Genomic DNA, 121,896 nt, shown 5'->3' with positions numbered 1-121,896 from the left:
AAGATTATTGCAACGACTTGTTGCCAAATCCTTAAATATTGAATAATTGTATAAAATGAATGTACGAGTGGTAAAAAGTTTGTGTACGAATTGAACGAAAAGATAAATGCTCTTTTCGAAGCAACGTTCGGCAACAGAGATCAGTCTGTAAGTCATTTTACTTTACGATGCGATTATCGTGCGGGATGAATGATGGACTGATAAATACAACGACGGATAAAATATCGTTCTGTCTCGTGCCACGTCCTGATCACAATCGTGTACGCACGTCACGCCCGATTCGTGAGTATTGAAGATCTCGTGCCCGTGTAACCACGTCTAAAGTAACACTTGGTGCGCGAACGGAGAAAGTCTGTCCTTGACTTAATATCAGCGAAAAGGTCCGCGAGTCTTGTTTTAATGTTACGTCTTTTCACCGTAGGCCGCAGCTATAATATTGTCGGACGAAATGAAATTGAATAAATTATCAACGTTTCTCATGAATTATGTATAACAGCAGCTCAGCGGTTGACGGATAGTCCGATTGATTGGACATGCGTGTACAAAAGATATAATTTTATTTCGGGTTTCGTACGACGTAATTATGCGTGGCTAAACGCATGAGAAAAAAAACTTGGTTTATTTCCTGTATTTTGTCATTAGTAATTTTTTCTCTCAAATTCAGGTGATTCGTGCATACATGCATGATGCGGAAAATCGCTGTTTCCACAAGTGGAAGGAAATTCGAACAACGAAACTAGGTTTTTTTTTATTCAGAGAAAATTTTTCCAACGATAAATTGGGAATAGACTCCGAAGGTTAATTTTTATTCCCTTAGATCGACTTTATTGGCTGAGGATTTTTAATTGATTTTTAAAAAAATGTCAACTGATCGTTCGACAAACAACGATGAATAAAAGTACGGACGAATGATAGAAATTTAGAAATCCTAGGTTTGCAAAAGAAATTGAGAGCAAATCAACGTTTCTACAAACCGAGTTTTCGGTATTTCTTTTTAATGTGTTGAAAAAAAATTAATCTAAAACGGGGATTTTCACGTTACTTTAAAATTATCAAGATTACGATCACTCCAAGTCTAGTTAGATGACAATGCGACACTCCTATTTTTTCTCTTCGTAATAATTCTCAAGCGGATGGATACCGTATCGAAATACGATCAGCGTATTTCGCCACAAGTATACAGCCGCAGGGAGCGACGTTTGCCTAATCATAAATCATAATTCCGCATTGCAAAACTCGACTTAATATATCGTTTCCCTTTACTATTCTCGTAACAATTATAACAATTATAATTCCAAATAACAAAGCTGCCATTTCTACTATTTTTATTCATTTCATGTTTATCCTCGTGCTTAAAATTTTTTTTTTTTTCGATCCAATCCGAGCATAAAAAATTCACACAAATTTTATAATCATTTTTAATCATTCCTCGCATCATTATTCGCACACTTTACGATACGGTACCCTTTCACTTACAGAGTACACACACATCGTCGATTCGTGTATACAATACTCAACAGTTTCGCCACTGCAACTTGTACACTTCACAGCGAGCAAATATTGATAATACATGCAACGGTTATTAATAAATATACGGGATCGTTTGTGATAATATAATACCGAATAAATAATCCGGCATCGATATTGACTGCGGCTGAATCAATTTCTCAGCCTAAACGATTATGAGAATACACGAGTGTCCGTCTGTACTATACAGGTGCTTGAATAAATTGTCGGTTATTTTCTAGGCTCGTATGCTAAACTTATTTCACGACGAACAAGATCATAGAAAATGTTACGATTTTTATTCATGGATTATTATATTATTATACGAGACAAAATATACGTTCTCAAATATTTTGCAGCATATGCGTCGTATACAGATTAATGATAGTTATTCGGTATTTGATAATTAATTAGTAATCGTAGTTGGAGAGAAGAAAGTAATGATGTATTACCGACGTTTTTGAAAGTGGTTATTAATTTCCCTGATTTCCCGCTCAAGGTGGACAATTTTGTTACCAGTTCATTTGAATCTGCACATTCAGTCGTTTTTTTTTTAATTTTTTTTTTTATTATTAATAAATAGCGTGGTATATTCCTGCAGCACAAACATCGAGAGATAACCTTACTCATCTATTTGCTTTAATTGTTCCAAGTAAATAAATTGCTCGGAAATGAATGCAGACTTCGATTAACCGTCGAATCTATGTTCGATGTACGTTCTGCACTTTTGTTCGATTCAAATAAATTGTACAGGCGGTTGTATTAAATATATCAAGATGAATGTTTGAAAATAAGTTCTCTTTTAGTTATCTTCGATTTTTATACGTTCGATGAGACTGTACCGTCAGATTAATACCTACTTTGAAAGTTTCCAATATCAGCGATGAAGTTGGTGCAAAACTGGGTCGGGGGCCTCTTAAATTATTCCTGTAACAAGAGTGCGAATAATAGAGGCGTAGGAAGTGATTTTCGAACACGAGAGAGAAACGGCGGAGAGGAAAGACTTGAATTGCAAATTATTTGTTGCACAAGGAAAGTGGATTTGGATGACGATGAACCGATGAGTGAGTAAAATCGAGGAGTAATGGTATTGACAATGGTGCAACAATACGATTTGAGGCAATTCTCACGGCCGTATTGTAAGCTTAAATTCAGGTCATTTCGCGTCTTGTGTGGAACGATACAATCGAAAATTTGTATCACATGACATGCGTGCTAAGTACGCATTGATACGCGTAGTATTTAATACCTATATACGTTATTCAATATTCAGATAATTGTCTGCAGAATGGATTATATTATGCACTATATGTTGTACGTATACTATGTCATACACCCAAGACACCAAAGGCAGCGATAAGATAGTTTGCGGCCAGATGGAAAAAAAAAAGTAGTAAACGAATAAAAAAAAAAACGAGGTATTAGAACACTGAGAAGTAAATCGGCAAAATAAAATACATCGTGAGTTTCTCAGGTTCCAAAGTTAGCCTTGCGAAATATCGGTAGGTATAGGTGATTATCCGAGAACCGATCCCTGTATATATAACCTATGATCGAAAATCTGCAGTCTGAATATTATCCTAGACTGTAAAAAATATTGAATTTAAATGGGGTTCGGTAAAGATGTCGGAAATTTTCAATGATTTTAGGTATTCGGTATCTGAGGCGAATCAAACATTCATTATTTGAAATGTAATAGAAAAATGAGTTGAAATATTCCACGTCAGAATAAATGAAATCTCGCAATTAGCATTGTGAGCGGAATTATTTCGTGATTGATGAAAATTATTATCTCTTTTACAATTATGCGTAATTTGCAGTGATACGTAATTATTATGCATATCAAGAGTAAATAATTAGAAAATTGATTATACATATTATTGGTTTCGCATGAGGGGTAATCAAAGAAAAGAAAATGTTGAAACAGAAGAAATTAATTGAACAGAAATTAAAAAATTAATCCGAATACAAACGTGTATGTAAATGAAATTGAAATATGACAAATTGATCATTGTTTAAAGTATACGTAAAGGTTGGAAATACTTATTAGTAAATTATTTATTTAACAGTGTAATCGACGAAGAACCGAGAAAATGGAAAACTAAGTTCATATAAGTCATTTCAAATGGGAGGCGTATTTTTCAAGCACTAAGAAAATAAATAAAGATATTGAAAAAAGGAAAAAATTTGAATGAATAATGAAGAGATAGTTGTACAAATTTTTTAAACTAATTACTATGTGAGAATTTCGCTATGTAGAATGTATAAGATGATGTTGATAACAAGATGTTATTGAAGAATAAAAATAAATCTGAGCTGCTATTAAAATTGTAAATTTGGAAAATAAAGCCGCACGCGGTGTAATTCGAGTGTGTATAAAATACTGGTCCGAATAAAATTATACTTCGTAGAGTGAAACAAATCAAATCCATTAGATTTTTGACTATTTTCAAGCGAATTCAAATTGAGCATGCGGAATAAAACTGAACGAATCTATTGGATTGTTAGCAATTTTGTAACGAAGGTTCGGTGTCCAATCTTTCATTTATAATTCCATTATTGTCTATTTTTAAATTACGACAGAGATATTTGTCAATTTTCTGAATACTCAACGTGCGACTATCTTCGTAACGATATATTAACAACGAGCACGATTTTTGGCCAACTAACCTTGTTAATTAGTCGGGACGAATTTCCGCTGAACAGATTCGACGAGGGTTGTTTGCTGCCCGAAGTATACAAGACTAAGAAATGATAGCTTTGTTTTTGTCAATTTGTAAGAGACCGAGTTTGAGGTGTTCAGGGGTATCGAGTCCAGGTGTAAACGTGGTAGTGTAACCGCAGTTGCAGTGAGTACGTACAGAAACAAGCAGAGCCAACAGGGGCATTGGTGGGGTGGTGTAAAAGAGACGAATCGCGGTTTGGGAGCTCGGCAACTGCTATAAAAGCGAAAAAGTTCGCCACTAAGTCAGATAAGGCAATATAATCTCTCACGGGAAAGAGCCAACTTTACCAGGATGACGTTCAAAGTGAGTGAAACTTCTCCTAATACCTTGTATAAGACGACTAACACAACTCGCTCGCTTCGAATCCCACCGGCAGGGATTTATGTGATTCGATTGATCGAACAAAGGTTCCATTAATTTACCACTGTTTAAATTATCGAGAATTTTGAAAGTTTTACGGGATTTCAAGTGATTCTTATGAAGCTCTCGCATCCCGAGGATTTCATTTAACGATCAATGGGTCCCGTTATCGGAATCAAAAGTTACAAGAAAAAAAGTTAAGGAGAATCTGATGAAAAGGCCAAAGTTTAATTAAACCGTTTCCCAAATGGTTGATATATTAGATCGTGTTCTGAAAATACAATTAGATTCACTTCTATTACATGGTGGAAATGTTGTTTCATTAATTTTCACTATGTCATGTGGGTGAAAACTACGGGTGGAGATTATTGAAACAGATCATCATCTTTTCCTCAATTCCGATTCAAATAGCGTGGTCCATTAATCTCGAAAATATTTCACGCGACTTCCGAAAAATTCCAATCAATCGATTTCTTACACTCGATGACTTGTGACGTTTTATACCACTGCCAAAGAACTCAGAATCCTCCAGCCCAAATTGCGCAGTATTTCTCAATCGTCCTCACATATTCCAAATCACACAAAACCAATTCAACGACTAGTATGCAGTAGAATTCAACAGTGGTCATCCCCTGCGGAATACCCACCATCGGAACTTACACGAAGAGCTTACTCACCGCTTTCACCTTGTCGCCATCTAACCACCAAACCATCGATTCCAGCTCGTGGTATTCGCCGCTTTGGCAGTGGCCACTCATGCCGGTTTCATAAACAGTGGTCACCCCGTGGGACCGACGATTGGGACCTCATACGTTTCAAATCCAGGACTCCTGAGGGCCGGTTCCTCATACTCGTCTCCCTACGGCTACGGGACGTCCGGTTATCCATTGTCAACTGGTCGTTCCTACTCTTCCGGAGTTCCAACGGGACACGTGGTCGTCAGACCCGCAAGTTACGGCTCTCCCTACGGCTATGGAGGAAGGAACACACCAGGGGCCGTTTCCTACCCTTCGGTTTCCGGTTTCGCCCCGAGGAGCCTGTCGTACCCAACGCCGACATTCGCATCCCCGGTACTGAGGAATGGATACTCCGGGTTCTCCGGATTCAACGGCGGCTATGGCGCCGGGTATCAGGCACCCCTGAACTACCAGCATCAGCCCCTGGCCTACCAGACCTCGCCAATTGGCCACCACCCAGCACACGGGTCTTTCAGCGAACTGGGTACCGGATATGGATACTGAGGATGACGAACCCTCGGGAGATAGACGGAACACCCACCCAGCAATTTCATGGTCTATAGCATGGCTTAGAATACTATTAAAACAGTTCCTAGATTATACGTTTTGCCGTGTGCACGCTCGCTTGCAATGTGTCGACGTATCCGTAAACATGTACCCAAAAGTTTTATACCTCAAGTAAACGAACCGTTTGGATCAATCTTGCGCTGTTGTCTTTTACAATGATACTCTTGTGTAGCAGTACGCTGTAGGAAAAGTATCGCGGTGAGTTCTATGGACTACAGTTTGGTGCCAGTCGAACACCGTCTGACGTCAGCTACCGAATATGCCACATAGTCCAAATCGGTTGATTTTGGTCAATTTCTATTAGCATCGCCGATTTTGACAATTTTCACTGATTGTCATAGTACCGACCACTGCTCAACGGGACAAACACAGACCACGTGGTCAGCATGATAAATTTTTATGTGGAATGGATAACGGCTACGCGAAACAACGCCTATCTGTTAATATAAAATGTTACTCAAGTCAATCTTGTGCACAACCCACTCAGGGAATTTACATTGTCACGGACATCCCGTCATGGATATGTAAATACGTCTATTAAACATTCAATTCAACCGAAATGAAGTACAATAGAGAGCTCTAGTAATGATCCAAAAGTCCGGTTGTTGTACATCTAGCAGAACTCTACTAGATGTCCACACACATCTTCATCGGAGATATCACGGATTTGGTAGGGAAGAATTTAATCCCTTTGATCGACGTTACTTTTATACCATCTAGTGCTGTTTACGTATCATGTGCAAATTTTGTTTTGTCGCGGACAATAAGTACCAGATCTAGGTAATATAGACTAGGCACTCAAGAACGATCAAGCACGTAGATACCGGATGTGATTCGGAGAAATGATGGGGATTTGTATAATTTGGAGCTATATTTCGTGGCGAGAGAGACCGGCGACCATTCGCCACCTGGTGGTTGTCTGTAGTACCACTATTTATGTGCATGGATAGATATCCATCACCGTCTTTAATCTGACCGTAGATATTGTGGATTTCTTTAGACATCTATTAGAGATGCACCGTGGATATGGATATTTCATGGAGCTGTCGATGCTGTATAGACTTGCGATATATGGAGTGTTCCGTGTGGGAAGATATCATCTATTCGGTGAGATCTTATATTTTCATTCCAGCGTTCCTTCGAGCAGTAGCAATTTTTTCGAAAGTTATGAGTAATAATGAAAATTTAGCGTCGCAGTTAAAAGTTTGAAGAGTTCATTGAAACGTAACTGTCACGGTAACAGTTTACATCCGTTTTGCATACTTTAATTATTAATGAGAACGGTCAGACCGTTTTCAGGGGAATTGTCAAACGAAGGCCTCGAAGGAAAAGTATAATGCTAACCTGAATAGATTATACAAGTTCAAATTATGTCGATAACGAATTCTGCAGCTGGGATAACAGAGAGTAATGAGTTTTCCAACCAAGTTAGGAAGCTTTGGGAATCGAGGTAAGCTCACGCGGTTGAAAAATTTTCTGAAACTTTCTCATTGGGGATTCCAGTGCGGTCTCTCAAACTTGATAAATGTTCGTCAACAATACGCCTGTGTAAAAAGCAACTGGATACAGATGTGATTTCCAATGTTTGAGTTTATTTTATTACTTTCTCAATTTGTTCGAGTATGGTAAAATCCATTTCGGCAACGATACCTTGAGATTGAATGTTACTGTAGAGTTCAAAGTCTAATGGATGAACACGGCTCTCTGACATGTGGTATGAAATCATTTCCTTGGTCACGTCTCGTGAGGTATGATCGGAATATAAAACGGACCGTATAATTAGTAAACGACTAAATTTCCAGCAGAAAATGTTTGGAGACGTATCAGCAGCTTACTGAATAAATTTGATAGCTGAACGCGTTTTTCAATATTTGTACATGCAATAACCATGTGGGGTTATGACTGCTTAAATCTTAACGTGTATTAAGAACATTAATTCTTTTTTTTTATGGCAAAAAGATACACAATATCTGATGAACCGTATTGCGAGGGCATCTAATCTTTTCATTCAAAGATTATCCACGTCTTTTTTTATCCGCACAATCACCGTCCTGTCTTAACTTTAAGAATCCACGAAGAATCTTATTTTCCAAATACCGTATCGACAAATGCAAATCGGTTTAAAAAAATGACGAAACGTTGTACAATTTTTTTTACTTTATTTTCTCAAAAAACGACTTGGATAATGGCATTACCGATAATAGGACCAACTGTCTTCTTCTTCTTCATTTCATCGACTTCGCGTCATAGCTTTGACATCAGGGTCAATGTTACTGAAGGTTGGATTACAAAATATGCAGTATATAAGTCTCGAATCTGCAATTTGTAACATTTAAGTTTGCACGCAATTTCATAGTACAAAGATTGCGATGAGACGGATTTCGAAAAATAACCGTTTCAAGGAAGAAGCTCCCACGAATACGATATTCAACCAACGATTTACATCCTGACGTAACAAAGTACAAATTTGACCAATATCATACAGGTTAGTGCGGATGATAATAAAGGAATAAATAGTGTCAAGTGAGACGTTAATTGACAAAACTATGCAACGTATAAAAAGCATTATAACGATGATATAAAGCACAAGCACTTTGGCTTGTTCGTGTACTATATACAAAAAATCCGATACTATTCACGTAATAAACGCACGCTATTTAAAAGTCAAAATTGTATCCATTTCCGCTCACTTTCACGTGAGCGACCGAAGGGGCTGATGAATAAGCGACGCCGAGTAAGTTCTGAGTCTGCTGTTGTTGTTGCTGTTGTTGTTGTTGTTCTCGCTGTTGCAGCTGTATTTGTTCGGGTATCTGGAAAAAGAGTTGATGTTAAAGTACGCAACATTCGAGCTTTGGCGTAAAAACTTTTCCAAGTGTCAATTCAGCTGCGATTTGTTTAATAGTGCGAATTTAGTGTCAAAGGACCGAAGGAAGGATTTTTTTTTCTTTAAGTGACAATTTATAAGAAAATCTCTGATATTTCTGGGAAAAAAGTTCGAAACTAAGTTGGAGAGAAAGTTTCTATAAATTACTTTGAAAGCCTTTCCGTATTACTCAGACATTCTTCTTTCTATTTACGCAAGTTTTCAAACTCGTTTGAAATGTATCAAAAAATTTCTGAACTGTAGCTTTACTTCATCCATAAATGGTCGTGTTGCGTCATCAATCACCCACAAGTATCGATTCGGAACTTTGTTTCGTACACACGTTACCCTATTTTTTTTGTTCAATGGATCGTGCTTCGTATAACCAATTTCAAATTGATATTATTATCGTTATAAATACGAGTTTGGTACAACTCCAGTAAAAATATGTACAATAATATTAAAAAATTGCGTTGCATTCAAATTAAAAACGTCTTAAGAATGAATTTCGTACAAGAACAAAGCAACGGCATAATTAGTTCAAAAAGTTGTTGAATTAAGACAAAAATCCACAGAGAAATTCAAAAACACGTGGTACCAAAGATCCCACGCGTTGTTTTTCCGAATAACTTTTTTACCTTCTACCGTGTTAAAGTTTCGCCAAAATTAAATTGCAGAGTATTTGATCAGCGATTGACTGCGAACTAGTCTAATTCGTTCCAAAAAAATATGTTTCAGCCACATTAAATCGTGATAAGTCTTCCTCGCCGAAATGGCTTGCCATACCTGTTGTAATTGCTCGGAAGATTGAGCGGCCTGAGCCTGCGCTTGCGCCTGTCTAAACGCATGGATCTGTGCAAGTTGAGCTTGATAAGCCGTGGCGTCCGGCTGTGCTTGCGGTGCAGCTTGAGAATTCTGCAGCTGATGTTGTTGTTGGGCCTGCAAGTATTGTTGCTGAATCTGCTGCTGGTACTGTTGCTGGTATTGTTGCTGAAGGTAAGCGCGCAGGGCAGCCGCCTCGGATTGATCAGGAGCCGGTGCTCCTTGATAAGCTACTTGCGTTCCGAGAGTAGGAGGATGACCTCCAGGTGCGGCCTGTACTCCGGACGAAGCGTACGCAGTTGTTATCGGGCCAGTTGGAAAGTAGCCTGGGAAAAGTTAATTGGCGGTGAAAAGTCAGGTCGAGTAAAGCGGACCAGGCGAAGACCTCGGAACTTCGTACCGAACGTGGTTTGAAACTTTTTCAGGTTTTCGAGTTACTTTTGAACGGAGCAGTACGTTCAACAACCGAAACATATTCGGAACAGTGTCTTTTCGCCATTTTATCGACAGAGCATGCAAAACGTGTTTAGTCAAGCTTTGATGATTCAATCGTTGAACTAAGCACGATGCAAGCTTCACTGTTCGGACGAATCAGATCAGATACAGAGATGATTGCATATAGTTTCTAACACTAACAGGCACTTTCATTGCCAATCTCATTTGTACTTGAAGCCTGATCGTAAGCAAACGTATAAATACTTGTCAAGTCAATAAATCATATTGTGGCACTATGAAATTTGAGAAAGTAATTGTATTACCCGTTGGATAAAGTAACCAAGATTGACAAATGACAAGACTGGATAATCTTATTCTCCTCTGATGTATACCTAGCTTGGATAGGAAAAAGATAAATTTTTCGTTACCTAGTCCAGGGTTCCGGTAGGCCAAGGCTTGGGCCACATTGGGCAGCACTTTTTGGGCAAGCTGAGGATTGCCGATGCTGGAACTGAAGGCTTGATGTGAACTGGGCCCGTTGAAGGAGTACGAGGTCTGCGTGAGTCCGGGCCTTACGAAGCTAAAGGAGGCGTGTTGTCCCGAACCTCCAAGGACATTCGAGGCTCTGATGCCTTGTGGTACCGGAGGTTCCGCAGCGGTCGCCAAAACGCAGAACAGCCCAAGGGCGATTGCGTTTCTCTGCAGGAGGATGGAAATCAGTGGTCATTTTTACGAATTAGGTTCGAAGTACGTGGAAAGTTGTGAAAATTGGAAAGTGCAGGAGTGCCGAGTGCCAAGAGTTGGCTTGTCGGTTCTTTTTCCCTTTGTTAGTACAGTTCGCATCGTTTGGCATTCTGCCGCTCATTTGCAAGCTTGTAGAGCTTTCGATTATTTTCAGGATTTACCGGATTTTTCACGTAAATTTTCAGGGATTATCGCCAGCCACAACTACCGTTGGCAACCTGTTCCACTGAATATTCATGCATTTCGACTAGCGGCGTGGAACGATCACGCACTACCGAGCCTTAATCATTCACCACGCTGAATCGTTTGTATATCGCCACTGGAAATCTACACGGTTTATAGCTTTCATGAACATCGCGCTAATCGCTTTCTCATGCGAGTTAATCGTCGAATTCAAGTTTCGAAATTTTTGCAAAGTCCAAGGGTTGCAAAGAATGCTAGGTCATTGTACCGTTCGCAAAAAGCAGACTCTGACGATAAGATTAATATGCCTGTAAGACATTCAATACGGAGTTATGCAGTCGGTATTCAAGAACATTTTGAATTGAAGGATGGACACTCGAAAAGTTCGCCATCTTCAACGGATCTTTTCATAACGGATTTCTCCGAGAACAATTAATTAATCATATTCCAAAGTACATGAGTACAATTAGGTTGAACTCATATCTTCTTATTCAAACAATGCGCTTATGTTAATTGTGTATAATTAATGTTGAATTAAACCCGACATGTTGAGTTGGGTAAGTTCAAGATCAAACGAGATGGGTCAAGACTGACTTGATGATCGTTACCATAATTGAAAATGAAATATACAATCTCCTTTGGATTCTTTGAGTGGGAATATTGAGAGGTTCATATCACATTTCCATTTCACTAATCAGTCAGATACCTCTGGGTAATAAAAACACTATTTAAGTGCTGCTACGGTTATCCAGTTCAACCGGATGAGATTCTGCTTTCACCAGAAGATGACTTCGCATGAGTATGTACACTCACGATTTATTGTCAACTTAAATCTGTGAAGATAATGATTTGGTTCCTTTTTTTCAACACGGCCGATCAACTGCTAGTATGTCTCTGAAATAGGACGCTAGGTCTTTTCTTATAACCTGGGTACTTCAATAGTTTATTCTTTTCTTTTTCTTTAAATAAAATACGCCAAGATCTTTCTTCGAATTCTGAAACTGAGGTCAAAGAATTCGAATCATTGTAATATTGTTCGTTCTGGTCAACGTGACGACGTCACAGAATACTCTTATAGAATTACAAAGGCTTTGAACATATCGTGAAATGTCTGTGAAACACGGTTATACTTTGAGCGAACAAATCGCGTTGTGGGAAAAAATTTCTCAACTCACTCCAGTCTTTCAAAAAACGTTTCCATTTCAAGAGCTTCATTAACACTTTGAAAAGGCAAATACATCGCACCGCACATACGTGAATTATTTTATATGTATCAACCCTTCCAGTTGCACATTTTTGAACTCAATATTCTGACCTGAATTTTGTTACTCGGGGGGTTTTTGGGGTCGCTGAGCACGAATCTGAAGTCAAAATTTGATAATTTCTAAATCCAAGATGGCGGGTTCAATATTGCGGATGTAAAATCGAAAAAAACTATAAAAATTCGATGGTTCTGGCAGGAACTTGTTACTCGGTGGTCCTTGGGATTGTACGAAGTAACAAGGACTATTCGAAGTTGTAAATAAACTGTGATAAGGCCAAGAAATGGAAATTTTTGAGGTGGAACGCTGAGCATTCCACTGTGACCGAAGGAGTTAATTCGATAAAAACGTGTTTAGCTCACCGTTAAATCCATGATTAAATTTGACCAGTGTCGATCTGAGCGATGCGTGTCTTCGAAGGTGCAACTGCGGTATGATCGGAATCGTTTGCTCGCAGGTAACCCTCCTGAGAGTTAAACCAGGACAACGATGCCGTGGGGAGTTATATACGTCGGAAGTGAGTCCGTCGAGACGTGATTGGCATAGTGCAGGTTACAAACGGTGATCAGAGAGGTTCACTTTCCCCGAGTAATACGACGCTGGAATCGCAATTGTCTTAGAAACTACACCGTGATTGTGCTCCTCGACTTACGTCCCTGGCGTCACGAGTCGACGAATTAACGAAGCGTTCGAAGTGGTTGCGGTAAATTATGACGGATTCCTCATTTTTCATCTCGCGGAAATACAGCGCCACTTCAACGATGTCGCTCATTTTCAATTCCCGTTCGGTATGAAACCGAATTTGCATACTTGATGCCACTCTGCACCAGTCGATCGGAAGGTAATGACTAATGACTCCAAAAAAACTGTCGCGGGGTAATTGAAATTCTGTATCGAACCTCGGGAGCTGCTGCCATTAATAACTCCTTCGATTCGACACGTTGTGTTATCTCTGTCCAGGTCAGGCAGGCGGAACTTGACTTTCATTGTCAATCGATCACGTACTGTCGAAGTACAGTTAAAAAAAAAATAAAATAAAATAAATAAATAAATGTGGGCGTAATGACCAAAATTCTGTTCTTTGCTACGAAATTTCTTGGTTAATATACATCCGACCGGACATTATTTTCACACAAACGAACAGTTTATGATTAGTTCATTTTACAGTGCGCAGAAACCAAAATTTTTAGTAATGTCTAAGAAAAGGTTTGGGACCACAGTCCCGTAGATTCTGTTGCAGTTGCGAAATCAGATCAACGGAATGAAATCATTTTGTACAGATTGAATAATGATTGTTGAAAAAATTATCGTTTGATTGTAATTTATGCTACATGAATTATTTGCCACATCAAGAAATGACAAAGAAACATGCCATAGCGAATTGACAGGCTGCTTCAATGGTATTAGACCACGAATAATGTAACATTATTTTATAGTGGTAATCAATTAGTAGCTCTCGTTATTTCGTAAATTTTACTAATCTTTATCCTCTGAATAGATTTAGTGTATTGTATGAAGAAATTTAATTGAATCTACCAGAGGGTATTCAATATTTTGATCATACTATGAAAAAAAAGTATTATTTCATTAAATTAACCAAGTTAAAATCGAGATTGTGTATTTATAAGTATATTTCATTCAATTAAATCTTTTTCGTGATTTTGAAACAAATATTTCACGAATATTGATATTTACAAAAAAATATTGTGTTCCCAAGAGAAAATTTTCCACACAATGCGGCTATAAATTGATTTTTTAAAAAAAGCAAAGTGTTTCCTCTGATCGTGTATTAGGATTTGGGCCGCTGAGTCCTTTCATCGAATACGTTGAAAATTCGCGTGAATTTCTACATCGCGATGGCGGTAACCTCATTTTACTTTATTTTCTATGGTTTCTCGATCAATACACGACATTATGATCGGTTAAACCGAAGGGAAATATAGTATCGATCACGCCTTCCAGAACACTCCGGTGTTGCAGGCTTGGGTTGTTTATTTATTTACTTTTCCCTCTGTTTTTTCATTCTCAACTTCCGTAATGGTCATGACGTTTATGAAACATACGCTTGAACGATGAATTATTCTGTACCGGTGTCGCCACTTCCACCCAACTTCTCCGATTTTTTTTTATTTACTCATCAAATGTACTGATTCATGCCGCGCACACCAATGCGATGGCTCTTGCCTCTTATTTCAGATTTGCGATTCAAATTTCAACGCTTCGTGCTGTACCGTAGCCACTGATTGCGGAGATTCCGCGGTGAACTTAAATTTCATTAAATGCACCCTGCTGAAACGTTGATTAACTGTCAAGTCTTCTGACTCGTTATCCCACTAAAGAATTCTCTGAAAATCTAGCTCAACGATGTTCCAGCATCAACCCTGCTGCAATGAAGAAAAGCTCGAACATTGCTCGTTTACATTAAATTATAAACGTCGTGTAGTTTCACAAAACAAGTATCATTTCACCTGTTTGGATCTTACGTGTTCGTAAAGTTTCGAAGTGTTGGTTCAATCAATATCAGAAATTAGCGTTCTTCAAGGATTTGCGATAATCAGGGACTCAGCCAATGTAACTGCTTTTTTGTTAGAACGTCCAGTTTTCCACCAAATGACATTGCCTTTTTAAACACTGGACCTGTTCCTCAGGTACTGTTGGCGACGCATACCAATACATAGACAGAAAACAACAGCTGTAACTAGTGCTTTATGATCCATAATTTCGTAATCGACCATTGCCACAGACCATTATTGCCCCATGTGATTATTAAGTTATAATCCGACGTTTAACGCGATCTCAACCTGAGAATGTGTAAGAAATTAAGAAGTGTACTCAATGGCACTACAGTTTGGACGAGCATTACTTGAAACCATATGTAATAACATAGAGGTATGGTAAGGCGAGGGGGTGTACGATCGCTATAGATCAGCTAGAGAGTAGCAAAAGGACGGAATGTATTATAATACTACGATGTGTGTGCGAATGAATCCAAGTACGCTAATCTCACGCACGCTACGCCGAGTGGTCAACGAGACGATACAGTCTCAAAAGTTCTCAAAATCCCCGCGAGAGCAAGTGAGAGGAGAATATGGAGCAGAATCCAAAACCAGATCAGTAGTAGTCGAAACATGGAAGAGACAACACGTGAGTCTTGTTTACAGTAGCTCGTTATGTGTGCGAGAGTGATACGGTGAACTGTGTGAACGTGGGGCTATCAACTCGAAGAATCGAGGCTCATAATGATCGATTTTATTATTAAATGACGTTGGAACGTGTTTCTAATGTTACCTGTGGTCGAGTAATTAGATGCGAAAGCAGAACTGGGTAGAGCCGGTTAGAGATTTTTGCGTTGGCCTTCCCGGGGCCTCATGATTCAGGTTTTGACCCGGGGTGGTTGACACGTTGGGAAACCAAGGTGGTTATTACAGTCCGCGGATCAAGAACACTTGAAAATAAATAACAAATCACACAAAATTGGCGTAGCTAAGCTACCTCGGGGTGGTTTCCGTGTCGGGAAACCGGCGCTGCTTGCAGTCCCCGGTTAAAATAGTGCAGGTACTGACCGATGATTTCGGGCGAGATGGTGCCTGTACACGTCGTCTTGGGGCCTACTCAGGTTCTGCTCGCGACGAGACCCGTGTTGAACGGATAACCGCTAAAAAGTTACCCAGGTTGACACAAGCGTTGAATAACGACTGATTGAATGAACGTAAAGCCTGTCCAATAAACCCTGAAGTACGGTTTCACATCTGGTGGCTATATTATGAATCGTTAAATCGACCCCGAGCCCACTATTATTGTTTCGAGTCCATCGAGAAGGGTGACTGTGAGACCTATAGCTAGTATAAAAAGAAATTTGGGTACTTCTAGTACCCGGCTGTGAGGTCCGTCACTAACAGGTAACTTTTTACCCTTTACCTGTATAGGATAAACAAGGGAATCTTAGCCCTTAAAGATAAAAGCGTGTTACAGATAGATGAATTCCTTTGCTGCTACGCCCACCACCATTATTGTAATCTCAGTCTTTCTCTAGACGTTAACTTGAGAGAACCCATTTTCTCTGATATACGATTTTCCCCGAATTTTCTGTCTTTCGCTGCATTTGCGAGGCCCCTTTATATTCTTGTAACGCAAAGTTACAGTACCGAGGAATAGAATGGGATTCGTAAACCTAATACTGGAATGGGATGGGATTAGCTATCTTCGTCTGCGACAGACAAGGATTACGTGCTGTGCGGTAGTCAATTGGTCCAACCATCAACATCCCGTGCAAGCGAGGATTCTCTTCATCGGTATTTTAAACGTTTGAAAAATCTGAGCTAATTCCCTCCGTCGTTCGAATAATTATTCAAGCGGAATACAAATCTCCCATTCAGCGGAGTTTGTGTTTGAAATTGTTTTATCGCCTCCACCTACTGATCCCATCCCTCTCGTTATTTCTTCGTTACACTGGTTAGACAGTCGCTGAATTACGTCTGTTCGTTTCTTTTACCCTCAAATATCACGTTGACTTTTTCCATTCACAGCGAATGCTGTGTACGATCCTTATGTAGCAACTATAGATATTGAAAAAGCTAGGAGTCAGCTTCTTTTTTGCCTTCAGTTCACCAGGGTGTCGATGGCTTTGTATTTTTTCCGTATAAAGTGCCGCGGCAAGTGTTTTTATCAACTCTGTGCAACTGACGGAAAGTATAAGAACTTTGAAATGGATGTAGAAACGTTACCCTTAGAAGTCGATACTGTAATTTCTTCACAACCTGTCAACGTTGGGCGGAGGAGATTTATCAAAATACTGTTTTATTAGATAGCTATTTACCGACGTAAAGCTTAAACATCGTACAAGCAATAAATACGCGCATTATTTGTTGAATGAACGTCATTTCGTAGAATTGATTCAACCCTTCAATAGTAACCGCCTCTCATTGTCGTAAGAAAACTGATATGTCGAATGTTTTCATCGACTCGAAAAATCCTGTCAAGGTTGGTTAGAGTTAAGAGTCGAGAAAATTTTCCTCTCACGGGATTTAACTTTTGCAGGTGAGGTAAGAATTAAAAAAAAAAAAAAAAAAAAAAAAAAAAACTTAAAAACTCAATTATCTCTTCGATTATCTTGAAAGTGAATTGACGTTCGGCCACTTGGCGATGTTCTCGAAACGAACCGTTAAACAAACGGGTCTGGTTTTATTTACGGCTGAAGAGAGTCAGACGAGTGCCTGACTATTGTGTTTTCATCCGGCGCGAAGGGGTGAGAAAAATTTCCATCGATAAATACCGGGATGAATGGTCGTTACGTCCACGTGTATTCATGCGGTGCGAAATGCTGCTCGGTTTGTAGTCTCGATGACAATTCCCGTCTCCAGGATTATGAACCATTTATCATTGGTCTAAAACACTGCCAGCACTCAGGGGTCCTGGAATGGATGGCTGTCGGTGAATAACCAGCCGCGTATAATGTATGCGCATGAATATCGGCCTTAAACACCGTAACGTGGGAAAATATTTACATATTATTTTTTTTTTTTTCGTTGCACCTATTTTTCGGCAGCAGCTTTATTACATTGTCGCGCAAAAAGTGAGGAATTTGTGGGTATTCTGAAAACGATAGAGTGTAAATATATTATACGTGTAGAGAACTTTTATCGTGTGAAAAAAAGTAACTCTTCAAAAATGAATTCGAGAACACGGATATCAAAACATCGATAGAAATTGAGTATTTTATATAATTTTGGAACTTCTATTTTTTATTCCTTTTATTTATCCACCATCAATTGAATTAGTCTTTTCATTTTGCAATATAACCTACGCGTCTCAGGACTAACAAACCCAGCCTGTTGGTCTAAACACACATATAAATAAATAAGAAAAAACACACGTAGGTATAAATGAAAAGATAAAACGATGGGCGAAAATGTGATTAAAAATGATACATAACAAAGGTGATAGTTTATCTTATAAAATTGAGAGATCTGACCGTTTGCTTAGATTGTGAGGAGAAAATTGTCGGTGAAATAAAATTTATACGAGCTAGGCTTTCAACGAGGTGTATATATACAATACGGTGAAGATGTTTAAAAACGGATAAAACGTTGCGAGTGAGGTTTTTTCTTTTTCTCCGTACTATGCTCGGCTTAAAATTTTTACCTGATCAGGATTTGCGCTTCAACTCACTGACTTTAAACACGTCTTATCATTTCTCTCGTCTCTCCTTCCCTCTCTGTCTCTCATCATATTTCAAAATATAAATCGTCACAAACTACATCTAATTTGACTTGATTTTTATAAATTTTATCACGCACGGTCGTAATTAAAAGTCGATGAGTACCCTAAACGACATCTGGAACACAAGTCACTTTTCATTAACATCGTGTATCAGGCTTTAGTGTTCGACAAATACTTTTAGTCTGGCAAATACATTCGGGTGCTCGGTCAGTCAAGTTGATATTCTAATTGCTCTCCTCGTCGCAAACGGCCTTACGTATTTGACCGAATTAATCGATTGACTAACTGCCACTCGCCTCTCGAGCTCCAATCAATTATCCACGACCTCTTACTTCTCTAACGTATATACCGCATTCCGGGGAAAAATCACTGGTGCATTCGTACCACGGATTTCACTGACGTTGGAACACTTTTCAATTTGTTTGCCTCTAACGTCAGGGGGTTGAGTGATTTTGTTCCAAAGACGTTGCAGACAGTGTTTAATACGGCTACTCGAGACATCGGTTTATCCCTTGAATTACACCAGCTGAGTTTTCCTGCAGATAATATTTTTGCGTCGTTGAGTCCATATTCACCCCTTCATCCACCTGCTTTTCCTACTTTTCGCAAGCATCTATTGATCCCCTTGTGAAGTTACATCGCATTGGGATTACGCTTGGCAAAAATCCCACGGTTTTCTTTACCAATGTGGAGAACTTTACTCTGGAAGCACTTAAACGTCAGCAAAAAAGCAAAAAAAAAAAAAAAAAAAACGTTAATATATTCAATATGAAACCTACCGTGGAGGGAATAGAATGCACAAGATATCTCATCACCTCGTAATAGGAAGATTGATCTCTAACCCTAAACTCTGGGACTTGGGATCCCAACAATCTCTGATGATTCGTCAAACCTCCCAGCAAAGTTATTCGAGTAGTGCCTACTCATAGTGGTGGCCATTTTCGGAAGTGGCGATGCTTCGATATTGATTTCTCATATTTCTACGTAACGCACATTTCTCTACTTGTATAGCGACCAATCATTGGCAATACAGAATTATTGGTAGTGTTTGTTTTTCTCTTCACCTTTAGCCATCTGCAATATTTCCGAAGAGATTAAATATCTTCCAGTGAAATTTACAGGAATCGCATGGTGTTCTGGATCTTACCGCAGGTATAAAGAACCTCGCAACAACCTCACGGAAATTGGGTTTCAGTGAAATCGTCTGGATTTTTATACGTTGTAGATCTAGGTATTCGGAAAAAAAGTCTCCATGGGCACGATCCTGAGCCCTGAATAGTTTGGGCGTTAGAAAAATATTAATTCTATATCCAGAATTCCTTTGTGCAAGAAAAATTTACAGAAAAAATTATTATTTCTAACAAATAAAAGTTAGGTACGTAACCGGACATGGCCACTTTAAGTCTATGGACTCATCTCCTCCGCCAACCTCAATGACCTTACATGATGTAGATGACGTTACCTGGCAGGAATTGGTGCAAATAGGTGTTTTCAAATCGGTCGAAACTCCAGATTGTTCTCATATTAGAAAGTTTCTGGAGTGAATACTCGTTCATTAAAACCATGCGAATGGCGCCTCTGGGACAATTAAATCCTTCGGGAAATTTGGTCGTCTAGAGTTTAACATGCGGAAAACGATGAAATTCCATGTAATACTTATTATGAAGTTAATTTGGTAATTTAGTGCATTTGCCGGTTTCCCATTCATCTCCTTTTTCCTCTGATCACATTTATGATCACAAGTATTTCCTTCGGCTGTATATTTTTCATCAACCTACTTGTTTCGTCTACTTTACTCTCGAGACTCCGAATTTCCGGAGATATTCACCTCATCTTCACCTACAACTCGCGAATTGTTTCAGGGAAGCCGAGCGGCGTTTAATCGGACCAATTTTAAGAGTCTTATTGAAAAGCCTGCAAGATCTTACTGAAAGCCTTTGGCTCACGATCATTAGAATCTTTCGAATTTTAATGAAGGCTATTCTACCACCGCTTAACGATGTCGGCTGCTTCGTATAAATTTCTGCATTCTGTCTACCCCTGTAATTAATCTGAGACGTCGATCTGGGATAATTATCGATAAATTTATCGATCGTCTGATCAGTTATTACAGGATGTCCCCGATTTTATGATTACAGAACCGGAATAAGTCGGAACGTTACATAAAGAAGAAAAAAAAAAAAAAAAATACACTTTGCGAAGGTCATACAAAACTTTTCGGATTTTACGTATAAATAACGTTGACATATTAAAAGAGGAAACAACTTGCGTCAGAGATTTGTTTTCACCACATCGATTTTTTCGAAAGTCATTTATCTTTGTGGAATTGTGTTGTAATGCATAATTGTTGCACGTTTAAAATAACGAAATTTATCGCGAATTTCCGCGAAGTTTTCTAATATCACCGTCAAATGTCACTTGGAAATTGCGAAATGTTTTCCAGGAAGCATCTTTTTGCACTATCTCATTTCCCCGAGAGCTAATTAGGTGTTTAAATGAATATCATACGACGCGTATTGTTTGTCCGAATAAGCGAGACTTCATAAGCAGCTTGCATTAACGTTGCCGCGTCAGAACTTGGAAATTTCAACGGCCTGTTTAACGACGGAAAGTTTAGGCCCGTCATAAACGACGTCTTGGCGAGAATACAACCCCTTCTTTGGCAGGTTCGCGTCTCGAAGGAAACAAACGGCGGTGAAAAAAAAAAAAAAAAATGGTGTCATTTATCTTCCAACATATAGAGTTCAGCTATTTGTATGATTCTAATAAAGTGTTAAATGAGGATTTTACATGTGAATAAATCAACCAATTCAGCCATTTTTAATACGTCTTCAAAATATTTGTAAAAAACTGCCAGGAATTAATTCACCATATTGTTTGTTTAACCGGCAATTTTCCACGGTGTAATTTTAACCTGACCCTTCTCTTTGCTCTGACGGATTAGCGATAATCTCGGATCTCTTTGCATGCCCGCGTATAAAATCCGATGCGCGGTAAACGAGTTTAATATCACTACAATATGACGAGGGTTGAATAAAATGGGAAAAGTTTCATCATCACTCACGAACGAAACTAAATCAATTACCGTTCAAGGTTTTATGTTCGTATTTTCAACTCGATAAGTCTTAAATTCGGACAAATTTTTTACTCAAATTCAACGAGACAACATCTTTCAATTTGGCTGCAATATCAATATTTCGTAAACAGTATTCGGAATGTATGATAAAACAGAGCTTTTATGATACGAGTTGCGGGTTTTCAAGTCTTGAATTCAAAGAAAATTTCGATTCCATTGGCTTTTTACGGGGCTCAAGGATTTAAATCGAAAATGGTTAACGGTAGATTTGGAAATAATCATTCGACGATTGATGATCATGTTGGAAATCATTTTTTTTCACCTAATTTTTTCGTTATATTCATGCGTCCAGCGGTAGACCGGATCAAACGTAAACACATTATCTTCCGTGACGCAGCACGAAAATTTGCTTGCCGGAAACTACGCTAGGCATTTTTTTCCCGCTTCGTTGCCTCTGCCGATCCTTTGTTTGGGTGTAAAATAAAAGTGTCCATATTTATTGCAAAGAAACGGGTCGGAACTTTGTCTTCTCCGCCGTTCAAGAGATACTCCTATAAGTTGGCTCTGAAATAAAAAATTCATCCATCACTGTTCGGTAAAACAGGAAAAATTGTAAGAGTTTGTGGTTTTCATTGTGCAACACGGTGAAAAAAATGATTATTTCATTTGTAATGGACGAAATAATACAATGAGGATAAAATCAAGATACATCTGATCCAGAAACTCGGTTAATTATACACTGTGTGACGTTTTTTCTACATTGTAAGCGAAAAATCCTCGAGCTACAAAAGTAGCTTTGAAATTGATTTAATAATAGCATATAAGTCGAAGATTTCTGGAGAATTGGAAAAGCTGAACGTCTGAACACGATAAACAGAATCCAAAATATCGTCAATACCAAAAAATTCTCACGAAAGCATTCAAGGATAACGCCAAAACAATCTTCGCTGTGGTTGGAATATCGTCCCTTAAAATTGTTTCCAAAAAAGTGTGAAAATTATAGTCACAGATACGCGTATTTAATTTCAGTTTGCTATTTTTCAATTAGTTTTATTCTCAGCTTACATTGAAACTTCAGAAGTTTACAATCACATGATAAGCATGAAAAATTGCCGGGTTCCGCTTAATTTGAACTTCCGATTCTACCGGAAATGAATCTATTAGCAATATTTTAACGACGAATGTGTACTTTTTTCTCTTTATTAATTTTTCTAAGTAAACCGTTATGGTTTTCCCAGTTGATATATTCAGGTTTAAAAAAGTAGAACCTTTTTGTTTATCGAAAGGTATAAAAAAAATTTCTTTTCAAAAATTTTTCATTTGGCTGCCAAGTCCGATCGGTTTCAGATTTTTCACTCGCTCGTTTTCGAGAACTCTTGCCTTTTAATCGCGATGAAAAGTATCGCGAAAAACGTGTAGACGTTATCGAATTTTTTCACCTAAAATATGATAACAATGAAGAATAATATTTTTGTCTATTTTTGCGTTACACCTTATTATTGTTACGTTGTTTGAATAACTTAAATTTAAAAAAACGTTCCGAAAATAATAATCGTGGCCAGAATAAAAAAGGGATTCTCACCTCGATTTCTTCGTTGTCAATACCACGAGCCTGACACTCAATTTCGCCCAATATTTTTTCACCCTCTCTACCGAAAACAGCCGGCAGCGGGCAAATCTAATTTCACCGCTTTACACAAGTCCTTGATATTTAATTTTCTCTACCGAGCGTCGAATGGGCTGGTGAAATGATCAGTTGATTTCCTATTCACCCTTGTGAAATTGTCGGTATCGATCTTTGAGTGATCCGGTTCGCGGACTGCGGTCATCATCGCGATTTCAAAATTTCCACAACACCCAGGCACCGTGTTTAGAAATTTTGCTTCGTTCAACCTTGATTGTAAATATAAAAATGTATTATCTTGTTACTAACAATCCAGCAAGCCATTTTTTACCGGTACTTTTTTTTACGGTTTTTAAAAAATAAAAATTGCGAAACTGATTAATCTAATTGGAATATAGTCATGCCGTTGTGAATCTAATATGCGAAACGGTTGATTAAAGAGGTTTTAGATTTTGGGTGGAGGTCGGAATCCTGAAGGACCAAAAAGTCGAGTGATCGAAAAGCCGAAATTTTCGATGTAGGAATTTTAAAACAATGAACGAAGTTGGGATTTTCGATAAGTCACCCAGTTCAGTAATATGAATAACTGTTTTCTCGAAAGTTCATTTCACCGAACGCTCTCTTCTCCGAAAAAGTATTTTCAGAACAGTCGGTGTTCCGAATGACCGAAGCACAGAATGCGGAGATACAGAAAAATGAAAGTTTCGAAATTAAAAATTGAGAACGGTTAATACTTCGACAAGCCGCGAAACCGAAAAAGTTAGTTTTCCACGATTAGTTTTGGTCATTAGCAACGAAAAAAGAAATAAAAAATGTCGGTATAAATTTATTTACACATTATTGTGCTTCAATTTTTATTTTTCCGCAAGTCATCTTTTCGTATTTATGGACTTTCTACGTTTTGAACTGTCGGTTGTTCGACTTTCGAGATTTCGTGCCGTCGACGTTTTGGTCTTTCGCATTTTTGTACCCAACCCTAGATTTTCAGGGTATATCGGATTACCATCCAAGATGAAACCCTCTTATTTTGGACCCGACCCGACTTCCGGTTACACCGGAAGTGACTCATAGGAACGGGAGCTTCTCATCTTGCTTGAAAACCGAGAATGCCCTGAAAATGTCGGAACTCTAATCACCGCCATTTCCGGGATAGGTAATCGAGTTTTTGTGACGGACAGTGCGACAGAACGACGAACCCTAACTTCCTGAACAGCCTGATTTTTGGTCTCCAGAGTGCGCGAACGGTGAACGTGTGTTAAAATTAACGCTAGCAACTTTTCGCTTGAATTCAACACTTTTCCGTATTTTAAAGTCCTTAAAGATTACAAAAAGACAGTTCCATAGTAAGTCTACATTGATTTTTGTTTCGTCAAGTAGAGAAGATCAATTGTCAACTGAGCAAATTATGTGTTGAAACGGATGTTGAAGTAAGTTATATAAATTTATTTTAGAATTTTATTTGAATTATTTAAATTGGACAATATAAGACAGAAATGGCACTGTGAATATAGCGGTAATATTTGAGTAAAATTTATTTGTAAGAGCAGCATAAATGGTACACGTGTATGTGTTTAAAAATTTTTATATTTACACGTTTCTCCAACAGTTGTCGTCCTCAATCTTCCATGTAAAAATAACCTGTCGTAAATAAACCAAGAGAAGAGTACCCAAAACTAAAATAATCCAAAACAAAAATCGCACATGAGAAAAATAACCCAAACGTAAAAACAACCCAAAGGAAATAACCAAAGCCAAAAATAACTTGAACAAAAATTAACTCAGGAGACAAATAACCCAAAGAAAATAAGCAAAAAGCAAATAACCGAAGACCAAAACAACTCAAACAAAAATAACCCATGTGAAAAATAACCCAAGACAAGAATAATCCATGACAAAAACAACCCATGAGAAGAAATTGACAAAATATATAACAAAATGAAACGAAATTAACTTTCACATGTGTTATTTTTCATACGGGATATTTTTTTTCGCGGTATTATTTTTGGGTCACTTGGCCCTCGTACCTTTTCCGGCCCTTTGTCTCCTCTCTACTAATACGGCACATCTCGCCAATCTGTAACGCAGACGCAATAACTAGCGCTTGCAATATTCGAAGCGACGTTGCAGTAGCTAACGCTGTTGTAGGACTAGCCGTGTTAATAGCGGCTGCGTTAATTGACTAATGAAATTCCACGGTTATATTAACGTCGCATATACAGGGCGTTACGGCGAAATGCCCAACTATGAATTGATTACCCGGCACCGTTCGTTGATCAAATGGGAACGTTAATACAAGTCGCGAATTCACGTCACATAGTTGCAACCACAGAAGTAAAAGTTTACGTATTACAGGTAAAGAGGTTAGCAAGTAAACTTGTTACACCCCACGCGAATTCCACACACGGACGGCAAGTTCATCCCCCCCCCCCCCCCCTCCACAAAGTTTCCTAAACTCTGAGCGCCATAAAAGGTCTAAAAGGGTGTATTCGAATCGACTCGGGGACTGACAACAGCGGGGACAGAAGTTGTTACAGCAACTATGGGACCCTAGGCAAGTACGGTTCCAGCTTTGTAGCTGCTTTGGCATTGAATTGGCTCAGTAAAGTTTATTCCGTTGGCCTAGGTCTCGGTGTTACGGAGTAGAACCCTCGGCCATAAAACAAGCCCCGTTTACCTAATTTCGAAACCTTCTCTTCGTCGAATATGCCGTACAATCTCGGGCGTTTGCGAAGGTGGGTTAGGTACTGCAGGTGAAAAAGTAAGCATAAAAACGGTGAACCTCCTTTTTTTTGTTTTTTTTTTTTATAAACACTGAGAAAATATAATTTTAGAATAATTTTTACATTATCTAAAGCAGAGAGAACTCAGACCGAGGTGGTGTTCAATCTGTAGATCGTTTAACAAGCGATTTTGCAATTACTTCGATGATTTCAAGCGATTTCAAAGGGACTGCTTTCCAAAGCGGTTTGTGAATTCAACGAGTGAATATACGTGCGACTTCACGCAATTTCAAGGGATCTCTACGATTTCATGGGATTTCAAGTGAATTCATAGCGATTGCAACTGATTTCAAGTTATTTCATGTGGTTTTATGCAATTTTAAGCGTGATTATACGTGATTTCAACTCATTTCAAGTGTTTTTAAAGCGACTGTCTTTCAAAGTACTTTGCGATTTCAACAAGTGAATAGCTCCGCTGTTCAGACATTTTTTAAAATTTTCCGTTATCATTTTCTAATACCTAAGGTCTTATAGGACAGGTATCGATTTTGGTCGAATATAACTTTTGCTCATTTCACTAAATATTTACGTCTTCAGAACTCTGGTATTCGAAAAACAGATGTCTATAAAAATGTTGGTCTATCACGACAAAATCCCACAATGATCTCGGAAACGATTGGATATAAGAATCTGATATTTATACGCCTTTGCATTCAAAGAATGGGTATGAAAAATTGCCTCGTCGTGTTTATTGGAATATACGCTTGGATGAAAAATAAAAATTTTGACTAACTTTTGCTGTTATCGGTTTGTGTTTTTCACTGTCAAAAAGAGAGAGAGAGTCGATAAAACTTCGCCAGGCTAATTTTTCACTCGTAATTACGTTCGAACGAATTTTATTTGAATTCCGTATTGATCTCAGAGGTAATTAATTAGCAAATAAAATTAAGGAGAAAGAAGAAGATTCAGGCTTCAAACGATGAAAGACGATATTATTACCTATTCGTTTATTCGTTTCATTTTTACATGAAGTTTTTACATCGAGCACATGAAACACGGCTTATCCTATAACTGTCAAGAGTATATTGGCCGATTTCAGATTTATAAGGAAGATACGGGACCGAGTTTCCAAAATTGTCTGTTCTTTTTACGGAGTAGTATGACGGAGATATCTAATACTAATACAAGTAGTGTAGATACTTTTACAAGCAACATAACATCAATAATAACTTCGATACAATTTTCTCTTTGAATATTTCAAATCCCTACTAGATATGAAAATAATGAAAAATTTCATGAAACCTCTACAATGAAATACGCGATCTTGAAATAAAATGAAAAAGCAACAGCGTTACAGATTGCAAAATTCAAGAGCATATAATCGTCTCAATTTCTCACCGTAAAATTAAGTTATTCTGCATTTAAGTTGACCAAGAAACAGGTTGGGCTATATAATTACTAAGTATACATGAAAAATATTTATTACACCCTTATACTTCTCCCGAAATGAATGTTTATCCAGTAAACATAGAAAAGTATATTTACACTACTTGGCGAGGTATTTACTTCCTGTTTTAGCAAAATACAAAAATATATCGTAACAAAAATAGACTGGCCCGCTTTTTAAAGTTTCACCACAGACTAATTGCAGATGATTAAGACCATGCTTATGATTTTGACGCAGTTTTGTAATATCGGCTTGTATTCACATCATTTTTAGAAATAAAATGAAAAAATTACTCTTGCTGCATTCGTATATTTATCTAAATTTACTCCAACTCATGGACATCTCAATACAGTATAATGAATAAACTTCTGCGTAAAAAATTTCTCGTTTTATTCTAGATTTTGACAAATTCTACGAGAATTTTTCACGTATGCCTCAATTACTATGTTCATTATGTAAGACAGAATCGTATACTTAGCGCTCATATATTTGTTTTTCTAAGTGAACTTCTATATTCATTCTAATACAAATTTTAAATATTTGTTTTATTCTAAAGAACAGTTTATTAAAAAATATCACTTGTCACTCTTTCTCCTCATCAACCCTTTCATACCCGTGTATCGCTATTATCTTATCCTAATACAAATTGCTTTTCTCCCGTTTTTGATATCTTGTTCATCGACAAAAGAAACCGAAAGACAACGGAATAAGAAACATCTGACAGTTTTTCGTAGCAAAAATTACTGTACAAATTGAAATAACTGAACCAAAAGGAAGTGAATCAATTGTTATTAAAATATGAGTTTTTGAAATTTACCACTTTTTCTTATAATCTCATTACTAACAAGATACTTTCCGAGGATGAAGCGTTTCGTGAATAAAAGGGTCGAAGCATTGACATTCACCAAATTATACTCGTATAATGTAAGCATTATCAACGACACATTTTTTTTCTTTCTTCAATATCTGCTGACTCTAATATCGTCCTATTATATTCGTACATGTAATACGATAATGCACAAATATCTGACAAATAGTAGACAATAAGCAATAAATTCTTACAGACATTCGGTTAAATATTTCTTGAATGCGTGTACTATTATTTACGTATGCATACGTTTAACGTTTATATACGCGCATATAATTCTTTGGTATTAAATAATATCATTTCTCGCACAAACATACCGGGACAATCTCTTGAAACTTGAAAATCAACCGCGCATGCGCCAAATAATTAAATCTCGTTGGTCGGCGAAATCTTCCCGCAGCGATATTCTTGTCTGCGATGCAGGCGGGCCAACCTACGCAAAATGTGTCCGTTTGAATTTTCAAAGAGCATAAGCATCAAATTCCGACCGTTCTACGAAGAATCAACTTTCCAACCCAATAACAAATGCATCCCAAACCTTTCCGAGTCACCGCCTCAATTATTTGAGATTCTAACCTCGAAAATTCCTATCGACTACATCGCTGGCAGAAACAGTTTGATAGCTGAAACTCGGGATGGCCAGCCTGCGCGAACAGCCGATAAAACTCGCGCATGCGCGGTTGATTTTCAAGTTTCAAGAGATTGTCCCGGTATAGATACACACAGTTAACGATATCAAATTAAATCCTAGCTCGTTTGCTACGTGTGGATAACTTTAATAGATGTCACAATATTGTCTTTCAACGATCTTTTGGTCATTTTACAGACTCATTTTATACCGTTACGTAATATTATATAATACATATAATAATTCAATACTTATTGTTTTTGTAAACACCATATATTATGAACTATTGAAAAAATCCGCATAACAGTATAGCAATATTAACAGTGATATAGTGATTACATCGATGATATATTGTGCAGTTGAGTAAACTCGACGTCACTTCACTTCCTTTGAATATTTATTATACAGAATTTATTACGTCTAACAGCTAACACGTGCAAAATATGATATCACACTCTTAAAACTTTATGTATTCGTTTTTTCCCATGCCTTAACGTCGCGAACGGATTTTCTAAGCGCAGCTCATCTTGAGGATGTGGGATCTCTTAATTCTAGTTGTCGAAGGAACTATGTTTAAACGTCCTTCGATTATATCTTCAGCAATTCCGTTTGCATTCTAGTACAATGGCTTCAAGACTTGGGATTTTCGAGTTTGAAAATCGCCAAGTCAATACGGCCTGAACGATAATACTGACACGGAATAAAAAACAACAGCAAAAAAATAAATGTGAATGAAATATCACGATACTTTATCCAGAAGCCACTGATTGTAATAATTAATACTATTATAGGGAAATGACAGATACTTATACATATTTTTGACTCACCATTTGCAATAGTCAAGATACAATTGTTTTTTTAACCTCATTATCAATTAGCTTATGATTATGTACGGTTGAATAGCTTTTAAATTTCAAATACCTTGGGTTATGCGCAATAAGCGATATTAACATTTTTGACTTATTATATGATAACAATACACTAACATATATCGTTTCATCTGATTATTGGCACTGATTTATACAGAATTTGTTATTCATTGACAGGTGGAAGTAAAAAAATTTCATGCACGAAGTCTATCGTTCACTGAGTTTCGTCATATGAACTTTCATTCGAAGAACAGAATGGTGAAAATACTCTGAAATTGACAAATGTACTTTTTAATGCGGGTCGCGGCTTGTCGCAATTTTCAAAAGTATCAGGCATATTATACCAGTTCCATTAATCGAGGACTACAGGCTTTTCGTTCCATCTTTCCTCCCATGTGATCGCGATAATACGCTCGTCATGGCTTTGACAAATGTGAAAGCATTACTTTTATGACACCGTTAAGGGTGCTCTCATATAGGTGGAGTTTTTTTTCTACCACCTTTCTTTTTATCGCACTTTCTTTATCACATCCTTATATATACGAGAGGCGAACAACGACCTTCCACCTTCAGTGGATATCCGTTCCAGGTATCATCAATTTCATGGACATGATCGAACGAACTCCGATGAAATACCTACCTATAAATATCTACGTCATAAATGTAATGGATATCCAAATCTCACATACCTTGCAGACGTGTCTGGTGGACTCGTTCTAAGAGAAATCGAGTGGACATTTCTACGACAGAAGTAAAATGAATCGGGCAGTTTCCCATGCATAACGGATCGTTTTCGAATATTGTACACTTACAGCGTGTTTTCAAGTACACGCCTCAGGATGTTGGGTTGCCTACCACCTAGGGGAACAAATATCGGTAAAACAGTTCTACTCTTATTATTACTCAAGTCTAGTCAAGTCATATATTCACTTTAACGTGACTTTGGAACGCGATCGCTCAACACTTCGGCATGGAATATAAACAACCAAACAACTGCTCGGCCAGATCCACACAGCTTGGCAACACGGCCAGTTCCAGCTCATTTGCGAGGACTGTAAACGCGTTACCTACCGATAACTCGGTAGGTCTATATTACCGATATATGTTCGCCTCAGCGGTGGGCAACCCAACATTCCGCGTCGTTTGCTTAAAAACATTTTGTATACTCGAGTGTTTTACTGAAGTATATTCAGTGTCGAATCGAATATGCAGCAGTTGTGATTTTCTCCATGATACCTGAAATCGATGAGTTTGTGCGTGGTCAATGAAAAAGATAAGTTGATCCTCCAAATATGTAACTGAATGTGAAGTAGGTAGATTTTTAGTCGGACAGCTATGTCAGTATTTCGAAGATAAAAAATTGTCACTCAATTTGAGTGTTTTTCCGATAAAATATTGCCCTCCTTAATTATCAACGCCAGAAATAGAATCGTACTTCTTTATAACACGAAGACTTCAGAATTAGCTACTAATCGTAATATTCAGTTCACTGATTTCACAGTACGAAATTTCACAGTTTATCAGAGAAAGAAAATTTATGTGGAAATTTCATTGGTTTAAGCCCGTTATTTTTCCATAGTAAACAATCACTGATATTAAAAAGATTTTGGCATTGAAATGGTGTATTCACGCAATGCGGCAAATTGTCGAAAGGTTGTTGATAAAACTGAACTACAGTTGTATCGACAGTTGTCCAGTTTCTGATAGTTAGACTTAAGTTTGTTTCGATGATTTCTGCCAGTTTAGATATCTTATGTTTTAGTTTGTGGTCGTTTTCAGTTTCTTCTATTTACAACTTCTTTTTGCAACTCATGCCAGTATCACAAATGTAAACTTTGTCAATCGCTGATTAAATACCTGAACAAATATAATCTGATCGAATGAATCACAAAACGGGGAAATTAAATCCGGTGCCCATATTGTCAACTGCAAACATTCATATTAGTCACATTCACGCTATTTGCCAATCAGACACTGATATCATTCGTATCATATACCTCTATAGAATTAATACATTCGATGTTATTACAACCGTAAATCGATTCCGTTTTCCTGGGAAACGATTTTCCAGTGACTGGAGAGCCTCGAAAATTGCGAAGCTCTTGCATTTGATTGGCGATCAGATAATAAATAAAATCCCAGCATGCAAATGCTTCGCTCCAATCGTTACGGCCCCGTGGATAGAATAGAAGAAAAATGCAAACAGCGGAGCTTTATTCACTGCATCAAACTTGCTCTGTGTGCGCTGCTGGATACTAAATCGGGGCTGTGTAAGTTCGCGCTTCCTCGCGAGCTTCCGCCGCCTCCGTTACTTCCGCTAACGCTTTCCGTTCCGGCATGGTGAGTGTAGGCAACGTTCATCAGTCCGGCTGGGTGGCGCGGTATTTGCCTGGAACCCATTCGGACACCGTCTTCGCAGGATCTGGGCAAACGACGATTCGAAAACCGGAAGTACCCTCGGAGCCGTTCTTTTGCCGGTCTGAAAGAGAGTAGAGTTTTCATCACAGCAGGGAAAACTGATTGAAATCGACAGAAATTTGAACTAACTGTTCAATATTCCGAACCAAAGCATAATTGAGTTGTTACAGGAACATTTTGGAGAAGTCCAAATGCCGAGAAATTAAAATATACAAATACATAGTTGAAAATCGCCAGAATTAACGTAGACACCGAGATAACAAAATATCGTCATTTACCGATGACAGGTATCGTGACAGTAAAACGGTTTGAGTATTTTTGGAATCACAAGAAAATTTGGTCGAGTAACTATAATTTAGTGACACCACAGTCGGCTGGGAAATAAATTTTTTTGTTACAGTAACATTAAATCACTTTCTACGTTGTACTAAATTTCTTTCACTCGAACGAGCCGTTAACGATAATTTATTATTCCTTCGACATCAAACGATGGCGGTAATAGTTGCAAAAAAGTTAAAATGCCTTCGACCATAGCCAAAAAGAAAAATAACAGATACTAAATTTTATCGTTAAATTGCTAGAAAACCCGATTTTTTGCATTTTCTATTTTTCCTTTATTCGATTGAACCAAAAAGACGACTGAAAATTTTTTCTCCGTGGAGGCTTACACGACATTCTCAATGATCGTTCAGTTGTCTTAGATCGTTTATATCAAATTTTTGTGCGACGTAAGCATGGCCCATTTTTTAATGCCCTCATCCAGTTTATCCTTAAAGCTGAACATTTATCGGGGTGTGTATTCACCCTCCTTTTACAGGAGAACCGTGTTGTTGCTGAGTATCGGATACTGCTGGATTACCACCGTTCCGCTTTATCTCACTTCCGTCTTCGCCAGTTTCGTTCTCCCCACAATTCATCCCTAGTCTCGAGATTCAGGTCGCGATTCCCTTCATTTACATCGCGTGTATACGCCTTTACTTTTCGTTCTTATTTTTTTTTTTTTCACAAACGGCTATGTTTAGGTCAAAATAACTCCTGATTTTGGCGAATTTTATACAAGAAAGTGGAATATATATCTTTAGAAAAAAAAAAAAAAAAAAAACAAATGGTAAAATATCAACAGAGTGGGATTAGGAGAAGATTGAAAAAAAAACATCGCAATTACCTATTCGTTTTGATTTTTTAGTCGAACAAGTTTCACGATTTCTGAATTGGGGTTTAGGTGATCCTTGATTTCATTATTGAAATTCATTTGAAGTATCTTTAACTGTAAATTGAGGAAATTTACATAAACTTATTCGTCGTTTCTAAATTAGTAACGTGTCGATAACCAATTTACTTGACACGTAGAAAAATTTTTTCAATATTTTTTCACCGAGTTTGATGTTGTTCGAAATAGGGGATTCCTGGAATCAAAATTTCCGCACGAGTTGCACAGGCCTTTTGATACTTTGAACGTTACTCTCAAAAGATGCGTTTGATAGACCGAGTGCTATATACATGATACATGATATGAATAACTTATCTTTAGAGTTACGCTACAAAAAGATCGATATCTCATTTTGAAACAGGAACTCAACTACTGATCACGAAATTATTCAGAATATATTTTCAAAAAGTTACAGTTGCGTGGAAAACCGGAAATATTGCTTATCGAATAATCCCACCATGCATCAATCATATTTTTTGCTGTTCCGTCTGCGAAAAAGTAGAATGATATAAATTTTTTGTTCATTTTAAAAAGAATGCTTTACTGGCAAAATTTTACCACACATAGCCTTTTACACGTATTACATTCAAAGTACGAAATACTTGTAAAAAATACGTGTGAATTTTTCAATATCTAACTTACTTCGGTATAGTGTACATTTTTTTTAAAATCTGCATATTATCAGAAACGAATCTACCCACCACTGTAATAAATAAAAAATATCGTTCCATGAACAATTCTTTATACCAAATGAATTGATGTTCTGAAAAAATTCTGTAAATCCAAGCGGAAATTTTGCTTATTGGATTGACGGAGAATACTTGATTAAAAAATCAATCTTGATCTGCAGTCGGGATAATTTTTATTCGATAGACAAATATTCCAATTTTATTGTACAACGAACTAATATCTTCTGATATAACTTTTTTAATATACATTGTGTCTGAAAAAAATAATTGGTCACTGATTATTATACCGTCAAATTGTTACAAAAAATGATCTATAATTGAAAAATTCGAACAAGTCGGTTCAAGGAATGGTGATCGATGATGAATGATTTATTAGTTATTTTCGAATACCGAAATCTGTTGTCATGATTAAAGTTGTTATTAAAAAAAAAAAATCACCCAAATTTTAATGCTTGAGCAGACTAAACGAAAGCGTGGTCAGTGAAACGTGAATGGAAAAGTGTAATCGAGTCTTCTTCACCTTCGTCGAGAGCAAGTTTATATAATTGTCGTTGGCCACCGGATGTTTGATTCAGTTCATCGGTGAGAAGAATGGGAAAAGTGGGATGTGGCAAAGGAATAGAAGGAAAGAAAGAAAGAAAGAAAGAAAGAAAGAAAGAAAGAAAAACCAGGAAGAAGTAATTTGTCAGTGAATTAAGGTCGCGGAAAAGCTCCCATTTTCATTCTTGGTTTTTTTTTTTTCGCTGCCTCCTTCCGGAATACTTAAGCTGATAGAGACGCTTCCGCGTGTGGAAGCGGATCCATCTTACTCAGAAAGCGAAGAGGAGGGAAAATTTTTATTTGGTGAATCGTTTGGAAGTATATGGGCTAACTTTATCGAGATCGCTTTTACCGCGTGTAGATCTGGTACTTCCGGCTAAAGCTCCTTCGTTTCTTCCACCTTCGGCAACCGCTTATTGCCTATTATACCTGAGCGTTCGCTCGCGAGAATATCGATGTAGTTATAAGGCATAGGACGTTGCCGAAAATCACAAGAGCGAGAGATTACACCTACATTCGGCATTAGGAAACGCGATAATTGGAGCTGGATAATAAGACGTTCTTGATGTCACTTTGATGATCAACGAGAAGACTGATTGTAAGAAGGAAATACGGACACACACGGATGGACAGGGTGAAAGATAAAATTATTATTGCCTCCTATCGTGTGTTTCGTCTCAATCACTCTTCGTAGAATGGATCATTTTACGGGAAATCTACTCTCGCGGGACACAAAGAGTGACAAAAAAGTGTAATCCAGCGAATTGATGGGATGAAAAGAATTTGTTTTTTTGCTAGTTATTTTTCTAAATGAAAGTAAATTGCTTATAGGGCTTTCGGTGATCGAGTCAAGAGTCAAGTTGCAAATTTGAAAAGTTCCGAGGCACTTTATTCCGAACATTTTATTTCGTGGCGAAACTTGAGATAAGGAAATCAAATTTTTACTAAACTTTTTCGGAATCTCGATGTTTCAGATTTTTTAATTTCCTCATTTTCACACTTTCGGAATTTTCAGCGATGGGTTTCGGACCATTAAAGACTTCGATATTTCGTCAAAGTTTGATATCTTTACTTCGAGTTTCACGGTGGAAAAATTTGGAATTTGACGCTTTCGTAACTCCTGAAATTCAAAATTTCAACCACGTACTCTGATATAGCGTTAGATTATCAATCAGCTCGAACAAAAAAAAATTATTGAACCCAGGAATACTACGTGATTTTTCCGACTTAATAGCTAGTTATGTGAAAAAGAAAAATAAAAAAAAGAAAAAGAACAAAAGAAAAAATATGCTTCCACTTTTTCGAATATCGACAAATCTTTGTTGTTGTTTTTATCTATCTATCTATTATCTAGAATTTGCAAAAATTCGATCACAGGAATTCTGAACGAGTATAACTTCGAACATTGGTAAAAATGTAAGAAAATAAATGCGATGAAAATATCATTTATCACTGTTAAATCTATCGTTAAAATGCCCCATAACCGTTACTCGATACGTGAAAGAATTCTTCTAGCAGCAAAAATTCATCGCGATTTTTCTCAACGATTTTTTCCGTTCGATTCGTGTTCGGCATGGGAAGCACGAAATATTTTCACCAATAAGAGAAATGCCTGTAGCGAATTGCAATTCGGCAGGTTTGAGTCCGCAGACCTTCCTCCACGGATCGTTGTTTTATCCTCCTTATCCCCCCCCCCCCCTCCCCCCCCAAATAGCTTATTCCTATATTTATTGGGTAATTCGGTTGATCCATTCGGCAGGCAAACACTTGCCGCACTCATTCCTGTCACTTTGAGCTGTTTTAGCGGGACTCTGATATCAAGGTGAGCTGTTTTCGTCGTCTTCGAGGTCGACAATCTCGTTACATGACATGTGTGGAGAATTGGGATATGCGATTATACGGGTTTCGTGGTACACGCTGGCAATTTTCATCCCCGTTCCTCGGTCCAACTCCCTCGGTGATTGAATGGCCTTACCGACTTATTGTGCTCAACCGAATCTTTTCATGGAGCGAACGAAAACAGTTGGGAAATTCTGCAGGACATCGGGTTTTCCAGTTTCTGTGGAATTTCGGATATTCTGCTGTACAACCTCGGAAATAAATTTTTCATCGTGGCAAGTATTTTATTCCGCAACGATGAAACATCGGGACGGAAAATTATTTATTCAATATTTGAAAGTGTCAGTCGTGTTAGATGAGGAAAGAAAACGAGACGACTCAAGCTACAGATATTTATAAAATTTTTCGGGAATTGTCAAAAGAAGATCCCGTTACATTTATACACAGAGTTGAACTTTTTGTATAAATTGTATAATGGTTAAGTAGAAGTAAAAAATTCAAGACGATCGAAAATAAAGAAAGAAAGAAGAAAGACACGTTGTACGAGAAAAAAAGGAACCGAACCACGGTCTGTTGAATGTTACATTTTTCATTTCACTTCAACACTCATTATCAAGAACAATAATGTATCTCAAAATCATGAAATGCTTTTGTAATTTTTTTTCTACAATTCTCCAGGTTTTATTTGTCATCTAAGTATTAAACTAAAAGCTGGTTTGTGTGAAATGAGACGTTTCGTATCAGATTAAAAAGAAAAAAAAAAAAAATATTGTTCCGGGGTATTTCTATCATTGAATATGCGTCAATAATTGAAAAGAAACGTCAAAATTAAAAAATTGAGTGGTTATCTCTGCCTACAAGCGATTCGCATTCGTTGCCTGTAATATAATTATACGACCTACTTCCTAGAATCATTTCTGCCGAAACGATTACGTAACAGTTTAATAACGCTATAAGTCTCGTTTCATACGTCGTTGGGCAAAATCACCGTCAACTTTTTTTACAGCCCCATTTTATTCGCTGTTTATCGTGTCAAGAAAGTCCGGGGTAAGGATTTGAGCATGAGGGTGAAAAACTGTCAAGATGCGGAAAATCAAATACCTACGGAAAATAGGACGAATTGAAAAAAAAAAAAAAAAAAAAAAAAAAATAGAAACATTTTTAAGGTTCCGAAAACAAAATCAGCAAAGTATTTGAAATCTGCGTTAAAATTTTTCATGCATTTCTCGACGTTCTTGATGTTAATGATCCATGAACAAACTAATAAGAAGAAGAAAGAAAGAAAGAAAAAAAAAAACAACGGTCATTTCTCAATCGAGGAACGTTGTTGGTCTGATTGCAGACTGTTATTATACAATTTACTGTGCGAGTAGTATGAAATTAAATAGTGGTCTCCTTTCGCTTCCTCTGACAATGAATGTCGTAGAAGTGATTCTGAATGATATCGTGATCAACTGGACGTTTTCATAATAATGTACGTTGCTTAATTTCATTCCAATTTAGACCCGACGCGTCCCTGATATAACATTTTGAAATAAAATTGAATTACGGAGACGGTGTGATTTTTTTTTTTTTTTCACCAAGAACCGCAATTTGACCTTCCTTCTTCAAACGTTCGTTCGTTTTTGGAGCTCTATCGTTCTCGGATTCGTTATTAGATTACAGTCACTTTCTCACTGTGATCTTGAGTGAATTATTCCCACGTTTAGTCTCTATGAAGTATCGTTTTATTTGTCTTAAACGAATTCAAAGGCTGCGACTTGAATCAATGAACCTTCGAAATAATTTAACGTTTCAAATATGGCCGCCTGAAATCAAATTGTAAGCTGAAATTTGACTCTCGCACAGTCTTTGTCAAGAGTCTAGACCAAACTAACTACGGAGCATGATTCGCTAATGCTCTTTAATCAATAACGTGTTTCTAAAAATTTTGAGGATAATTTACGATCGTATTAAAACTCGAAAACAATAAATGGCGACAAAGGTTCTATCAGCGAATAATAAGTGTAAACAAATAACACCGAATTACGACGAAAAATCAAAAGGAGCGTGGATCCTCGCTTCGTAACGAACAAGTTGTCGTTATTGCTCTACGGCTGCCGAAGACCCTCACAACATAATTATAAAAATTGAGCGAATCTTGAGTAAACTCAGCCCTTGGGTCGACTCTCATCCCCATAAGATGTACAGCTTGCGAGTTCAGGGACTACAGCTTGGAGGCAGTTAAACGATTAGTTAAAACCTTCAGCTGTTATTGATGATCTATTGGTCAAGGACTCGGCTACCTTGCTTGCGAGAATCTGACGTGGAAGAGATTGATCATGATAATATGCTAACCGACAGTTGATAGATGCGGTCTACAATTTTAATGTCAAACGCAGTTGATCTCTGAGAACTGAGACCACAGAGAAAAACTGAAAAAGACAAAAAAGAAAAACTGGAATGGATTCTGTGACCTAGATTCAAGCTTATGGAAATTAAATTAGTATTCACCAGCATGCTGTTGGAACCTGAACAATTAACCATTGCGAAGCCACGTTCTTTGATGTCCTTCATATCAGGACGCGGTTTCCTCGCGATTCGTCGAATGCAAAGAACCAAGTGGTTGTGGATAGAGGAGAGAGACTGTCAACTGTCTTCTAACTTAATATTCACCGAGTTCGAATGTGAAACTTAAAGTCGACAATTACCACCATGAAATTCGCACGTCGAAAAACGTTTGACGCGGCAAGTTTATTTTATATATAATATTGATAAATCAGCAGGGAGCATTAATTGGAGTCACATTGTACTTGTGTAAGTTTATCGTTTGGAAAATTTTACCACGCTTTTGGCATGGATTTCTGTAGAAAAATAATTACGCATCGTTGGGTATTAAATTTTTTCTTTCCAACGTACATGTTGGCGGCAATGTTTGAACAGGAAAAATATTTACTGGAGCAATCACGATCAGTACACAGGATTAGGTCACGTCATTGGTTCCTTCTTCCTTAGAAGTGTTCGCGAACCGCGTCTGTCCACAGAACTGAGTAAATCAACGACCCATGGACATGTTTGCTATCAGATTTTGTAAGATTTGTATAATCGTACGTGACGCATGTGTGATCCAATCTGATGTGACGTAAAACCGAACAGCAGTAAAGATTTCTTCGAGGATCAATTATCACGCGAATATCTGTTTCAGTCTCAAATCAACCTTTTTTACTGAAAGGGAAAACCAGAATAACGCCTGAAGTATGAGAATATCGATACCGTGACTTGGCAGACAAGATGATTTGGATTTGTGATATCGTATGTGCTTCATTGGCACGGATCGAGACCCAATCCGATGTACCTTACGATTAGCCATACAAATGGAGAATTTCATGCAAACCCAACCAACATCTGATCCTCACCATTGTTGATTTAGTTCAAAAAAATTTCTGCAACTGTCCCAACTGTGAAACAGTACCCTGAATTTTTTTAGATTTTATTGTCCAGCTGGTTAGTTATTTATAAATATTGAGAGCGATTTTGAATAGAATCTTTCTTCAAAATTTTGAAAAATTGCATTCTCTTTTCCAAAAATTTCAAGACCGGGCCTATGATGAGCCGGTTTTTTTTTCGTTTTTCGTTTTTAGCACTTTTAATTTTTTCGATCAACTGAAACATTGTTTAAACGGTCTGAAAATTCCCAAAAAATGCTCCAAACTTTCATTATTTACTCAGAACATTTCTTGATCAGTTTCATTATGAAATTGATGGACAAAGTTGAATGTGCGAAGTAAGTAGACAATAATTGCTCCATAATGGAACCGGTCTAGGATTGTTCTAAGTGAAAATAGAAGTTTTGAGAATATTTTGGGAATTTTTGAACCGTTTTATGTTTTAGTAGACCAAAAAAATCAAAGCTACTAAAAAAGAAATGGAATAAAAACCGGCTTTTTATGAGCCCGGACTTGAAACGTTTCGACAAGACAGTACAGTTCTGAGAATTTTTCAGAATTTAAAAAAAATAATTTCAAAATCATTTCATGTATTTGTAAATAATTTAAAAGTTGAATAATAAATGTATGAAAATTCAGGATATTGTTTCGGAGTTCGGACAATTGCAGAAAATTAAAAAAAGAAAAATCAGAATCGGTGAGAATCAAACGTTGGTCAAATTCTCATGGAATTTCCCATAGATATGTGAGATACCTGATATCTACACGAGAATAGTAAGTGACCTGTGAATGATAATGTTCTCAACTCTGCAATCTGAGATTTCAGCTGTAACATGTTTTTCATGAATTCTGGAACTTTAAATAATCACTGAAAGTTTAGAAATACATATTTGAAAAGATTTGCAAAGGCTTGACGTGATTTTGGAGAACTTGAAGGATTTCGTACGATTTAAGAATTGTTGATTATTTCGGAAGATGTTTGAATAATTCCTGTTTCGAGAAATTAAATTGCGTGTTGACCGTCGAGGAAATTACTGGAAATTTGATATACTCGTGCCGTTTCAGACTTTAATCTATGAAATAAATAATATTTGACCCAGGTAGCAAAAACAACAGATATGGATGTGTACCGACATCAATAACACGAGGCGCAAAGCACCCAAAAGCAAATATACATCAAGCTGTGAATAAATGTATCATCTCTTGCTGTATAGGCATTGCCGATAAGAGTGGATCGATGTTTAGGTATAAGATTGCGCGAAAGATCGATTGGCATTGAAGGTATTAAACTTTGTAAGTAGCCGCGGTGGTCTGGAAATCCTTCTATATTCGAATCGGTAAATCTGAATCCTTTTTCACGAGCATCGCATGGTAATCAGGGGATTTTGGAATAGCTTGAGAGGTGAAATATGATGTCAGGAATACAAAATTCATCGTAACAGTTTCGACATCGTGAGCTGCATTAAAATGGAAATATACGGTTAGCTCTTCATAAATGTTGATATTCAAGGGCCATCGTATCATCGAGTTTAAATTGGATCTTTGGTGTACAAAATTCAGACGGAAGTCAAAATAAAACATGCAGCTTCCCGTTATCACACCGCAGGTTCCAGGTTCAGAGAGAGAAAAATAAATAAATATCCAATGCGAATTTCGAACTACAAATTCAGATTCGTGTTTAACGATTTCAAAGCCCTCCGTTACTATATTACATAAAAAGATGACGATTTTTAAAAAATTTGGAATTAATATTGTTTTAGTGAAGTTTCTATTCCATAATAATTTGACATTATGTAGATCTTTGCATCATCTTACTCCAAGGTTAATGAATATCTGAAAATCATTTATCACGTTGACTTTCAAAATTCCCCAACTTTAAGTAACAGGCAGAACGCTCGGCTCTCTTCGTCTTTTCGTTTCCGAAAGCTAGTAATTATATGAGAAGCCATAATGGATCTCTGTTTGGATATTCTTTATAGTCCCAAAAAATCGTTGGATATCTGATAAATAAAATTTTCACAGATAATCGGACTTCATAAAATACACCGCGGGCCCTCTATGGTGAAAAGTTATTTCCTTGTTAAAACTGATCCTCAACAACGTAGATCGCAGCTCGTATCGTAATATGATGGTGTTATTATACGAACCTGCTCAACTGCCAGGAGGCGTAGAATCCGGGGGTCGTGACTATCGGAACGAAGGCAACCCAGACGAACATTGTGAAAGTAATATCGAAGTGGCCGCTGTTTTCGTAAGTCTCTACGAGTGCGAGCTTGGCAAGCCTGAAACAAGATAAGTGTATCGTTACCAAGCATGTGCCCACGACTATTATTCTCGAAGAGTTTAGATATCGTATAATTTCGCCTAAAACAGTTCCCAAGAAGAGACTATTGTTAGAGAAAATTAATAGCAGTTCAGGTTGGAATCAAAACGTGTAAGCATATGAGTTTGTGACATGTGTAGTTTGTTCGAATCCCTTGGGGACAGAATGTGACGAGAATATTCTGAAATGGGTTGTTAGAATTCCACGTTGAGTAATGCCGCGTGCGATTCCGATTCGTCCAGTAAATAATTCTCACTGCGAACAAAACACGGTCATGAAAATTGGACATGGAACCATTTTTGCAGGCTGGAAGTGACGAGGAAAAAAGGAGAAGAATAATCGGTTGAACCGGAATCGTCCGGAGATCCCTTGTTTGAATGATAAAGTAGGATTCATTGTTGCAGCAGAGGAACTCATCTCGCTCAACAGTTGAGGCAATAAAATATGAGAGATACGACTAACAAGCCTCAAAACCATTGGAATAACATCCAAAGTTGTCAGGTTAATCAAATTCGGAACTAGGTAAGGTTCGGGTGACCGCTTTTTCGTCAACTTTGGAAATTCCCCGCAGGCAGTGTTTTCTCTGTTCACAAAGTCCCGGAACTATCGAGAACTCCTGAATATGTCACCGTCCGTTTTTCACTTCGCGTATCAAAGATCAGGGATAGCTCAGGGATCAGGAATCCTGTTGACTTATCGTTAGAAAATCAATGGGGGAAAATGAGGTTGGATAATATTATACTTGCGGGAAGGTGAGAGTATCGTATATTCGCCCGAACCGTGCAGCTGAGATATTTTCAAATATACTTTACAGAGTGCTGAATTTTCGACATTGTCGAAATTGACTATCGATAGTTTTTGGACAGAATGCTTCAACTAAGCTCTTCGAAATTCTACCTCATGATCATATTTCTGACTATTTAGCTTTATTTCGAACCAGATTGTCGAGCTGATGAGAATGAACAAAAAGTGCAATTTAAAAGTATTCGTTGTAGGTCGCAGAATTGAAAACAAAAAAAAAATTCAGTAGCGTATACCGATGCTTGTGAGGATTCAAAATACCACGAGAAATAATCAGGTAATCGACTACGTGTGTAACACCGACAGTTATTTTTTTTAACGACAGTCACGTTTTTTGTGGTGAGCAATTCATCAAGCGCTCTGCTTTCCGATTATACGTGATGAATTTAGTGATGAAAAGCAACGAACGACAGTTTTTTTTAAATCTCCTTGTTTCCTGTTCAAGAGTTATTGAAAGAACGGGTCTTGCAAACACGGCGAGCTTTTTCGTAGGCGTTTTTCAAGGCGTAAGTAACGTGGAAAAGTCGCCCTTGAGACAGTGTAGTTGGACGTTGAACAATGGGGTCGGGACCATAGCTCAAGCCGGTCCTTTCAACGCAGAGTGAAAAAAGGTATGGAACAAATGTACGAAAGGTCAGAGCAGTTCGTTCCGGTCGCGAATCCGGCTGATGCGCAAATGAAAAATCTCTCCAAGTCACATCGCAACACATTCGCCAGGTTTTTGGAAGGCAAAGAAAAGTAATAAATCTACCCAGAATGCGCGTCCGACTCTTATTAAACCTTACTTAAAAAATGCGACAAGGGTAAAGAAATTCCCTAACAATATTTCTCGACGTATACTTGACGTTTTATTGCACAAAAATGATATCGTCATCGCTATTGTTGTTGGTAATTTATCATGACCGTCATATTGAGATAAAATGTGTTGGGCAATCAGAAAATTGCTTTTTGGGATACTTTATGCGTAAGTGAATTCCGGAGATGCTGATGGGTTTCGTACAAATGCAAAACCCTAAACCCTGTACCACTGGGAATCTAACAAAAGACTTGACATTAACTCGGAAAGGGACTTTAACATCGTTGACTTTTAGAACTGTTTAACAACTCTAGAGTGAATATGTATGTTACGCGAATCTGCAACTTTGCCAGTATATTATTATCACAGTTCCTTCACGCCATTCTCGACTTGCGTGGACCTCAGTAATAATTTTTGCAAAAAATCATACTCCAGGTAGCCGATGAACTAGCTGTTTCAAAATTACCTCAAGAACATAATAATATCATGAAATCCCCAGTACCATTTGTTAATTTTTTTCATCTCGAGCTGCGTCGTGTTGGAAAAAAAAGAAGTATCGAGTTTATTAACGATTTTTCGGTGTCTGAAACAAGGCCACGAAATCTTCTTATTATTGTTTCACATTTTAGCCAAGTCTTGGAGTGTTGGAACCAAAAATTACGATCAGTTTTTTTTTTAATTCTACAAAGTATCTCGTTCAATTTGTTCAAGGTCGTCTTGAAACGGACCGTCGGCGACGTACGAATTGGATGCTTAGCGACATCACTCGGATCCTTAGGACGATATATCGAGTGGTTCAGCGGAAAAATCGTTCGCGCGAAACACAATAAACTGCGCCACACCATCTTGGCGAACTCCTCTTCTAGCCACGCTCCATATACTGTAAACTCGAACTATCGAAGCTTGAAAAAAGCTGCTCCAAGCGGTTCTGCAATTTCCTCACCCATGATGGTTGGTGAAGAAAGGAGCAAAAACAAGGTAATAAAATACCGCGATGGGAAATATCCGGGCACAATACTCTCAAGCCAATAAATTGACGAAAGAAAATAATCAGAAAGCAAAAGTTTAACGGTTGTGTAATGGGAACGAAGTTGATGGTATTCAAATTTATCAGAAAAACGTCGTTCCGATATACCGGGAAGCTTGAAAATCAAATGCGCATGCGCGAGTTTTATCGGCTGTTCGCGCAGGCTGGCCATCCCGAGTTTCAGCTGTCAAACTGTTTCTGCCAGCGATGTAGTCGATAGGAATTTTCGAGGTTAAAATCTCAAATAATTGAGGCGGTGACTCGGAAAGGTTTGGGATGCATTTGTTATCGGGTTGGAAAGTTGATTCTTCGAAGAACGGTCGGAATTTAATGCTTATGCTCTTTGAAAATTCAAACGGACACATTTTGCGTAGGTTGGCCCACCTGCATCGCAGACAAGAATATCGCTGCGGGAAGAATTTCGCCGACCAATGAGATTTAATTATTTGGTGAATGCGCGGTTGATTTGCAAGTTTTTTTTAGAGATTGTCTCGGTATGGAAAATCGGTAACTATAGTGGAGTTAGGCAATTATCAGAAGATTCTCCTCGATTTTTTAAACCGGAGATATAATTATATACATGAGTATAATTATGGATTGCATGAACTGAGGGGGAAAATAAGTATGACAGTAACTAGGGAGTTGCTAAAATCCTTGCAGACTGAGTTCATACCAAAGTAAACTTCAAGTGTAAACTTTATAATAGCCAATTCTTTTCCAGAAGCAAACCGACCTGAATAAACAAGATGATACTCTGTGTGTTCTTCGTGTACTTATGCAAATATTAATCACACGAGAATTCAAATTGACGTAATCATTGGTTGAACGATCGGGTAACGTATACGATTATTTTACCATCATCGGTATTGACAGGTATCAAGATACGAAACGGTATAATACGGCGATAGATTATATATTCGGCTTATCCGTGCCGTCGATCAGGATTTCTGTTATGAAATATTTGAAGCGTGTATCTTGAAGTTGAACGAGCTGCCGAGCCAAGACGGATCCGTAGCACTTTTAATACCCTGGTTTGAATGAAGATAAAATACTTTAAACAAAGAGACTGAAAGTCTGATTTTACAATGCTTGCAAATATCGATGAAAATTTGGCTCTGTGAATTTATTTCATCTCCACAGAAAATCCACAGGCGGAAAACAAACTGAGCGGCTTATTATCCATTTCATTGCTTTACAAAGTAACTGACTACCTTGGGTATATTATGAACCGTAGTTTCTGCTATGTTAATCGATGCCAAGGAAAAAGTGATTCGTTTGGTGAATTAAAGATGACGCAATTTGCCATTTTTGTCAGCTTATCAAAAACGAGTTTCTCAGGTCATGAGATAAAAGAGGTTATATTTAATTTTCCCTTCCTTGTGACTAAAGTGTACGAAACTGTTTACCCTCACCTCAGCACCATGAGAGGGCAAAGACAGATGGCAAAGACGGCGACCATGAAGATCAGGTACTTTTGGGTTCGCTTTTCCTTTCGCACGTCCAGCTCCGCGTCGTAGAGGTCGTATCCTCCGGAGAGTCCAGAGAATCCGACGGTAGCACCTCCGGTGCCAACGCTTCCACTCTCTCGTTTGCCATCGCGTCCGGTTCTGGAAGATGAAATCGATCAGGTGTTATTGAGAAGGCGTAGGTGTTCGGGATTTCATTACACATTCTATAGGAACCGGTATTTCGACTAATTATCAGCAATTTGTATATTTAGGTATATTGCAAAGTTGGTGGTTTTGCTAGGGACCCCGACTTGTGCAGCCTCGTTATCGTGAGTTGGTCTCACCCTTAATTAAAACGATTTGAATTGATGGAAAATAAGAGAAACTCTGCTTTTGATAGAAAAGAAAAATCACAGGCTACGCCTACGCGGTTAGAAAAAAATATCCCAGTAGGTCAACAAAATTCAGGTCAAAATTTTTAGGTTGATTCAAACGGTTTTTAATATATTACCGTTTTTGTTCAATAGTGACAATTTCAGTTCATTGGCTATAATTTCAGCTATCGCTAAATCGAATCGTAGGAATTGAAATCTGAAATCATACGTTTTGAATATTATACTTTTCTCAATAGAACCGAAGAAGATCTTGTATTTGCGTAATAGCGAAATCAAACTACCAAAAAAAAGAAAAGAAAAATAGAATATCTTGAAGACCAATATAGATACGAAGAACACTAGATTTTATCAATTTGAAGAGGGAAAATTTTCGCTGCAAAAGTCGTAATAAATAGAAATATGGCGTTTTGAATGTTGGGAGAAAATGTGTATTTGTCTAGAAAACCAAGATATGAACTGTACTTTGACACGTGTATGACAAGCTATATTGTATATTCATTCAATAAAACAACGCTAGAAACTTCCCATCAGCTACAAGGCCCAGCATTGCGATCTTTGTGGCCATTCATGCGATCAGAATTGGTTCCAAGAACGAGTCTCGGCGAAATATCACAGATTGGTAATATGTTCACGATTATATATTGGAGCAATATTATTGTTATATTCACCTGAAATGTTTGACAGTATTATCGACATCTTTGGTTTTTATTATTTGAAATAGGTAGGAATCAAAGTACACTTCTTAAAGCAAAAATAAATAATTTTACTCCATTTTTTTCAGTCGATCCCTGTTACGCAACTCGAGAAAATACAGCTGATTAGCAGACATTAGTATGGAATGTGCTTTCATGAAAGATAAATTAAAACTACTCCTTGAGAATAATGAAGGAGAACGAATGAGACTTGACTCGATGCCAATTTAGTTCATTAATTAAATCTGTGCTCTTCCCCACTTTCACCCAATCTCTTTTACATAATATTATATATTGTGTCCATTGGTTCATTTTTCACAAAAATAGAAATTGGCAAGTATGAATTTGGACATATTAATATGAGCAAAAATCAACCGCCAGCTAGATGATCTAAATCACTGTGAATCATCCATGAGTAAATTGAACACGACGAGTTGGGAACTTCTAGCTTCATTTGATCTTGTTCGGTCCACCTCAGTTCGATACGTTCAGGAATTAAAACTTATCAATTAGTTCCAGCGCACTGGGCAAATACAATATTTGCGAAGGATAGTACGAGGAACCAATTAACTAGAGTGGCTAACACGACTGAAAAGGCGAAACGAACTAAGCTGACTACTTATGCTGGAGAGATTCCGCATTCAGCTGCACAGGAGCTAACTTCTCGTCGAGTTTATCACGTAGGGAGAAAAGGAATACAACTTGACTTTGGATTATAGAGCTGCACATCGTTAAGTATTTCAACGATGAGTATTTATGCGTGCAGACTCGAGTGAAATTACGACAATGGTAAACGGGAATTTTCAAGCTCCGTATGAATTGCAGTTAAAAAGTTTTTTATTCAATTTATAGTACTGCATGTACCAATTGCAATTTATGAGCCGAGTCAGCCGCAGGTTGCTGTACTCGTGAGTTTTACATGGATCCAAGTTATGGTCGTTTAAACTTTGCACAATGAATATTTATGAAATGTATACAGTGCATGGCTAACCAGAAGTTTTGAGTATTTAAACACGTGTGTAACACGTATCACGTTTTTATAAGTTGAAACGGCAATTTGTATTTTGAAAAAATTGGTCACGAATTGGGAAAGCCGCTGACAACTGTCACGAGAGCGTAAAAAAAAACGTGTAAATGTTGAACAACGGTTTGATAGTTCAACGGATGTGGTAGATATGACATTATAAAGGTGTTCCAGAACTTCGTACCTTCGTAGTCGTTATTTGCCGGTACTCAGCACACTTGAAACTCGCATCTTCAGAGTTGAGCGAGTTTGGTTGTTGGTCTTCTAGAAGTTTACATGTCGAGTAGTTTTTTGGTCGTTTGGACTTCCAACGGATAAACTTTTCGGCAATCTTATAGACGCTCAAGAAACGCGATCTATCGGATGTAATTTTGCTGATTCTATTAATTTTTCTCCTCGCAGGGAATCAATTAAGTGCCTTTAATATCAACATAACGATAGTGGATGAGTAGATGTACAGTGCTAGTTCTGAGCACAGATTCCGTTACCGACACTTCACACGAACATTCTGGAAAAAGGTTTGTGTCTTGGCTAATTAAAGTGTTGGTAACGGTATCTGTATCTAGACACTTCGCAAGAACATTTTAGAAATAGGTCTGCCTCTTGACTAAGTGAAGCGTTGGTAACGAAATCTGTGTCTTGACTCCTTACCCGAACATTCTATAAAAAGGTTTGTCTCTTGGCTAATTGTAGGTAACGTGTCGGTAACGAAATCTGTCTCCAGATTCGTCACTGTATATCTACTTGGATGAAATGTGAACATGAAGAGATGAGATTTCCTTAATCATCTCAGCGAGTTTTTATATGAAATGAAGAAATTCCATTCCACTCGTTACTTGCATTTAAAATTCTTATCAATTTAATTTACTCCATGTGTAAAGAGTCATGGTGAAATTGAGAGCCATGTCTCTTGTTCTTCTTTCATGGGTTTTCACATTCGATCAGTTTAATTCAAGTACATAACAGGCACATTGTTTATTCGCCGATCCGTCAAAATTTGTGATGCGGAAAAAACTGTTACAAATACCCGTGTAAATGGGCTAAAAACGAGGGTAAGTGAAGCGAGTTAACAGGTTTGAGCAGAGCCCAAAGTCTGAATTTTGGCCATCGTGAGTAACGCTTGAGTGTAAAAAGGCCCTACCGTTGTCGAATGTAGGCGGACTGGCAAAGAAGAACCCATACAGTTTTGGAATACCGGTATAATTATTCCTAATTACGGTGGGATAAACTTCCACTCATTACCCTCGGTGGATCCCTAATGGGAGGGGCAGCGAATCCCGACGATGCGCCAAATTTAATACCCTGTACGAAAACCTTCGAGCACTCTCGACGGCTGCAAACACCTTTGCTTACTTTGGCTCGTTATCCCGCAGCTGTTTATCAATGTTTGAAACAGGCCCTGGATCACTAGAAGATCGAAATTAATGAGGGCGCCGTGATGTCGAATGTTTTTTTATCCCCTAAACAAGAGCCAAGAAGCCAAGATCTTCGTAGCTAATTACCGTGATTTGATGGGTGACAGAAACATTGTTATCCTTCCGAACTTGTGTAGGTACGGATTGGTTCTTTCTTTGTTAATCCATAAGATAATAGTCGAGAAGCGTTTCTCTTGCAGTTCACCATCATTCTTTCTTCACCTTTTCATTTCGTTATTGTTGGTATTTCTTTTTTTCTTTTCATTTTGCATCTCTCTGGCATATTAGAAGTGCTTGTTAGGCTTTCAAGCATGTTATTTGGCACAATATTGATTTCATTAGAAGAAAAAAGAAGAGTATTTGATAAAAATGTTATACCGAATATGGGTCTATTTAGTAAGTTATGTGTTTAAGGTTAATGGAAATTTTTTCCATCCGATTAAGGAGTTCGGATTGCTGGAAGCTAGTCAAAATAAGCTTTTCGTCCCATATGATTTTCGAGATTAAAATAATCTAGCTAATCTGTAGGTAAACAATTAATTTTAACCACAAGTTAAATTGGGCAACAAATTTTGAAACTCATAATTTCGAATTGTACCAAAGCTGGAACTGGCTGGAATTTTTAATTCACAGGTTCTGTGTATAATATAAAGTCCATCTCTCTGAAATTTCCACTTTTTATTTTTCGTACGACTAAATATTCAGATCCATCTTAATTTCGGATTAGTATCTGTAACAAGTGAAAGTAAGCCATTAAAGTACCCGGAGAGCTGTTTGAGGATCAGGCACGGGTCACATTTCAAAAATGAACTGTTCTCTGTAGTATTACGTCGACATCCGAACTGAAATGACTAATCTCATGCATCGCAGGTTTACTCGGGATTTTGTGCTAAGCCAATTAAGGCTGACAATGAAATAAGAGTCGGTGGATAAAAATCCCTGTCCCTTGAATAATTTGAAAATGAGAATAGCAAATCGATTTTTGAAACACTGACTACCCAAGGAAATTCTTATGTCAGCTAGTTGCACCATATTTTACGCTAGATATTGAAATATACATTCGAATTTACCAGTGGAATGAATGGAACTTTCGAAACGCTGCCTACGTATGGAAAAATTAGACAGAAGTAGAGATAATCCGAATGTTGCGTAGCCTATGACGGCTGAATTGTATATAATTGAAGGAGAAAAGTAATTCATATTCTGCTCATATTTTTGTTGAAAACAAAGTTTTAACGCGGTTAATATTCAATACCGAAAAAATATCACGTATTTTCGAGTTTCATAGAATTCTGGGAGTAAGTTCACTAACTTAAGATTCTGATAGCAACCCTGAATATCAAATTTCCTGCCTCACCATGTGGCGCGATGCTTTCACTGATTTAGAATCATGGCATTCGTGAGATACTCGAAGTGATCGGACGGTCGTGAAGACTTAATTCCAACGTATATACAACATATTACAGCTGATAGGTATACTCCTTTTTCGGAGAATCGAGATTATTATATTCAATTTGGTTACGTCAAAGTTTGACGAAAATAAATAATGATAGTGATACACAGTGGGAATAGTCATATAGCATCTGGCGGTCGGCCCGAAATCGATAAGGGTCAAGCCCTCTATTCCATTGCCGAGAAATTTCAGCTTTATCGCATGATAAATCGCCCAAGCTCGAAGATTTGCAGTTTGTATATAATCTGTATGGACGAGACGACAAGGTGTTGAAATATTGCTGCAAAAAGAGAGAAAAAACTAGAGAGAGAGAGAGAGAGAGAGAGAAAAGCCTTGAATAATGAATTAAGATGTAAGCTTCCAAAGTACAGCATGTATCGACAAGATTGGCAGCTGTGAGTATATAGGTGTGTTTTTTAAACACCCATGATCATCACCATGGTAATCATTTTCCATGTCATAATTTTGGATGTCTAAAACTCGTTACAGGTAAAACAATTTTGTTGATTCAGATGAAATTGGGACGAGAAATCTTAAGCATGAGCTAAATGTGTGACAAAAAACTCTCTCAAACCTTATAAGACCCTACATACAACCAAACATAAACTGTGCCTGAAAATGTTTCATTGAAACTGGGGCAGGTGATTGAAGTGACGATTAAAATTCTCTAAACAAGTATAATATTTTTTTCAGATCTTTGACTCCATAAATTTCTCCCTCATGATTTTGAGATCCGAATAATAAACTTGAACACGGAAAATTGAAATTAATTGAATCCTTTATTTACTCTCGACGAATATTGATAACAAATTCAGAAAATAAGTAATTTAATCCTTGTCCGTAGGCAAATTTACTCGCATCTGAAATAGAAGCCCGATTTGACTTGTAATTGTACTCACATAATATTGTCATTATGCAGACATTGGAGATCCAAAAAAAAGCCATCGAATGGATGTCTCATGACTGTTGTAGAGTAGAATAATAAAGTTGATTGAACGATGTAGCTGGGAAGTAGTTAATTTTAATTGTTTTCGGTGAAACTTTTTAAGTCGAGGGTACTAATATGATTCGCTGGGGCTTATTCTTCGCAAGATTAAACTTTCTTCAATCCGCTATTATTTCGGGAGGCATTATCGATATCTAAGGCTTGCCGACTTCTCTGGAAGCCTATAATTAAATGAAGATATTACGGGCTTAAAAGAGCCTCGACGGTGGGCTTCTATTTTGTAAAAGAAAGACGAAAGAGAGAGAAGAGTCTTGATCGATCACATTACGGATCACTTGTGAAGGGGTTTTCATCTTCCCTTCATTCAATTTCTTGCGCTTCTTTATCCCTCAGAATGTAACATCAGTCTTCCCGTTGAACAATAAATACGTAACCTTTTTTAACGTTCTTCCTTCTTATTTCCTCCTCGTCCACATTAATGGCTCCGAGGCCTGTAAAGCCCGTTACTAACAGCCAAAGGCTCCAATATCATTTCACTATACAAAACAACGACATGCAGACTACTCGACGACAATCTTTGGCACGTTTTCCTGATCCCAACGATTTCCAACAAAAGGTAAATCTCATTTGATGAGCATTGTTAAACTGCATACTGCGAGGCAAGGTACGTTCATTGTTCGTCAAACCGGTTTTCGTGCATTTGACAGAAAACAACGACGCGGAATGGATCAGTGCAAAAGGACTTTCAACGTTTGTCTAGAAATTAGAAGTATAATCATTGTCGCATTTTCGTTTAACATAAACTAAGCCACCCTTCTTCATTTGCGATTCTTGGATGACGCTGGGATTAACAGGATATCACCGAATTATCCAAGTCATAAACTCCCACGTATCTATGTACCAAGGGTATGTTATTTCGTGTTTTGGAATGCTCGAGATTTCGAACATTTCGTAGGACAATTTCGGCTGTACGGAGACGGGAAAGAGCACGTATTAAACTAATCTAGACTATTGTAGCAATTACATTTCACAAACAAGAACATTTTTTAATTTTGAATGCAACAAATGTTCGTTCTTTTAGTTCCCAGCGAACAAAAATGCGTGAAGATCGATCAACGCGTTCGGATTTCATTCGGGTCTTGTTAAATTGTTCCAGTTTTTTTTTTTTTCTCGTTCCACCCGCTGTAATAAAGTTTGTGCTAGAATTCTGAGGTTTTCGTCATAACGTTGAAAAGGAGGGAATTTACCACCCTGCGAGCACAGGGGATTGCGGCAATTTCTACGACTTACTGTCAAAAATTCTATTAATAAAGTACCAGAACGCTGCAGTGAAATTTAAGGGTAGCTCGCCCAGCCAACGGTTGTAAACCCGCTCCGTGCCAGCTACCTAAATTATTTCCTCAATTTTTCCAAACCTTCTTTCTTGTTACATTTTTTTTCAACTCTGATCTTCTGCTGCTTAGACGAAGCTACGTCGGCTCTTGGGTCAAGCCAAATTGCAGAACTAACTTATGTACCAAAATGCATTTGCCTGTATGAATGAATGGGACTCATAGTCGAAATGAAAAGTTAGGAAGAGAGAAGAACCGTTTGAAAAGTCTCCAGCAATCTTATTTGCGTTGTTGATAGTGAACACGAATCGAACAACATCACTACTGTGTGTCCAATGATGAAACTATGGCGTTGTTAATGAAGTTCTAATATTTTTGGGCTGATTTTGTTGACCGACCAGATCCCTAAAAATCATTTGAAAAATATTCCAGACATTCCACACGACAATATGGCGGAAATGTAATTATTGGCAAATCATCTGTTCTGCAGTAGTTACACTAATCTATTTTTGTCCACTTTAAAGAAAACTAATTGGGAATTTTTTGCCCAATTCTGAAGATCTCTATACCGAACAAAATGAAGTGAAGAACATGAGGATCGGATAAGAAACATGAAAGCTTAATCATTTAAAAATTTCTGATTATAAAACCTTGTTTTAAATTATTGGTGTCCGAGCTTGCGTCATTCGAACGTGCTTAAAACCATTTTTATCACCTAGCAGAGAGATTGTTTCACAAAAATTGACTATTATCGGCGAAAATAACATCACCAAAGTGTTTTTCTTTAACGTTTCTTGTTCCCTTTTCCCAACTTTTGAATCAAGCTGTGGATCCCGTTCATCCGTAACAACGTGATGTGCAATGCCGAGGTCAAAATGTCGCAAAAAGCCGGGAGTCTAACAAGTGGCTCGGGATCTTCTATTCCGCTGGAGCAAAGAAGAGATTCATTACGCTTACGTGATGTCGGTGCTGGCTCGACTGCCGTGCCTTGAATACGAATCCCTGGCTCTCGCCTCGTACATGGCCACTGCCAAGGGACCTTCCTGCGTCTGGAGTTCTCTGCTAGCCTTTACGTAGAGGTAGGTGGTGATGGTCAGCGGTGCGACGTATCTGTAATCACACGTTTAAACACGTCCGAATCACTGATTGATACCGTTTTATGTCTAATTTATTTGATCGTTTGGTTTTTTCTTCAGCGGAACGAAACGTTTACTTCAAAGACGTGTACTACTCATGCTCGTGCACATTTATGTCAACGTTTGCAAGGGGCTTGTTCGCTTAAAGGATCGCCAGCTTCTCTGGACTTCAGGATATGAAAGATTCCGTGAGACTTGAGAGGTTGCGTATTACCAGAACGGCTCTGGGTAATTTTATTTTTTTTTTATCCTGTTTTGAGTCGATTCTTACAACATTTCCTGTTTCACCAGAAGCGAAAGCGCGAGACAAAATCGATGCGTGTACAAGATTTTTTTCTGTCACAACTGTCTCGCTGAAAATGTAGCGACGGATCAATCATTTGTGACAGAATCGGGATAACGTTGCGGTTTCATTTTTCTGAAAGATCACTAGCGCTGTAAAGTTTCTAACGATTCGTTCGTATGATAAACACGTGTCATGTTATGTTGATAAGTTTTCAGTCAATGCAGACACAGATTTTGGAAACATTATAAGATAAGCAAGTTGTAGACTATTTTTCAAGGCTTGAGACGTTGTTCAAGCTCAAAGTTTGTAATCGTAAAAGGCGAGAAACAAATATTTCCTGTTAAATTAATGTTGTAAATGTATCAGAACGTAAGATTTAGAAAACATTGTGATAAATACGCGAATAGTGGCAAAGGTGAAGAACACATTTCATCTTCAGAGAGTGACTTGGTTCTTTATTCAGTTCAATTAATAAATACATCGGAATTAGTGAACGTTAGTTACGACAAAAAATACGCAGTTAAAGGTTTTTCAGCAAAAACAGTATCGTCCAAATCTTATCACGTTAATGCAGTCCGTTTTCTATACTGTCGTTTTCATTTGATCGTGACGCTACCAGTGCGTTAAATATTTTGTACTCACCATCATCGCTGATTTACTTTGTGACTTTTTTTTTAACGCTATACAAATCGCATCACCTGTGTATCTCTCTCAAATAAAGAATTTTTACCGAGCAATCAATTATTAAAAGCATCCCGCTTCCTCGCTATAGCCATCTATCAATAATTCGCTGATCCCACGTCAACGATCCAGTATCTATTGTCATCTCTCCAAACAATATGCAATGTTGCTCGGTGTTTACAATCTTGTAATCTGTATTTTTACAAAAGTACAGTACGTACCGTATTCCAAAACAAATGCAAAATGTACGTACGTGATAATCCATTTGAATTCAAAAATTTTCTTTCAGAGAAAGCTCAGTTGGTTGGATTATCGTCAATCAAATGGAAGCGAAGCTGGGGAGAGTCAGGCTGGATATTTACCTTGCGAAACATCAATCGTACAGCTTGAAGCTGATGGATTGCTCAGGTAATTGCTGAATTTTCGCTTAAGCATTGTTCGCGATTGACTTTTGTTTCGAATATTATAATTATGTTTCGATCGAATTTTTATAGTCCTTTTATTTACCGTTCCCGGAATCTTTTAGGAAATTGAAAATCTTTGATTCTGAAATTGGCCGCTTTTGCCTGAATAGGAAAAAAGTCGTAAATCATACTTTGAATTCCTTGAATGGTAGTTTCGTACAAAAACTTGATGTGCTTCAATTTGTTGTTGAATAGAGTGGCTCAATTAGGGTCTTTATAGAGTGAGGTACACGAACCTTAATTACAATTTTTAAATCTTGTTGACGTGGCGATCTTCGTGCCGGTAATATTTACGAACCTCTTTTGAAGTCGAAATTAAAGTGGACGGGGATTCGAAAACTGTTGGGTTTCACCGCGTTTAATTACGTCCATGAAATATAGCATGTGGTTGTAAAATTGAAAACTGTCTACGGCGTCAGGGACAATAAAATTCATTCCCAATATCGATTGCACGTGATACTTGATCAAATGTTTTTAAAATAATTACAAATGGTAAAATCCCTACGCAGGAAGGTTAAGTCACGATGAAACAGATACGATTCTTCTCAGTAGTCAATTATTATACGTATACTGTATTTTGAATGGCAGCAGTTCGTACATTCACGCTAATTTTCCTAGAAATCACTCCGTGAACCCGTATGAGCAAAAATTTGCAACTGGTGTCAGCGGTTGGATAAGAGTATCCTCCTCTTTCTCCCAGCCTTTCTCCCTTCCACAAATTTAACATATTCAATTCTAAGACCTTATTTGAATTACGATTAATGTCAATTGTTTGTAAATTTGCGCACTTCAACGTAATTCCATATCGTATGCATAGATGGTTTCGTGTTCTATTCAGCAACGAGTCTCGGGTCGGAATTGAGTGAGTTTCATACAAGCTTAGGATTGCTTGATTTATTCGAAACCTTCGTCTGAAGATCTTAAATCGTTTCGACGAAGTCCGATAAATGGAAGTAGGCACACATAACCGCGAGGCTTTCAGAACTTGTGTCTTTGCTCAATTCATTGTGTGTTCCACTAAATGATTTTTATATGTGACTCTATTTGCTGCGTAAAACGATTCAGAATAAAATGAAGTTGATCCCTGCGAGGAAATTACTTTCGAGGCAAGATATATGGTTTATTTATACTAGTCGCGGGGATCCAACTGAATTAATAAACGACAACGGCTTTGTCAGCGCCTGGTCGTAACATAAGAGCAAACGACTCTTTCACCTTACTTTTACGCCCCGAGGATAATGCTTTTCTCCCTATTTTCCCGTCTCGTGTTAAAACGGCCTGTGTAGATATTGTGAAGTATTATAAAACACGAACCGGATCAAGATAAGCATTGCCGAATGTTTATAATCTCGCCTCTTGTGCCCTTGAACGGTTTTTTATGATGTTCTATAATATTTCATCATGTAAAATACCATCCGGCATACTGATTCAACCGTTTTTCATTAACCTATCTAGGCCCCTGACGGACGTTATGCCGCAGATTCCATCCCGTCGTCCTTTACGATTTCGATCTGGAACATTCCCACACCCAACGCACAATTGAATGGAGGAATTCCTTTATTGTAGGACATCGACCGTTTCTTCCCTCGTACATCACGGATCTGAGTTCCAATCTCGAGCGGATGAGAACGTCGGAAATGAAGGTAAGAGAAATAAAATATTTACGTGCCAATATTCGTAGAATCTGATTCTGAATCCGTCCAATTCATGTTTTTGTAAATATTAAAAATTCGCTTTCAATTTGGCTTGCGAGCTGGATAAAACAGCGCGGTTGTAACCTAGCATCAGTGAAATAAAGGTTCAATGTCGGATCATGAACTAATTCTACGAAATTCGTTCAAAACCTCGTTTCTCGATACGTCAAGAGCAGAAAGAAAAGAGACAGTAAAAATTGGTGAATATCAAAGCATCGTGAATTCAATGAAAATTCAGTTATTCTAATATTTTTTTTCAGAGCCAAGGTGATATGCTTTATAAATAATACATTTTTTTAGAAGGTATCGGTTTATTGTAACTTACAATTTTTCACCATTAGAACGCGGGTTGTATTTTTGGTTAATTGATAATCCGACGAAAGTTTCGCGTTCAGGCAATTTGCGGATAATTAATTTAGAAAAAAAAAACGTGCCGCGCTGTAACAACGTAGTCGTTAAAGTCTAAGAAAAAAACGCAGAGATTTCTTACGTCCCAATGAAGAGTCCTCGCATATACTCTTGCATGTCGTCAGCCAGATTGGCGGCGCAAATCCCAACGCCCTCAAATTGCTCCTTCATGTATCTCTGCGAACAAAAATGTTTGGACATTATACCGGTTGCTATAAATGATGCTGTAAGAATTTCACTCGGCTGATTCGAAGTTGCAATTTTTGCCAACTCATGCGGCACGTGAAATATTGCTGTGGCAAATATCTCCGACGTATGTATTTATTAATGGTCACAAACTACGGTTGCTTTGCTGCGCATATCGTCTGGCATCATTGACAAGTCTTGTGATACAACTTGATTTATTAACCTACAGAATAATCTTTGCAGTTGATTTGAAAATTTGCTCTTATATTTTTTTCAAAGGCATAAAAAAACAGCACTTTTTCAGTAATTTTATACAAGTCTCGGAAAAATAGACGGACAAGATTATATTTAATCTCAGATGTGTTGTTTAGAATATATAAGCGAGCTTTCGATCTGACCATTTTGGATTTGGATAATGTTTGACATATTTTTAACCTATCAAAAGGATCGTTCTTGATTTTTGTTAGACGTTACATCCACCAATTTTCGACATGCGAATTTATGTTTATTTTTTTCTTTCGAACATTTATTATCCCAACAATGAAATGACATTAACAAAAACAGAGTGGTTATTTTTTTATTTCTTAGAACGTATTTTCATAAAACAAGGCTTAAAAATTATTTCGATAATTCTTTTGAGCTTGAAAGCAAAAAAATATTTCGCCATCACAAGTTGGACGACTTCGGTTCTTTTATGCTTGGTAAAATATTGGATTATACTTCCTAGTTTTTTCTAATTTACAGTTAATGGTGAAAAACTGTTTTTTTCAGAGCGATTGGAATAAATTTCATATGGTAGAAAAAATATCTCGATTTTTCAGATCTTCTGGGTATATTTTTCTTTCTCTTCCAATTTTGTGAAATTTTTAGCCACGTTCAAAAGTCAATATTCAATATTTACTTTTATTTATTTTGAAAAGTGCGCAAAACAGAATTCGATTACGTTGGAATTATTTTTTCAAAAACCCCAATTCCAGAGGCTATAACAAAACAAAAAAATCAATAATTTGGACGAATGTTCAGGATGGCTCTGACAATTGAATTATTTACTTTATGGTATTGATCGCCAGTAATTGATAACATGCGCATGGAAGTGAACAACCGATCTAGATATCAAAAGATTACCAAACTGATTGTTGATCTCATTTTAATTTTTGCTATTGAGAAAAGGATCAGCCTCTGTCGTACGAGTATAAAAAATATTAATCTAGAAATATTTTTGTTAATGTTCTTCAATTGCCATGCTGTGTTGAATGAAAAACAGAATAACAAAAAAGATATGGTATCTGGTTCAGTTTGGCTCACGTCAAAAATTTTATTCCACTACCTCTGAATTCAATTTAATATTTTTTGGAAACATCAATTGGATCGAACGCTATTGACAATAGTATGACTTATGAGTTGCAAAACCATTCGTATTGACGAAGTTGTAAGAAAATGAATTTTTTCTTTGTTTTTTTCAGCGTGTCTTTAATAAACCGAGATACGGCATTATTAAGCTATACTATTTTATGAAAGATATGAAAACTCGAACAGCATTTCCGTTTTACATCTCAAGTTGATATGATTATAATTACGGAAGCAGGAAAAGAAATGGAACATTCCGAAATGCTTTGAAATGTTTATCTTTGTTAAAGCGTTGCGCCAGTTGTCTTTGAAGCATATTTTATACTTAATATATTGCAAAGAGGAAGAAATTTCTCGCGTCAATAAACTTCAGTTGGAGTTTCATATCTTTGTAAATATATTAAGAATTTTTCATCACAAAGTTATGTAAGTAACCTGGAGGGTAAGCATATCGTTCGCAGTATTATTCGAATATAAAAAAGACAAGTCGATGCGGCATTTCGTACCGTGTGCGAAATATTTGCCAGATTCCAGAATTTGCAAGTCCCAGAAACGGTTCAAAAATGGAATTCTACGACTATTTATAATTGCATAATTTCAATATTTTGGTCTTTGGTGCACTACAGTTTTGATCGATACTGGCGAAGTGGCTTCCATATATTTGCATGCACTGTCTTTCTTTTTTAGAAGGTATAAATAGGAATGCCTAAATGGAGAGACAGATCTGAAAATAGATGGAGGATAGCTACGCGTATTTATACTAATTAGAAACTGGTTGAAGTGCGCTTTAGGGGTTGCAGGAGGGTGTCTCTAGCATTTGCGAATTCACGGAACGTGATGTAAAAAATTTTTCCAACTATACGCGATCGCGGATATTTCATCCTGTGACGTAAGCCAGAACAGCGAAGCAATATCTGAATCGGTGTAATCGTGTCGATGTCAGCAGAGGATGCTGGGAAAGTTTGAAAGAGGCAATTTTTTTTCCACCCCACATGAAGGTATCGCATCGCACCTCAAAAAAGGCCCCGGTAACTTTTTGCGGTTCGACGTAACCAGCCAGGCATTGAAAGCTTACGGTAAGCCAAGGCTTGACGATTGCTCGGTGATTCTAGTCGGAATATATATTGAAGCGGCTCATTTTCTACTCTCCGTAGATGTAGAGTCCCGTCGACTTTGAGCACTCGTTCCAAAAATTCCCAATTGTTTGACGAAGAATTTTACTGAACAAATTCGTTCTTGAACAACAACTCGGACAATGAGGATAAAAAAAAGTGAGAAGAAGATCAATTTTGACCGATTTGATAAGATTGGAAAATACAAGAGGAATATTATTATTGTTAATTAGACGCCTCTTCGTTTAATTAGACCAAACAATCTCTTGTGCATCCTTTGCAAACATGACTATCTCCTTTCATTCCCAGAACCTTGATCCCGCTGTCTGGTTTCTGCACTCACTCATGCTTCGTTTTACTTATCCCAAGTCGCTTCGCATCTACCTTCTAAACTGTGCAATGCACTTCATCTCCAACTTTCAAACAATCCGCCTCGCAATAAACATCGAAATGAGATTCTAATCGTACCCACATTAAATTCATTCAATCCTACTTTTGGACTTTTCGGTTATTCTCGCAGTGTAAAAGAGAATAAGCAAACCCAAGAACGTTACAGAAGGTTGTAGAGTGTAACAGCTTTGGCAAATTTATTGAACGTTAGTCGCGGACCTTTAGCTTGATCTGAATTAGTTACAAGACACTCGAATTATGTGGGTGTGAAATGTTCAAATCTGTTAAGTCTGTAGTGAATAATCTTTGTTCGCCCACTTTTGAATCGTTTTTAAGAAGTGCTGGATCAATTTACCCATAAAACTTTCGGCAATTAGAGCCAAGTTTTTCACTCGTAAAATTTGCCTGAAGTTATGGGTAACACGGCGTTCGAGGCACCGTTGGTCTTATATTTTCTTGATATATTAGCTTATACCAAAAGCCAATTTCAACCTCCTGTGGATTATCACGAAGAACTTTCGAGGGCGGCCATATTTTTGCGACTCCACGTAAATAAATTATACCAGATTGAATAAAAGTGATGTTTAGTTTTTATGTCATAGACAGGTTTATTTCACCAACTGCGCACAACAGGTTCATTTGTACAACCTAACTTACATATTATCAAAAGGCTGAGTCAGTACCAAAATACAAAATTTTTTTTACATAAGATTAATGATACTATTAGAAATTGTTATGAATTCTCGAGGTTTTCAAAAAATTCTTAGCTGACTGTTACTATTTGAACGTCAAAAAAAAAAAATCCTGGTTCCATTGACTAAGAATAAGATAAATAATACCGCAAAATAAATACTTGGGAGAATAGAACTAATGTGCGAAAGAAGTTATTATAAATTTTTATATTCAGGAATAATTTCAATAAGCTGCTTTCATTAAAATAATGAAGAGTGCCACCAGTACTACTGCACGTACACACGATACATTCGTGTGAACAAATATGATCTCATGGTCAAACAGGTGGGGATATTATGGTAAAACAGGTAAATGCCTTATGGTAAAAAAGTTATATAATGAATAGCCTTATGGTAGTACAGGTTGGGCATATGAAAATGGCTTTGTTTATGTAAATATGTTTGCTGGACTGGTGGTGAATTTCGGCTACAGTAAAGCGCAGTGCTCGTGTGAGAAAATTCTTTTTAAATAAAAACTGCGGGTTGAAATTGCACAAGTCAAACCTTGCTCACAATTAGAGACTCTTGATGTAGGGTTAGTGCTGACTAATATTCCACGTTCGTGTCTTCATACGTCAATTTTCTGTTATTATTTCGCTCTCGTATCACAAAATTCTTAGGACCTGAATCTGTCATCGGATTTTTTTACAATGTCAAATTTGGATTCTTTTTTTATTCATTTCTTTAACGTCAAAGAGGATCTCCTTTTTTCTACGCTTGTACCGCAAAAAGCAACATGTTTCCAGAAAAATTGTCTTCTAGTGCCTACTCTGAAACACCTGGTGTTTTAACGAAGAGTGCTTCGTAAATTTATTATTGCGCGAAAAGACATGCGCTGCTTCCCAGGTTTTGACATGTAAAACGAAAACTCGTGGGACAAATTTGTCATGAAGTTTCGAGTTCACACTCCGAGAAAAAAAAAAAGATTCTTGCATCAAACATAAGGTATCCCTATACTGGTAGTGGACTTAAAAGCCAGTTTATTTTCATTTGTCTCGTGCAGATTGAGTTGCTTGTTGGAGTATCGAAATTTTCTAAAAAAAAAAATTGTTTTGTGATTTTGATCATCCGTATTTTTTCCAATCTTTGAAAATGGCGTTCGTCATTTTAGATGCTTAAGATTCCTCGCGTAGTCACTGTAAGGTTCGAGACAAAGTGGTTGAGACAAGGTATAGATGTGCCTCGAATAGTTTCAGGGGCTTGTTTGACGAGACCTTCATGGTGCAAATGTAAATCACAAGCCTCTTCGAAAGTCCGGCCCTAAAAGGATGCCTCTGAACCCGTTTCTCCCGTCGTTTGTAAATGAATAAAGCTCACCCCTAGATCCAGATAAGTTGTGTAGATCGGATAAGGCAGGACAATGCAAACGGCAAAAAACCAGGTCCCCAAGGCGCACACGAATGCTGGAATTCTTGGTTTTACCGGGTCGCTCAACATCCGGAAACGATCCCATGCAATCAGGAGGTAAGTGATCATCGAGACGTGAAGAGGTATATCCTGAAAAACGGAACAATGTCTGTAAGAGCGAGAAAAGGGATGACTGATTTCAATCGACAAGATCGTAGATGTAATAAAAAAATTCAGAAATTTATTCGATGCAAGGAAGCAAAATGAAAAATAGACACAGCTGTTAATTTTTTTATTACCCGCCCGAAGTGTACAATTAGTAGTTTAACTACGTTTGACTAGATGTACGAGTCATATTCAAGTAGCAAATACTACCATTTTTATATCCAAGAAATTAATGAATAAAGGTAACGACATATAAAAAAAAAAGGAATTCTTAGGTGCCGGATTGGAAATTAAATACTTGACACAAGTTTTCTGTGTACGTAAATATGTGTGACCTTGTATACAATCGACTGTGAAACTGCTGAAATTTAAAATAGAGACAAACCGGTCCTTTGAACTGCATTTATCTGATAAATAAAACAGATACTTTTTTAAAAACTGTATTCGTCTTTTGGATGACTGGCCGTTATATTGGGTTCATGGGGTCTTGCTGCATGTTTATTGCTTCAGAGAAACGGAAAAAATATTGGATTTCGGATTATATTGACGGAGTCGAAGCTGCTTTACGCAAAACGACACACGATTGTCGAATAACACGATTACTTCGTCCAATGTTCAGCCACGGTCTCTCGTATCCTCAAGACGATGCATTTACGTTCAACTATCTCTTTACAAAAGAAATTTTCAAATCCGGATATTATACAGTCTTCAACTACTTTTATTTTCTACCTTATTATGATATGTATAAATTATAGTAGGTGTCACTGCTTTTTTCTTAAATTATGGTCACTGGTACTATATTTTCTTGTAACTATTGCGGTAATTTTGCGTTGCTAAGACAATAGACTAATGCGAACGCTTTACTAGATTCAAAAATGCGGGACAGTAAAAAAACAAATTTGACGTAGCTGTAATAAAAAATCGCAGTGTCCCAAATCTTTCTCTATTTCCAACAACGTTAATATTCGATAGCCTAACGCTACCTACTTAATTACAATGTCCTGCTAACCATGAGAAATGAAAATTTTGCGGCTGGACGAACAGAGAAGCAAGTTTGTTGCGTCAAGTAAAATTAAGGTTTAGTTTGATGGAAGTTTGAAAAGGCCAGACGAGGCCAAATTAGGGTGAATTCAAAGATTCCGAACGTAACGGTATAAACTCTGAATACGAAACTCAAACGACGAACAATGGTCGAAACTGAAAAGTTACGATCATTGTTACAGAGTTATAACGAAATTCGTACAATGTATAATTCATTCTTTACTGGACGTTTTCGGTATCATATCGAAAAAGGGAGAATGTCCGAAACAAAGTATTATAAATTAAAAATCTTTGTAAATTCCGACAAAGAACAATTCAGTAAAGATAATTACAACAATAAAAACTTTTTTTGGCGATCAAGAAATTATGACATTCAAGGTTTTTTCAGGAACAAAATAAGAACTTTTTCATGAACTTTTTGACAATCCGCAACTAAATTATAAAATTTTTAAACGCGATTTTACAAATATTTAAAGTGTAGCAAGAAACTTGACATGAACATCTCGATTTTTTTACTTTCACATCACCTTAGAAATTAACACAATAAATATAATAATATGCTGCGTACGTGGGAAGAGAAAAAATCCCATTTTCTTCAAATCGATCTATCTGTACCAAAGACTTAAAATTGATAAAAATGTAAATGAGTATCAATATTCTATAAATTGCTGAAATCTGAGTTACTAATCAACTAATTCATTAGTAAAATTTCATGAGATTTCATAACTTTTTAAATTTAACTTTTTAAATTTCATGGCATTTAAGGATTTTCAGGTATTATCGTGTTGTTAGACGCCATGTAATTTTCAACCACAGGGAAAAAATCATTGAAGTAATAAGATATTGAAAAATTGTTTAGTCTACGACAGTTTGTTATAATAACACTCCATAATATCGTGATACTCCAACAGATTGTTAACTTCTAACTATCAAGGTAGTGATTGCACCGAATTTTGTGTATCATCAATCTTCTCAGAATTTAATATCTGCGATTCCATGTAAGGCGGATGCGCAATTTTGTGAAATTTATGGCATTTTTGCTCTCATGTAGTGTTAGGAAAATGTAATTTTCTTCAATAACTCTCTCGAACTTGCGACGAATGGTCGGATACTTTTTAATTTATCTATCATCCGATTTGAAGCGACATAATTGATTCAAGAAACATAAATTGTTCAATCGACCGAACTTCTACGGCTTCAACTATCACGGATCTTACTGAAATAATTGAATAATCAAATTTCGCAATGAATAATGATTGACGATAGCGTTTTGAGCGAAAAATTTTTGCCGGAAAATCCCTTATCCATAACTTTTTCAGACGAAGGTACGTGCTTGAAAGTTTAATAAGTGGAAGGTGAATTGTAAAAAAAATTTCCGACCGACGCTTACACCCTTTGGTGAATTTATCCATTTATTCGAAAATTGTGCAATAAGCCAACTAAAAGGCACAGACACTTAAGTGTTTGAAACTGTTCTTTGTCCTTTCGGAACAAAGTTGAAAGCAGGAAAACTTCTTAACGGGTGATCTGCATCGTTTATAAATTATTAATGTAAAAGTTTAAATTAATGTACGAGTTGAAATGGAGCCTGAATCTCACTTTTCATTTCATTCGTGGTTTCTTTCCGTTCATTAGCATTGCAAAGAATTCCTACGTTAAATATGTCGTATTCTAATTTTGCCAGCTCGTCGACAGTTCGAATTCACTGTAAAGTTTCTTCCACGAAATTCTAAAAGTCACTGTTTCACCGACAAAATCTAATTAGACTTTGAATCTATACTTTTGGTCATGCAGGAATGACGGACGAAAAATAACCTTTTCTTAATGTAATACTTCTCGTGGGATTGAATTCGACGTCCAAGTCATACATTTTTATGCATTGATGGGAGAGAAAATGGCATCGAGAACGAATGTCATTGCTTTAAAACGACATTACGGGCTCCGTCGTCTATTCTTTATTTTTTCAACCCGTATGAAATTAGGTAATACAATTTGAGATTCTTTCACGGGCATATATTATTCACGGTCGATTCATTTCCAACGCGCGGTTTGAATTTATTTCAAAAATCATTAATCCCCTTGTATTTGCGATTTAAATTTAGAATATAAAATGTTCAATCGCTGAATGAACAGAGGTTAAACACTGATCCATTTAAAACAGTAAATTCCGGCATTTGACCGCAAATTGTTAATAAATGTCCGGATGTATAGAAAATATGACTTATAATTATAAAAATGTTGATATTTTTTCTTTCAATCGATACTGTTACGAACTCCAGTCTCGAAGCTGGAGTGTCAGGTAATATGTATTGTTTTCTAATGTGTATAGAAAATAGATGCACGATCACCCGGAAAATCGAGGCCATCGTTCAGGTTCGGTTTGTGGGCTGGGAAAATAGGGCAGTAACCAATTGTGTACGCATATTAGATCGTTAATTCGGAGCGTCCTACTTGGCTATAACAATTGCTACACGAGGAGAGAATTTTGCGATATTGTTAGTTCAACCGGCCCGAGTCTCCCGATGTTCGATTCTGTGTGCCTTGATAGAAATATCATTGTCGTGCGCAACCTTTTTATACACTTCCCTTTGAGTCGATTAAGTATCGTGACTCTGAGAGAAAGAAGAAGCTCAAAGCGTGCGCGGAAGTCTCAGGAATTCGTTGGGGTTCAAAGAATTTTTCTGAGAGATTTCCACGGAAGTTCCACCACGCGAAGTGTTGGCTACTTTTTATATGGCGTTCAGGAAAGTTTATAATAGTGCCTTGGGATATTTCTATCACATTTTAAGAATCATTATTATCGGTGATTCCAATAATGATTCCATGGAGTTTTGGGAATGTTCATTGGATTCTGGTTTTTGGGAATCCCAATGGTTTTCAAAGAATTTTGTGGTTCGTCATCATTTCATCAAATTGTTGATACTTCGAATCCCTTTTATTAGAGTTACCACAAGAGCTCCTGAATACATTTATGTCGTATCAGTTCCGTCACTGCTATGTTTTGATAAAAAAGGGGTATATGTATTTGGTCAGCATGGTAGAGTGAATATTGGCGCATAAAATAACAGAGGAATATTTAACCTCGTTTCGAAAAGTGTAAATCTGCGTGAAATCCTATGGCAAATAAAGTTACATGTATGTACTTATATTACAAAATTCGTACAATAATGCTTGTCGTCGATACGATGGAAAAAAGTTGAGGAGGGAATGAATGCTGCTATGCTAAGTAGAGCAGAAGCTCCAACGGTAATTTTTGTAATGTAGCATGTGGCTGAATAATCCGATATCAGGATGAAAAAAGTCGTGAGAGAAAAAATACGGGACGGTATGTCGCTTTATTGATTGAAACGAAGATAAAATGACGACTCAAGACTCGACACGACTCATTTTCCAAAAATTGAAAAGGAAACCACTATGAATATTATTTTACGAGCTCTGACGTGTAAAGTTTATAAAAAGTAGTGCTATACGAGTTAGGCTGTCGAGATAATTACCTGGGTTAATTAGCTGAAAGTTAGCTGGCTAAAACAATTAGCCGGTCAAAATAGTTAGCCGGCAAAAATTAGCTAATCAGCTAATTAGGCTGAACCTAAAAGTGTACAAAATCAACAAGCTAATAAAATTTTCACCTTTCAGATTCGAACTTGCAGGTGGAACAAGTTTTATTAAATTAACTCTACAGAATTGTTGTTATCCAATTGTCCAAGGTGCCTAAAAATTTTTTCAATCAATAATAACCAGCTAAGCTAAGAGTAAAAATTAACATTTGTCAAACCGTGATACTTGTTTGGGTTAACTTTTCAAAATTACTTACTAAGTTACGCATATTTTTGAATAATTTAATACGTTTCATTTCCCAACTGCAGTTTTTATATCATACTGTAATATTAAAATTGGATTCGTTCAAAAACTTCTCTAATTGTAAGTGACAAACGTTTATTTAAGTGGTACAACGTACTGCGGAGCTTACTCAAAAACACACTGTATAGGTAAAGAATTGGACGGAGAGAAATTGAAATACCGAGGCTCCTTGATAGAGTACCAAAAAATGTTGTATCGTATAAAACAGTGAGAAAGGTGAGAGCCTCGCGACAAAAATACATATGAAATGATTGGATCAAATTCTGCCACAAGGAAGGCAGAAGAGAAATAAGCCCCAAACAGATCTAGGGGAGGAAATAGAGAAACGCAGGCGAAGGGACAGCGGGACAATTGAACGGATGCATGTAGCTAGTGTGGCTTAAAGGAGGAAGATGAAAGAAAGACGACGGGGTGGAAAGGAGAGAGAGAGAGAGAGAAATGAATTATAACAATGTGAACGGAGAAGACGTCCTTTTCGAATTCCTAACGGGGGCATCGTATATCTCGCCTTAAAAATATGGCTGAATGTAACAAAGGCCATGTTTTTTTTTTACTGAAATTTCAACGTGCACTCATGTCATTGTGAATTATATAATTCGGTTTTTCTGAATTTAGCCCATTCATCTGTCTGGCCTTTTTTTCATCGACTTAACCTACCCAACAAAATTCTTCTGTAATGAAATAGTATTCACGTTTCGGATTCGACTTATAATACTCGAACAAACTTACAAGTAGGGTCAATTCAAGTATCCTGTTTAAATAAAGTCTTGAGAAAAGCTTAGAACCGATTAAGACTATGAAAGTTTCCGGTCTTTTCTATCTCACATCAAGAGCTGAGGTCAGAAATGTCAGAGCTTAATTGATAAGGAACGATAAAATAGATAAACGCAGTTGTCGTATCATGAAATTTTCTCTTCCCTCTCTCTTTAATGATACGAACTCGTTGAAACTTTCAAGATCATAATTTTATCGCAAGCAAGAATCGTCTCGATCAAACGCGAAAAGCTTTTATCTCTGACGGTATAGAAACAGGTATTGATACTTGAGTTTTCGAAGCGACATTTAACTATCTTTAAAATATTTATGGAACTATTGTATAAGTATAGTCGGCCATTGTTTGGGGCGAACAATGTTACACATCACACCGTTTATCATTTCAATTTTTTCACTCATCCAATCATAATCCGGTCTCAAATTCCTTTCTTCAACGAAAAGGCAATTCATTCGGAAGATTCTTGCACGTAAACACCATGATTTTTCTTACACGATTCGAAAAGTCAGCGAAAGGCTGAAGTAAGATTATTCCAAAGTATGTCAAGGAGTAACACTGAGTAAAATTTGATGGGGATAATTATTGAAAGATCTTCCGACCACTTGTGTCGATTGTGGATAAGGCTGAATAGATTGAGAAAAAAAAAAAACATTATTAAAAAAGAAAATTATCAACGTCTATCATGCCATTAAATTTGCTCACTTTGATGACACTGTAATCCCAAATAACTAAATGAACTATATCGTGCACGATAATTAGTCAAGCTTCCGTAATATTCACAGTATAATCCAAAGTGATCGGCTTACGTTCTATTGACATGCTTCTATTTCGAATTCATTGCTGACAATTAGGTTAGAACCACTCGTACATAATTGCTTGAGAGAATAGTGTAGTTATTTTGAGACCCTCGTTATGAAACGTCAAAGTTACCGTTGGATTTTGAGATTATAATTCACGGTATGACTTCACAATATTTTCATACTCAGTTTCGATCATTTCAATTAATATCTATACAAATCTCTATTCTCTGAAATAATTCAACTCTGATCGTATTAACGAATATACGTCAATTCAACATTATCAATATTTCAGCGTAACTTGATGGTATAGTTTTAGCAGCTTCACAGTACTATATGAAGTTGTATTCTATTGCATTTGGCATGGGTTGAAATTATTTCGCATCACTTTGTGCATACGTTTAATTACATAAGTTATAACGGTAGTGAAAAGTTTCAACTAATTGCACAAAATTGCAGAACTTACTGAAGATAATTCAATTTATATCAGTAATCAGCGTTAGTTACTTACTTCTAGCAACGAGTGAAACTTCAAACGATATCTTACGCCTTGTAACAATTTTATGCAACGTGAATGAGAAATGTTCAGACAAGTTAACTACATCGACACTTGAACAACGTGTAAATGTTTGTGTCGTAATGCGTATTAAGCAAATGAGTGTTCTCTTCTCTGCTTGGATCGAATAAAACGAGTGGCAATTTGAATTGAAGCTTGCCTTGAAGCACGGCTGTTGATTTTTAACAATGTTATTTAAATACACGAGTACACCGTTACGAAGTACAGTAGCAAATGCACTTCTGCCAGGCAAATGTCGTTTACATAAATTGATGTTACTCCTGAAAAAAGTAGCTCACAGCTTGAAGGAAAGAAAAAAAATTTCCTCAGGTCAGGAAGATTCTTCTCCTGCCCGGAATAAATTTTCCCAGCAAATTTGTCTTCGGTTGAATTCTCCGCCTCTTATTTCGCGAACCGTAATCTCGCGAGAGGAATCGCTATTCGTTCGTAGAACAGTCATCCAACCGGAACGTATGCCAGTGGTTCTCGGGTAGGTTCGTTTTACTCAATTTCACTAAATTTTCGGGTGATTTCGACGAACGAAACGAACATATCCTTAGCCTACCGCATCTATGAACGAGTCTCACCTGAAGCATCGGCAAAAAGAAGCAGAGAAACTTTCCAAAGACCCAGTTCTGAACGAGCATCACTGTCAGCGATATCGGTAGTACGAAAATGCACTTAATCAGGTCCGCGATGGCAATGTTTATGAGAAACGCGTAAGTCGGGTCTCTGTAATGACGGCACTTTACGATGTGATACATCATACCGAAGTTCGTCAAAGTTCCTGTGATTATCAGCGCGGCGTACATGAGCACAAAAAGGGGGTAGATATTGACGACCGAGGGTCGCAAGTGTGGCCGAGAAAAGTCAACCGTGTCATTTCGAAAGCCGGTTATATAGTGGACAATAGTTTCCAGCCACTGACTCGGTATGTCGTCTATATCCTTCTCCGTGAGGTGCAGCGTCATCGTTATGCGGTTCGGACACAGTTGACTACAGGAAATACCGATTATTCAAATTTGAAAACATGTGTGACCGCGTCTCGATTTTTAACAGTCTTTTAATTATCTCTCGTACTCGAAGAAATTTTCAGAGCACGTCGAACGATTCACCGTTAATTAAATTTGAAGTAATTTTTATCACGCGTAGGTGTGCATAAAACTTTCACATTTCCACGTTACGACGATGACAATTCCATTTTTCACCGAGCCGAGATATTTATTCGTCCCCAGAGAATAATTTACCTCGTAAATTCACGTCACCGGTGAAACGGTATCAAATGATGTATTTTCGTTTGTTTATTCACCATGTTTTTACAGCGATTTCAATGACCCGAGACTGGGGGTGGCGCCCCGGTGTACGACGCCTCCGGTGGTGGGTAGTAAACTGTTCGGGCGTCGCGATGCTCGCTTTGGGGTAAAGTTGAGCTTGCTAAACAAGGGGACCGCCAACCCTTACTGCGCAAGTCTTGATCAACAGCTCTCGGCGTCGGATACAAAGGAGAGGGTGAAAGTTTTTGAGAAGACATTTCAACGAACCAAGCTTTGCTTGTACTCGCAAAAATTGTGTTATGTACCTGTAGTGCGTACGAAAGAGAAACCACGTTGTATATTACAAACTTTAAAATTTCGAATGACTCTTTGGACCGAATAGATAAGAAAAGAAACTTTCACTCGCAGGAGCGCAACCAGAGATTTCTTATTGGGAAAGTATTCGGGAAGTAAGTTTCGCCGAACTTGTAATTTTTTTTTTTTTTCGCAATCGTCAGATTCTCATTGCTCCAGATAATTTTTTTTTTTTTTTTTTTTTGTAAACGAATTCCCACTCTTGATTTTGTTTTATTAATGAAAGCCTTTGCAAGATCAAAGAATTTGTATTTTACGTCGGGGAGCTTTTGCAAGATTCGATAGATGTTCGCTAAAGAAAATATCAGGTGTTTTTTCCAAGGTTATAAAGAATGTCAGCTGATGCTTAAGTGGTAAATCTTCATTTACATTCCTTACCAAAAAACAATCGTATCCTAATGAATAAAAGAACGATGTTACTTGCAAAAGCATCCAATAGCGCCACCTCTCAGTCGGTTTGAGAAATGTGATAGTATCGACTGGTAACCTTAGTACACGCGCAGCAGGTTGCATATGGTACAGGGTGTACTGCGAAATTGTTCCATAGATGGGGTAGGAATTCTCAGAATTGATGTTAAAAAATTTATCACAGTGCGGTTCAAATTATCTTGCGAATTGATGAAAAAAAAAAAAAAAAATTTTTTAATCTAAAGAAAATATGCATTTTATTTCAAAAGAGAAGTGAATATTATAGGTTGTTATTATTCAATTTCGAGTCGGTTGTTTTCCGGTAGAAGCGACGACTTAATTCAAATAAAATTTAGCAATATTTGTGCTCATAATTTGAATGTAGACTCCTAGACATTTAGAACTTCCCCCACACAGGTTGAACGATTACATTATGTTAACACGTTTCATTCCCAGCATTCGAATGTCAAATGTTATAAATTTTATTGGCAGATTGATTCATTGAGAAGTTTTCAAGTTCATCGCGGTAATTTTGTCGGGAAAGACAGACTAACAAACAGAGATACCGATATCTGTATAAAAACCTGTTCTTCGGATATTGGCGGCTCGTAAACGATCGTTGAAATTCTTCAAAATCATTTTCGACCGAAACCGGTATTTTTCTCAAGTAACCTTTGATGGTGAAGAGTAAAAACAAGTTGGAAGCACGTTTTTTAAGTCAAGGTCTTTTCTGGAGTTGAACTTTGTCATTTCAAGGTATTTGAAGGACTGTTACGGCTCAAGGGCACTATTTAACAAGATACCGTCTCGGAATAGCGTACTGTTGAATAATTATGAAAGTCAGTTTCCGAGGAACGTCGTCTTTGACGGTCAGATGCAGTCGCGCAGCAAAATTAGTCGTCAATCCGCATTGCATAAAAGACAACGTCTTGTGGAATTTTAACTGATTTCAATAAGAGTAGCGGTTGACAAATTTCATCAATCTTTACGAAAATCGCTCCAACATTTCCCGTGTTTTATCAAAATTAGTGAATAACAAAGGGTCAATAATTACTGAAAGTGTTACACACATGGTGAAAACTATTATGAAGCCACAGGCTTCGAGATTATTTGAACTGTTGTTCAAGTTTCTCGTAATTACGTTAGTAAAGTGTTAGTAAGGTGATATGTTAAGTCGATTTGGTGAAGTTGAACCGTTACTTTGATAAAGACTCAGCATTATTTCAAAAAATTTTAACCAAGTTATGCGAAATTCGTTACGGTTTTGAAACAGTGTTGAGTTTGGATTCTTTTAGAATAACTCGGTGATCTCAAATCACATGAAATTGCCTACAGCCATTTAACGTCTTCGGAAATTATTTGCAGACAAACATAATTGCAGCCTGCAATCAAGGCTTCAATGAATTTATCCAAAGTCACAAGTATTCATGATTTATCGTTGCAAGTCCAGTAAAGTCTTCCGAAATATTCTTTATACGATACCTACGTCGGTGTTGAAACGCGTTGTTGTATCCTTTGTCTCCGGAAGCTAGCTATGTGGTCACAAGGAACTGATAAGAACACGCAGAGTCTACGGGACAGTAAAACTCTTCTTAACGGATATCTCCCAACAATGAATTCCTTAACATTGTAAAGTGTCAATATTGTTCTGAATACCGGACATTCCTCGATAACGGACAATAATTTTAGTCCCGAAGATACCCGATATTGGGAAGTTTAACATAAAAACTTTTAACATTATCTCAAAGTAAGAAATTGCTGTGTAAAGCAGGATTATAAATACTCAATTTATGAATCGCATACAGCCGCAGTCTACTTGCGAATATTAATCCAGAAAATTTCTCCAGTTTCTACAGAATTAACCGCAGGAGTTGGTCTGATGCATGACGTCCAGCTCCAGACGGTCTTTCCATGACCGTATAACAAGACGGGAGAATAAAGTATAACGTTAAAAATACGTCAGCGTATTTTGAACGGGAAAATTCCGTCACGCGATTGCAAATAAATAGCATAACAGTTGCAACGGTGTATTTTCCATGACCTTTTCCGAGGAACTTTTGAATAAAAATACATTAGAACTTTGCAATAACTGGTTTTTTTTCCAAATTCGTTGCCGGAATGGAATGGAGAGATATTCCATTTCAATACTGACGTACGAACTTCTACATCGGATTGCAACTTGAAAGTTGAATAATGAGGCAAATCCGTTCGAGTTGATTACAAGCTGGCTGAATACTCAGTTGTTAAACTTCCGCAAACCTCCATATAAATATCACCCAACAATCTTTGAACGATCAGAACAATTGTAACCAGTGAGATAGAATTAGCACCACGTTTTCAGTCCAAGCATTTTCAACTGTTTGTAGGAAGCATTTCCGTATCAGAGGTGTAAAAAATATTTTCCATTTCTTTTTTTGCAAAATACATCTTGTCTCTGATTTGCTATAGGGTGTGTAATTATTCATGTGTCTGCTAGGGTGGTTACGGTTCATTCCTTAACAAGAAACGCAGTTTTATTCATCGTTTGAACTGCAGGATTCGTTGAGATAATCCGTTTCGTCTGCTTCTAGTGAAACACAGTGATCAATTTGTAATTCCGAAGTGAACAATTACAGTAGACTGGCCTAAGTCTGTTTGCTTGGTTCTCGTTAACGAGTATCAGTCACTGGGTCATTTGTATACTGGATTAAATGCAATGGACCAGTGATACCCTCGATCCCGATATCTCAAGTGAACGTTGAAAATATTACTCATGACAAATAAAATCTTTCTGAGTTACGCGAAGAGTTCACGAGACGGTTCGAAGCTGTCAAAACAACCGATTTGTTAAAGAGGCTTGAATTGTTCATCCGCAGTGCCTTTAACGTTCCGTAAATAATTGTTAACTAATAACATCAGTGTAATTTAGTGAGTAATTCAAGTCAAAATGTATTCGTTAAATTTCCTACTGCTGATCCTTGCACTTGTCGTACGTTTTGACCAAGGTTCTACTGGTAAGTTGCAGTTGTATTAAGCATATCCATTACAAAAGCACCATCATTTACAACTGAAGCTGCATTTGTATACCAGTAATCAATACAACCTGTAATTTCGTACAACCTATTATCAAAGCAGAATGAAAAACAACCTGCTTATTTACGAAATAACATACTCGCGGTGCGGAGAAACATTGCTTGCATTGAAAGAAAGAATTCTTATGTCATTTGAAAAGTTGCTTACAGCTGTTGCTTTTATTACGTAATGTGTAATCTCACGAAAAATACAGCTTTGGATTTAATTTTTTTTTTTTTCTCTTACTTTCATTTGCCCTTCTTACAGAAACAAGTTGCATCACGAGTGCAGGCGAGCCTCACCTTTTATTTTACTCTATTTTTACCAACGCGTCTGAAGTTGACTTCGACGTTCCTTCAACGCTTCCTGTCAATGCCTCGTTGGATACGGTTTTCATTATACACGGATTCTTGAGCCACGCGACGAAGGACTGGGTAAATGACACTGTGTCAGCTCTTTTGCGAAACGTAAGTTATTTTTATCTCTTTTTATCGATTGATCGTTATTTTTGAACACGCGTTTCTTCCAAGTCCCTAAACTGGACCCTGAAGTAACGGTAAACTATAACGAAAAGGTACCGAATCGAAAAATTTCTTTTTTACTTTTTTGTCGAACAAGTTCAGATACTGATTGCTGTTGGAAATAAAAAGTCTTACTTCAGGCTCTCAGTGTCACCTTTAATGGAAAACTTTGTAACGGAACCTTTAGCTGAGAATGATTATTCTGAAAAACATGATACATTTTCTTGATTGCTTATAAAACAAGCGACAGATTTTAAAGTTGTCCTGGATTGAAGGAGAAAAACTACAGCTGGAATTGAAATTATTTAAACATTCAAGTCAGTCGATTATTTAGATTTCCTGCTTTTTATAAAATCGAAGATTGCTCGCCCTCTAATAGCAGAATTCTGATTCAGCTTTTCCACACAGTTTACAATTAATTATTCAATGTTAGAAAATTGTTTAATTCTTGAAAATCAATATTAGCTATTCTGTTTCCTCTATCGCTGCTCTGCGTTAAATATCTAAAAAATTTTGGGCCCTGTGATCAAATTAATGTTATAAAAATTAGAAAATTATTCCAGCAACCGAGGAATATCTTCGTGGTCGATTGGAGAATCGGAGCTTGTACTGAGAGCAGTAAATATCTGATATTGAAGACATATGGCGCGGCAGCTGAAAACACTAAAGAAGTCGGTCAATCCGTATCCAGGTAACGTAATAATTTTTAAAGTCGAGTGTTTATCTACAGTGGACAATATTTCATCGAATTCATGCCGGATAATTTCGAAAGCCTCTTTAAAATTGACTGATTTATGCGTAATGGAAACTTCACGATCATGCAAGCTCTGTTTTACCATTTATTGCCATCAGGTCAACAAATTAGATGTTACATCGATCACAAATCTAAAACATAAACAAACAAGTTCACAAAATTGTCGGAATTAATTTCAAGCCCATTATTCGATTGGTTTCAATTGTTGCCAACTGTTTGCACGAGGATGAAGTTTGTTAACAATTTTACGAAGATATTATAGTCGAGTTTCTATAACCAAGAACTTGACGTTAAAGTTACCCAGGTTTACGTTTATTATGACGATAGAATCTTTTCAACATTCGTATTATCTCAGATATATTCACATTATATTCGCCCGCAGATACATCGAAAAGCTCGTCGACAATTATTCCATTCTGCCGAAAGATGTGTGGATCATAGGACACAGTTTGGGTGCCCATGTCGCTGGATTTGCAGGCAAAGATCTCCAGTTACGCAGGCGATGGAAACTCGGACGCATTACGGGTAAAATAAATTTTCAAAAGAGGCTATAATTGTGCTATTAGAGAGAGAGAGAGAGAGAGAGAGAAATATTCCACAGATACTTAAATATGCAGTGAGGAAAAAAAAGTTTTTCTTCTTGTTTTTCTTTAATTTATTTTTAGTTGCAAGTATTTACAGCCTTTCTTAATTTGACTATTAAATTCGACCACATCCGTATTCTGAGTAAGAAATTACTGAATCGTTTTCAGGACTCGATCCTGCTGGACCCAAATTCAGAGAAGTAGGCCCTGCCGATCGTCTGGATAAAATGGACGCTGCGTTCGTTGAAGTGACGCATACATCTTCGTTGCTTGGTCTTCAGGAACCCGTCGGGCATGTCGATATTTATTTTAATGGTGGTGAATTCCAGCACAGCTGTTTACTCAGGAGTGAGTTGTGTTCATGCCATTTACACTTTTATCATTGAATCGATTTTGAAACCGTCTGTCCGATGTTTCAGGGTTTACGGTGAAATCCTAATTTGCAATTTCATTGGCTTGAATTAATGATTTTTTTATGAGAATTCTACGCAAACGTACAAATTTGCTGACCGTTTTTAGAAGAAATAATGTGACTGTTTCCATATCTTAAGAATTATGCTCGTATTGTGTGATTGAGCGATTTTGAATTGATATTGAATTGTGAAAGTCGCCAAAAATTTTCCTGTTTTTGATTTACAAAGATTTACATGTTTTAATTTATCTACACTGCCGAAGAGTTTACGGACATTTCTCTGATTCTAAAAATGTCATATGACTTTCCAAATTTTTTAAAATTCTAACTTTCACCTTAATTCCGATTCCAATGACGGAATTCTCGGTTCGTTTAAAAATATGTATTTCGATGTCGCAAATTTAGAGAATATAACTTAATCCAAACTAAACTTAGTATTTTCTGTCATGACAAGATTGACTATATATTATCTTGTTGTGTTCAACTATCATAATCAGTAAAATAATATACGTTGACTATTTCACTCGATAAAAATGATGACTTTGAGTGTTGATATAATGAAAGCAAAATATACAAGGGCAGTGTATAGTTTTTACACATGTTTGATTGTTATACAAAAACGTTAGACCCAAATCAAAAATGTTTTTCTTCTTTCACAGCACCTGGCTGCTCGCACGCGAGAGCTATCGACTTTTATATCGAAGCCATTAGAAATTCGAATTGTAATTTCATAGGAAGGGCATGGTCAAAGGATAAGTGAGTAATCACCTTTTGAATACATATTTCTTTTTGCAACATGATTTACGAGAAATGTATGAATATTTGCTCTGGAATCTTTGATTTACTCTGATTTGGTTCGATTTCACGTCTTTTACTTTTATAATTATTCGGTTCTCAGAAATATCAATTGAAAATCACTGTCAAAACTTTTAAAGTGAATTTTCCGTGAGAAAAAATGTGTGAAAGAAATTAGGAAAATTTTGAAAAGACTTCACAGTAATATATAAAGTTATTTCGTCAGTTGAACGAACGAATGAGAAACAGTGCGGTGCTGTTAACAATATTTTCTTTGACCGTCGCGAACAGAAAAAAAAGCACTCACATTTGTAACTTTCATTTCTAAGATGGAGGTAGATCAGTTTTTCACTTTAATACTTTTCACTATCTATTTACAGTGGGTATAAAAATATGACGAAATCGGGACGCAGTGAAGATTTAATGACAGTGGTCGGACCCATGGCCGAGAAATATTCTGCACAGGGGACATTCTACATTGAAACTAATAACGAATCTCCCTACTGCAGTAAGTCACAATTATTTATCCACAGTAAATACACAGATATTCAACTTTTTGCTGAAATACCATTGGTATCAAATTTTACAATCTTTCTTACGTATACATTTTAGTGGAATAAGCGTAACACTCATGAAATCATGTTTTACAGCTGGGAAATCGCCAACTTCTGATGTTGCGGTAATACCTGCCGATAACAGTCCTCTGGATGAAAATTTATTCGATAGTCCATTTTTTTGAAGCAAAAGATAATTTTAATGTATCTGTCTAAAAGTGAGCCGAGAACCCTATAGCACTATAAAATAAAATTCCATTATACACACACAATCGTTTGTTGAGGTCTGTGAATTCGAACCCAGATTACATGTCATCTAAGAAATCGACTTCTGATCCATATAGGTATGTGTCATTTTCTTGAGAAAAATTCTGTTACAAGCGTTTACGGATTCAATTAACCTAAACTTAAGCCTTAAGAAGAAACTGACAGTTTCGTTGAATAACTGCGTGAGGTTTATACTGCGCAGGCCGCTTGGGGTGCACATCAGCGGGCCCAGGCTTGATTTGGGTTGGCTCGCGCCGATCAATCGTCGATTGTATCTCCTGGGCTGCATTTATTGCGGAATGTTGTTTATGAGTAAGGATGCTTTATTATGTGAGCGTGTAAGGTTGAACCACAACATAGCCAGGCATCGAGACAATGATCGTACTGATACGCTAATTGCACCAGTCCCGCGCACGTCTATATTTCAGCACTCGTTCCTTATTATGGGCACTTCCTTCTGGAATTCTTTGCCGCCGGCTATTACGACTGCTTCATCGTTAGCTGTGTTCAAGACGAGTTGTCATCACTATTTGTTGGCTATTGAGCGTGCTGAAGTAGTGAGTGCGATGGCCTAGCTGCTGAATGGCTGTTTGAGAAGATGTTTAAAAATAAAAATAAAAAAAAAATAAAAATGACGTTGAGAGACCATTTAATAACTTTAATAACTTTAATAACATTATTATAAATACCATTATGATTACTATTTGCATACTATTTGTAATGTTAATAATATGCTAGTCTTAAGTTTATATTTTTTTCTTATCTCTTTTTTTTTTATGTACACTATGTATACTTTTTCTTGCTTTTGGCCGTTAGAGGACTTTGTCCTACGGCCTTGTAATAAATAAAAATTACTATTACAATTATAAATCAGTTTTTACCCAGAGTCTGGCAATTTTATTGTTGTGACTCGAATATTTCTAATACCTGGAACTCAATATTCCCGAGTGTACCAACGTTTTATCGCATCGTGAAACTCACAACTCATTACGTGTGACTCGATACACGTAAACGCCTATGTCCGGTATTTAGGTGCATTAGATATTGTACGAGTTAATGTAACATGACTTGCATAATATCCGGGTAATCTTGCATTGGTATTCGATTGCGCACAGTCCCAATAAGCTGCGATCAATTTTTATGCTGTGGGTCTCACGCTCCTTTCGTTGCATTCTCTGAGTACCTGGGGGTCCAATAAGTCAAGAAGGGGTCATACAAATCAAATTTGAGACCAAAAATTTTCGGCCCCAAAAATGAGGAAAAAAGTAAAGGCGAAAGGATTCGCGATTTTGAAAAGTGCTGGAATAAATTTTTTTTGGCACTATTCCGACGTGATTTTGCAAGAGACATCGATTGAACGCAGTCCAAATACGCTGCGATCAACGCATCGGAAGTTACAGTCGGAAAACCTGAACGTAAGTGTTTCCCATTTTTCAGCTTCTGCTTTTTTCGGCGTAGTTTCTCTGCTGATGGTCCTATGCCCTTTTCGCTGCGTTTTCTGAGTTTTTGGGGGTCCAATTCATCGGGAAAGGGTCATACAAGTCGAATCTGAGACCACAAATTTTTGGCCTAAAAATCGGAGAAGAAAGTAACCCCTTTGCATTTTTGGCGAAAATTTTCGCAATTTTGAAAAGTGCTGGAATAAATTCTTTCTGGCACTATTCCGACGTAATTTTGCGAGAAAAATCGATCAGACGCAGTCCCAATACGCTGCGACCAGCGGATCAAAAGTTACAGCCAGAAAACCAGAACCTGTCTTTTCCACATTTTTCAGCAGGTGCTTTTTGCTTTGTAACTTCTTTCCTGTTGATCCCAGGCTCTTTTCGCTGCGTTTTCTGAGTTCCTGGGGATCCAATTAGTCAGGAAAGGGTCATACAAGTCGAATCTGAGACCACAAATTTTTAGGCCAAAAATCGGAGAGAAAAGTAAGGCTAACCCCTTTGCATTTTTGGCGAAAATTTTCGCGATTTTGAAAAGTCCTGGAATAAATTCTTTCTGGCACTATTCCGACGTAATTTTGCGAGAAAAATCGATCGGACGCAGTCCCAATACGCTGCGACCAGCGGATCAAAAGTTACAGCCAGAAAACCAGAACCCGTCTTTTCCACATTTTTCAGCAGGTGCTTTTTGCTTTGTAACTTCTTTCCTGTTGATCCCAGGCTCTTTTCGCTGCGTTTTCTGAGTTCCTGGGGATCCAATTAGTAAGGAAAGGGTCATACAAGTCGAATCTGAGACCACAAATTTTTAGGCCAAAAATCGGAGAGAAAAGTAAGGCTAACCCCTTTGCATTTTTGGCGAAAATTTTCGCGATTTTGAAAAGTCCTGGAATAAATTCTTTCTGGCACTATTCCGACGTGATTTTGCGAGAACAATCGATCGGACGCAGTCCCAATACGCTGCGACCAGCGGATCAAAAGTTACAGCCAGAAAACCAGAACCTGTCTTTTCCACATTTTTCAGCAGGTGCTTTTTGCTTTGTAACTTCTTTCCTGTTGATCCCAGGCTCTTTTCGCTGCGTTTTCTGAGTTCCTGGGGATCCAATTAGTCAGGAAAGGGTCATACAAGTCGAATCTAAGACCACAAATTTTTAGGCCCAAAAATCGGAGAGAAAAGTAACCCCTTTGCATTTTTGGCGAAAATTTTCGCAATTTTGAAAAGTGCTGGAATAAATTCTTTCTGGCACTATTCCGACGTAATTTTGCGAGAAAAATCGATCGGACGCAGTCCCAATACGCTGCGACCAGCGGATCAAAAGTTACAGCCAGAAAACCAGAACCCGTCTTTTCCACATTTTTCAGCAGGTGCTTTTTGCTTTGTAACTTCTTTCCTGTTGATCCCAGGCTCTTTTCGCTGCGTTTTCTGAGTTCCTGGGGATCCAATTAGTCAGGAAAGGGTCATACAAGTCGAATCTGAGACCACAAATTTTTAGGCCCAAAAATCGGAGAGAAAAGTAACCCCTTTGCATTTTTGGCGAAAATTTTCGCAATTTTGAAAAGTGCTGGAATAAATTCTTTCTGGCACTATTCCGACGTAATTTTGCGAGAAAAATCGATCGGACGCAGTCCCAATACGCTGCGACCAGCGGATCAAAAGTTACAGCCAGAAAACCAGAACCTGTCTTTTCCACATTCTTCAGCAGGTGCTTTTTGCTTTGTAACTTCTTTCCTGTTGATCCCAGGCTCTTTTCGCTGCGTTTTCTGAGTTCCTGGGGATCCAATTAGTCAGGAAAGGGTCATACAAGTCGAATCTGAGACCACAAATTTTTAGGCCAAAAATCGGAGAGAAAAGTAAGGCTAACCCCTTTGCATTTTTGGCGAAAATTTTCGCGATTTTGAAAAGTCCTGGAATAAATTCTTTCCGGCACTATTCCGACGTAATTTTGCGAGAAAAATCGATCGGACGCAGTCCCAATACGCTGCGACCAGCGGATCAAAAGTTACAGCCAGAAAACCAGAACCCGTCTTTTCCACATTTTTCAGCAGGTGCTTTTTGCTTTGTAACTTCTTTCCTGTTGATCCCAGGCTCTTTTCGCTGCGTTTTCTGAGTTCCTGGGGATCCAATTAGTCAGGAAAGGGTCATACAAGTCGAATCTGAGACCACAAATTTTTAGGCCCAAAAATCGGAGAGAAAAGTAACCCCTTTGCATTTTTGGCGAAAATTTTCGCAATTTTGAAAAGTGCTGGAATAAATTCTTTCTGGCACTATTCCGACGTAATTTTGCGAGAAAAATCGATCGGACGCAGTCCCAATACGCTGCGACCAGCGGATCAAAAGTTACAGCCAGAAAACCAGAACCTGTCTTTTCCACATTCTTCAGCAGGTGCTTTTTGCTTTGTAACTTCTTTCCTGTTGATCCCAGGCTCTTTTCGCTGCGTTTTCTGAGTTCCTGGGGATCCAATTAGTCAGGAAAGGGTCATACAAGTCGAATCTGAGACCACAAATTTTTAGGCCAAAAATCGGAGAGAAAAGTAAGGCTAACCCCTTTGCATTTTTGGCGAAAATTTTCGCGATTTTGAAAAGTCCTGGAATAAATTCTTTCTGGCACTATTCCGACGTAATTTTGCGAGAAAAATCGATCGGACGCAGTCCCAATACGCTGCGACCAGCGGATCAAAAGTTACAGCCAGAAAACCTGAACCTGTCTTTTCCACATTTTTCAGCAGGTGCTTTTTGCTTTGTAACTTCTTTCCTGTTGATCCCAGGCTCCTTTCGCTGCGTTTTCTGAGTTCCTGGGGATCCAATTAGTCAGGAAAGGGTCATACAAGTCGAATCTGAGACCACAAATTTTTAGGCTAAAAATCGGAGAGAAAAGTAAGGCTAACCCCTTTGCATTTTTGGCGAAAATTTTCGCGATTTTGAAAAGTGCTGGAATAAATTCTTTCCGGCACTATTCCGACGTAATTTTGCGAGAAAAATCGATCGGACGCAGTCCCAATACGCTGCGACCAGCGGATCAAAAGTTACAGCCAGAAAACCAGAACCCGTCTTTTCCACATTTTTCAGCAGGTGCTTTTTGCTTTGTAACTTCTTTCCTGTTGATCCCAGGCTCTTTTCGCTGCGTTTTCTGAGTTCCTGGGGATCCAATTAGTCAGGAAAGGGTCATACAAGTCGAATCTGAGACCACAAATTTTTAGGCCAAAAATCGGAGAGAAAAGTAAGGCTAACCCCTTTGCATTTTTGGCGAAAATTTTCGCGATTTTGAAAAGTCCTGGAATAAATTCTTTCCGGCACTATTCCGACGTAATTTTGCGAGAAAAATCGATCGGACGCAGTCCCAATACGCTGCGACCAGCGGATCAAAAGTTACAGCCAGAAAACCAGAACCCGTCTTTTCCACATTTTTCAGCAGGTGCTTTTTGCTTTGTAACTTCTTTCCTGTTGATCCCAGGCTCTTTTCGCTGCGTTTTCTGAGTTCCTGGGGATCCAATTAGTAAGGAAAGGGTCATACAAGTCGAATCTGAGACCACAAATTTTTAGGCCAAAAATCGGAGAGAAAAGTAAGGCTAACCCCTTTGCATTTTTGGCGAAAATTTTCGCGATTTTGAAAAGTCCTGGAATAAATTCTTTCTGGCACTATTCCGACGTGATTTTGCGAGAACAATCGATCGGACGCAGTCCCAATACGCTGCGACCAGCGGATCAAAAGTTACAGCCAGAAAACCAGAACCTGTCTTTTCCACATTTTTCAGCAGGTGCTTTTTGCTTTGTAACTTCTTTCCTGTTGATCCCAGGCTCTTTTCGCTGCGTTTTCTGAGTTCCTGGGGATCCAATTAGTCAGGAAAGGGTCATACAAGTCGAATCTGAGACCACAAATTTTTAGGCCCAAAAATCGGAGAGAAAAGTAACCCCTTTGCATTTTTGGCGAAAATTTTCGCAATTTTGAAAAGTGCTGGAATAAATTCTTTCTGGCACTATTCCGACGTAATTTTGCGAGAAAAATCGATCGGACGCAGTCCCAATACGCTGCGACCAGCGGATCAAAAGTTACAGCCAGAAAACCAGAACCCGTCTTTTCCACATTTTTCAGCAGGTGCTTTTTGCTTTGTAACTTCTTTCCTGTTGATCCCAGGCTCTTTTCGCTGCGTTTTCTGAGTTCCTGGGGATCCAATTAGTCAGGAAAGGGTCATACAAGTCGAATCTGAGACCACAAATTTTTAGGCCCAAAAATCGGAGAGAAAAGTAACCCCTTTGCATTTTTGGCGAAAATTTTCGCAATTTTGAAAAGTGCTGGAATAAATTCTTTCTGGCACTATTCCGACGTAATTTTGCGAGAAAAATCGATCGGACGCAGTCCCAATACGCTGCGACCAGCGGATCAAAAGTTACAGCCAGAAAACCAGAACCTGTCTTTTCCACATTCTTCAGCAGGTGCTTTTTGCTTTGTAACTTCTTTCCTGTTGATCCCAGGCTCTTTTCGCTGCGTTTTCTGAGTTCCTGGGGATCCAATTAGTCAGGAAAGGGTCATACAAGTCGAATCTGAGACCACAAATTTTTAGGCCAAAAATCGGAGAGAAAAGTAAGGCTAACCCCTTTGCATTTTTGGCGAAAATTTTCGCGATTTTGAAAAGTCCTGGAATAAATTCTTTCTGGCACTATTCCGACGTAATTTTGCGAGAAAAATCGATCGGACGCAGTCCCAATACGCTGCGACCAGCGGATCAAAAGTTACAGCCAGAAAACCTGAACCTGTCTTTTCCACATTTTTCAGCAGGTGCTTTTTGCTTTGTAACTTCTTTCCTGTTGATCCCAGGCTCTTTTCGCTGCGTTTTCTGAGTTCCTGGGGATCCAATTAGTAAGGAAAGGGTCATACAAGTCGAATCTGAGACCACAAATTTTTAGGCCAAAAATCGGAGAGAAAAGTAAGGCTAACCCCTTTGCATTTTTGGCGAAAATTTTCGCGATTTTGAAAAGTCCTGGAATAAATTCTTTCTGGCACTATTCCGACGTGATTTTGCGAGAACAATCGATCGGACGCAGTCCCAATACGCCTTGACCAGCCGATCAAAAGTTACAGCCAGAAAACCAGAACCTGTCTTTTCCACATTTTTCAGCAGGTGCTTTTTGCTTTGTAACTTCTTTCCTGTTGATCCCAGGCTCTTTTCGCTGCGTTTTCTGAGTTCCTGGGGATCCAATTAGTCAGGAAAGGGTCATACAAGTCGAATCTGAGACCACAAATTTTTAGGCCCAAAAATCGGAGAGAAAAGTAACCCCTTTGCATTTTTGGCGAAAATTTTCGCAATTTTGAAAAGTGCTGGAATAAATTCTTTCTGGCACTATTCCGACGTAATTTTGCGAGAAAAATCGATCGGACGCAGTCCCAATACGCTGCGACCAGCGGATCAAAAGTTACAGCCAGAAAACCAGAACCCGTCTTTTCCACATTTTTCAGCAGGTGCTTTTTGCTTTGTAACTTCTTTCCTGTTGATCCCAGGCTCTTTTCGCTGCGTTTTCTGAGTTCCTGGGGATCCAATTAGTCAGGAAAGGGTCATACAAGTCGAATCTGAGACCACAAATTTTTAGGCCCAAAAATCGGAGAGAAAAGTAACCCCTTTGCATTTTTGGCGAAAATTTTCGCAATTTTGAAAAGTGCTGGAATAAATTCTTTCTGGCACTATTCCGACGTAATTTTGCGAGAAAAATCGATCGGACGCAGTCCCAATACGCTGCGACCAGCGGATCAAAAGTTACAGCCAGAAAACCAGAACCCGTCTTTTCCACATTTTTCAGCAGGTGCTTTTTGCTTTGTAACTTCTTTCCTGTTGATCCCAGGCTCTTTTCGCTGCGTTTTCTGAGTTCCTGGGGATCCAATTAGTCAGGAAAGGGTCATACAAGTCGAATCTGAGACCACAAATTTTTAGGCCAAAAATCGGAGAGAAAAGTAAGGCTAACCCCTTTGCATTTTTGGCGAAAATTTTCGCGATTTTGAAAAGTCCTGGAATAAATTCTTTCTGGCACTATTCCGACGTAATTTTGCGAGAAAAATCGATCGGACGCAGTCCCAATACGCTGCGACCAGCGGATCAAAAGTTACAGCCAGAAAACCTGAACCCGTCTTTTCCACATTTTTCAGCAGGTGCTTTTTGCTTTGTAACTTCTTTCCTGTTGATCCCAGGCTCCTTTCGCTGCGTTTTCTGAGTTCCTGGGGATCCAATTAGTCAGGAAAGGGTCATACAAGTCGAATCTGAGACCACAAATTTTTAGGCTAAAAATCGGAGAGAAAAGTAAGGCTAACCCCTTTGCATTTTTGGCGAAAATTTTCGCGATTTTGAAAAGTGCTGGAATAAATTCTTTCCGGCACTATTCCGACGTAATTTTGCGAGAAAAATCGATCGGACGCAGTCCCAATACGCTGCGACCAGCGGATCAAAAGTTACAGCCAGAAAACCAGAACCCGTCTTTTCCACATTTTTCAGCAGGTGCTTTTTGCTTTGTAACTTCTTTCCTGTTGATCCCAGGCTCTTTTCGCTGCGTTTTCTGAGTTCCTGGGGATCCAATTAGTCAGGAAAGGGTCATACAAGTCGAATCTGAGACCACAAATTTTTAGGCCCAAAAATCGGAGAGAAAAGTAACCCCTTTGCATTTTTGGCGAAAATTTTCGCAATTTTGAAAAGTGCTGGAATAAATTCTTTCTGGCACTATTCCGACGTAATTTTGCGAGAAAAATCGATCGGACGCAGTCCCAATACGCTGCGACCAGCGGATCAAAAGTTACAGCCAGAAAACCAGAACCCGTCTTTTCCACATTTTTCAGCAGGTGCTTTTTGCTTTGTAACTTCTTTCCTGTTGATCCCAGGCTCTTTTCGCTGCGTTTTCTGAGTTCCTGGGGATCCAATTAGTCAGGAAAGGGTCATACAAGTCGAATCTGAGACCACAAATTTTTAGGCCAAAAATCGGAGAGAAAAGTAAGGCTAACCCCTTTGCATTTTTGGCGAAAATTTTCGCGATTTTGAAAAGTCCTGGAATAAATTCTTTCTGGCACTATTCCGACGTAATTTTGCGAGAAAAATCGATCGGACGCAGTCCCAATACGCTGCGACCAGCGGATCAAAAGTTACAGCCAGAAAACCTGAACCCGTCTTTTCCACATTTTTCAGCAGGTGCTTTTTGCTTTGTAACTTCTTTCCTGTTGATCCCAGGCTCCTTTCGCTGCGTTTTCTGAGTTCCTGGGGATCCAATTAGTCAGGAAAGGGTCATACAAGTCGAATCTGAGACCACAAATTTTTAGGCTAAAAATCGGAGAGAAAAGTAAGGCTAACCCCTTTGCATTTTTGGCGAAAATTTTCGCGATTTTGAAAAGTGCTGGAATAAATTCTTTCCGGCACTATTCCGACGTAATTTTGCGAGAAAAATCGATCGGACGCAGTCCCAATACGCTGCGACCAGCGGATCAAAAGTTACAGCCAGAAAACCAGAACCCGTCTTTTCCACATTTTTCAGCAGGTGCTTTTTGCTTTGTAACTTCTTTCCTGTTGATCCCAGGCTCTTTTCGCTGCGTTTTCTGAGTTCCTGGGGATCCAATTAGTCAGGAAAGGGTCATACAAGTCGAATCTGAGACCACAAATTTTTAGGCCCAAAAATCGGAGAGAAAAGTAACCCCTTTGCATTTTTGGCGAAAATTTTCGCAATTTTGAAAAGTGCTGGAATAAATTCTTTCTGGCACTATTCCGACGTAATTTTGCGAGAAAAATCGATCGGACGCAGTCCCAATACGCTGCGACCAGCGGATCAAAAGTTACAGCCAGAAAACCAGAACCCGTCTTTTCCACATTTTTCAGCAGGTGCTTTTTGCTTTGTAACTTCTTTCCTGTTGATCCCAGGCTCTTTTCGCTGCGTTTTCTGAGTTCCTGGGGATCCAATTAGTCAGGAAAGGGTCATACAAGTCGAATCTGAGACCACAAATTTTTAGGCCAAAAATCGGAGAGAAAAGTAAGGCTAACCCCTTTGCATTTTTGGCGAAAATTTTCGCGATTTTGAAAAGTCCTGGAATAAATTCTTTCTGGCACTATTCCGACGTAATTTTGCGAGAAAAATCGATCGGACGCAGTCCCAATACGCTGCGACCAGCGGATCAAAAGTTACAGCCAGAAAACCTGAACCTGTCTTTTCCACATTTTTCAGCAGGTGCTTTTTGCTTTGTAACTTCTTTCCTGTTGATCCCAGGCTCCTTTCGCTGCGTTTTCTGAGTTCCTGGGGATCCAATTAGTCAGGAAAGGGTCATACAAGTCGAATCTGAGACCACAAATTTTTAGGCTAAAAATCGGAGAGAAAAGTAAGGCTAACCCCTTTGCATTTTTGGCGAAAATTTTCGCGATTTTGAAAAGTGCTGGAATAAATTCTTTCCGGCACTATTCCGACGTAATTTTGCGAGAAAAATCGATCGGACGCAGTCCCAATACGCTGCGACCAGCGGATCAAAAGTTACAGCCAGAAAACCAGAACCCGTCTTTTCCACATTTTTCAGCAGGTGCTTTTTGCTTTGTAACTTCTTTCCTGTTGATCCCAGGCTCTTTTCGCTGCGTTTTCTGAGTTCCTGGGGATCCAATTAGTCAGGAAAGGGTCATACAAGTCGAATCTGAGACCACAAATTTTTAGGCCAAAAATCGGAGAGAAAAGTAAGGCTAACCCCTTTGCATTTTTGGCGAAAATTTTCGCGATTTTGAAAAGTCCTGGAATAAATTCTTTCCGGCACTATTCCGACGTAATTTTGCGAGAAAAATCGATCGGACGCAGTCCCAATACGCTGCGACCAGCGGATCAAAAGTTACAGCCAGAAAACCAGAACCCGTCTTTTCCACATTTTTCAGCAGGTGCTTTTTGCTTTGTAACTTCTTTCCTGTTGATCCCAGGCTCTTTTCGCTGCGTTTTCTGAGTTCCTGGGGATCCAATTAGTAAGGAAAGGGTCATACAAGTCGAATCTGAGACCACAAATTTTTAGGCCAAAAATCGGAGAGAAAAGTAAGGCTAACCCCTTTGCATTTTTGGCGAAAATTTTCGCGATTTTGAAAAGTCCTGGAATAAATTCTTTCTGGCACTATTCCGACGTGATTTTGCGAGAACAATCGATCGGACGCAGTCCCAATACGCTGCGACCAGCGGATCAAAAGTTACAGCCAGAAAACCAGAACCTGTCTTTTCCACATTTTTCAGCAGGTGCTTTTTGCTTTGTAACTTCTTTCCTGTTGATCCCAGGCTCTTTTCGCTGCGTTTTCTGAGTTCCTGGGGATCCAATTAGTCAGGAAAGGGTCATACAAGACGAATCTGAGACCACAAATTTTTAGGCCCAAAAATCGGAGAGAAAAGTAACCCCTTTGCATTTTTGGCGAAAATTTTCGCAATTTTGAAAAGTGCTGGAATAAATTCTTTCTGGCACTATTCCGACGTAATTTTGCGAGAAAAATCGATCGGACGCAGTCCCAATACGCTGCGACCAGCGGATCAAAAGTTACAGCCAGAAAACCAGAACCCGTCTTTTCCACATTTTTCAGCAGGTGCTTTTTGCTTTGTAACTTCTTTCCTGTTGATCCCAGGCTCTTTTCGCTGCGTTTTCTGAGTTCCTGGGGATCCAATTAGTCAGGAAAGGGTCATACAAGTCGAATCTGAGACCACAAATTTTTAGGCCCAAAAATCGGAGAGAAAAGTAACCCCTTTGCATTTTTGGCGAAAATTTTCGCAATTTTGAAAAGTGCTGGAATAAATTCTTTCTGGCACTATTCCGACGTAATTTTGCGAGAAAAATCGATCGGACGCAGTCCCAATACGCTGCGACCAGCGGATCAAAAGTTACAGCCAGAAAACCAGAACCTGTCTTTTCCACATTCTTCAGCAGGTGCTTTTTGCTTTGTAACTTCTTTCCTGTTGATCCCAGGCTCTTTTCGCTGCGTTTTCTGAGTTCCTGGGGATCCAATTAGTCAGGAAAGGGTCATACAAGTCGAATCTGAGACCACAAATTTTTAGGCCAAAAATCGGAGAGAAAAGTAAGGCTAACCCCTTTGCATTTTTGGCGAAAATTTTCGCGATTTTGAAAAGTCCTGGAATAAATTCTTTCTGGCACTATTCCGACGTAATTTTGCGAGAAAAATCGATCGGACGCAGTCCCAATACGCTGCGACCAGCGGATCAAAAGTTACAGCCAGAAAACCTGAACCTGTCTTTTCCACATTTTTCAGCAGGTGCTTTTTGCTTTGTAACTTCTTTCCTGTTGATCCCAGGCTCTTTTCGCTGCGTTTTCTGAGTTCCTGGGGATCCAATTAGTAAGGAAAGGGTCATACAAGTCGAATCTGAGACCACAAATTTTTAGGCCAAAAATCGGAGAGAAAAGTAAGGCTAACCCCTTTGCATTTTTGGCGAAAATTTTCGCGATTTTGAAAAGTCCTGGAATAAATTCTTTCTGGCACTATTCCGACGTGATTTTGCGAGAACAATCGATCGGACGCAGTCCCAATACGCCTTGACCAGCCGATCAAAAGTTACAGCCAGAAAACCAGAACCTGTCTTTTCCACATTTTTCAGCAGGTGCTTTTTGCTTTGTAACTTCTTTCCTGTTGATCCCAGGCTCTTTTCGCTGCGTTTTCTGAGTTCCTGGGGATCCAATTAGTCAGGAAAGGGTCATACAAGTCGAATCTGAGACCACAAATTTTTAGGCCCAAAAATCGGAGAGAAAAGTAACCCCTTTGCATTTTTGGCGAAAATTTTCGCAATTTTGAAAAGTGCTGGAATAAATTCTTTCTGGCACTATTCCGACGTAATTTTGCGAGAAAAATCGATCGGACGCAGTCCCAATACGCTGCGACCAGCGGATCAAAAGTTACAGCCAGAAAACCAGAACCCGTCTTTTCCACATTTTTCAGCAGGTGCTTTTTGCTTTGTAACTTCTTTCCTGTTGATCCCAGGCTCTTTTCGCTGCGTTTTCTGAGTTCCTGGGGATCCAATTAGTCAGGAAAGGGTCATACAAGTCGAATCTGAGACCACAAATTTTTAGGCCCAAAAATCGGAGAGAAAAGTAACCCCTTTGCATTTTTGGCGAAAATTTTCGCAATTTTGAAAAGTGCTGGAATAAATTCTTTCTGGCACTATTCCGACGTAATTTTGCGAGAAAAATCGATCGGACGCAGTCCCAATACGCTGCGACCAGCGGATCAAAAGTTACAGCCAGAAAACCAGAACCCGTCTTTTCCACATTTTTCAGCAGGTGCTTTTTGCTTTGTAACTTCTTTCCTGTTGATCCCAGGCTCTTTTCGCTGCGTTTTCTGAGTTCCTGGGGATCCAATTAGTCAGGAAAGGGTCATACAAGTCGAATCTGAGACCACAAATTTTTAGGCCAAAAATCGGAGAGAAAAGTAAGGCTAACCCCTTTGCATTTTTGGCGAAAATTTTCGCGATTTTGAAAAGTCCTGGAATAAATTCTTTCTGGCACTATTCCGACGTAATTTTGCGAGAAAAATCGATCGGACGCAGTCCCAATACGCTGCGACCAGCGGATCAAAAGTTACAGCCAGAAAACCTGAACCCGTCTTTTCCACATTTTTCAGCAGGTGCTTTTTGCTTTGTAACTTCTTTCCTGTTGATCCCAGGCTCCTTTCGCTGCGTTTTCTGAGTTCCTGGGGATCCAATTAGTCAGGAAAGGGTCATACAAGTCGAATCTGAGACCACAAATTTTTAGGCTAAAAATCGGAGAGAAAAGTAAGGCTAACCCCTTTGCATTTTTGGCGAAAATTTTCGCGATTTTGAAAAGTGCTGGAATAAATTCTTTCCGGCACTATTCCGACGTAATTTTGCGAGAAAAATCGATCGGACGCAGTCCCAATACGCTGCGACCAGCGGATCAAAAGTTACAGCCAGAAAACCAGAACCCGTCTTTTCCACATTTTTCAGCAGGTGCTTTTTGCTTTGTAACTTCTTTCCTGTTGATCCCAGGCTCTTTTCGCTGCGTTTTCTGAGTTCCTGGGGATCCAATTAGTCAGGAAAGGGTCATACAAGTCGAATCTGAGACCACAAATTTTTAGGCCCAAAAATCGGAGAGAAAAGTAACCCCTTTGCATTTTTGGCGAAAATTTTCGCAATTTTGAAAAGTGCTGGAATAAATTCTTTCTGGCACTATTCCGACGTAATTTTGCGAGAAAAATCGATCGGACGCAGTCCCAATACGCTGCGACCAGCGGATCAAAAGTTACAGCCAGAAAACCAGAACCCGTCTTTTCCACATTTTTCAGCAGGTGCTTTTTGCTTTGTAACTTCTTTCCTGTTGATCCCAGGCTCTTTTCGCTGCGTTTTCTGAGTTCCTGGGGATCCAATTAGTCAGGAAAGGGTCATACAAGTCGAATCTGAGACCACAAATTTTTAGGCCAAAAATCGGAGAGAAAAGTAAGGCTAACCCCTTTGCATTTTTGGCGAAAATTTTCGCGATTTTGAAAAGTCCTGGAATAAATTCTTTCTGGCACTATTCCGACGTAATTTTGCGAGAAAAATCGATCGGACGCAGTCCCAATACGCTGCGACCAGCGGATCAAAAGTTACAGCCAGAAAACCTGAACCTGTCTTTTCCACATTTTTCAGCAGGTGCTTTTTGCTTTGTAACTTCTTTCCTGTTGATCCCAGGCTCCTTTCGCTGCGTTTTCTGAGTTCCTGGGGATCCAATTAGTCAGGAAAGGGTCATACAAGTCGAATCTGAGACCACAAATTTTTAGGCTAAAAATCGGAGAGAAAAGTAAGGCTAACCCCTTTGCATTTTTGGCGAAAATTTTCGCGATTTTGAAAAGTGCTGGAATAAATTCTTTCCGGCACTATTCCGACGTAATTTTGCGAGAAAAATCGATCGGACGCAGTCCCAATACGCTGCGACCAGCGGATCAAAAGTTACAGCCAGAAAACCAGAACCCGTCTTTTCCACATTTTTCAGCAGGTGCTTTTTGCTTTGTAACTTCTTTCCTGTTGATCCCAGGCTCTTTTCGCTGCGTTTTCTGAGTTCCTGGGGATCCAATTAGTCAGGAAAGGGTCATACAAGTCGAATCTGAGACCACAAATTTTTAGGCCAAAAATCGGAGAGAAAAGTAAGGCTAACCCCTTTGCATTTTTGGCGAAAATTTTCGCGATTTTGAAAAGTCCTGGAATAAATTCTTTCTGGCACTATTCCGACGTGATTTTGCGAGAACAATCGATCGGACGCAGTCCCAATACGCCTTGACCAGCGGATCAAAAGTTACAGCCAGAAAACCAGAACCTGTCTTTTCCACATTTTTCAGCAGGTGCTTTTTGCTTTGTAACTTCTTTCCTGTTGATCCCAGGCTCTTTTCGCTGCGTTTTCTGAGTTCCTGGGGATCCAATTAGTCAGGAAAGGGTCATACAAGTCGAATCTGAGACCACAAATTTTTAGGCTAAAAATCGGAGAGAAAAGTAAGGCTAACCCCTTTGCATTTTTGGCGAAAATTTTCGCGATTTTGAAAAGTCCTGGAATAAATTCTTTCCGGCACTATTCCGACGTAATTTTGCGACAAAAGTTGAATGGACGCAGTCCCAATACGCTGCGATCAACGCATCAGAAGTTACAGCCGAAAAACCTGAACGTAAGTATTTCCCATTTTTCAGCTTCTGCTTTTTTCGGCGTAGTTTCTCTGCTGATGGTCCCACGCCCTTCTCGCTGCGTTTTCTGAGTTACTGGGGTTTTAATTAGTCAGGAAAGGGTCATACAAGTCGAATCTGAGACCACAAATCTTTGGCTCAAAAAATGGAGCAAAAAGTAACCTTTGCATACCCCTTCGCATTTTTGGCGTAAGACGGTCCCGGCCGTCTATCTAGTGATATGAATATACGTCATATCTCATTCAGCGAGAAGAAAAATGCCATAGAATCTAAATTTAAAAATTCATGGTGATTCGAAAAATTAACGTCGGAGCCAGGAATCGAAACTGTTGTAATGCAATGATTGTAAGAAATATAATTATTCCGATAATTATGACAATATTTCATGTTTCAAATTAATTCGTTGTATTTAATTCTGCAAGACATTTCGGTCGAATACAGAGAAATGAGGGTAAGCGATTTTAGGAAAATTATGTCATATTGAAAAGGCATATCCTTTTTATTGAAATAAAATAATTACAGTGTCAATAAAGATATGGTACTAACATTAACAAACGGTACGTAGTTTTACGTATTTACTTTGTACCGTCTCAATCTCAAGTTTCCATGCCGACACCACTTCGGTTGCTACGAATGTCGGTACAAGTCTTTTAGGTAGAGTTGATAGAGCAGAAACCTCCAACGCTTCCAGGCCCACCTGGGTCCACTTGCCCGCCGAAAACTGATACATAAAAATTCACCAGGGGTAAAACTGTCTTTATAGTCTTAAGTCAACGGTACAATTTATGTGGTGGATGTCAGCCCATCTTTGAAACACCTTTTTACGTACGTTTGTTTGACGTAATAGACTACATATTTCGTTGTGGTGTCAATCTTCATTCGGAAGCTACAAGTCAGTAAGCAGACAAAGTTAGTTTTTCGACAAATCATGTATACGTGGGGTATTTAGAATACTGCATATTTTTGCATAGTGTTTAAAAATTTATGAGATTTTTCATCAATGTTTCTCTAAATTTGTCTCAATCAATATTCGTAGTTGCCTCAGTACTTGTGATTCGAATTTCATACCTATACACAGGCTTTTACAAGTAGATAAAATAGCGATCTTCACGACCATACGGGTGTTTATTGTTTGCGAGATATTTCGAGTCGTAGACAGTGAATTGCATCCTGGTTGGTACTGCACAACTACACCCTTGGTGGTCAGAGAAGATTCCCAGCGACTGATATCCGTCGGTAAGAAAGAGGCCGAGGAAAATCCAGCTGGAAAATTGTCTGACGCGGAAAAGTGCTCTGCAGATAAAAAAGTTGGTTGAGTTATCGCTGGATAAAATTATCGGTTCACTTCTAGCATTTACTTGCCATTAAACTACACTTGCAGATTATATTGTCAACGTAGGTGAGAGGTGTTTTCGTGAACTTGTGATGCCACAGTGTTTCGTTTGATTAAAAATTTTGGCACAAAATAGCGAACATCAGCTGAAAACTGTGCTAAAAAAAAGTAAGAAATATGACTCGAGTTAAAACGCAGACATGAAATCATCGTGGCTGCTGGTGACGAGCTTGCGATTCCATTTCGGCTAAATATCGTGATATTATTGAGCAGTCATTGATTATTTTGAAATTCATTCCGTTTTCACGGACGGAAGTGTTACTTGAAAGAAAATTCGAAGTAGGGTCGTTGGCGATCAGCACAATTTGTGGACAAAATTATAGTTTGGTAAATGATATTTGCCGCGATCAATGTTTCTGGGTGAAGGAAATTTTTTAAAAGAATCGCGTACCAACTATTTGATTGTGACAAATAAATACTTACTCACTAATTTGATATTTGTATAAAAATGTTGGTTGTTCTGTTACAATTATGTAACAAAAAGTTAATTTTAACATGCTCTGACCATCAGATCTGCTTTTTAGAAACGATGTTCGTTCATTTTTTCGTTATACCTCGATAACTCGATCAATTTTAGACTTCACTCGTATCGTGATTAATAATTCTAAAATAATACCGTGCTGGTGAAAGAAATTCTATTTTCCAGGTAATTAAATTTAAGAGGCTCCGGAGGAATGAATAAAAACAATCGAGAGGCCTAAAAAAAATGCGGCGAGCTTCTTTCGCTAAAATACTCGACAAGTCTCTTTGGATTCATTTGATCCCGGAGTGTTGCTGAGTTGAAAACGTAACGTCGTGTTCGGAAAATTTTTTTCACCGAGGTCGTCGACCTCTTCAGCTTTATCAATACGTACGTACCGACGGTAGGTACCTGACCGCAGAGATCACGGCAAATAACTGGTCAAGTCACGCAAGTTCTCGAATGATATCCATCTTCACACGCACCCTCGTACGAGTGCGTGTTCATGTTGCCCAACATAACACATCAATAATTATTGTAATTGTTCTTCGTTTGTTACGATAACGATTGAAAGATATTTTGTTTACATATATATATATATATATATATATATATATATATATATATATATATATATATATATATATATATATATATATATATATATACGGTGTAATTAGCTACGGATAGATTAATTACAATAATGCTCTGTTTTGAAATCGTTGTATTTATTATTATTGGGGGGGGGTTTGAAATTTGTATAATTCTAGGTAATAATATTTTGTTGACACTGTCAACGTTAATCGCATAATAGTTTCAAAATTCTACAAAAATTTGATTGTATAAAATATACATATAAATAGGAAATCTAGATTCTGATCTGGTAAATTCAGTGAAATAATACTTATTCCACTCTATTATCAAAATATTGAAGCACCCGCAGCTGGATTCAAGTAAATTGCTAGAATAGTTACTAACTAATTGTCCGTGCAATCAAGTATCATAATACTCTCAGTAACGCGTCGAAAATCCTTTCTCCTAAGAGAAGTAATTTGAGCAGTTATAAGGTGGAGTTCAGGCAACTATGTAGTAAAATAATTAAAACTAAATCATTATATCAGCCCGTCACTTCACAATGGCATATTTTTATTCATAATCAATTACAATAAAACGAAAATCACCTCAGTCACAACAACTAAATAATCATTTTTCAATCTTTACAAAATCGTTTCACCGCGTAGATCTAATTTCACAATCGTAACAGACAATCTATGGAATTGTGGTAGCAGACCTCCTCTTAGACAGGGCTAAAATATTTTTGTTTCGGTCGAAAAATAATTGTCGACATTTTGTAAATCCGTGAAAATGTATAATTTGATACGTTACACAATTGTGTCGAAAGTTGCTAATTTCTCCGAGACTAACAGTTTGAAATGTTTCATAGAATTAGAATGAAAATATTTTTGAATCCCGTGAATGTAACGACCACGTGTTTCATCTTTAAAAAACATAGATTATATTCCATCTACCTCTGTCAATATTTACGTACGTCGTAAATCGAAAAATTCATACTCGATCCCTGTCCGCAGTTGGCTGCGCTGTATTCCCAATCCATTATTGCAACTTCATTCTACAACTCGCCACCGCGTCATATTTCCCGTCTGCCCATATCACATCATCCTGCGGTGTAAATCCTCAGACTCGTGCGCTGCACACAGAATCTCTGTCCGTAACCCGGAAAGCACTTTTTCACCACGGGGGTCATACCATTTACTTCCTACGGGGTATTATGTTATGTGTATACATATACGTATAATATACGTTATCGACCTTCCCCGGCTCCGGCTTCACCTTCCTTGTTTGAGTCCTGCGGTGCTAAGTGCTTCTACGGGGAAACTTGAGGTCCTTGTTAGGACGCAGCTGCGTATCGAAGTCTTCGCCATGAATAACAGGCACGTAAAAGAATGTTCGTATACCTGATAACGTGACTTTTTTTTTTTTTTTTTTTTAGCAGGCCAAAGAAGTAGACACTGCAGCTTTGAGTATGGAGAATTTTCAAAAGAATTTTTGTAAAATTCGCAAAAAAGCGACAGATCGAACAGTTCTTAATTCAGGCTTACACTTGATGGAAAGTTTTTTAATTTCGCTTCACTTAACGTAACAGTTGTGTAAAATTGTTTGATGTTGCGTGGATTCATTTCAAGTCATTCAAAGTCATCTTAATACACTTTAAAACACTCAAATTGTCAGATAAGAATGTGCATAAAAATTACGTTGTAGTTACCAATGCAGTCACGTAAACCTTTCGTGGGATTCAAAAAGTCTTTTAAAGTTTTAAAGTTCCTGTTTTACAGGCAGAATGGTCGACCTCTTACGAAGAATAATGTCAGGGTTGTAGCTTCCAAATTTCAGGAAAATTAAATATAGGGTGTTGAATAAATCAGTGCACTATCACTAGTGAACGAAGCTTCCAGTAAACGTAACTACATCGAATGTCCAAAAGTTTGTCGGAACTTGTGTTACAGAAAAGAGAGAAGGAACAACATATTTGTGCACGTCATATCGAAAGACATCAAATTTTTGTCAAATTAACCAACTTACATCGAACTTGCGTATAAATACATGCATTGATTGTGGTTCAAAACTCTTCTAAATCACTTTCTGGTCAATAACCATACACGCTAGGTGGAAAAAGAGATTTTTGATTTCAAAATTTCTCGTCCCTTGATACATTCTACCAGTGATGTGGAAGGGGAGAGTGAGAGGAGAAAGTTATATTCCAGGCTTTCTCTCCTTTCACGTCCCTATGACCGAATAAATTTGCAGCTCCAAAAGTCGTTTCTTCTGTGACGGGTTTTTCGGGCTAAGGCAACGTTATATATACGTATATATTTTCTTCTCTGCGGGTTTAATTGAATTTTGCTGACTTCAGCTGCTTTAAGGGAAGGGCGAGAGGTGATGGAAAGGAGGAGGAGGAGAAGGAGGGGGGGGGGGGGGGGGGGGCGTTGGTGGGAGACTGGAATGGGACTGAAAAATTATACTGCTTTCCGTTGCTCCTGCAGAGGGTCCAAGTTTGAGTGATAATATATTTTATTCCACAACGATTTTACGCAGGAGCGAATCGGTCCTAGGATCGTCACACATACCCATAAATCCGTGGCGAACAAAATTTTTGAACTAACTTCTACGGAAATTCTAAGCGTATAATGTATGCATGAAGGTATTACACGTATATTGGCATAGCGTATTTTACGTATGAGATTGCCTGGATAAACGAAAAAGTAACGTGGCAAAAATTAGTAAGGCAATAAAAAATTTTCAAAACAAACGACTACCCTGATTGAAAAAACCCTAAACTTGGGTGTAAATTAGAATCTTCAATTCTTTACTTATTGCGAATTTAAACCCAAGTTGGACTTTTATTCTGTGAGGGTACAAAGCAGTGATAGGAGGTTTCGTTACGTACTATTCTATCCGAAAATAATTGAAAATTTTTATTAAGTAAACGAACCTCGGTCTATTCCACGAACGAAATCTTTCACACGAATGTTGTGTAATTCTTTCTTTTACTAAATTCCAAATAACCATTTGGATCGTGACCCACCTTGAAAAATTCTACTTGCAGTAATGAGATTGGATGGATTCTCAAAAAATTTCATTGAAATTGACTCTTCTTTTAAACATATCGAGACACACTTTCACCGCTATAAATAAGACGTAGTTCTTTTTCGATATTAAAGATGCTTGGTCCACAAGATTCGTGATTTATTTGAACTTGTAATTCAATTTTATCAAACCGTGTCCGGGAACGAAAAGTAAAACGATGAAACGTGATGAAAAAAGTTAATTGGTACCATTTATTTGCCAATTAAAAGAAATTTATTAGCTACTGAAAAATGATAAAGTGAGTCAAGGAGAAGAGAAAAAATCACGTCACCATAATATCGGTATTTTACAGCCACTAAAGATTTCAGAAAATTTGCAAGATTCACGATTTGATGATCGTGAGAGTTTAAAACTTCTTTGCAACCATTATGAACTTCGATTAACTGTACAGGTAAGCGTTATGATAAGCTTCAAATTATATCAACTATAGTAGAGTATTAGATTTTAGCGAAGTCAGTTATCGACACAATTGTTACTTTTTCGATTCATCGTGTATTTTTTCTTGTTGAAGGAACTCGATCCTTTTTTTTATATGATATGTATTCAAAGCTGTTTCGAAAACACTTCTCGTCCGGATCTGATGGATAATAATTTCCGTAGAAATAAGGTAAATTGTTGCAATTGAAAAGAAAATAACAAGTTACTGAATTCTGACAGCGCTTTTACCTCCCGTCAGTGACTACCTAATGCAGTGCGACACGTTCATCGGGTTGTTTCTGCAAAACCGTACAAGATTTCATACTTAGCGCTAAGTCAGAACACTATGGTTACAGTAAGTACTCACCATCGTATATGTATCTCGTAGTTTACCGAGTACACTTTACCTTGCACGACGCGAAAACTTCCAATCTAGTTTAACGCGACGCCAACAAATGTTTTGCTCATATTTATGAATTGCAACGACGTCCGGTAAACTCAAAACGTTCCAAGAATTACGAACTTTCGGTGTACTCAAAACCTGAAAATACCCGGTACTATGCTCGAAATATTTAGTCGTTGTGTTTGATTCGATAAAAACGTGAAATTAGGATATAATATTGAGACCGACTCACAACGGTATAAATATTTGATATTTATAGCAAAGTTTCCTGTTATTGTGCGTTTTTTATTCACATCGATTCAACGAATCGATAATGACGCCTGCCAACCGCACGAAGTTTTCTGCACTTCGATATTCGCACACAATTTGCTTCATACGGTCAGCTGTTAGTTCTTTCCAGCGCCATGTTGGATTCTTATCGGCAGACCAAGTGTGTATTTTAATTTCCTTCTTCTGTTGCTCTTTTAATTCTTGTACTGACACCACGCAGAGACCTGCTATGCGCTTTTCCGTTATAAACGTCTTTTAATCTGGCTAATACTCTCCGTCGGGGTCCATCAATTTTTAATTAAAAACCGAAATTAGTCAGTCCAAAGTGCGCCTCCCAGCGTGGTGGCTAACGTACTGCTGGTTTCCGTTTCGCCAAAATTGCTCAGTAATTAGGTGTGGAGGTTGTAAACGCCTCGACAATGAAATTGTTATGGATATTGAGCGGGAGAAAGAACTTGATTAATCGAATGAATTGATGTAAAGAATTATTTTCCATCGCTCTACTACATTCTTGTAAAAGTCGTAAAAGTCATCTTGACGATGAAAGTTAGTTCCTTACCAAAATAATCGAGTGTATATTTAAATTGCGAAATTCACTCTTACCGTCGACGAGTGAATTTCGAATAATTGTATTAGAAAATTTGATAGAAATATCTCATTCGTTGAAACAAAAATTTATTTCAGTAGGGATATAAGAAAACCTTGGGATCTTTTTGAAATGTTCGAAAAGCTTTCGGGATTCTAATTTTATTGAAAGTATACTTTTGCCGATATATCCCGATATTTTCACCCGCAGTTCGGAAAAAATTCTTTCCTCTCGTACGTGTAAAAAATTTAAATTTCTTTAAAAAAATGCTCCGAGACACTGCGACTTAACGTCAAATCATTTCAGATTTATGATACAAAATAAAGTTCTACAAAAACTACAAATCTTCTCTAGAAATTGTTCCAATTTACACTTCTAGCTCAAATTGGCCGGATATAATCAAAAGAACGAAAGCGCAAAGTTTTTCAGATATTCAATTGAAACTAAAGTTCCAATGGAAATTGAGCGCTTTTCAAAAACTCTGTACAGAATTTGCGAAAACCCCTCAAAAACATCGTCGGGACAATTCAAACTTTTTCAAAAATAAGACAGACAGCTTTTCTCGGAATCATGAGAAGAGATTTTTAAAGAATCGAGAAAACAAAAAAATTGACGTGAAATTTCTCATGATTTTTTTCACCGGGCACGTTCCGTGTTCCACAGACGACGATAATGTGAGAGGAGGCGCGAATGTGTCGCGCGGAAATCCGGAGTTTGAGTGAATTGAATTAAGCGACGAACCTCCGGAGAAAGAGGCGGCCGATACGTAACGAGATCCGTGGGCAGATCGTCCGGGTGAGAAGCCTGCATCGGCTCCTCCATTAGCAGACGACGACCGCCCGGATCGCCTAAGGAAATCCTTGTTCATGCAAGGTGTTCGGCACTCTGCACAGTAAATAGAGACGTTTTAGCGCACGTGCTGCAAAGGAGCCTCGCTTCTTGGCGCGCAGAGGCATCCGAAGATCTTTTTATTTCATACGACATAATTGTCTCAGAGGGAAAGGAATTTTCTTGAAAAGGAGATGCGGGTGCGTAAGAAAACTGAAAATCCGAACGGGATATATACAGACGGAAATTCATCGCTCTGTACGCTTCACCGTCTATATTAAAGACCGATCGAGACACGCGGGAGAATGTTTGTGATGTCAATAAACAACTTTTGAAAATCATCGGAGGAAAATAAAAACCCCATGAAATGTTTTTCTTGAACTGATAAAATAACTTGTGTTTCTCGTGATGCGGCACTTTTTTTATTAACCTACAACGATTCCGGGTGATTTTTTAACCAAAACGAGTTGGAAAAAGAGGCTAAGAACTTACTAAAATACGAATTTATCCGTTGCATCGTTACTACGAATCTGAATTCTCGGCATCTTTGAAAATGGTTCAGCATGGCGGGAGATTTTCCGTGAAACTTCCGAATTCCAGGATTCAACTTACGGAGGTTCGGTGGTTGTAAGGCAGCTGAATGTGTATATGGTGTATCTGAAATTGCATCAATCGTGATCGAATAAATCGGACTCGACAACCTTTCGTCCTTGGAATCCACCGAGGCTCAACGAAAGGGAAACTCCACCCGATGCTTTTTCGCGGAACAGTTACATGCCCGACGGAAATGGTGTCGGGGGATGACGGGAGGGGCGGCCAACCGGACCGGACGAATCGAATTGACTGATAGAGTCCTTTTCCCTCTGAGAAACAAAGTTACCCGAGCAACGAGCTACGGCAAGGAAGTCGTACGTATGTAGGTACTAACCTGAATGGTACGCGAAGCCGACATTGGGAGAAGGGGGGAGAAGGGTAGCGAGGAGAGAAAAGAAAACAGGGTGCAGGTTGAATGTGGGGAATAAAAGGAGAATTGGTGTCGTGGACGTTCCCGTTACACACGTATCGACTCAACGTGTTCCATTCCTTTCAACATTGGAAATGTTCCGGCGGAGGTACGTTGCGCAAAATTTATGGTGAATCGTTCCGGTACGAACGATGAAATTCAAGATGGCGGCGATGACGCGTGCGATTTGTATTCAAGATGGCGGCGGCAATTCAAGCGATTTGTAGTCGAGATGGCGACGACGATTCGTGTGATTTTCTATTCAAGATGGCGGCGATGACACTTGCGTCTTGTAGCCAAGATGGCGGCGACGGCGCACGTGATTTGTATTGAGAAAAAATGGTGTAAAAAATCTCTAGCAATGTTTTTTGCGTCAATGATGGTGAAGGAGATTGTATCAATGTCCCTACTATCGATGTGAAATAAATTAGTGCAAATTCGAATGCAAAAAGCTAAGACGTATTAGCAATTCGATACAAGCAGGTTTCATGATTAGAACGTTCGAAATGCAACCCTGGTATCTTCGGTCCCATTTTAACATAGTTGAGAAATTATGCGAAATCATAATTATGCGAGTTGTGTATTTTCGACGACTCATTGCGGTTTTACACAAATTTTTAAATGCTTAAAAACTAATTTAACTGAATAAATTAGCACCGCAGAGACACCGCGACGAAAACTGTGATTATTATTACCATAAAATTAACAGATGGCGGGGTTGGGGATGAGGAGACGGGGTTGAAACGACCGAAGAGGCGATCTCGCAGAGGTTTCGGAAGGGGTCGGACCGAATGTCGAGTGCGAATTTGGTCGGCCGCAAATTTTCCGGAAACACACTCGGAGAAACTCCCGAAGTCGAGGCTCGTTATGACGCACAACGAAATCAATTTGCAGCGATAATCACAGGCTGGTTCGTGATTCACACGGCCTTCGGCGTTGCTGTGATACCTAATAACAGACATTTTAATGATACAAGTGTAAAAATATAGCTGGCGAAATATTCATGCGTGAAAAATTGACGAAAGGAGTTTTCAGCTCACCGGTCAAAAACGACGTTGCTGGTTTGCAAATTTTTAACGAGCTTTTCAAAGCTGGACGGAGTCGCGTCTGGAAGTCGGTAAAAGTCACGAAACGAGTAGCTCACTTCCCAGTATTTTTCAGGTCTCGTCATGTCCGCGTCCAGGTTTGCCTTCGTCAAGTTGAAGTAGTACTGCACGTAGTCGATCAGCTGGAGATACGACGGGTTAAGGTGATCGATATATCGCAATTAGTTCAGAGATTTGGACATTATGCGAAATTCTGTTCACACAATTTTCCTCAGAGTGGTTGCAGTTAGCCAAAAGTCACCACTTTTTTTTTTACAAATTTTGGAACGAAATTGTCATCAGTTGAGTACTTATCAAATTGTTATATTCGTAAGCTACGAAGATATTTTTAAAAATGAGAGAATAGAAAATACTGGAAATAATAGATAAAAACTTGGATATTAATGCTTCGTTTAAATGCTTTACCTCAGGTCATTTTATTCGCAAGACTATATTTTACAAATTCACTGATTTTTTTTTCTTTTCTTTTAATACGGTGGAATCGTTCAGTATTTAACTTTACAACATTACACATAACGTAGTGTTAATAATCAACAAACGGCAATACCGAATTGCCTGATAAAAAATTGTTTTCTCAATGAAATTAATTGCAAATTGAAATCAAACGAATCTACTAGATTTTTAATGGTTTTCAAGCGAATGAAACGTAGCCTCAAAATGTTATAAGTCTTCGTAATAGTTCATAATTCTTGTCTTTTTTATTCTTGTACAAATAAAAAGCTTTCATAGCTGGATACAGCAATTCGGTGAATACTCAATGTACGACCACATCTCTCAATGAAGTTGATGTTAAGTATCAGTTTTTGGTCACCCAACTTCGTTAGAAAGCTTTTCGAATGTTCAGCCCACAATTTATGGTAGACTTTGAACTTGTGCGGCTCTGTATAACCGCAGGAACTCGACAATACGAGGAAATAAAAACTCGAACATTTTTCTCAATTTTGCTTGAACCTTCCACCGCGATTCGTAATTTAATTTTCGTTGAAAATTAGGAGATACTGAATTTTTAGGGTGTACCGTAAACTTTCTTGTTTAAACGCTGGATTTACTTAATTGTTATTTTGTTTTTATTCTGGTAATACGGGGTCACACAATCATAAATACCATTATTTCTCGTTGTTTTTGTACCCATCTCGAAAAACAAAACAATTTTTCACAATTTCCAGTACTAGGTTTCACTGTTTCAAAAAAGGCGTTCACATCTGGTGGACTACGTACAACAATTGTTTGAGAATATTATTTCATCGTAATGAATTGTGAAATTTTTTTCTCAGCAATTAGTTCTGGTTATTCGCTAAATTAAGGTCTTACACCCCTAAGTCACTTTGCAGGCATTATAACGATACGAGAGATATTTTGACTTTGCGAATGGGCTGTTTTTATCAAACACGTTCAAGGCATAATGTCTGACCAATTATGGCAGGACGAGTCTCGTGTTTGAATTTCCGAGAGGAAAGATTGGTTCAATTTCTTGTCGAAATTCGTTTCTCTGGAAAAAATCGCGATACACTTTGCAACGAAGCAGAAAAAACGATGCGGGTTCTCGAAAAATTTTCGACTATATTCCTAATCTGAACTTGGGAATTGATCTACAAAATGGACGAAAAATACTAATCGAGCCTTTTGCAAAATCTCGACGTTTCGAAGTTGCGTAATTTAGTAAAAAAAACAATTCGCGGTACCATCAATATTATACTTACTTTGCCGCTGTGCTTGTCGTACATATAGATTCTAATCGCTGGATAGTTGCCGAAGCGCGGGCTCATCGCCGGAGCAAGAAGCACTGCGGAAACGGCTTTTCCTGCGTAGAAAAAACATTCAGCAAATAAGAAAAAGAATATGTTATTACATCCACGTGATCCGTTTTTGTTCTTCGTGTTACGAGTGAAACAGAAATAAGAGAAAATAAAAATTGCGGAAGATTTGGTTGCAATTGTAGTATAAAAACGTTTTCTGTTCGTGGTATAAAATGAAAATAGTTAAGGACTGAGCGGTAACCGGAACTAAAAATTTCTCTCTCAATTTCAAGAAAATTCAATCTCTCAGAAGTTTTTTCATTCGCACGGATTTTTTCACTGTGACTGGAACTTGATAATTTCTACACCGTTGTGATGTGAGTCTAGAAATTGACCTGAAATCTGGTTTCGCGTAATTACACGTTACGGTGTTTATTACACAAGATCCGATGTACCTTTTCTGTTGTACACCAAACGAAATGTGTCCTCGTGTCTGTGTCCGGCAAATTGTGCAGCAACAACGTCGCGATACCTGCTTATTATTCTTAAATAACGTCGATTGTGGCCGTTGCTCCACACCAGCAGGTTTTCTTTCCCTTTGTCGGGGTTTTCATCGCTGTAGCTTTTTCGATCAAAGCCCGGTGGTACCGACATAACGATGAATGCCTTGCGTTGCGGCAGAGAACAACAAAGTTGCGAAATCGTTGAAAAGGTGAAAAAATATATCGAGCTTTGAACGGCTGATTCTGTGAAACATATTGTTTCAAGCAATTTCAGGGTAGACTGAATTCAGTGAGTTTTAACGATGGGACATCGTTTCCGAGAATTTAAAATTTCGCAGCTTTGACGGAAGGATTAGAAATTTATTCGAACCCACGATAATTCACGTTCATGTTGATATTCTTTACTTGTAAGCCTAAAAAGTTGTGAAAAAGAATGAGGAAATTTTTTTTTTCAATTTCTGAATTTCTCAATTAGTGGTACTTTCAAGTATATAAATCGAAACTGGCAATTTGGGCCTTCGAAATCTCGACTGAGATTCTACAAAAAGAGAGTGAATCTTTCGAGTAGGGCGAAAAAAAGATGAAAACATTTTCCATGATCTAAAACTGGTATCATTTTATTTCATTTGTAAATAGATCAGACGATCATCAAATTCGTTGTATTACGACTAAACGATTCGTGACATTTCAAATGACCAACATGCTTTTCAGATATTCTGTCATTGACATTTGTGCAAAAAGTCAATGGAAAAGAAAATGGGACTTTTCGTGGTCCAGAAAAAATAAGCGAACATCGTAAAGCGTTAAGAGAGATGATGACGCATTTTCCGGTGGAGCTAAGGATATCATGGAAGCCTGATAGAATATATCCCATATTTATTCTTAGGGTCACGACCTTTATTGCTGACCTTTTGACCGGCGATTCGACATTCTCCGAGCTGCTCGATGAGCCATTTCCACTGTCTGGCTGGATCTGGACGACGACTCGCAATGTGATTCCTCACGTAAAAATTTGTATTCATCACGATAACCCGAATCCGATCGTCCGGTGGTTGAACGCGCGAAAAGTATCCAGTTTCCGGTCCAAGTTGACCAGGAATCTGTTTCGCATTTGGATTAATGTTGAAACTCTTTTGACGATAGATTTTTTTACATAAAGAGCAACTGACTTTTTTCTTGATTCGTAAAAGCTTTCAAGTTTTAATACAGTAAAAACGTGCGACAAAACAAAACAAAAAAAAAAATACATTCTCGAGATACTATTATTAGTTTGAAAATATTTATAAAAATTGTAAGAAGGACAAAGGGGGAGAAATTAGGTTTGATTCTCGGCGTGATTGAACTTCGATAAAACTTACCGAAGAACCTCGTTCGTCGCGTAGCAGATTTTTCACTCTGTCATAGAGGGTAGCTAACTTTAGGGGATGACGACCGTGGGGATAGTAATCGTACCATCCGTAGCTTGGATAGACGGTTACGAAACCAGCGTTCCTAATATCCGTGACGAAAGCGCGGATTGTTTCATAAATATCATTCTGTCGATCACCGGTATTCGGACAGCGTAGATTCCTGTCATCGGTAACTTCTTGATTATATAATAAAGGGAAGAAAACTGATTTCGATCCGAATGCAAGGATACCAAGTCCCCAAGATATAAGACGAGTTTCATTATTATCATTTCCATTTCTTTTTCAGAAATTGTCAGTTTAAAACAGGCAAGAAACAGGTCTGAACGATTCTTTGGCGTATCCTAAAAAACGTCAAAATGTAGCTTGACAATTGAGTTGAATTTTCTATTTTATTCGAAACCTGAAGCATAATTAATTATATTGTAATAAATTAATTTAGTTTCTGGTTACAAAGAGTCAGAAAAGTAAAGAAGAAATTACAATAAAAATGATAATAATGTAACAAGATAAGATCAAGTTTTTTTCATGATTCCTATTCGAAAATAAGAATTATGCGTTCTTCACCATCATGAAAGGTTCCTCGCGATCATTTATTATTGTCTGTTTTCGAAGAATTTGAATTTTGTATTTGACATAATTGTCACAAAAATTATTGATCGGGCCGGATAGTATTACAAGTTAGAGAAGTACACGAGCTTGGACAAATGATTAATGAAATTCAGACCAAATTATATGTGCTAAAATATACGAACGTCAATATTATGCACGCACTGTATTTCGATACAAAATCAGAGAAGCAACTTTCAAATTGTATTTAGATACTCTTTCTACGAAATTTTTACAGTAAAAATTGTACTTTTCATTTTAGACTTTATATAAGGTGGATAGGTCAGTGATTTTTACAGCGTTTATACGGATACCGGATCAACAATAAAATGTATGTACCGGAGTTAAGCTGATCGTAAAGAAGAATCCGTACAGACATAAAATCGCGTTGCATCGTGAAATTATTCCATATTATACATGTACACCTATACACCTACCCTGTAAAAATGCAGAAGTCTGGCGCCGTGATTTTCCATCGCGTAGTAGCGTTCATCGCCCTTGCTACAGTCTCCATCAATCCAAAGGCCGAGCATTTACGAAACTCACCAAAAAAACCGCAATTCCTCGTAAAGTTTTCTGAATTATTTATGTGACAGTCTTGGAGGTGCGGAGAAAAGAAGAAAAATCAGTGGAAGGAAGAAAATTCATTAGAGCTACGGTAAGAATAAAAGGCGCTTCTCAGGTCTGTCTCAACCCGCATCTGTGTTTACGACAAGATATTTCTTATACGGAGAAAATTAATTTTACCATCAATTTCCGTTTCCGGAGCGTAAATTCAGGTACTACAATATTCGGAATTCTTTTGAAACTCACCGTCTTCGGGAGCTGCCAAGGGTGAATAATAAGGGTCAAAGAACATGTCGGTCACGTGCCAAAAGTAACCTAAGCAAACACCATTTGACTTCGAGACAAAGATCGTAGGCACGAGATGAATTGATTTTTGTACATTCCAGTCTACTCGATTCAAATCTGGAATTGATATAGCATCTCACCCATTTTCCGTCCCGTGAAGTTTCTACCGTTCTCGGTTCGCCCATGTTTTTTTTCGCCCAAAACATTTTTTTCTGCCAATCCATGTATGCAATTACTGAAAAACAGAAGCAGCTGTAAGACGCGGAAGACGTCGATCTTCTTCCGTCCGAACATATCGCGTATCTGATATTGTGGGAGAAAATTGGATTTGAACAGTCGAAAATCACTTGGTTCGTCAATTTCACGGCGTTCATACTGCAGTCGCTTTAATGCGTTTTTTATAATTTGGATGCATGCAAGGCTTCTTTCAACGTTCTTGAAATAGATCGCAGAGAAAACAGAATTTCTGTTATTCGTTTGTATCAACCGAGGCAGTGACGTCATCCCGGAACAGGGTTTGAGTCTCAGTGAAATGTCGGTAAGTGTCGGTAGCAGGAATCTGTGTCCAGAACCGACCTTGCTATTCCACTAATTATTTATTCTTTTTTTGTCTAGCTTTCGGTATTTATGGGGTATAATCAGAAGAGGTCACGACGCAATGATTGATGAGTTCCTATGTTCAATAGTTGGAACCATCTCCACGCGCCATTGAATACAAAACCATGAAGCTCCGGTTCAGGGGTAAATTTGCTTCTATTCAGTGACTCGGATAATTGATCCTTCGGTGGAAATTGACGAAACAAATACCATAATTATCGGAGGCGTTGGACGATGGTCTGCGGTCTTAGATAATTCATTACGAAAACAGGGTGCCCCCGATTAATTCGAATTTAATTTTTGCGCCTGCCAATGTAGTTAATACTCGAGGTAGAAAAAAACACACGAACCGTAACGTGCCAGATACACGTTCGTATTATGGTGCTGAATTTTCGTCGGACAGGTAAACGGTCCCTGCGGCAAACCGTCGGGGGTAGCGTTAGGAAATTTCGCGTATTGCGGTTTATTTTTCATGAATAATACCGCCCCGCGGGCAGCTGTGCTGGAAAAGTGATTAGGGTTGGATAAACGAGCGTTGCGGTCCAGGAATGTAATCAGCCAAAGCGCGGAATGATAATTAATTTGAAGGATGAAATCAAACCGTCACTTTGAGGCTGGCGTCCAATGGAGATACGGCGATGGATGCGTGCAAGGATGACGCTCGCTTTTTCTCGACGAACGGGACGTTCCATTTATATTCAAATTTTCTCGGCCGAGTCTCGTTGACACAAACCCTCGGCCCCGTTCTCTCCTTCCTGATCTTACACAGATACTCCTCCACCAGCCAAGAGCTTTCCGCAACTCCCTTCGTACCTTTCCAAATCCCTGCGCAAGGTAATGGCATCGACCCAGCTTCTCGCCCCGGGCACGGCGGACAACCATGCTTATATTTCTGTCTACCATTCCCGGAATCGTACAGCAGTATGAAAGTGTCTTCCTTTTTTTCTAACTGGCTGAAAAAGACGGCTTCTTTGTTACCAAATACTTTGGGACGGTACGTATTTCTACGAATTTACTTCGGCTGTCATCCTGTTGAAGAAAGTTCTTCAGATCATCACGTGGTCGCAAAATTTGTGTATACGAAGCGGCGGATACGCTGATAAATTGGAATAAAAATGCCTGATGGAAAAACTCGAGTTTCGTTCGTACAGAAATGAGTTTTTCTTTAAAAATTAATATTCAGACAGTTTTCAACCTCACGGGAATTTTCTGGTAACGTACAGTTTCACGGTACGACTGCAGTTGAGCAGTACTTTGAAGGACGTTCATATGGGAGTCGGGAACACATTACGATGAATGGAGACAGTCAGGCTGCGGAAAGCACTTGACTCTGATTTCAGATCAGATTCTTATCCATCGCGAATGAATGTGGAATTTTTCTTATACACTAACTCCGGTATGCTCTCCGTAGAAATGAGAAGCGAGATATGACGTTTACGAATTCCGGGCATTTCAACGAGAAAATTAACAATCAGATTTTCTCTCAGGTCCGTATAATTTATTCGCTTGAATGTTTCGTGACAAATTAAATAACAGAATGTCGGAAATATGTATGAACTACTATTTGTCCGAATACTTGAACTAACATTAAAGTAGCCTTCGTATTAAACTTGAAGTATTACTTCGCTTTTCCTAATTTTCAAGCAATTGAACTTCAAGAGACTTAAACTAAATGCTGCGCAAAGACTAAGTTCTGAAAATCTTCCGTTGAAACATTTCTACTCACACTTGTGCTATTTTTGGCTCAGTTTGTGGTTCGTAGGGTTTTTACAACTAGTTGAGCTTCCAAGACTGGTAACTGGTTACTTCCAACAGTAAGTTTTGAAAAATTCGACTTGTAGAAGTGAACCAAGAAACTTGTGAGTGTAAAACTTGACTCAGTTATAAATCGTAACGGGTGATTAACCATAAAAAAAGTTCAATTATGCGTTACACGAATAATGACTAATCACACAAAGTTCAACTGTACGTACGAAAAGATAAAATAAAAAATAATGAAAAATATCGGCACCGCGAATCGAATCAGAAATGTAAACGGTACATGACAGCGTTCTGTGAGTTAAAAAAATGTGAAAAGAATGGGAAATTTTCTCAAGTTTTCCATTCGTTTCTTTCTATTGCGATTCTTCCCCAATTTTGGGTCTTTCTCAAATATTCAGTCATCATTTCGTTACGATCCGTAAAATCCGTCAATCCGATGAAGGCACACAATTTACCATGTATCCGGCGGCATTTCCCTCGAGTGTTTTTCCCGGCTTGCTCCTTCCACGATCCTCGCCGCAGGCGATGTTTACTACGGAAATTGAACTGCTTCTACTCACTTTACTTCATGGTTATACTATACACGTGACTGGGATACGCTAAGCACGGTTCACGTTCTCTTTACATAATACCGTGACCTCAGTAACGGGATATTTGATTATTCACACCTTGAAGTGAGAGTGGGTGAGAAATTTTCGCAAAAAGAAGGACAGCGGAATATTGAAACCTGCATAAAATTCTCCTAATAGAGAAACTTTTGCAGTGAAATATGAAACGATTCAATTTTGCTGTTACTTTGAATTCATTGATATTGTGCGAAACTGGAAATTTTTTTTCACGATCTAACGGGAAACAATTAATACCACAATGATCTTAATTAATTTTTGAATATATCCAAGGATTATTGATTGGTTTAATGGGGCGTCAACTGTAAAGGAACATCTGCGAATTAAATTGTGAATTTTAGTCTACTTCTAATAAATATACCTTCTTATATTACTGTTAAAAATCTACAACTTCGATGTTTCAAAAACAAGGAAATTAAATCTCTTCCTCTAAATTTCGCTGTCCGAAGTAATTGGTTACCTGTTTATGATATCGCAGGTATTGAAAGACTGTTTACTGTCGTTGCGACAACTCGCGTTTCGCGTCATCGACGAGTCGAGTTCCTAATTCGTGTGTGACTGTCCGTGGACATCGATTTTTTGCCGACAGTCCGTGTAATTATCCCCCCTAAAAATATCCACTGAAAGACCGTGCTTCAACTTTTTAGGTCACCAGCTGCACCCTGTCAAAAAGGAAAGAGAACCAAATAAAGTTAACCGGAAATTTTTATAGAATCTTTGATTATGAGATTCCAGTGTTGAATTATAAGTTGACAAGTTTGAACCTTTTTAAATATTTGTTGTTCGAAGCCTTGTACCTTTCCGTGGAAACTTATATATTGCCGTATTTTATTCCGTAACATGTTATAGCTATTTTATAATAATTCTTGCGTCGTATATATGCGGTATCGTCAATCTTACTTTAACTTGAATTTTCGTTTCCTTTTTTAACGTTTTGTATCAACACACAAGTATGTGGCTTTCCAATGGCCTGCATCAAAGCAAAGTAAACTTGTCTTCCCTCGTTCGCTTATAACGTCGTTTCGACGTCAGGTAAATGATCGATGAGCGTTACCGTAATCAATCCGCAGTATTGGTCCTTCGAATTTAGTTTCTCAAATTCTTCAGCAAGAACTCTGTAGCTAACGAGTAAAAATTTTACAAGACGTAGGTGTGAATACATCGCTTGACGTTATCACCGTTACTCGAAACTAACAGGATGAACCACAAGTAATTGATCATCATAAGTTATTGAGCTGTGGTTTCTTAACAGTTTTTATTCACCGACGCGTACAATTTTCAAGAACACGATGTATACGAAAACTAACCGATGAAAAAGCGTTCTTGTCCAAAATTCGTGTAAAATATTTAATTCAAAGACTTTCCCCCACGCGCATAAAATTTTGAATCCTGCAGATAAAGAATCTTAAAAAACTTTTGTGAAAAACAAGATTGGGTAGAAAAAATTTTGTATTAAGAAATCATTGCGATTGACAATTTTTCCGTCGAAAAATCTACAATCCTCACTTTTGATTTTGTTTAAGAAAATGGTTTCTTATGTGATTATTCAAATTTCAAAATTTCCATAGCCCCAAAGTAATTTGCATGGAACGAATACTTAATCGGGCGCATCGAGCACACGTGCCTGCTGGAATTGCTTGGCCAGTATAACTATCCTAAACCCGTCGAGCTCCCCGTCCGCAAATTGCTTATTGAGTCGCCCACTTCACGTTCACGGAGTAAATTTGGCCAATTAAGATAGAGCAAAGGCTAATATTGGTTTAGCGCGTAGACGCGGCGGGTGAAATATTGTCGATTGAGCTGGGTTAGCAGACGAAGCAGCCTTGGCAGAAGGGTGGGAATGCGGTTAACGGGGAGAATTTCTACAAGTTACAAGGGCTGCGTCGCCTGGCTCTTGGTGACGGCCAAACACTTCGCAGACAAACATTTACTCGAATATCTTCGCTATTTGGTGTGTACCAATATAATATGTACTATAATCCAAATCGCGCGAACTTTCACCACCGTGAAAGAACCTTATAGTTCTTCAAGTCGTCGCCAGGCTTCGGACGAATGTAGGGCAGGATCATCCACACTGAGAGAAATTTTTAGTTCCGGTCACCGGTCAGTCCTTAACTATTTTCATTTTTTATCACAATCGAAAAATATAGCTCTAGACAGAAAATGAACATCACTTTTCTATCTGTTACCGGAAAGTTTAGTGTCCGTTGCTATTCTTTCTCATTACGATCATTACGATCACTGTTACTAGATTTTCTTGCAACTGTTGCGAAAATTCAACGCTCCTGCAACGATAAATTGACGTTAAAGCCTTGTTTAACTAAAAAAGTAGAATAAACCGAACAAACTGATTTTGCGTTGAAATTGCCAAGTGAGTATCGACAATAGCGCAAGATTTTTCGCGCAGAGTTTGACCTCAAATCAACCTAACTCGTGCAGCGCAAACTCTTTTCAATAATTCCAAACAAGAGGGTCAGCGGTGCTTAAAGGTACGAAACGCGAGCTTCCTTGGCGAGTGAAGTAGGCATTAATTTGAGGGAGGAAACAGAGATCGGAAGTTTCCAATTGAGTTACGCAAGTTATACCCACGTATCACGATCTTACTCGGAAATTTGTTGAATAACAGTTTTTGGCGGTGTCAGATTATCTTCCGAGATCCAGCTCGAGATTTTTCTACAGTATATCATCGAGAATTCTTATCGAAAGCTATGTTTGATTTTTGGGCCGCTCTTACCGCTATCCAGGCAGTTCACACACAAACTCGAGTTTTGTCATTATTATCTTAATTTGAAATGTTGAATATAGTCATTTCGTATAGTTAAAAGATTAGTCCTGAAGTTTCTCTATAGTGGGATTAGAAAGAAATATTAGATAGAAAGAGAGACCAAAATTGGTAATATTTTTTTTTTTTCCTACATAAGTTGTGAAACTTTTGTTAATACTAACATAGGTATCACAATTTTCTTCAAAAGCTTATAAGGTAACAGCGAATGCAGGAACATTCGGAATTCTAGACATGTAAACGAGCTTAGCCAGCTCAAAATGAGCATAATAATAATAATAATAATAATAACAATACTAATAATTCTTCATTGATCACAATTATATTCGCAATACAAGAGAGGATATCTACACGCTTCACATGTTTTCAAAGCCACGCAGATCGTAGGCAAAGTAAAAAGATAAGTGTTAGTTTGTTACGGGTCAAGTAAAAAACAGCATAATGCTTATCCACTCAGGCTTCATGAAAATCAATCAAATATGCGAAGTAAAAAGAAGCTCGGTTCGCGTCAAAGAGTTTACCGTACAGCAAGGACGAGCTTTAAGCTCAGTGGTCTGCTTTGCCTCGATAATTTTATTCGCGGTAATTAGTTCAGATAAATTCACTTCGTATTGTGGGTCAAGTTCATCTTTCATCCTCGTATAAAAAAATTTTCTTTTTTTTTACGATATGAAGATAAGAGAAATTGTTTATCCTGAAACGTAAGTAAAGCCATCCCGAGTTAAGAATTTGATGCGATTTTCCCCAAACTAAACAGTTCAATCAGTACCTTCTTCTGAAAGAGAGACTCTTCGTAATGTGAAAAAAACAATTATTTGATCATGGGACGGACAGAATATTTTTTCGAACGGAATCAAAAAAAAAAAAACAAACTATCGTTTTTTAAACTAAATTTTACTTGATTCCGCCAAATATTCGAGGAAATTATATCCCTCGGAACGTTCTATCCAGTAAGAGGTTTGTGTCTTGGCAGTGTCGGTAACGTGTCGGTAAGGGAATCTGTATCCGGAATTCCCTTTTCATTGCTACATACTTTTATAGACATCATTGCTAGGGGAATTTCTATAAAATAAGCGTATCTCTCCCCTCCACCTTACCTCCCTCAACCGCTCGTGTCATGTGAATTGCCGCAAATGCCGTAACATGGTTTCTTTTTGAAAAAATAAGTATGTTATTTTTCTCGATCCATCAGATATTTCCACCGTGAGCTCGGGGACAGACGACACGGTGGCCTCTCCCAATGTGGGCAATTCACGAACCTACTAGGTTCTGAACCGAGTCGTTAATGCCCGACGATCACGGGCAATATCGGATACTCCAGAGCACCCTGCGGGGTCTGCACCTCCCGCCGTTTCATCAGCCATTTCATCTATTATCAGCCCCTCCAGGGGCGGGGCGGTCAGCATCGACGCAAGTCTAATCTGGGTCACGGGCTACTTTATGAGGTTGAAAATTAGGACCTGGCTTCCACCGTACTGATAATACCGGTCTCTGCGGGCGTGTTGGAAGCCGGGACTCGACCAATAAGGCTCTTTCAACAAGTCATGGTCGAGTCTCGTGGTAATTTTATACGCGTATGCTTTTGTCGTACCACGAATTTCATGGAAAACTTACCGCAACGTCATTACCACATTTTTAAGTATTTTGCAATGCAGATTTGCATTGTTGTATTTTTAAGGGGCAATTAGGTTTTTACCTATCTCAATATAATTGTTCTTTTCTGACTGTTGGCTGCATTTACTTGATTTGTAATTAATTCCGAATCGGGGTACTTTTTTTTTTTCATCGATTGCAGTAATCAATATCCAGTTTGGTGTCCTGGTGCCAAGGTTCCAGTTACACGTCCGTTGCACACTTTATCCTAAAACGTAATGAAATCTGTTGCGAAGACGGTTTCTAGAAGACCTTTTACAGTCCCAAACAAATACCAAAGTACTTACGGATGAATTTACTCGTCGGCTTAGAATTACAAGGTTCTATTAGTACAGGATTTCTTCGACAAATGGAATCTTGTGATTTTAAGGTAGTGACAGGCAATGGCGAACGAGTACTGAAAATGCGTGCAATTTCCACCCTTCGTGTGAAGCTCATTCATTTTTTTTCTCCTGTCCGAGGGATGGGCGTGAAAAAACGTGTCGATTTAGAAGAATCTCCTTAAAAGAACCTTGTGTAAATTACGTGGATTTATAAAGAGGTTTTCAAAATGGCCTTGAATTACACTTTGTGAACGAACTTTGCCGGGATGGTAGAAAAGCTGCCTAATGGATATAAGGATGATATTCTATATGGTTGAGCAAAATGCATGTTCTCGTTAAGAATTAAAAGAAGTTTTCTATACCGCGTGATTTCGCCAATCTTTTCGGAATAATATTTAATTTCTCTCACTTCTGGATCAAATATTATGCGATAAATGATGCAATAAGAATCAAGTTAACGGTAACACTTGGAAAAAGTTCTTCACTTCAAAATCGTGACGGTATCTTGTTGTCTTCGAATTTTAATCTACCAACTTGAGTAAATTTCATGCCATGTAGTTGATCATTTCAGCGTTAAATCGACTTTTCCTTAATTAACTTGTATACATACTTCTACCATTTTGATTTGACCTCTCAGGAACAGTATCGTCTACTTCGCCACGAACTCAAAAATGCTCAAACTGTGCAAATGACACACCGAGAGAAACTTTTAGTTCCGGTTACCGCTCAGTCCTTAACTATTTTCACTTTTTACCACAATCGAAAAATATAGTTCTACATAGGAAGTGAAAAGTAGTTTTGTAGCTGTTACCACAAAGTCTAGTATCCGTTACTTTTCTTTCTCATTACGACCACCGTTACTATATTTTCTTGCAACTGTTGCGAAAATTTAATGCTTGTGCGACGATAAATTGACCTTAAAGTCTTGTTTAGCTAAAAAAGTATAGTAAACCTCAGAAACTGATTTTGCGTTGCAATTACCAAAAAAAGAATCGACAATAGCGCAAAATGGTTAGGTGTACCCCGTTTTTCATAATTCCAACAATATTCGAACAACTTCGTTAACGATACCTGTACCTCACTGCAGTTTTCTAGTCACCATACAAATGAAATTTATTTCAGTGCAATAATTTCCACGAATCAAAGAGGAAAATGGTGGGCAAGATTGATTACGTAGTCCCGTGAGGGGCGAGGCCAACTGATTTTCACCATTCCGGGTGCTCCTGGCATGGCTTTAGCCATAATAAACCTGCAGAATTTCCCGCGGTATAATTTAGCCCGCAAAGTTCGGCACCCATCCGCATTATATACGTTATATACCAACGCGAGTCCGCGGAGTTTAGCAGAGTTTTGGGGTGAACTCGGTGAGTTGAAAGTTTCGGGTGCTAGGCACTGATATTGACCACTATAGATGCGGGGATGGAAAGTCCGGAGCCGCAGCCGACGCCCGGCGTCAATCAATCGCTCTGCAGACTTCCGAGGTTCAACGATTATCCACACACGCATTCGCGCAGGCACAAAAGGCAACGGTTCGCCGATATGTCGATACATTCGCAGCTGCTAATCAGGCAAGGAGCTGGACGAGCCGGCCGCCGTGATAAGCCCTCGAAAAATCGGTCCGTTCAGATCTCGGGATCAATAGATCACCGAGTCGACTAGTCGACCCTCGATATGAATACGTTCGCGTGCAGAAAGGGAGTCTGGGATCCCGTGTTGGGAAAATTCGGGTCACCTGTACACGTTTAAACTCTCCGAGGGTCGGAGCGAGGACCCCGAGTTGTCAGCGTCCTCGGAGAGAAAACCGTGAAGGTGAAAAACGGGGAAACCTCGATTCGAATAAACTCACGTTGGTATGTTCGAAGGGGACGATAAAAATTGGCAACGATTTTTTGCACTCTGATCTTTGGCGTTCCACGATTGAAATTCTCGACATTTCAATTAGAGGGGTTGAAAGCTTTCTGAATGTCGTTCGACACTGTTCTGAAGAAATGATTGAGATTCTAGTTATAACAGGCAGACGTTTGAATAGTCGTGATCATTCTAGATATCTTCAGGAATAACTGCAGTACATGACAATCATCTTCGAAACTTCGAGTCTCAAGACTGGATGATGAATTTACGAATTCTCCAAGGTATGATTTTTAAGATTATACGTCTGGGACAATTGCACGAAAAAATAACGCGTTGCGTTTAACGTTTACTTTGCAATCTTGCATTTGAAATTTTAAATTCGTGGTTCTTACACTTTTTCTTACAACTAGCGTATGTGATATTTTAAATAGTGAAAACCATCTTGTTCGATTGGACTGATTATCATATCAACGTTTATAAATTGGAAATTTCTTTTGAAATTCAAAGCAGATAAATCGAATTGTTAGCACAGAAACTTGTCAACTTCCCGCACACCTTTTTACGGAGATGCAAAAGACTAGGGGAGGTTAATCTAATTACCCTGATAGTGAAAATTTGAGAATCACTTTCGACCATTTGCGGACAAACTTTAGAATTTGGTCGTCCGAATGGCTTTTGAGTTACTCAGCTAACAAAATAAAGACATTAAAATACCCGAAAGATTTTATCTGACAACGTGCGATTTGGAAAGGCAACCGAGCGGATAGTTTTCAGACTTGACCATCAATGTCAATCGATCACTTGTTTTTCTCTGTGTTCTACAAGAAAGCAAAATGAAACATAGCAAGAAGAAAAACTTTTTGTAAATTGCCGATGAATTCTTGACTCCTAGAGTTGTTTCAAAGGTAAAAAACGAGTGTGATGAGTTCCTGGAGGTCCGATTGGGATATTCAATCTCGACTTCAGGTATTGGGTGGTTTTTGCTCCTAGAACGAAATGTCCAGAAAAAGACACGGTTGATCCAAAAAAAAAAATACAAAAATAAAAGAAACAAAGAGCGATGGTCCCCCAGGAAATTAACAAGAACGAGATCGTCTTTCTATCCTAGCGAGAAGTGCGAAAAGCTGAACAGAGACAGGCATATACATGCGACGATAAAAGAAAAACTATGAAAAAGATGGAAGAAAAGCTGCAATAGCGAATCCAGATGAAGGGTGTAGACTGATTTGATATATAATATTTCTCACTGCAAAATTTTTGTTATCGCCTCCGTGTAAATACCGAGGAAAATAGCAGCTCGCCGTTTCGCTGGGATCAACAATTCGGAAGGTATTTGCTCGTGATGTGATAGTACAACATGAAAAGCAACATGAAAAGCAGAAGTGGCTTCCATTCATCGTATCAGGCAAAACAGTAACGACTCGCTAGTAAATACCAAAGGTCTTACAGTATGGAAGGTAGTAGGATCATTGATTGACGTTAGACTCGCGTTGGCGAATGGAAAATGAATTGTCGAATACTGAACCCAGAAAGTATACCTCTGACTTCCTGAACGAACCATCGGTGGTCAGTAACGACTTTTGTTTTGTATTTTCTTCTACTTCAAGATCTGAAAAATGCGCATGGGAATTATTACAGCAAAATTTGTAAAACAGAAGTTAAAAAAACGTCTCGAGCGATGGAAGGGCTGCTTTAAAGACACACCTGCACTCTTGTTCGAAGAGTTGCAAGATTTGTAGAACCAAGGATTTACGATCGTGAAGAAGGATCCGTTTATGGCTCCGGGACTAGTAAATGTCAGAGATTCGGTTTACACCTCGTTGAAATGGTTCGAAAACCTTAAGCACTTTTTCTGTAAAAACTACATAGATGTTACTCGGATCGGGACGCAGGACTTCAGTAAACTGTTTTTAAAAAATTGAAATTCGAATCGGGTGGAAATAACGAAGACTTTTTTTTGTGGCAACTGGATTCTTAAGTGAATGGACGATGAAACGGACGAAGAAAATGTGGAAGCGTGAATGGTGGAATGCCTTTTGAAAACTTTTGGTTTCCAGCTCATACCAATTTTTTTCAATTCTCCTTTTCATTCGACCGTGAAACTGAGAAATAATTTAGTTTTCACGAGTAAAAACTACTTGAGCCGAAAATTTCTGGATAGATGAAAATCGTTATTCGTATTCAATGCAGTCAGGCTCTTGTGAAAAGTGTGTTGCAATACGAGAAGCACTTTTTCCTGCAGTGTGAGACGTTTATAATGGAATGAACTAACTATCACCTGCAAAATTGGCAAAACAGGAAGTTAAACGATCCAGAATATCATACCACCGACTTGAAAATACTTTAGCATATATGCTTATAACGACCATTATCTTGGAGTAATATCGGGATACTTTGCGATCAAGAATTACTTTTGGAACTTTCAGGAAACTTCTTTGTAATAGATCAACAAATGTCGGTTGTGATATTTCGACTAATGTTGCCGAGTCCGTGGAAATGTAGTTACACCAAAATAGATCTGCTTTGCGTTTTCCATTCTCGTTTTGATCGGTCCGATGCAGTCTTCCAAATGTTTCTACTTTCCACGACTACAGCAACGATTCGACTGCAACAC

At 38.1% G+C, this 121,896-nt stretch overlaps 5 protein-coding genes across 9 annotated transcripts; 2 read left to right on the top strand and 3 right to left on the bottom strand.

The window, feature by feature from the left end:
- The first annotated feature begins 4,394 nt into the window (after positions 1-4,394).
- On the top strand, positions 4,395-6,029 carry LOC124183766 (prisilkin-39-like). Its single transcript, XM_046572725.1, has 2 exons — positions 4,395-4,535; positions 5,315-6,029. Exons 1-2 carry the CDS (start codon positions 4,524-4,526, stop codon positions 5,831-5,833), a joined length of 531 nt encoding a protein of 176 aa, XP_046428681.1. The 5' UTR covers positions 4,395-4,523; the 3' UTR covers positions 5,834-6,029.
- A 1,471-nt stretch (positions 6,030-7,500) lies between these two features.
- Positions 7,501-12,666, bottom strand: LOC124183761 (ras-interacting protein RIP3-like). Its single transcript, XM_046572713.1, has 4 exons — positions 12,568-12,666; positions 10,445-10,715; positions 9,546-9,907; positions 7,501-8,706 (listed from the first exon to the last, which is right to left on the bottom strand). The coding sequence occupies exons 1-4, from the start codon at positions 12,577-12,579 to the stop codon at positions 8,554-8,556; spliced, it is 798 nt and encodes a 265-aa protein (XP_046428669.1). The 5' UTR covers positions 12,580-12,666; the 3' UTR covers positions 7,501-8,553.
- Positions 12,667-30,078: 17,412 nt separating this feature from the next.
- On the bottom strand, positions 30,079-71,769 carry LOC124183754 (5-hydroxytryptamine receptor 1). The gene is made up of 7 exons (XM_046572700.1): positions 70,990-71,769; positions 63,181-63,360; positions 58,180-58,274; positions 54,386-54,538; positions 46,137-46,331; positions 41,925-42,059; positions 30,079-32,135 (listed from the first exon to the last, which is right to left on the bottom strand). Exons 1-7 carry the CDS (start codon positions 71,371-71,373, stop codon positions 31,874-31,876), a joined length of 1,404 nt encoding a protein of 467 aa, XP_046428656.1. The 5' UTR covers positions 71,374-71,769; the 3' UTR covers positions 30,079-31,873.
- Positions 71,770-73,286: 1,517 nt separating this feature from the next.
- Positions 73,287-79,381, top strand: LOC124183758 (phospholipase A1-like). Of its 5 annotated transcripts, XM_046572706.1 has the most exons (10): positions 73,287-74,185; positions 74,286-74,378; positions 75,009-75,431; positions 75,757-75,956; positions 76,574-76,701; positions 77,147-77,289; positions 77,517-77,696; positions 78,420-78,516; positions 78,936-79,063; positions 79,206-79,381. In XM_046572706.1, exons 3-10 carry the CDS (start codon positions 75,365-75,367, stop codon positions 79,292-79,294), a joined length of 1,032 nt encoding a protein of 343 aa, XP_046428662.1. In that variant the 5' UTR covers positions 73,287-74,185; positions 74,286-74,378; positions 75,009-75,364; the 3' UTR covers positions 79,295-79,381. The 5 variants fall into 5 exon arrangements, with proteins under 5 accessions (XP_046428662.1, XP_046428666.1, XP_046428663.1 ...); XM_046572710.1 differs by lacking the exon at positions 74,286-74,378 and having other exon boundaries at positions 73,287-73,579; XM_046572707.1 differs by lacking the exon at positions 74,286-74,378 and having other exon boundaries at positions 73,287-73,590.
- Positions 79,382-104,127: 24,746 nt separating this feature from the next.
- On the bottom strand, positions 104,128-106,973 carry LOC124182011 (acid sphingomyelinase-like phosphodiesterase 3a). The gene is made up of 4 exons (XM_046568786.1): positions 106,775-106,973; positions 106,284-106,384; positions 104,518-104,705; positions 104,128-104,425 (listed from the first exon to the last, which is right to left on the bottom strand). The coding sequence occupies exons 1-4, from the start codon at positions 106,971-106,973 to the stop codon at positions 104,128-104,130; spliced, it is 786 nt and encodes a 261-aa protein (XP_046424742.1).
- Between the last annotated feature and the right edge of the window lie 14,923 nt (positions 106,974-121,896).

The sequence above is a fragment of the Neodiprion fabricii genome, chromosome 5, assembly GCF_021155785.1.
Source record: "Neodiprion fabricii isolate iyNeoFabr1 chromosome 5, iyNeoFabr1.1, whole genome shotgun sequence".
NCBI lineage: Eukaryota > Metazoa > Arthropoda > Insecta > Hymenoptera > Diprionidae > Neodiprion > Neodiprion fabricii.
Note: the sequence above shows the minus strand (reverse complement) of the source record. Positions and strands in the feature narration are given on the sequence as shown.

What these genes read in the sequence shown, in the direction of transcription:
- LOC124183761 (XM_046572713.1), bottom strand. An exon ending in CTACCGGAACCCTGGACTAG is followed by an intron (nt 9,908 to 10,444) that starts GTAACGAAAAAT and finishes AACTTTTCCCAG; the next exon opens with GCTACTTTCCAACTGGCCCG. An exon ending in CTTCCGAGCAATTACAACAG is followed by an intron (nt 8,707 to 9,545) that starts GTATGGCAAGCC and finishes CTCTTTTTCCAG; the next exon opens with ATACCCGAACAAATACAGCT.
- LOC124183758 (XM_046572710.1), top strand. Translation starts at nt 75,365, where the DNA reads ATGTATTCGTTAAATTTCCTACTGCTGATCCTTGCACTTGTCGTACGT. An exon ending in TTTTGACCAAGGTTCTACTG is followed by an intron (nt 75,432 to 75,756) that starts GTAAGTTGCAGT and finishes CCCTTCTTACAG; the next exon opens with AAACAAGTTGCATCACGAGT. An exon ending in AGGGCATGGTCAAAGGATAA is followed by an intron (nt 78,517 to 78,935) that starts GTGAGTAATCAC and finishes ATCTATTTACAG; the next exon opens with TGGGTATAAAAATATGACGA.
- LOC124182011 (XM_046568786.1), bottom strand. Translation starts at nt 106,973, where the DNA reads ATGTCGGTACCACCGGGCTTTGATCGAAAAAGCTACAGCGATGAAAAC. An exon ending in TTTGGTGTACAACAGAAAAG is followed by an intron (nt 106,385 to 106,774) that starts GTACATCGGATC and finishes TTTTCTACGCAG; the next exon opens with GAAAAGCCGTTTCCGCAGTG. An exon ending in AGCAACGTCGTTTTTGACCG is followed by an intron (nt 104,426 to 104,517) that starts GTGAGCTGAAAA and finishes GTCTGTTATTAG; the next exon opens with GTATCACAGCAACGCCGAAG.
- LOC124183754 (XM_046572700.1), bottom strand. Translation starts at nt 71,373, where the DNA reads ATGACGCTGCACCTCACGGAGAAGGATATAGACGACATACCGAGTCAG. An exon ending in CGAGGACTCTTCATTGGGAC is followed by an intron (nt 54,539 to 58,179) that starts GTAAGAAATCTC and finishes GTGTGATTACAG; the next exon opens with ATACGTCGCACCGCTGACCA. An exon ending in GCCTCCTGGCAGTTGAGCAG is followed by an intron (nt 32,136 to 41,924) that starts GTTCGTATAATA and finishes ACTCTCTTTCAG; the next exon opens with ACCGGCAAAAGAACGGCTCC.